General features: G+C 38.0%; 7 protein-coding genes and 1 non-coding gene across 18 annotated transcripts; 4 read left to right on the top strand and 4 right to left on the bottom strand.

The window, feature by feature from the left end:
- The first annotated feature begins 8,933 nt into the window (after positions 1–8,933).
- LOC131313630 (thioredoxin-like fold domain-containing protein MRL7, chloroplastic) lies at positions 8,934–11,792 on the top strand. Of its 5 annotated transcripts, none has more exons than XM_058342043.1 (6): positions 8,936–9,142; positions 9,623–10,531; positions 10,737–10,821; positions 10,982–11,093; positions 11,179–11,294; positions 11,368–11,792. In XM_058342043.1, the coding sequence occupies exons 2-5, from the start codon at positions 9,729–9,731 to the stop codon at positions 11,259–11,261; spliced, it is 1,083 nt and encodes a 360-aa protein (XP_058198026.1). In that variant the 5' UTR covers positions 8,936–9,142; positions 9,623–9,728; the 3' UTR covers positions 11,262–11,294; positions 11,368–11,792. The 5 variants fall into 5 exon arrangements, with proteins under 5 accessions (XP_058198029.1, XP_058198026.1, XP_058198027.1 ...); XM_058342044.1 differs by having other exon boundaries at positions 8,936–9,136; positions 11,383–11,406; XM_058342042.1 differs by having other exon boundaries at positions 11,383–11,406.
- Positions 11,793–13,011: 1,219 nt separating this feature from the next.
- On the top strand, positions 13,012–19,068 carry LOC131313628 (succinate--CoA ligase [ADP-forming] subunit beta, mitochondrial). Its single transcript, XM_058342039.1, has 12 exons — positions 13,012–13,367; positions 13,759–13,869; positions 14,347–14,458; positions 15,312–15,376; positions 16,367–16,444; positions 16,694–16,768; positions 16,883–17,035; positions 17,161–17,295; positions 17,717–17,881; positions 17,993–18,115; positions 18,563–18,634; positions 18,748–19,068. The coding sequence occupies exons 1-12, from the start codon at positions 13,266–13,268 to the stop codon at positions 18,823–18,825; spliced, it is 1,269 nt and encodes a 422-aa protein (XP_058198022.1). The 5' UTR covers positions 13,012–13,265; the 3' UTR covers positions 18,826–19,068.
- On the bottom strand, positions 18,836–23,785 carry LOC131313623 (long-chain-alcohol oxidase FAO2). The gene is made up of 3 exons (XM_058342027.1): positions 23,280–23,785; positions 22,902–23,174; positions 18,836–20,801 (listed from the first exon to the last, which is right to left on the bottom strand). The coding sequence occupies exons 1-3, from the start codon at positions 23,499–23,501 to the stop codon at positions 19,056–19,058; spliced, it is 2,241 nt and encodes a 746-aa protein (XP_058198010.1). The 5' UTR covers positions 23,502–23,785; the 3' UTR covers positions 18,836–19,055.
- A 12,519-nt stretch (positions 23,786–36,304) lies between these two features.
- On the bottom strand, positions 36,305–44,072 carry LOC131313627 (glutathione gamma-glutamylcysteinyltransferase 1-like). Of its 3 annotated transcripts, none has more exons than XM_058342036.1 (9): positions 43,817–44,072; positions 42,814–42,970; positions 41,165–41,403; positions 40,897–41,060; positions 39,904–39,955; positions 38,388–38,618; positions 37,804–38,301; positions 37,034–37,087; positions 36,305–36,579 (listed from the first exon to the last, which is right to left on the bottom strand). In XM_058342036.1, exons 1-9 carry the CDS (start codon positions 43,889–43,891, stop codon positions 36,487–36,489), a joined length of 1,563 nt encoding a protein of 520 aa, XP_058198019.1. In that variant the 5' UTR covers positions 43,892–44,072; the 3' UTR covers positions 36,305–36,486. The 3 variants fall into 3 exon arrangements, with proteins under 3 accessions (XP_058198019.1, XP_058198021.1, XP_058198020.1); XM_058342038.1 differs by lacking the exon at positions 43,817–44,072 and adding an exon at positions 41,988–42,128 and having other exon boundaries at positions 42,814–42,933; XM_058342037.1 differs by lacking the exon at positions 36,305–36,579 and adding an exon at positions 36,665–36,885 and having other exon boundaries at positions 43,817–44,071.
- Positions 40,505–40,612, bottom strand: LOC131315448 (small nucleolar RNA snoR100). The gene has a single exon (XR_009196775.1). It is a non-coding gene; the product is annotated as a small nucleolar RNA snoR100 (small nucleolar RNA).
- A 2,259-nt stretch (positions 44,073–46,331) lies between the features above and the next one.
- On the top strand, positions 46,332–48,492 carry LOC131313633 (abscisic stress-ripening protein 2-like). Its single transcript, XM_058342049.1, has 2 exons — positions 46,332–46,595; positions 48,015–48,492. Exons 1-2 carry the CDS (start codon positions 46,446–46,448, stop codon positions 48,198–48,200), a joined length of 336 nt encoding a protein of 111 aa, XP_058198032.1. The 5' UTR covers positions 46,332–46,445; the 3' UTR covers positions 48,201–48,492.
- A 1,781-nt stretch (positions 48,493–50,273) lies between these two features.
- Positions 50,274–62,339, bottom strand: LOC131313626 (glutathione gamma-glutamylcysteinyltransferase 1-like). Of its 3 annotated transcripts, none has more exons than XM_058342034.1 (9): positions 62,135–62,338; positions 60,775–60,931; positions 59,629–59,867; positions 59,360–59,523; positions 58,076–58,127; positions 54,865–55,095; positions 54,268–54,777; positions 52,017–52,070; positions 50,274–50,659 (listed from the first exon to the last, which is right to left on the bottom strand). In XM_058342034.1, exons 1-9 carry the CDS (start codon positions 62,207–62,209, stop codon positions 50,633–50,635), a joined length of 1,509 nt encoding a protein of 502 aa, XP_058198017.1. In that variant the 5' UTR covers positions 62,210–62,338; the 3' UTR covers positions 50,274–50,632. The 3 variants fall into 3 exon arrangements, with proteins under 3 accessions (XP_058198017.1, XP_058198016.1, XP_058198015.1); XM_058342033.1 differs by lacking the exon at positions 50,274–50,659 and adding an exon at positions 50,758–51,290 and having other exon boundaries at positions 62,135–62,339; XM_058342032.1 differs by lacking the exon at positions 50,274–50,659 and adding an exon at positions 51,377–51,871.
- Positions 62,340–67,881: 5,542 nt separating this feature from the next.
- On the top strand, positions 67,882–87,649 carry LOC131313624 (protease Do-like 9). 3 transcript variants are annotated; one of them, XM_058342029.1, is made up of 11 exons: positions 68,174–68,301; positions 69,005–69,213; positions 70,535–70,778; positions 72,273–72,472; positions 80,832–80,997; positions 84,240–84,431; positions 84,528–84,760; positions 84,946–85,032; positions 86,761–86,817; positions 86,920–87,027; positions 87,282–87,649. In XM_058342029.1, the coding sequence occupies exons 2-11, from the start codon at positions 69,199–69,201 to the stop codon at positions 87,420–87,422; spliced, it is 1,443 nt and encodes a 480-aa protein (XP_058198012.1). In that variant the 5' UTR covers positions 68,174–68,301; positions 69,005–69,198; the 3' UTR covers positions 87,423–87,649. The 3 variants fall into 3 exon arrangements, with proteins under 3 accessions (XP_058198011.1, XP_058198012.1, XP_058198013.1); XM_058342028.1 differs by lacking the exon at positions 69,005–69,213 and having other exon boundaries at positions 67,882–68,301; XM_058342030.1 differs by lacking the exons at positions 68,174–68,301; positions 69,005–69,213 and adding an exon at positions 69,345–69,695.
- The last annotated feature ends 18,774 nt before the right edge of the window (positions 87,650–106,423 follow it).

The following is a 106,423-nucleotide window of genomic DNA, read 5'->3' as shown; positions in this document are numbered from 1 at the left end:
CTTCGTAAAGGGTTTCGTTTTTTTCTTTTCTTTTCTCATACTCATTCTATTTGTTTATCACACGCACGTCTAGTCACGCGCCTTTACTAGTACTGTTCCTATTATTTAGTGCACTTGTTGAGTAGTATACAGTCGTCGATCTCATCAATCAACGGTCCAGATGAGATCAACGATTCTTGTTTCGTACTACACGTATACTACACTGGGATGCACTACAACATCTCCGGTTCCGAGCAAATCAGTCACATTAGTTATGCAATTCCACGCGCTCTCTCTGTGGATCTATATTTTCAGCTTTTCCGTTGACAAAATGGACAAAACAAATGCACCAGATAGAATGAGAGAGAGAGAGAGAGAGAGAGAGAGAGAGGAGGGGGGACAAAAAAGACGACAAGAAGGTGTGAAGAGAGAGAGAGAGAGTGAGTGAAAGGACAAAAGATTGTGATGCTTCGAGTAGTTTGGGAGTATTATGCTCCCAAGTCTTTTTTTTCTTTATTTTATGGTAAGTGTTGTCAATAACGAGATAAGTGTAGTTAACGAATATAATAAGTGGTTCTTAAGAAAATGTAGCCATGTAACATAGCAAGTATTACCTTAAAGAATGATATATAAAATCTTTTTCTGTGGTAAGTATACTACTGTACATTTTTTTGATCAACATTTTTTAAAACCATCTCATTTTTAGCAAATTCATCCTACTTTTTTGGATGATTTTGATATAAAAGTTGTAATTTACCTACTTTTCAATCTAAGGGTTCAAATTTAATGGGAGTATCAAACTCTCGTATCTTTTGGGAGCATTGTAGAAGTTTTGTTATGGGAGAGAGAGAGAGAGAGAGAGAGAGAGAGAGGGGGGGGGGGGGGGGGGACAAAAGATAAGACGACAAAAATTAGGGCAAATTTCACTGACCTCCCCTGAGGTTTCTGACACGAACAGAAACCTCCCCTGAGGTTTCTGAAATGACACTGCCCTCCCCTCCTTTACCCGACAATATCAAGGGACCCCCTGCCGTTATCTTTCCGTTAGAAAATGGATGGAAAAGGTGATGTTGTACTATATTTTTTACAATACCTATACTACTTTCACCAGACTCTTTACCTCTCTCATTTATAAAATATAAAATACAAACATCTCTACACTTTGTGCTCATTTCACTTTGAGATTTTGTCCTTATTTAAAAGGATTCATATTTGTTAATTTTCTGTCAAACTCTTGTGAATTATTGGTTCGTCTTGATAAGAGGAATTGAAAAAAGTAAAAAATTAAGACTTTTACCAAATATTTTGAGAAATTCAATATTTTGGGTAAAAGTAATAAATTTATACTCTTTTGATTCCTCTCGTTGAGACAAACCAATAATCGACAAAAATTTAACGCAAAACTAGCAAATACGAAAAAAATTCAAATATGAACAAAAATCAAAAAGCCTAAAAATCCCACAAACAAGCCTGCATGAAAAAATTGAATATGAACAAAAACTAAAAAGCTTAAAAATCCTACAAACAAATCCAAAATTTTTTTTTCGTGCGGGCTTGTTTGTGGGGTTTTTTAGGCTTTTTAGTTTTTGTTCAAATTTGAATTTTTTTCGTATTTGCTAGTTTTGCATTAAATTTTTGTCGATTATTGGTTTGTCTCAACGAGAGGAATCAAAAGAGTATAAATTTATTACTTTTACCCAAAATATTGAATTTCTCAAAATATTTGGTAAAAGTCTTAATTTTTTACTTTTTTCAATTCCTCTTATCAAGACGAACCAATAATTCACAAGAGTTTGACAGAAAATTTACAAATATGAATCCTTTTAAATAAGGACAAAATATCAAAGTGAAATGAGCACAAAGTGTAGAGATGTTTATATTTTATATTTTATAAATGATAGGGGTAAAGAGTCTGGTGAGAGTAGTATAGGTATTGTAAAAAATATAGTACAACATCACTTTTTCCATCCATTTTCTAACGGAAAGATAACGGCAGGGGGGTCCCTTGATATTGTCGGGTAAAGGAAGGGAGGGCAGTGTCATTTCAGAAACCTCAGGGGAGGTTTCTGTTCGTGTCAGAAACCTCAGGGGAGGTCAGTGAAATTTGCCCCAAAAATTAAGGTGTGATAGTACTGCTATATATTCTGCTGCTGCTTGTTTTCTTTATCCAGGCAACCAGGAAGAAGGCAAACATCATTTGCGGCGCACAAACAGTCAAACACCACCTTAATTTGGCCAGACAGCCACTGCGGCCATATCCAGCTGTAGCCTCTGGTATGTGAATCCGGGTTTGTGTGCGGTCCACCCATAAAATGAATGTGTGTGCGCACCTGCTTTTAGCCCCAGCATCTCTCCTGCTTTTAGCCCCAGCATCTCTCGTCTACAAACTTCCAAGAAAAATTAAAGCCCTCAAAATTGACTTTTTCAAGAAAATTTGGATATTTTAAAAATTACTAGTGTAAAATTCATAAATTTTTACTTTCTCAATTCCTCTCATTGAGACAAACAATAATACATATAATTTGGCACAAAACTAATAAATAGGTTAGCGAAAACACAATGGAATGGTGATTTACAAGTTAATTGTATATTTGTCAGCACACAAAATGAATATAATTGGTCAAATTGCTCATTGGGCGAGTCTTTTAAATTTAGGGCGAGTTTGGATTAAAAAGTTGAGTGACTTATTTTTTTGTCTTTATTCAAATTTTTTTTGCATTTTTTTGTTTTGCGTCAAACTTTTTTGACATATTGATTCGTCTCAATTAGAGGAATCGGAAAAGTAAACAATTTTGATCGAAACACATAATTTTTTAAATAAAGACAAAAATAAGTCAATAAGACAACTCTTTTTTTTTTTTGTCTTTTTCAAAAAAATTATGAGTTTCGATAAATTTTTTTTACTTTTCTGATTCTTCTCACCGAACCGAATCAATAAGTCACAAAAATTTAATGCAAAACTAACAAATACGATTATTTTTTTTTAAATAAAGACAATAAAATTACTATTCTACTTTTCAATCCAAATCCTAATCATGTCTTTTTCTTCGTCGTTTTTGTATTTTTATATTTGTATTAAACTTTTGAAGGTTAATCTTTGATCTTGATAGGAGAAACTTACAAAAATAAATTCACTAAAAAACTTTCTTTTAACAAAGATAGTTCTTTTATTTTTTCTTGTAATTTCTGATTTTTTTTTCTTTCAGTTTTGGTCCATGTTTTTACTTTTTCATCTAAACATAGCTGAGGAGGAAATGAATTTCTCCTATAAAAAGAAAAAGAAGAGGAAGAAGAAAAGAAGAGTTATGGGCCTGTCAAACGACTCAAAACAAGTTGAAACAAAAAAAAGAAAAGAAAAAAGCATGGACAATTACCAGATAGGGGCGGATCAAAAAAAAAAATTTACCAGATGGGCCTTATATTAAAATGGTTTGTTGTATTCAGGCCCAACAACCCTGCGCGTGATTTTAGTTAAGCAAATACCGATTGAGTCTCAAGTATCTAGAAAAGTGAAAACTACATTGAGAAGGTCAAATACGATTTCATCAGCAAAAATGGATTCTCCATTAGAATGCATTTTGGAAGAACCTGTCGTCTTCGGTTTTATTTCTATCCTTCCGAAGATGGCTCGGTTGTATAATTTGCAAACCTATACTCCATTAGAATGCATTCCGTAAAATCGGAGGAAGTTTGGTTGGCCCGTCAAACGCTGCCACATCCGTCCCACTGTGATCAGTGTTAGCCCCAACATTTGGGTTGTCCTAATCCAACTTTATGTTTTGTTGCCCATTTATTTATCTATCTATTCTAATAAATAAAGGGAGAGCACCCTTCGGTGTCTCCTCCCTTTGTCATGTATTTTCCTTTCCGTAAGTGCCCTTTTAAACACAAATACAAAACAGTAGTAATTGTGAGGATAATGTGGACATTTAAGCAAAAAAAAACCCACCTAAAACAGTTATTACTCCTTCACTTCCTATTTTTTCATTTAGTCTTTCAATTGCTGCTGAAAGTTATTGGGAGAGAAATTGATTTGTAATTCTCCCAAAACAGTACCGTGATGCGTAAGTGTGCCCCTTAAAGTTAATTAGGTAAAATTGACTGCTATGACTGCTTTCCGAATTATCTTTTCCTAATCTGTCTGTAATTTTAACCCATTAAATCTTCCCATTCAGTTAATTTCCGTATTGAAAGAATCAAGAACGGTCTTGATTGCTAATATGTCAATCCAGAAATGATATTAGTTTAAGAAACACCTTAGCGGGAAGCTATTGTGAAGAGTTTGAGTATGAGTTTTGCAGATTTTTTTTGTTCTACTTAGATCTTCAGGATGTTCTTATTTCCTATTCCAGATTCGGTTTCAGTATGGGTTTTGCAGATTTTTTTGTTCTACTTAGACCTTTAGGATGTTCGTATTTCCTATTTCAGATTTGGAAATTCATACCTGCGGTGAAGAGAGTTTTGAAAATTAAGGGTACTCTCTTTTTCTCTCTATTGACTACCAGGTGTTTGTATTAATGTCTTCTTTTGCTTTCACAACAACTTGCAAATTTTGAGTATGAGTTTTTATTGGTCTATTAATGTGCGTACTTGCTAATAACAAATACTAGAGGCTTGGGCACACGCGATACGTGTGCAAGTCGGATTTTCACAACGTTTTTGTAAAAATGTTTCCCATTTATTGTTTGATTAAATTTTCACAAATGTTGTGAAAATCCGACTTGCACACGTATCGCGTGTGTCCAAGCCTCTAGTTTACAATTAAGTCAAACAAAATAAAAAATATACGGTATAAAAGTAAAAAAAAACAAACAAAATTACATTGTTATTTTAGCTCGAATAGCATAAAAAAAAATCAACATCAAAATGTAAACCCCAATTAAAGTGTTTTATGATTAGCATGATCCGATTCAAAGAAAATAAATTCTTCTTACATTTTTTGAAGCAAAGTTTTCAATTGAGCTATCATACTTTACTTATCCAATAACTCGGGACCCGTTTCGCTAACTTTTGATTTTTAGGCTTTTTAGTTGATATATGTGAAGAGAATAACTTGTCTCGAAAAGCATAAGAAGTTAAAAAAGACCCAAATGCCCAAAAATACTTTTAGTGGAACGGCGTCTCATTTCAATTGGGATCATAGCCAATCTCTTTAATATTTCTTGCAAAATGATAGTTCAAAAGTAAAAATAAAAACCGTGTTAGCTTGCTCGATTTGTGACCTTTTTTTAATCAAATGTAAGAACATATCACTTATACATTATTTTTGTGTTTGTTAAATCAGAAATTTCCAATAAAAGTAATTTGATTTTCGCAATATTATGCATTGGGAGGGAAACCGAAAGAGGTAGATCAAAAGTGGGGAAAAAAATTAAGGGGAGCGGAAGGGCCAGGAATCAAAAGTAGAAAAAAATATTTAAGTTGAGCGAAAGGGGGAAGAATCAAACTCAGTTCCCCTGGGATTTCAACGGCATGCGTGACCACTGCACCAAGGCTATCGCCTATGCAAATATGGGAAACTTTTTTAAATATATATGTTACTTAAATTTTTTTTTTGGTTGCCCCAGTCCGGGGGTTGCCCAAGACCGAAGACTTGCGGGGCTTACCCCAGGACCGGCTCTGACTGTGATGCTGCTATATCCAGCAAATGCACCATGAACCTGCCAAGACTGAAACCAAGTTTTGTGCCAACTTATTTGTGACAAATTCACTGAATATCAGTGGATTAATGTGCTGGTGTAATTATGTTTGGCTGAAAATACCAGTATAAAAAATCGAGCAAAATTATGAAATCTTATGTATTTTTTTGTTTTTTATCACTCCATTCATACTGCTAGTATTATTTTAAATTTGTGTATATATTGTTGGCCATTAGTAGTGCGAATAGTAATTTTTGAACATCGGATCCAATTTTTTAGCATGTCGTTTTTGAAAACGAACAAAACAATTACACCTGATCATCTCTTTCTATAAACGGCATGAACGCAGCATATCTCAAAACGACGTGCTTTCCACAGAGAGAGAGGGGGGTGAGTGGGGTGGTGACAAGACGGTGTGATACTGTAGCATTCCTTGTTTTCTTTTTTCCTGCAGGGAATCAGGAGAAGGCAACGTTGACGACGGCGCACAGCCAATTAAACACCACGTTTGGTCATATCCAGCTGTAGCCCTTCATGTACTATCCCTTGTACATACATATATATTCGTATACAGGGCCGGTCCTGAGATTCTTGGGGCCTAAGTCGAACTTGTAAAACAGGGGCCTATTTTTCTTTAAATAAAAAAAAAAAACCTCAAGGAAAACAAAAGAAGGGAAAAAAAGGCTGAGAGTTGCTTGGGCTGAGAATTGAACCTTGATTCTGTTGGATATCAAGACTTAAACTTACCACTTGGCTGGCTATCTCCCCTGGTATCTGGGAGCCACTCATTAAGTCTATATATATATATATATATATTATGTTCATAGGTATAGGGACCCCAATTTTTCGCCAAATTGCCTTACTCGGCTTAGCTCAGAGCCGGCAGTGTTCGTATACACATACAAACATGGATAAGCTAGTGCTTGGTTTCTTCTTTTGCTTTTTCTGATATTGCTTCTCTCTCCTTTTTTTCCAAACCTCTGCCAATCTTCCGGTTTTCAGCATGTTTACTTGTACATCCCTCCCCCTCTCTCTCTCTCTCTCTCTCTCTCTCTATATATATATATATATAGAATCATAGACACACACAGGCCCAGCTTGAGATTTCCGAGATCCTAGGTGGGATTTGAAAATGAAATCTCTCATTTTCTAATATATTTATTAGTTATTCAATGTAGGAAACAAGCTAGCCTTGTGGTTGACTGGTTCAGTGGCAAAGTAGTTATACTGCCTACAAGTCCCTAATTACGTTGTGGGTTCGAGACTCCAAAGCAAAATGGGAAAAATGACAGCTAAGGACGTGTTTTGATAATACCAGCTAAGGACATTTTCAGCATTAACAGATATTCTCAGCATATCATTGGCAGATATTAATTATCAAAACATGTCATGGACCATCATTTTCCCTAAAAAATGAAACTGTCAAGGATCAAACTCATGATCTCATGCACGCGTGTTTTACCACCAAGCTACATTAACCTTCTTGCAAAATTATTCAAACATAATATTTAGTAATATTTTACCATTTTGGGGGCCGTATTATTTGACCCAAAACAGAAGGCCCTAGGCGATCGTCTGATGAGCTTATGCCCAGAGCCGGCCCTGGACACACACACAACTGCGTGTTCACGTTTCATGTCTGGACTCATTGCTATGTCTGTCTAGCTCTTGGTTTTTTGTTTCATAGCCGCAATATTAAATTGCTTACTACATATGGGCACGGCTTCAGGCAAAAATTTTACAAATTTACAGCTTGTTCGAAATATTCTTAAGACAAAGCCTACAATTTGTCATCTTCTCCTTTTCTTTTTCTTTTTTTCCATTCCTTATTTTCTGTCACCTATAATACTATTTCACGAATTAGTGAGGAAAAATACATTTTGTCTCCTGTTTGACGTCTAAAACAAATTATATGCAAGCTTAAATAATTCCCACGCCTTTTGGTGCTGGCTTGAGATTTACCTTAGCACTTGATTGATTAAAAGAGAAAGTTGGAAAAAAAAAAATCATACAAGACAAGGAAAATACTAAAATTCCTCGCCTTCTGTGAATTTTTTCAACTTTGATTAATGGGGCCTTAACTCGAATTTAAAGCTCTTTTATAAGTATATAGCCAAGCTTGAAGTTCAAGCCTTGAACACAACACTACTTGGCCCTGTTATGTGGCTCATTGAACAAATTAACGAAGAATTGTTTAGGTGAACTTTTCATCGAACATTCTATGGATGATTTTACAATGGACTAGTCGAAAAGGAGAGATAAGAAAGGGAAAAAGTCAATCAAAACATCTCTTTTTTATTTCTCACCGAAATGTTCAATCCAAATGAGAGATTTCACAAGAAACCATTAACTCTTTCTTTTCTTTTCTCACGAAACCCCCTCCATCCAAGGGGGTTCTTTGACTCTTCAACGCTGGTTCCAATTTTCTGCTATGTCTAATTTAAAGGGTTGACAAAAGCTACAAGAGGAAATGGAACCATGTCTCAGATCAACTGCTTCAAACATGTGTTCAAGCTCTTCTTGCGCGGTCACCAACTGTATTTCTTGAGAGAAACTTATTTACGGAGGAGTCGTGAATAAGTTTTTCACGGCTCCGCACAATTTCGTCTGTCCATTTGCGCAATTAATGGTTGAGATTGCTTTTCTTTTTGACTGATAAAGGTTTTTATCAATCTTATTTCTGAACGCGCGTGATTGGACCTCCGTTAACTCGATTTACGAAAAGCTCCGTAAAAAAGTTAATCTCATATTTCTCACCTGCATTTAAAGGATCTGCATATGTAGGATGGGTAGCAAAAATAGTAGCTTAGGATCTGCATATTAAACAAAAAATTCCAAAGACGTCCAAAAATCCAAAGATTTTTTTGTTTTACTAAATTCCAACTTAGATTACTACGTATATTTGTCAATCATTTGACCATTTCGGACCTGAAACCTCACCCTTCGAAATCATTCTCACTTCAACAAACTTAATCACATACTTTGCGTGGGTACAGGTGCGTGACTACGAGAGCGAGCGTGAGTGCGGGTGCACAAGAACGAGCGTGAAAATGTTTTGAAAATTTTTATGCATTACTCATTCCGTTCCATTTTAAATGTATTTTAATTTGGCGTAAGAATATATAAAACAAATAATATATTAAAATATATATTTTTTAGATTTAAAAATGCATGAATTCCCGTAAAGAACATTTAAAGTGGAACGAAATGAGTGTTAAAATTCACAAGAGCTTGCAAGGATTGAAAACTCCGGCACAATGCAACAATTAAGATAAGGAATGCATGACATTTTGAAGAATTTTACGATAATTATTAACAAATAATACTCCAGTGAGGGACGCTTTGCACGTCGTCTAATCCAAAAGAAGGTGAAGTAAGGCTCTGTTTGGAGGAAATTTTGGCAAGAAGGAAGAAGAGAACTAGACGCACGAACCAGCCATAGCAGTGTGCGATACAGAACCAGACGCACGAGCCACAGCAAAACGTTACTCGCAGCCTACTGCACACATTCTCTCTCTGTCAGCGTACTTCCACTTCTCTCTCTCTCTCTCTCTCTCTCTCTCTCTCTCTCTCTCTCTCTCTCTCTCAGACTATTACTACATGTAACTAACGGGCTGTGGCTCAGTTGGCTGCCATGAATTTCTCCCCAAGTTGGAGGTCATGGGTTCTATTACGAGTGGAATTTGTGGAATACTAGTCCCCCGTTTATAGTGCCTTGGTGTGGGTTTGTACATGCTGCATTCCACATGTTCGATACTTTGCCAAAGCCAAAACATCTTTTATTTTTATTTTTATGTTTATGTGTATACTGTATCAGTTTTTGGCTCATTGCTCACCATAATTGACATGTTCTTCTACTCGCCAATTTTTTTCCCCTGTTCCCATAAGCCTCAGCAATTAGTGGTTCCTTTTGTTATTGGTGTTTACTTCAATCCATTGCGTCTTTAGTAATCTCGTGCTCCGTTTGGTAGCTTAATTCTCACCATCTGTATCTTGGAATTCAGGATTCTATGTTTGAACTGATTTCTCTGCACCAAGAAGTTTCGGGACTTCCAGCTTCTCCTTCGCTCTGAACTGTAGAAAGATAATGCTATTTTAAGAGTGTGATCAATGGCAAATATCTTGCTTTCTGTTGTAAATCCCAACCTTGATTTTCACCTTTTCTCTCCATTCATTCCCCACAATCGAGCCCTTCACCCTTACCGGAACCATAACCCTTGTTCACGTCTGGAATTTCATTTATCCTCGCATGTGAGCACCAATCACTGTGTAAGACCTCTATCTTGCATTGCCAGTTCAAAGAAATCCGAATCCGAATCTAACTCTGATCCTAGCCCCGACCCTAAATCGCAACGTAAAACAAGAACTCAGCGTCAGAAACCCAAAGTTCCCCAAAAGGATGAAGAAAGAATTTTCCCAACTATGACCCCAAAAAAGTCCCGGCGTGGTCGCAAAAGTGAAGCGGCTGCAGTTGAGGATTTCGTACGCGGTACGCTTGAACGAACATTTGCATCAATCAGGGAGCAGAATCCAGGAGTTTTGGAGAACAAGGAGAATATTTTCAAGGAAAGAGTTGATGCGGTGAATGATTCTGATGGAAGTAGTAGTGACGATGATGATGATGACGGCGATGGTGATGTGGGTGAAAGTGGCAACGGAAGAAAGAAGAAGATGGTGGTTGAGGAGGAGAGTCAGGATTGGCCACTGGATGCTGATGTAGGGTGGGGAATTAGAGCATCAGACTACTTTAAGCAGTACCCAATTGAGAATGTTGTTGGGGAAGATGGTGTTGTGATTGATTGGGAGGGGGAGATGGACGATAATTGGGTGAAGGAGATAAATTGTCTGGAGTGGGAGAGCTTTGCCTTCCACCCAAGCCCATTGATTGTTCTTGTTTTCGAAAGATATAAAAGGTAATTCTGTTGTCAATTAACTTGTTTGTTATGTTTGCTTGAAGATCATACTACCAAGGGAATGTTGTTCGTTTTCTAGTCTGAAAAGTTGTTTGTAACTTTTGACTCATGTTGAAATGCATAAGATGTTTGGAAGGCAGCTACAATAGTGATAATGATGTTATTGTACTTGAACACCATTTGCTGGTCATCATCTTGTCTGTAGGGCAACTGATAATTGGAAGGTTTTGAAGGAGCTCGAGAAAGCAGTCAAGGTTTATTTGGGTGCCAAAGACCGATTGCCTCCTCGGGTACTTTAAATTTCTCGTGTTCTTTCACAAGTGGTTGGAATTCGGTCAGTTTTCTGTATTCCATTGCTTACTACATAGGCATGCTGACCTTGGTTTCCCTCCACTGTGCCTTCCTGTAGTTATTTATTTGCTCTAACTACCTTGTGTCTCCTTAAACTAGACTGTTAAGATAGATATCAACATTGAGAGGGATTTGGCCTATGCACTTAAAGTTAGAGAGTGTCCACAAATTTTGTTTTTGTGGGGCAACAAGATCCTTTACAGGGAAAAAGGTATTCCTGGTTTTCCGCTTTGGAATTTTCTGAACATGGCTTGTTCTTTGGTATTGTTTACTTATTAGAGTGGTCTCATTTGCAGAGATTCGAACAGCAGATGAGTTGGTTCACATGATTGCACATTTTTACTACAAAGCAAAAAAGCCATCATGGATTAGTGGGTGAAGCTTCATCACCACCATAGTTTTTCAAACCTAGGTCTGCCAATTTTTCCCATTTCATCTGTATTTGAGCTATGTTTTTGCTTTTGCTACCCATCCTACATTTGCAGATCCTTTAAATGCAGGTGAGAGGTATAGGTGGTGAACTAGAAGACCTTGAACACATGTTTGAAGCAGTTGATCTGTGACATGGTTACATTTCCCGTTGTCGTTTACGGCAACCCTTTAAATTAGCCATTGCAGAAAATCGGGAACCAGCGTTGAAGAGGTCAGTACCAGTTCTTGCAAGTGATGTTTGCGTGCTGCTTGCGTTTCAGATGACAAGGAAGGTGTCACGAAGGGTATGTCATGGACAATCAAACCAGATTGGGGAAAATAACTCAATAGTTAGTTCCTTCTCTTTTTTGTAGTACTTTATGATCGCATGTATTTAGAGATCTGTATAATTTATCCGATTGTTTTCTATACCCTTCTCGCTCGGATGGTAGCGATTCTGGTTCTGTACCAAGTGGGGATTCAGCTTGCTTTCTTGTTACTAGTTCTGGCATTTCAGCTCTCTTGCTTTGATTCCGTTGGACTTGTGAATTTTGGATCAGCCTTTGAGTCTGGGCCGAACCTCTCAAGTTAGAAGTAGTAGCCCTTCTTGTTTCTTGGATTGGTAATGTGACATAATCATACTTCGGTAAGTCCATTATAAAATCATCCATGGATTGATGTTTGGCGAAAAGTTCCCAAACAATTGCTTGTTTAGTTCATTGAATGAGCCACATAGTCGTACTAAGTGCTTCAAGCTTTGACTTAAAATATAAAGATCTTCCAATTCCAGCCAAATAATGTCATGTTCAACCTTCAATCCAAATATAAAGAGTTTCAACTTGATTCATTACGGAATGAGTTTGAGTCGGGTATATTTTGATACCGTAACAAAATACATTCAAACTTATCATGTTGCTCGATTCACTGAAAATAAACAATCTCTGAAAAGTTTCAGGATTTACTTTTCAAATTATGGCCTGCAAATACGCGTACACTTGCTATTGTTCAGAATTAGATAACGTTTAAACACAATGAGCTAGTTTACAGCTACCATATGTAGCATTTTCCACGGTCTCCTAGAGTTTTTTTTTTTCTTTTTTACAAAAAAAAAAATCTATGTTAAAGGATCGGAGATGGGTTTGCTGAAATTTGAACCTTTTTCGAAATGCAAAGGAGTACAAGGTATCTACCGTTAAAGTTAAAATAAGAAAAACGTACCTACGATTGGACTACCACCTCACTTGCAAAGTTTGCAGTTTTGTTTGATTCTTTTGCACTAAAGACAGGTACACTACCTTTTTACATTACATAGTTACACTATATCTTATGTGGAGCCTATTTCGGGTCTCAGAAAAATCCAAAAAAATACTGATAAATTTTAAAATATTGTTTTATGGGGTCCTGTAAAAAATCAGTTTTAACAGATATCGGTAAGTATCATTTCTACATTTGTAGTGAATAAACTGCGCAGATGAACAATTTCATCCCTACAAATCAGGAAGTAATACTTACCGATATCTATTGGAGCTGATTTTTTACAGGACCCCATAAAACAATATTTTAGAATTTATGGATATTTTTCTGAATTTTTGTAAGACCCAAAATGAACTCCACATAAAATGTAGTGTAACGTGTAGTGTAACTATGTAATGTAAGTAGCATCACTCATTTTTTTGTGCATGATCATAAGAGATAGGACCTTAGAAGTATTTCATAAAATTAAGGTGTGCAATTCCAGAAATAACAAAAGTAAAGGGGATCAAAATAGAAAGAAAAAAAAAGGAGAAAAGAATAAAATAAACCCACGGACTGCGGCTCTGCATATTCTATTTCCGGCGCGGCCTGTCTTTCCCTCCGGCACTCTCCTACGAACAACTAGGGTTCCGACGCTTCCTTCCCTTTTCAGACGTTCCTCGATCCAAAATCTTCTCCGAATACCAAACCTGCGTCATTCATCGAAGGATCTGAAAAAATGGTGAGAGGTTTGCTCAACAAGCTCGTCTCTCGCTCTCTCTCCATCGCCGGAAAATCGCAGCAGCAGCAGCTCCGCCGCCTCAACATCCACGAATATCAGGTCCCACTATCCCCCCCCTTCTTAACCTCGTATTTACATCTCGTACTCTTAGACTTGCCGCAATTTTGATGAACTTGCTCTCAAGTTGGTTTGCCCCCTGTTTGGTTTCCTAGAAAACTAAAGCAAACGAAACGAAAATCGAGTTTTGTTTCTCGCGGTTAACACAGTTCTATTTTGCAGTCCATTTAAGCTTACGCCGACTGGAATTTGATTTAGAGATTGTACTCTGTATACTTTCTTTACTTGGGATCTAAATGTAGCAATAGGTCATGCGATGTGCGATTAGAACATTGCCTCTTTATTGGATATATTTATTTTACGAAACGCAGTGTGGTGAAATGTTGTATTACGCTGTGTTATTTACGTTGTTGGTTTTATGTCATGTGATCAGGGAGCTGAGTTGATGAGCAAGTACGGTGTCAATGTACCAAAAGGTGTTGTTTGTTCCACGCCTGAAGACGTAAAAAAGGCAACCCAGTCCTTATTTGCCAACGAAAGTGAGGTAATAATCCTAAAGAGTTGTTGAACTCAGGGCGACAATCTTCTTCTCTCGGTCTGGATTAGTTTAATTTCTCTCGGGTACTAATTCAGAGCCACGGAAGATATTAGGAAAGTGAAGTTTGTCTCAAAAAAAATTTTTGGGTTAAACATGACGATGAACGACTCATGCGGGCCAAATGCCGTTATTATGCCCAGTTGAGTGCTTATATAACATTGCTTTCAAATTAGTAATAAAGGTTCTGAGATCATGCATCAGACAGAAGAACATCTACAGGATCCACTCCTTATGCGTTTCTTTGTCTAACTCATGTCACCTGAGACACTTATTAGGAATTAATGTTTCTGAAATATCTCACTTAGATCAATGCGAAATGTTTCCCTACAAAGGTTAACTTATGTTATTTTCTTTCCTTTTTGTCTGCTAAACAACCGGGCAAAGAAAGCTATATAACCAGTGTTTACTGTCATTCTTGTGCAGTTGGTCGTTAAAAGTCAGATCCTTGCTGGTGGGCGAGGCTTGGGTACCTTCAAAAGTGGTCTACAGGGTGGTGTCCACATTGTGAAGGCTGATCAGGTTGAAGACATTGCTGGTATGAAAGAATGTCTGTTGTTGTGCCCTTGAATGGTGTATGGATATTTGATTACTTTGTTCGGATTTGTTATAATCGTTACGAATAACTCTATACTAACTTTTGTATGGTCCTGTCTGAGGTCTTTAGACCTTTTCAGGAACACTTAAAACTTCATTAGCTCGTTGTAGCCCTGCCTTGCCATTTATCCACTCTTTCGGAGAAATTGCAAAAAGCTCCAAACTTAGTACGTACTGTATTTAAGTAACCATAAGTGGTTAAGCTTGAAGCCTTGAAGTGATTCACGAGCTTGACTAGCTTCAAATCTTATTAGTTTACTTGAATAACCAGCTTGACTTGCTTTCTCAGCAAAAGGGCCAGTTTATGCGTTACTACCTAGTATTATCGTGGTATTGTTGAATCTCTTGGTGCCTGCTAGTTGACGAAGTTCAAGTTTGCATTCACCTCTCACTCTTGTTGAGAGGTCTATAACATTTGTATTTATGCACGGTGAATGTAAATTTTTGTGGTCCTGTTCTTTATTTGCAGTATCATTCTGTCAGCCGAGTGTCTCTTTTGTAGTTTTAACTGTAGAAACATGCCAGATCTATATCTGTTTACTAAACTTTGATTATAACGAGTTTGACCCTCTATGCAACATAATTTTGCAAAAGCTTTGAGACTAGCATCAGCTTCAGCGTGAAACTCCTAATGTTAAGGCACCTGAGCATTGTCTAATGGATACTGTAAAAGTCGCTTGAGTATTTGGAGGATTTTTGAAAAAGCATTGCTGGAGGTTAATCTTCTGAAAAATTATGCTTCAAACTGTAAGCAGATCTGGTTAGATAAGTTGATGCTTTAACTGTTGTTGCAGGGAAAATGCTTGGACAGATACTTGTTACAAAACAAACTGGGCCTCAGGGCAAAGTTGTCAGCAAGGTTTGTGTTTCTTATGATCATAGCTTATGTTAACTGGTAGACTGAAGGTGTACATATGAATGTTGTTCTTGGGATTCATCCTGATAGTAGAGTGATACTCAGGTCTTTTAGTGGACTACTTGTCCTTCTATTTTCTTGTACCCTTTTTGTTGTCTTCAACAATTAGGCTCCGTTTGTTTGGACGTAAAATGTTTTTGCCGAGAACATTTTACGTAATTTCCGTTGTTTGGTTGTTCAAATGCACGAAAAATAAACTTTTTTGGAAAATATTTTACACCTTTGGCCGTAAAACAATTTACAGCCAAAAAACCGGTAAGTCAATTTCCTACGCTACGCACCCTTTGCACATTTGACCATCACCTCTATTGAACAACTGCTCGACAAAGGGATTCTCGTATTCCCTCATGCCACGTCAATACACATGGAAAAAGGTCCTCTCTCTCTCTCTCTAACTAACTTCAAGATGGGCCCATGGCTTTCATCTCTCTCTTGGACTTCCTCCAAACATCAACTACTTTCACTTTAATACTACTCCATGCAAATTAGATGAGTTATTATTTTGTGTAATAGTAAAATTACAATTCAACTAAACACCCGAAAACAATTGTAAAACTTGTATTTTCCTGTAAAATGTTTTACATGAAAAATATTTTCAGCTGTAAAATATTTTACGTCCAACCAAACGGAGCCTTAAAAAGAGCTGTTTGGCTTGACACATTTGGGATCCATTAGAAACTCCTGGAGTTGGTGGTTAATAACTTATATAGATATAATCGGAAAACTGTTTTTCACCGGATTGATTACCATACTGGTTGTTTATCATGTATTGAGAAGAGCTGCAAGCATCTAACTCATATTCATTAAACTTTGTCTTCTAAGTATTTTTGTTACTCACACTGTTGTATTGCAGATTTAAGGTTGTTATTGTTTGACAGTTAACAAGTTATTTATATTGCATTTGTTTAACAGCCAATAATTTCTCTTCCACAGGTTTACTTGTGTGAGAAAATGTCTCTGGTCAACGAGATGTACTTCGCTATCACTCTTGATCGTAAAACTGCTGGTCCTGTATGTCCCTTAACTGTGTTATGATCAGTTATTTATTTTTAACAGTCAGAAACTGTTCCAGCTACCCTGCCTGGATACTTCATGGATCCTGAATTCTTGTCCATGAAGTTAGACATTTATTTTGATGCATCCTGTATGATTAGTTGCTCTAGGTTTTGATTACCGTCTGTGTTGTATTTTGTCATCCTATTGCCTACCATTGAATGTTCTGAAGTGTTACGGTGCTTTGGGGCATGTTCTATTCTCCAGCTCATAATAGCTTGTCGAAAAGGAGGAACCAGTATCGAGGACCTTGCAGAGAAATTCCCCGACATGATTATAAAGGTTGTTATCTGTGCACTTGATCCATTTTCCCCTGGCATGCTTCCCTTTGCATCAATAACAAATATATTCCTTTGTACTTGCATTGGATGATTGTGGTATTTTTTCCCTACCCAGGTGCCTATTGATGTTTTCAAGGGAATTACGGATGAAGATGCTGCAAAGGTTGTAGATGGATTGGCTCCCAAGGTGGCTGATAGAAATGATTCGATAGAACAAGTGAAGAAGTTATACAAACTTTTCTGTGAATGTGACTGCACCATGTTGGAAGTGAGCATTAGCTAATATTTTCCCCTACTGCTGCTCTAGCATTAGACACTCGATGGGTGTCTTCTGTTTCTTTAGTTCGTATCCTTAATATGTATCTTAGCTTGTACCTTAATACATTTGGACAGATCAATCCCATTGCAGAAACGTCTGATAAACAGTTGGTGGCTGCTGATGCAAAGCTGAATTTCGATGATAATGCTGCTTACCGTCAGAAGGAGATATTTGCTCTTCGTGATCCAACACAGGAGGATCCTCGTGAGGTCTGAGTATGCAATTTTTTCACTTTGGCACATGTGAAAAGTGTGACACTGTCACTTGGTTAAAGGCCAATTTTATTTTGGCCACCGATTTTGACTCATGACTAGTTAGCTTCAATGGTATGTCTTGCCATCCTCAATAGCCTAGGTGCAGGATTCGAGTCAAGGTTTGAATGAGGATATGCTTGTATCTCTGTCTTGTCAAACTCAGATTACTTTTTAAGAGTAAGGCTCAGCTTTTGTGGATAAGATCATGTTGACACATGAGAAAGCACTGCATGAGAAATAATGAAAATAGAAACTGCATGTTGCACCTAAGTAGAACTGGTTGGAACTCTTCAGCTCTACCAAGTTTTTCCGTGTGGAGTGTTTTACTGTTACTATTCATTTGAATCATTTTTGCTGTTTTTGCTAATTCTGACAGGTTGCTGCTGCAAAAGCGGACTTGAATTATATTGGCCTGGATGGAGAAATTGGTTGCATGGTGAATGGTGCTGGATTGGCAATGGCTACAATGGACATAATAAAGTTGAGCGGGGGAACTCCCGCTAATTTTCTCGATGTTGGCGGGAATGCTTCTGAAGGACAGGTAATGCGTTGCTTTTTGGGTCGCTTGCTTTTGTGTGTTCGCGGTTGTCTTTTCATGAAGAGCAGATTTTCTATTTCTGATGAAATTGTAACAAGCGTGCATGTGCTGCAGGTTGTGGAGGCTTTCAAAATTCTGACTTCTGATGATAAGGTGAAAGCAATTCTGGTGAACATATTTGGAGGGATAATGAAGTGTGATGTAATAGCAAGCGGAATTGTTAATGCTGCTAAACATGTAAGTTTTGCATCAGATTGGATTCAAGTCAGTATATCACAATCGCCTTAAACTGCTTCCCCATGTTTCCAGTCAATTTTTGGTTGAAAATCCTTTTTTTTTTTGAACGGCAAAAAAAGTTTATAATTTTTGAACATTGAGCCAGAAAATCCTAGTTTACTTTTCTTGTAAAATTTATACTTACTGTTTTATTCTTATAAGATAAACTTGTGTAAAATTATACTCATGTTCGAGCCCCTTAACTAACGTTCCAAAATCACCTGATTTGATGAAATTTGGTGGTAGGAGAGATCAAAAGGGTTTTACGTTTCAGAAATTCTAGAATTCGGAAAAAGGGAATACCTTGAGTTCAATTGTAGTTTAGTTTGAATCCCTTGGGTTTCTTTTACCTGCCTTTTGGTACGGCAATATATACGTTGCTAACTTTTCTGAGGGCCTTATTTGAAGGTTCAATTAAAAGTACCAGTTATCGTTCGTCTTGAAGGAACCAATGTTGATCAAGGGAAGAGCATTCTGAAGGTAAATCCAAAACTCAAATCTTACAGATAGAAAGGTCTATCTAGCCAAGAGTTATTAGTGTGAGAGATATAAAAAGATAGTAGATGCTGTTTTGACACCAAATCTGGTTGCAGGAAAGTGGTATGGCACTAATTACAGCAGAAGATCTTGATGATGCAGCTCAGAAAGCAGTTAAAGCAGCCTATAGCTAAGGATATCCAGTTGCCTTTGCTCGATTCCTTCATCTCTTTTTTTGAAGTTCCCCACACTATACTGGAGTTATTTTCGGATATACGCAACTGTTATATCAGCTACATTTGAAGAGAGTAGCTATGGAGACTGCTTTGATGTCAAACATGTTTAATAAGTTGAAATTTGTATTATTGGACCAAGAATACATGTTATTGGAGGAAAAAATCTAAACATAGAAGCAAATGATCATTCATTTTGCCAAACTCTTTTGTTTCTTCAGGGATTCTGTTATTCTCTTTGAGATGCAATAAGCAGTGGACTGGATGGTGATCATGGGATTAACCCCAACAGCACTAGGTAAGACACTTGCATCACAAACAAATAACCCTTTAGCTTCCCAACTCTCCCCATTCTCATCAACTGCTCCATCTTCCTCAGTAGCACCCATTCTACAACTACCCATCTGATGAGCAGAGCTATAAAGGGTCCAGTACTCACCCCTCGACTTTGGCCCTCCAACCACGGTCACTCTGTCCAGAAACTCCTCCAAGTCCTCTTTCTCAGTTCCCTCACATTTCATCCTCTGCCCATCACTCCTATGCGTGCCCACTTCGACAGCTCCGGCTGCGATCAAAATCCTCAGCGCCCGTCTCAAACCTGTTTTGAGGTTTTCTTTGTCCACCTCGTGTAACCGGTACTTTATCATTTTCTCTCCCCTCACCTCCCCTGAGCTCTGGTCTCTGGCCAAAGCAAAAAGGTGAGCAGTTCTACTGTACTTCCTCATCCTATCCTTCATGTCAAACCCAGAAACCCAGGGAGTCAACACGCCGAAAGAACCCGGTCCTAATGCAGCGGCTTCTATGATTGCATGGCCTTCAGACTCCTCGGAAGCCACCTTATGGATAGAGGTAATGATTCCTCCCTCGTAACATTTCCCTTTGATATCGGATACGGATTCTGGAAAGTATCCCCATGCCATTAGAACAGGGTGGAGATGGAGGTTTTTCCCAATATGTGAATTCTCCAAACCACTGGAAACCATAAGAGGGGGCGTCATGAGAGACCCACAAGCTGAAACTGTCACTCTTGACTCTATATAGAGCTTCTTGGTTATATTCTTGCTCATAGTCACAGCAGTGACACCCAAGCATCTCTTCTTTCTACAACCATTTTGGTCGTCTTCTAATATGAATCTCTCTGCTTTACATCCTGTTAAGATCACAGCACCATCACCAACAGCATCAACTAGCCAAGTAGAATCAGTCCCTTTCTTATCCCCTGTTTGGCAACCATAAGCACAAGAACCACAGTAATGACTCTCGGCCGAGTTCCGTGGAACCGACTCAACCTCCAAACCTAGATTTTCACATCCTCTTCTTAGAACTTGATTCTGAAACCCTTCCTCCGCACAACTTTCAGTGACCCCAATCCTCTTGCACACGACATCCATGGCCGATACATAATCCGAGCTCCCAAACAGTGGGATTGCTCGATCCACGGCCCACTCCTTTATAACAGAGTTTGGAGTTTTTATAGAAGCAGACCAGTTTACAGCAGACCCTCCCCCCACCGCTGACCCCGCCAAGATTATGAGTTTCCCGTCGAGAGTCGATATAAGCCCACCCGATTCGTAGAGTTCATTCATGGAGGGACCCTCCAAACCTGAATAATCTTCTGGAGCGAAATAATTCCCTTTTTCGACGATTAGGACTTTGTGGCCAGATCTTGCCAGAACTGCAGCTGCAACCCCTCCACCACAACCAGAACCCACTATTACAACGTCGCATTTGATCTTGAGAATTTTTTCATGTGGGTCTTCTGTGACTTCTAGGCCTTTCTGGGTGAGAGATTGGACTATAGTTGAGTCATTTTCAAGCATAGTTTCTATAATGCCCTTTTCAAGAGGTCTCTCCTTTCGGCGTTTGGTTTTGTTTTCTTGGGTGCGTACCTGGTATCCAATGGCTTCCCATGCTGGGTTTCTGGAATTTTCATCAGCCTACAGAAAGAGGAGCATAAACTCAATCCAAGATCAAAGTCTTCATGTGTTCAATATATCCTAGTGGAATCTGGGTTTTGTGAAGAATCATATCGTAACAAATGAGAACAGGTCAAATTTTATGTGCAAGGATGCATGGTTCTCTGCACAGTTCTCAATTCACTTTATTTGGCTGAGAATTTTTTTTGATGTAATAAGTGGTAATGAGTGGAAAGAGATAGAAAAATTTATTAAGAACAAAGTAATTTTTTAAAAGAACAAAATGCTCCTTTTAGTGACGAGGAATCCCTCTCGGGCAAGGCACTTTCACCTAGCCTATAGAGGCTAAAACCCCGAAATTTGAAACAGCCCACTACAGTAAGTCAATAACTCTCCGATAAAATTCCAAGGAGTTCACCTAGTGGTTAAAACATGAGATTTAGGTGATTTGCTCCCTCTTAAATTTTAGGTTCGAAAATTCGTAGGTCCATATAGAACTTTTACTCGTTTTTAACGGGCCCCAACTAATAGATGACGGGATTGATTTTGCACAGAATAATTAAGATATGCATAAGATAGCCCTAACACCAAGTTATAAAAGGGAAAAAAAATTGACATACACATCCCTTTCAATGAATGCCGTTACTGATGAAATACTACTGGAATTTTTAATCTACAATGAAATACTTAAAGCAAAGGAAAGGAAGGTCTTTTTCAGGGTTAAGTATTAGAGATTGCGTTCACTACAGTAATCTGAACCGTTGATTTTGTGGGGCCCACAAAATAACATATCAACGCAAAAAATCAGCTTAATTAGACATCAATAACTATATTAAAAATTGGATTTTGGTTTATAAAATGGATGGCCTAATTCTGTCACTAGTATTTTCAAGTTAAACTGTCCATGACCGTCTATTTTGTAAATATAGCTATTGATGTCCGATCAAATTGGTTTTTAATGTGAACATTTGTTCATCTTTGCGGGCCCTACAAGATAAATGGTTCAAGTGAATTTTTTTCTTTTGGTTGTAATTTTAAATATTTTAGACTATTCTCGTCAAGGTAAATAAGTAATTAGTCCAAAAAAATTATGGACATCATAGAAATATTAGCTGTTACTTGAACCTTAATAATATAGAAGTTCATTTTATTTATAAAAAAAAATAATAATAACATCCCCGGCCCGTTTTTGGGTGGTGTTGGCGTCCAATAAAAGAATTTTTCAAAAAATTCCTCCTAGATTTCTTCTATTTTCAACATTTCTCTCTATCTCTCTCCACTTATTACTCCTACTATTTTTCGAAAAAAAATTCAAATTCCAATCCAAACAGAACATAAACGACTCTCAACAACGAATATCTGAACTCTTGCATCGATGACGAACGTGTGAACGCTCGGTAAGGCTTGCAATGACTGGCGGAAAACCAGGAGGTCTCCACCCAATCCGGCAAGAATTTAATATCTAAGTATTACTATTAGTACAACTTTGATTGCAATGGCTGAATAATAGTATAATTAACCAATCAGAAAGAGAGGTTCTTCCTCCCTCGTCAAGTTGTGGGTTAGGTTGCCGTTTTCAAAGGTGGATGGAGCAAAAAGCCGCCATTGTAATAAAGGACTTTATAAGCTCTGTTTGGAATCCATTGGAATCCATGGAAAAGAAAGGAAAATTAAAAAACTTTCTTGATTGGAAGAGAAAGAGTGAATAAAATAAGAATTTTAAGCGTAGCAAATAGTAAATTTTCCCTTCCATTTCGTCTCATTTTCCTTCTCTTTCCTTTCCTTTCTATGAATTCCAAACAGAGCCTAAATTATTCATGAAATTTTCTTAACCATGAAATGATACTAGTAATTTTGTATTCTTTGCGGACGTCTCCTGCATATTATGTTCTACATTATAGTATTAGATTATATGTGTCATCATGTCAGTGTCGTGTTACTCGTGTATTTGTCTGTACATGTCCATGGTTACAACAAAATTACATACCAAAAGCATGAATCAGTCTATGAGCCAAGAGGCCCAAGACTAGGAAATTTCGTACAGTAACTTCTCTAGATAATTAAACCATATCAATATAATTAAACCATATAATTGATATTCCAGAGAGAGAGAGAGAGTACCAGGGAAAAGAAGGTGTAGATGCATAAGATTTTCATCAGGAAGAATGCTACTCTCAATATGGGAAAGTAACTCTGCCTTGACCATTTCTGGAGAACAATTTCCCTCTTCCCTAAAGAAAGTTGAGAGAAATTGTGAAGGAATGGCCATCTCCAATCAAGGCAAATAAATCCACAAAGCAACAATGTCCCCAATCTGGTTGAAAGAATCTTCAAAACTAGACTCCCTAACATCGTAGGTTCTGGCAAACACCTCTTCACCATTAGCTCTGCAACCTGTACATACATACATATTAGATCCATCAGTCCATATATTGCTATCGGAGGATGATTATAATTGAAAACCCAGAAAAGATTTGGAGTTAGAGAGAGAAAATCTACCTCATCTGGGATTGGGGGATGAGACCCAGAGATTTGGTAGAAGGAATGAAGGGCTTGATCATCAGGTGGGTTTTCATTAGGGAGTGGAAGGGGAGGAATGAGAGCTTCACAAATGGCAGAGAGTGATTGGATCTGAGATGAAGAGAAGCCATGGCTATAGCTGCCACAGCTCTCTCTCTTTCTCCCTCTCAATAGTGGATGGTTCCCTCTCCTTTCCTCCATTCTCTCTCCCTCTCTCTCTCTCTCTCTCTAAGTAGAGAAAAGTTTGTGTTGAAAGCTGCACATTTCCTCACGGCAGCTCAAAACGTGATAAGAGTCATACATACATAGGCTGTCCATATTTAACTACTGACAAATACTACTACTTTCTTATCAACCAAGTAAATTAATGGTACTTCATAATATAAAATTTATTTATTCTATTTATCTTATAAAACACAAGTAGGAGTATAAATTGCTGTGGTTCCTGTCACTGTTATATTTTCTTCCTAGAGGTATAGGAATTTGGTATGTTAATGGAGAGTCAGAAGTACTATTTAATAAGGTAGACAAAGTTGGAGGTACCACCCACGTTGTTATGTCATAGGATTCTAAGGATAGGAATCAGGCCAGAGTATCACTCTCCCAATAGGAAGCTACACGCCAGTTGTGGTTAGCAAATCTCTTTGCGCGCCCCCCTGACACCGCCCCCCCTACACCACCCCGGCCGACCCCGCCCCCGGACCAAAATGCCCCCGGCAATAATTCAACCACTCAACCCACGGCATTTTCTTTTTTTTTTTATTTACTTAATAACTTTTATATCTTTTTTCCTTTTTATTTATTTAATATTATTTAAGTATTCCAATTTTCAATCCGGTTGAATTGATGCAAAGATCTTGTTTTTTTTATTATTTTGTCTTCAATGATCATAATGAAATTTTGGCTCGAAGGCCTTTCAACAAGTACCCTAAGACTTATTATTTAGTTTCAAGTCTCTCTTAGGGTGCTCATTGAAATGCCTTAGAGCCAAAAATTAATTACGACCATTTAGGATAAAATGATAAGAAAAATAAGATCTTCGCACCGGTTCAAATGAATTAAAAATCGGAACACTTATTTTTTTTACTCTTTATATGTATTTTTAAATTATTTAATATTATACCCTAGCAATAATAACTTTTATATCTTTTTTTATTTTTATTTATTTAATATTATTTAAGTGTTCCAATTTTCAATCCGGTTGAATCAATGCAAAGATCTTGTTTTTTTTTAGCATTTTGTCTTCAATGATCATAATGAAATTTTGGCTCGAAAGCCTTTCAACAAGTATCCTAAGACTTATTATTTAGTTTCAGGTCTCTCTTAGGGTGCTCATTGAAAGGCCTTATAGTCAAAAATTAATTACGACCATTTAGGATGAAATGATAAGAAAAATAAGATCTTTGCATTGATTCAACCGGATTGAAAATTAGAACACTTATTTTTTTACTCTTTATATGTATTTTTAAATTATTTAATATTATATACGTGAGTAAATTTCTTTATGTTATTGAAATTTTACTCTTATTTTTTTACCTTATTAAAATTTTATAATTCCTTTATGTTATTGAATTTATTAATTTTGTATTTATTTATATCTTTTATCTAATTTATTTCTAATCACTTATTCAGATTTCCTTTTATCTTTTTATCTTCAACTATAACCACTCATTTAGATTTTCTTTTTATCTTCAATTATAACCACACATTCAGATTTTTTTGTTATCTTCTTATTTTTAACTATAACCATTCATCCATCACCTCTTATTCTTATATATCCAGCATTATCCTTCCAAAATCACCATCTTCTTCCCATCACCTCTATCTCCCTGCTTATCCCTCCAATATCACCATCTTTCCATCATTTATCTCTCTCTCCCTTCCGCTGTCACGGTTCCTCCCTCCTTTTCCACACCGTTCGTAAAACATAGAAGAATATTATGGATAACTATAACTTGTCATTTTCAGATAGTTTGTCCGTTGAGAATGATGTTCTTAGTGGGGAGGGCGTCTCCCATAATTTTCGTGACTATACACCCGAATTCACCACTCACCAGGTTAGTTATTACTGTTGTTCTTATGCATATTAGTTATTTAATTTAAAAGTACAGAAATTATGCATATTAGATTGGATCATGTTGCTCTTATACATATTCTTTTTTTCTTGCTTATAGATTTTTCAAAGTAGAGACGACATGGTAGCTTGGGTGCGAAGAGTCGGTAAAGACAATGGTATTGTTATTGTTATTAAGAAATCTGCTAGTTTAATTGGTGGCAAGCTGCCAAAGTGCATTCTTAGTTGTGAAAGAAGTGGAAAGTATAGATCGGCACGGAATGTAGTTGAAGGGCAATCCTCGCAAAAGAATACTGGGACAAAAAAATGCGAGTGCCCATTTGAGCTGCGAGGTATACCAATACCTCCAGCGAGCGCATTGAAATAGCTATTGCCCGTGTTGGAAACAATCACTTTGTACAACTTTTCTTGCAGCCTCATTACCCTGTACCACCCTATCCAATATGGTGGTGGGACAATTCATCAGACGAAGCTAAAAGATGGGCTGCTCGTTATGCAACACGAATTAGTTTGTGGGAAGAAATAATGGAGACAAAACCAAGAGGGACAGGAGCAGAATTTGGTGGAAACATTGATTAGAAATTGAATTTTCATGTATTTTCACTCTTCAATGAAATTAGTACAAGTTATGTATGGTTTGATTAATTAACATTAGTACAAGTTATGTTAGTATAAGTTATATTTTAATTATTCATTTATTAATTAAAATTATAGTAAGAAGTCTTTTAAAAGTAAAATAAAAAACTACTAAAAGTAAAACAAAAAAAAGCTAGTAAAAGTTTTAAAAAAAACAGTAATTAAAGTTTTTTATAAGTAAACAAAAAAATTAGGAAAATTAAAAAAAATTAATTGTATAAAAAAATTAGTAAAAGTAAAAAAAAATAAAACAATAATTATTTACTTTTAAAAGTAAAACAAAAAAAAACTAGTTAAAGTGAAAAAGAAAAAAAAAACAGAAAAAGAAGGGGCAAGTGTGGAAAGGGAGTGGGGCCGGGGGGAGGGGGGGTGTCAGGGGCGGCGCGAGAAGAGGCTCTCTTGTGGTTAGCCCATTTGTCATTATCTAATCAAGTTCATTATCCAATCAAGGTAGGAGATTTGTATCGTTGGATTGCTCTGAATGGACGGCTCGAAAAGTGCACAGCACAGTGCTGTGCCCCACCCATACAGCACCATCACCCGGTTTAGATATTTTAGGTAGATATTGCATGTGTTATGTTATTGTTAGATTGCTTTTGAGATAATATCAAGAACCGGAATTAGGGGTATGTTACTATTAGATTGCTTTTGAGATAATATCAAGAACCTGAATTAGGGGTTCGCTTTCTTCTAAGAACATGTTCGTTCGAAGTCTCTCAGGTGCTATCAATTATTTTTTGGAGTCAACCCATACAGAGCTTTGTTTTGGTTTTAATTGGGTTTTCTGCAAGTGGGATTGGATCACATGATTAGTTGAGGTATGCGTAAACTGCCCGAACACCTGAGTTATAAAAAACAAATGTTTATAATTCGTGGCGTAGAGAGTTGTTTGAAGTTTTAAGAGCATTAATCCATTTTCCTAGAGGTGGCAAACGGGCAGGTCTGAACGGGTTAAAACGGGTCAAATATGAGCGGGTCAAATATAGGTCAAAAAGTAAACGAGTTGAAACGGATCGGGTCGAATATAGGTCAAGTCAATCCAAACCCGCTGACCCGACCCATTTTCTTTCTTTCTTTTTTTTTGTTTTTGTTTTCGTTCTTTTTTAAAAACTAATTCCCCTATATCGAAAGTCAAACTTGCTAAACAAAAATACCACATCTATGAACTTTTCAGAATCAATAAGAAAAAAAAAACCCTAAGTCATGCCATAAAAAAAAATCCTAAGAGATATCTACAATCAATTCCGAATCTTCTGCATCATAATCTACTTCCGAAAGTATGAATCCACTTCCGAGTTCAAGAAGAACAGTTCCTTGAGCAAATCTTCTTGCTGATGTTATTACTGATTCTTGCTCTGAGGAATGAAGTTCTACCTCTTGGTCGAAGGAATGGCAGATTGAAGACTTCTCATCGCCTAGTTACAGGAAGACTACGGCTTGATCCCATTATATCCAGCTAGCTCTTTGCCTGTAGCTCTGGAGCACAAAATCGTCTCTGGTTTTACTATTAAAATCAATGATGCTTGTACAAGAATATGGTTAATTTATGTATACAGATAGAGAGACTTACGAAGAGCCGAAGCCATCGTTTAGGTTTGGATTAAAAAGTCAAGTGACTATTTTTTTTTTTTTGTCTTTACTCAATTTTTTTTTTTGTATTTGCTTGTTTTGCGACAAACTTTTTACGCCTATTAGTTCGTCTCAACGAGAGAATCAAAAAAGTAATTTTTTTTTTACCTTTACCCTAATATTTTTTTACTGAACATGCCTAGTTTGGGGTTTTCAAATTTGAACGCAATTCAATTCGTTTATTTACGATATGTGTCGTATCATATTCATGTTCGTGTTCGGTTTATTTAGAAACTGAGCTTAAGATAATTGTAGCTTGGCTAGCTTGATCGCGTAGATAAGCCCGTAATCTTATGTATGAGTTTACATAAGTCAATTGGGGGAAATTTCAGACTCAATTGTGTGGATACCTTCTTTCTTGGGTTTTGGAGAGAGAGAGAGAGAGAGAGAGAGAGAGAGTCTCAATTTGGCACTCAACAGCCATGAGTCATTCCAGAAAACGGCAGTAATTGGGAGAAGCTGAGAAACTGTGGTTTGGTAATTGGAGTACACGTGAAGCACTTGGGTTGGGTCTTTTAACTCCAATCCATATTGAACCCATTTTTAACCCACTTAAACCCATGTAAATATGGATTGATATGGATTCAATCCATATTAACCCATTATACAATATGGATGGATTGAATTAAGTTAAAAGTGGACGGACAGGTTAAAAAATATGGGTTCCCTCAATACTTTTCCTCCAATTCTCTAAATTTCAAGTTTACCTGAAAATATATCAAAAAAGTGCAAAAGATATGATTCGTATGAAAAGTTGAAGTCAAAAGGCAAAAGAAAAGCGAAGTAAAAAACATTTACTAGTAAAAATTTTGTTTTGAATATTCAAAAGTCCCATGAGTTTTAACCTGTCCATATCCGTTCACTTTGGAGGCTGAAATCCAAATCTTTTAGAATGAATGGAGCATGGTTGGAGTACATGCATTTTTCATTTTTTGAAAAATCATTCTCCATTTTAGGGATGTGAAAATGGTTTAGCGAGAGGAACTGCACCGTAGAGGTTTCTCTTATTTGAGAATTTTTTTCCCCAAATTTAACATAAGTGAAATTAGAAGAAAAATTTCGCCAAACGTTTGACGCTCCTCCACAAACTCCAACTGAAAATCTATTGCAAACAATTGTTACAAGGATTTTGTTAATGTGTGCCCCCAAGGCAAATGATAAGGCACTTGTTAATGTTCATTAAATGAGATCAATTAAACCCCACTATTGTAGGGACCTGGAGACCCTGCGGGTTTTGTTAATGTGTGCTCCTAAGGCACATGATAAGGTATTTGTTAATGTTCATTAAATGAGATTAATTAAACCCCACTATTATAGAAAATAGTGAAAATGATTGGAATATTGAATGAAGACTAAAATTCGTTTTGGAGACCAAAATACCCCTTAATTTTTTCCTCCACTCCATTTAATGTGTTCCCTCCTTTTTTTTTATTTTGTCCTTTCACCTTCTTATCTTTTGATATATTCACGTAGTAACATTGAAAGTTTTCCTCCCTCCAACCCTCTAGTACAGCTTTACGAAGCCGAGGATTATTCCATAAAATCCCAATATAAGGGGTCCAGACAAGTGGCAAATGATGCACACATACAGTTGTCCATACCATATGAGAAGTCATTTTACGAAAGACTTCTTCGATGTGTTCTTAGCTAATTCTGAGGCCTTACCCTGTCATTTGATTTGGTATTGTTTCCAATTGCTATAACTCCGATAATCTTTGTCATTTCGGATTACTCCAGTTGTTATGTAGCAAAGGCAGTGACCAGCATAGTTAGGGTGTGTTTCACTAAACTTTCTTAAAAAATAAATATACTCATTTGTAATTTTCAAGCTTAAAAATAATAGAATTACTGAATAAGTATACGTGGATGCCAAAAAACAAGAAGGTGAAAGGGCAAAATTAAAAAAAAAAAAGGAGGGAACACATTAAATAGAGTGGAGGAAAAAATTAAGGGGTATTTTGGTCTCCAAAACAAATTTTAGTCTTCATTCAATATTCCAATTACTTTCACTATTTTCTATAATAGTGGAATTTAATTGATCTCATTTAATGAATATTAACAAATACCTTATCATGTGCCTTAGGAGCACACATTAACAAAACCCTTGTTACAAACCACTTGATGAGTCAAGCTGAAGGGTGTGGTCTTGTTTGAGACAACCAACTCTGTTTTGACTCTTATGATATAGGTGGGTGGATTCGTGTTTAATAACAAATGCAGCTCTCTCTCTCTCTCTCTCTCTCTCTCTCTCTCTCATATCTCTCTGTTGTCTGAGAGAGTTTTAATGAGTTGCATAAATGGCAACCTAACCTAGGCCACTTCTCACCTAACCATATAATGGTAAAACTTTACACACATTTAAACAAACATTCACATAGACTATTACACACTGCACGATGACACAAAAAACTCACAGACATGGAGGTTACTAAGGGCCTTACACGTAGCGTGTATGGAACCCTTAGCCTACACACACTCACAAAGACTAAGCGTGCTAGACCCACACATACACTTAATTACAGTCTTCGAAAGTGTATGTGGATTTGTGTGTTGTTTAAGCTCTCTTTTTTTCTAACGTAATTTTGGTCATGTACAATTTCGTGACGTGGCGGAGGAAAATACCCTAGAATTAAGAAGCACTGAATGAATCTAGTTAGTAGTTACTATGAGATATAAAAAAAACTTTGTGACATTCTCACTCTCTCAAAAGCTCTCACTAAAGTTTCCCCCATCACCAAACTATGTACACAAAACCAACCCTCGAATTGCCCAGATATAAGATGTGACTCTTAGCCTACTTAGTTGTACCACTAGACTTCCAAAGGAGGAGATTTAGGGTTCGAGTCTCTGTATATGGAGAGACGTAGATAGTTTTTCATCGCTTATACTATCTTTTAATTTATAATGTTTTTCATGAGTTCGAAAATTTTGTATAATAGAACTAATTGAGAATAGATTCATATTGAATATTTTTTTAGATCCACATTGAAAGATATAATGAATATATTGAAATTGACACGAATATCAAAAATTGACAACCAATTTGGGACGAAGGGAGTAGTCCATTTCAGGCAACTTGACATAAATATGCGTGAGATGTTTTATAGGTAACTCGGACTCCTGATTTACTTCAGATGGAGAGATTGACGCTCGGTTAAATAACCTAAATAGGTAACTCGGACTCCTGATTTACTTCAGATGGTGGGATTGACCCTCGGTTAAATAACCTAAACCCATAAACCCTCATCAATATGAGAATCCTAATTCAACTCAGACTCCAATTTCCCTTTAAATCAGTTCCGCAGAAGCCCATAAACCCTATTCGCAAATTCCAAGTTCGGTAAATTGTTTGCTGGTGAGTTCTTCTTGTCTTTCTTTTTCGGTTTAATTTTAATTTTATTATCCATTGCTGTTTAATTGTTTTGTGATGATCATCCATGCCTCTCTTCATGCTTTAGTTTTGATTGCTTTTCAAGCTTTGGCTGAAGTCTCTTAATTCTTTTGACACTCCAAAATGTATCCTAGAGAATGCAAGATCAGATTTCCTGTTATTTGGATCTTGTAACCAAAGGCAATTTCCCAGGGGCGAGGGGCCAATAAATGAAAAGTTAAAAGTTCAAGGGCCCCATTAAAATTTAGATTAACATTTATGGGCAAATAAGTTAATTAAACAGAATCAGAAAAGTCGATCATTTAGGTAAATTTGCATAAATATGCCCGAGATTTTTTATTGGTTCAACTCGGACTCCAGATTCACACTTCAAACGGAGGACCGATGCTTGGTTAAAGCGCCTAAACCCCAATACATACGAGTATTATTCAACTCGAACTCCAAATTCCCTCTTAAATTAAATTCCACAAAAGCCCACAAATCTAATTGCGACTTTTCGGTTAGGCAAATTGTTTTCTGGTGAGTTCTTCGTCTCTTCCCTTTAAACCTAAGTCTCTTAATTCTTGCAAAAACCCAGTATGTATCCTTGCGAATACAAGATTCCAAATAAACCAAATTTCCTTTTATTTAGATTTTCTGACCAAAGGCAATTTCCTAGTGAGGAGGCCAATAAATGAAATGTTAAAGTTCAAGGGCCCCATTAAAATCTAGCGTAAAATTTATGGATAATAAGTAAAACAAACTCAAAAAAAAAAAAAGTCCTCTAGGTAAATTGGCATAAATATGTGCGAGATTTTTTATAGGTTAAACTCGGATTCCTAACTCACTTCAGAGTTCAGAAAGAGTCGGCCGCTCGATTAAAGCACCTAAACCCTAATGCATGAGAATTCTAATTCAACTCAGAGTACTCCACATTATGTTTAAATAAGTTCCCCAGAAACCCTAATCGCAAATTCCAGGTTTGGCAAGTTGTATTCTAGTGAGGAGTTCTTCTGTTCCTTTTTCCATTAATTTTATTGCCCATTGTTGTTTTAATTGTACAATGTTAATCATCCATTCCTCTCCTCATTGTTTGGTTATATCGAACTTTTTTCACTTTGACTTCATGTTTTGTAGAGCGAATCTTTAAAAAAAAAAAAAAAATCATGATCGGACTTTTCTCGAAAAAGAAGTCAGAAAACTCGGACTCCTGATTCACTTTTATGGCAAATAAGTTAAACAAACTAAGAAAAAAAGTCCTTTAGGTAAATTGGCATAAATATGCACGAAATTTTTTATAGGTTAAACTCAGACTCCTTATTCACTTCAGAGAGAGTCGGCCGCTCGATTAAAGCACCGATACCCTAATGCATGAGAATTCTAGTTCAACTTGGACTCCACATTATGTTTAAATCAAGTTTCACATAAGCCCAGAAACCCTAATCGCAAAATTCTAGGTTTGGCAAATTGTATTCCTGTGAGGAGTTCTTCTGTTCCTTTCTCCATTAATTTTATGGTCCATTGCTGTTTTAATTGTATTCTGCTGTTCATCCATTCCTCTCATTATTTTGGTTAGATTGAACTTTTCACTTTGACTTCATGTTTTGTAGAGTGATTCTTAAAATAAAATTAAAAAAAATCATGACCTAACTTTTATCGAAAAAGATGTCAGAAAACTAAGAAATATGATCCAATTTAAAAAATCGAGATAAAACAAAAACAAGAATTTCTACTTTATTTTCGTGATTCTTGAGCAATTCTACGTACACAGATTTAACCGTCACGGCGTCACCCGACCCCTAATGAGTACCCACATGCATCAAATTGTTTTGAATGCATTACGCATATAAGTTCGTGCACACAGACCGTCCCTATTTTCCTCATCAACCAAATTTTGTTTCAAAATGTTCAAAAAAGATGGAAACAAGAAGAAAAAAATAAGAAGCAAAAACCCCAATGCTGGGCCAGATGAAGTTTATTTGTTTCCTGATCATCATATCTTTTTTTTCAGGTATGAAAGTTAACATTGGCCTTCTACCTCCTCCACGCGACATTGCTCCGTCAGGCTTTCGCCAACCCATGGATGATCATAAAGATATCTCTGGAATAAACCGCAAAGAGAAGGGAATCAGTAGAAGCACATCAATGGATTCTTCATCTTCATCTTCTTCCACATTGACTTTGAGAATCAAGATACCATGTCAGAACAAGACCCTAGTTATTCTAAAAGAGAGATCTGATTCCATTTCGGACGTCAAGACCGCGATCACATTTCACGTACGCAAAACAGGAAAGGCGCTACTTCTCATCTACGACGGCCAGCCACTCGCCGATGAGGACAAGCAACTAGCCGACTACAATGTCGAGGATTGCTCCACCATTTACTCGCTGGTTAACCCGTTTGAGTCTGGTTATTCTTCAGCCGGTCATTGTCCTCGCCTGATGATTGCTTTGAGGATCAGGAGGCCCAACTGGAAGGCGGGTGTGATTGATTTCGTGGAACCTTGGTTCACGGTGAGGGACGTCAAGACGGTGATTGAGAGCTCGAGTGGCTTGCCACTGGAAAGAATCGCCCTGAGTCACTGTGGAAAGATTCTTGATGATGCTGCTAGTCCTTGGACCTTGAGGAACGGTCGTTTCGACGTGGAGTCTCCTTTTTGCGTGCTGATGGAAGAGCGCGAGCCTTCTGATGGTTACGTGCTGATGGAAGAGCGCAAGCCTTCTGATGGCGTCAAAGACGAGTTCCAGATAGTTTTACGCGATTGTGACCGGGTACTGTGTGAAGAATCTCTCTCCGTGTCTGCCCTGGAGATGGTGCTCGATGTCAAGAACAAGATTGGGAAAGCCTTGGGGATACACCCGGCTCGACAGTTTCTTTTTCACGGTAAGAACATGCCTCAGCTTGATGACGAGAAAACTCTGGGATCTTACGGGCTGAAAGACAAGTCAGTAGTATGGCTGTTGGGGTCCTTTTTGAAGCTGTACATTAAGGTACCGCAGGCGAGCAGAATGCTTGAGCTCAAAGTGTACGGCGACTATATCATCGACGATGTCAAGCGTATGATATTTGAGAAGACGGGAATCCCGGTTTCTTCGCAATCACTGGTTTACGGAACAAGGCCTCTGGACAATCTCAAAACCTTGGAAAGCTACAACATCGTGAGGAATTCGATAATCTATGCCATCGTTGGAGCCGATGAAGACAGGAGAAGGAACTCGAGAATAGATGCTCACGTTGGAGCCGATTGCGAAGGCCAAATGCATTTCAAGCAAGTCTTGCTCGTATCATTTGAGCTCGGTCCAAGACCTATCCCGATCTTCGTGAAGCCATGGTACACGATATTCGATGTCAAGGCTCTGATTGAGAGCGCAAGTGGAATCCTAATTCGCCATCAAAATCTCATGTACCGCGATGAAATGTTGGAGGACGATTGGAAGACAGTAGAGCAATGTGGAATCCTCTCGGGACATCCTTTGTTAATGAAAATACGACGCGTGACTTCGCAAATATACCTAAATTTCTGCAACAAGAAGGCAGAGAAGGAGGAGGAGGAGGAGGAAAATAAGACCATAGGCATTGAAGCTAAGAGCTTTGAAAATGTTGATGATATTATGAGTTGTATACCAATAGAGCAGATTGAGAAGCTAAGCGGGCAACCATGTCTCTTCTTTGATGAAGCGAGTCAAAGTGGCAACAAACTTCTTGCTCAATACGAGATGGAATCAGGGCTGATTCTCAGCTTGGATCGTTTGATTCAGATCAACGTGAGGGACGTGGACGGGGACTTGACCGAGGTGGGTTTGAAACCTTGGTACAGCATCGACAAGGCGAAGATAAAAGTCGAAGAAAGGTGTGGAATTCCTCGCGAGTTGCAGATGCTTACTTACAAGGAAGAGGAACTCGACGATACAATGACTTTGGGAGATTGCGAGGAACTCTTCGGCAGCTTATGGAATCTAAGGTGGAACTGCGGTGGTGGTGTCTGGTCCTTCTTTTGGCCATCTTACGACGGTAGCGGCTGTCCCGAAAACACTGGTGACAAGAAATGGCCGAGGGAAATCAAGGACTTCCATGGATATCTCTAGGGTAGCTTCTGATTTTGTTCCCCGTTTTCATTCTGTTGAGACTGTTTTCGTCGTTCTTGCAGTTTTTTTGTACTCGGTGGTTCTCTTCGGGGTTTTTTTTGGCTGGTAGAAACCTTTCTCATGTGTTATTTGAAAATCTTGAAAGAGCATATGCTATGGACAACCTATAACGTAGAACTCATCAAGTACATTGTGTGTGATGGTCTGATGGAGATGAAGTCTTGAAAATAGACTACAACCATTGATAGACCTAATGGCTTTTGGTAACATGGCCTTCTTTTGTGTTGTAGACAATGGCGGAGCTAACTTTACCCATGAGATTATCTTTACCGAAAAGTGTATGTACCTCTGTTTCCGTACATTTTCAGCTGCAAGATTGCATAAAAGTATATTCATGCGATTCTACGGCTGAAAATACACAGAAACTGTATCTCTATTCCCGTGCATTTTCAGCTGCAAGATTGCATAAAAGTATCTTTGTGCAATTTTGTGGCTGAAAATACACGAAAATTGATGTCCAAAGAGCTTTTCGGTGCAGAATAGTTGAGTTCTCAGTTGAAGCCACTAAGCTATGGAAAACTTTTATTCTTTTAGATCCGAAATTATACGTAGACAGATTTTTGTAGATTGGGACACCTAAAATTGTCAGCACAAAATGTAATGGGTAAATCTTGAAAAAGAAAGAGGCAAATTTACTTGATTTTTTGTTCAAACAGTCGTACTTACATTTATCACTTGAGATTTGGAGTTATATAAGTCATGAAACCGAATTGCTTATATTATGAGGGACCCCATTAAACAGGTCAGAAAAATACTGATCCATTAATTGAGTAAATCTCAAGTTCAACCAGTTTTTTTAACGAGCTGAGATTTTTCTTTTTTCCTTGAGAACTGGATGTTCGGACCAACTTACGCGTTTGGATGGACATGCATGATTGTTATGCATAACCATAGGCATGTCTGGTTAGTTTCAGAATAAGTTTCCATGTGTGTTTTTTACCAGCAGAATCTATTTTCAGGAAAAAAGAAAGATGTTTTACAATTCTCGAAAACCATTTCCGCTCGAAACGTGATTTCTCTATCTTTTTCATTCAAGAGTAAAGGAGAATGGAAGCTCAAATCCAATCCAGCCCCTGCACCCTACCCACATCACTAGATGTTAACAAGCTACGAAATGCACATGCGATGCAACAAAATTCTCCAGGAACGAAAGCGAGAAAAAGAGGGAAAACATTGCCGAAAACTTAACCACGTGATCATTTGACAAAACCACAAAAGCAAAAGATCATTTGCATCCATTTGTATTCTTCAAGCAATACTTCTCCCATTTTTTCCTAGATCAAACCAATGAATTAGAAGAATATGAAGGTATACCGTGCGTGAAGAAAACTTCACCATATATTAGCCACATAGGAGCTGTAGAAAATGGACAGCAGGGCTTGACAACGCACCTCTATCAGCCTTGTCTCTCCCAGTGAGGCAGCCTAAAAAATGAGGTATTGAAGTAGGGTTTCCAAACATATGAAAAAGGAGCAATGCAGACGACCGGGTTTAGGACATTTTGCAGTAAGTCGAACCCTATCAGAAAAAAACATCTCATTCCCTGATTCAAACCATCGCGACATAGGGTAGCACTCCATTGTCATCAATCCTAATGACGTGGTTCCTCTTTAAACAGCTTAGAACGGCAAAAAAATAAACAGCTCTTGGTTCTTCGATATAACCTTTCAATATCTGGGAGACACCCTTTGCTTCTTGGTGTTTTACCTTAATGGCAATGAACGTCCTGTCTGCAGTGTGCATAATATTTGGGATTTGAATAGTTTACAAACATCATGGTAATAAAGTGCTTTTCGCTCACAAGAAGTATATATGTATATGACAACATGAGACAACAAAAGAATGCTAAAACAGAGGTGCACCGAGATCTTCTTCTACCTTATTCTCTACGCATCTCTTGAGAAGCTGGAGTTGACCTCGCAAGTGCAATACCTGCCATATCCATTCTCATGAGAAATATACCTCTTCAATGCCACGAGTAAATACCACAACCATACATATCAGTTATTATCAATATAGCATACGCATGACAATGAGAAATCTACTACATCGTGGTTCGAAATAAGTAGCGAGAGTTGTGTATCTTTCCCTTTTGTTTTGCTACGCCAGTCAATTAAGTGAACACACCAGAGACAATTACGTATCGACTGTATCGGATTAACCCGAGACAAGGCACTCCCTCAAAGACAGCTAAGCTTTGGGAACAGTTTTTGTCAGACGGTATACAGAATGCCACTAGGAATAACTTAGCTGAAAATTGTTTCCCCAGAAAAATCTGAAAATAGCTTCAAGAAATTAACCTATTTTTCCCTTTAGACAAGTAATCTCCACTCCAAGGAGCACCAAACCTAAATTCGACAACCTTAGATAAAGCTTTTATTCTTTTGAGATAAGAGAACAATAAGAAAATAGTTTGGAATAAGTGTCATAAAAAAAAGAAGTTAAGAAACAGTAAGTTAATCAAAACTGTACATTGTGATCTAGTTCCAGATTAGGAATATTAGTTTGACAATAACTGCAAAAACATCTACTTAAGAAACTTTTTACCCTAAACTCCTTGAAAAAAAAAATTAAAAAATGATTTTAAAATAAAACAGTTAAGAAGCATCCATAAGATACCATTTGGAACAATTTTTCTTTAAGCATACCTCCTCTTGAAGCAGCGTAGGAAGATTTTCAGTTGAGACAAGACTACGTACTTCCTGCAAAAGCTTCTCCTCTTTGATACCAGACCATGTTTCTGGAGGCAACGCCAATAAAAGAGCAGTCAAAAGACTGTACACCCCAACATCACAAGTTGGGCCACTACCACAGCAACTCAGCTCTGATTGAGAAGAAGGAACAAACACATCGACCCCTTGCTGGCCACTACCATTCACCACTGTCCCCGACACCATTGTAACAGGTTTGACACCATTGACATTAAAGTATTTGACATTTGTTTCCTGGCAACAGGAAAACTGTGATGAGCCTGAAATCCCAGACAAGAGCCCTGCTCCCTGGCAGACATCAGCTGCAATTTCGGGCAAATAATCTTCATTTTCTGTCCTCGTAAAAATGGTTTTGAGACATGATTTCTCAGAAGATAAAAAATCTTGCACGTGCTTATGAAGGCTAATCTCCTGCATTTGTTTCAACTCCTCTTCCTGCAAAGGAGAGATAACTGTGGAATGACATTAAATGTACAAATAACATTTAATCTCCTGAACGGATGTTTAATAAGTTATAAAACCTTGATGGCAAGTCTTCCTTTCTCTTCTTGGCTAAGATTTTGATCGTCATCCTCCTCTCGTCTCCACACTTCTACAACCCAATTGATGAACTCCCTAAAATGTGTGGGGAGAGATGACAAAATAACAGAGAGTACATTCTTAATATCTTTCACATCCTCTGATTTCAATAAGCAAGGGACATCAGCCACAAAGTACTTTGCAATGCTCATCCAACTCTCATGTTTACAGCTCTGCCAAAAAAAGAATCCGGTCAATAAAAATGCTGCGTAAGTATGAGATTTAGCTGGCTGAGGATGAGAGAGCTCAAAACTCCCACACTACACAGAAAAGATAATATATGCCACCTATACGTGTGCATAATCAACAACCTAGATAAGATAGTTTCAGGAGAGGTCATAAAAGTCACAATAGTGCACAGCAAACAAATTCAGTAATTTCAGTTGACATCATCATGACTTCCTGCACAAAATTTCAAATTCCACTTTCCTTTCAATTCCTACATATAAGCTAACTAAAGGAAGAACAGATGTAATTTCAATGGCTGCATGTTAATCCCATTTTGAAATACATGAAAGGTTGAAATTAGATCAAAATTTGACATAAATATCATCATCTGGAACTGTTTGAACCATAATCTGCACTTATATTGGCAGGTGTTCCGCACTCATTTCCGTGTGCTGAAATAAATATCAATGCAACAGAATTTCTGTTGCACACTTAAACATATTTGTATGCTATGTATGTGTGTGTGTGTGAGAGAGAGAGAGAGACCAATGACACCATTTTATGTTATGTTAGGATTCAGGGAATAGGGCAAAATCCATTATACCTTCATGCGTTTGGCTCTTGTGCACATCACCTACCTTAGCAAAACAAATGTACAGTTTCTCTCTCTCTCTCTCTCTCTCTCTCTCTCTCTCTCTCTCTCTCTCTCTCTCTCTCTCTCTCTCTCTCTCAAAATTTCCCCATTTTTTAGATGTAATTGTAGCTTTTAAACGAAAATAAAAACTGTTCATGTATTAGCTTATATAAAGTACCCTGGCACATGTACAATACGTACAATTTGTGCCAGTCAAAACTCACCACCATTGGATTCTTTGCAAATGCCAAACAAGTTATACCACAGGACACTGTGTACTGTACACAAATGGTTAGGATTTCAAATGTGGAAAATGAAGAAGAATTTTTGCCCTATTGCAGTAATGAGAGGGTTTTGAATTGACATGTTTTCCATGCCAAGTGCCCACTCTCAAATTAGGTATGTCTTCCAATTTCCTCAATTCCGATGAAAAATATAACAATAGCACTTTAGTCCAAACACACGAGGGGCACCGTTATATTTTGGAAGGTTAAGGACGTGAAGTACACATGGGGCAAAGTGGATCTTGCAGAAAGAAATGAACATGTATACAGGATAAATAAAAAGACATCAATGAATCCCAGTTAAAGAATGTCTGCGTGTCCACATTAGTAGGTACACACGTTTCATTGCCACACCACCAAATTGAATCATACCAGGGTAAAGAGCAGTGCCGGGGCCCTATCAAGCCTAGAGATTAGCATGAACCTAGAAAAAAACATCAAACTTCAAAACGTTAAAAGGTACCATGTCTCACAGCAGTAAGCAATACTCAACAAGAAGAAGCAACAACAAAACAAAACAAAACAAAAAAAAGAAAAGAAAAGAAAATGGAATTGTCAAATTGACAGAAGTTGCAAACTAGAATATATGCACAGTGAACATAGATGGCATCAACAAAGGACTCAAAAACACACTTCCCCCACGGGCCCCTCTATTTTGCTGTTTTCTATAGCAAAAAAGGTGAAGATGCTCATACATGGTAGACAATGGTTACTGATTAGAAATGGAGCTAGAAAGCACTCTCAACTCTGCCATGTGTTATGTATGAATATATGACATGTCTGCGAACTGAAACGCAATTACAACAACAACAACATAACATAACCCATCTAATCCCCAATCATTGGGGGTATGGGCGGGAGATGATTGGAGACAGACCTAACCTTTGGCAATATATGCACAAAGTGGCTGCTCTCAGAATACCACTAAAACAGTGGCCCCCCTAAATCTCCAATAATTGAGGAGCTACAAGGACATTTTGTTGTAAAACCATGCCCCCAAATCAAAGCCAAATGGCATCAGAGAGGGCAGGCCTAGAGACCAAAATCAATTTTTGTGCACATTACCATGCTTCCTTCATTGATAGTCCAGAGCATCGGTATGCACATTAAAATATCTCTGAAACGCAATTGTTGCTGTAAAATATGTCTGGGATATAACATAATTCCTTCTTCTTTATCAGAGTTTGGTCAAGTCAGACATATCTCACTTTACGATATACATCAAACACAATGTCAACAGTTGCATACTTGTCAAAAAAAATGTCAACAGTTACATAGAAACATGTCAGATCAAAAAACGGCTTCCATAAAATAAAGACAGCCACTGCTTGAGATAAGGTGAATCATATGTTTTGCAGAACATACCCCCTAGGTAGGCCACTATCTCCATCAATAGTATTCATGGCTTCCCAAAGGAGTGTGAGTGGAACCCAATGAGGAGGATACTTAAATCGTGCAACATCCAAAATCAATGCCATGTCCTTTCCAGCATGGTAACCACCAATAGGTGAAAAGTGACCCGCTCCTGTCTGCAATATAGAATCTAAAGAGTTCAATCAACTTTTAACCACCATGGAATGAACAGACGGAAAATAATAACCAAACAAACAAATACATCAAGCTTAATTCATACCTGCTTAAAAGTCCCTCTATGATACGAGGAAATCACATGACAACCATCCAAAGTGGAACAAGAGATGACATACTTACGAAAATCATCAACAGTGCTTTGACTTGCGCGGAAAGCTTCAACTTTTGCTCCAGAACAGTGAGCCAAGCATACAAGCTTTCCAAATGAGATGCCTGTAGCTTTAACCTTTTCCAAAGGCTCACAACAATCCAACATAGATTCATCAAACCATCTCCAGGGCCCTAAACGAGAAGTGACAACCGCAAGACACATGAATTCAGAGAAGTTGTGGGAGTAAGGAAGCTATACATGCAAGGGGGGAAATGTGGGAGATAAAAATTTAAAAGTTCAGAATTTTGCTATCGCACTCAATGAAGACAATGGATTCATGCAGCCAACCCCAGCTGATTGGGACTTACGGCCCGGTTTGGTTAGAATTTGGTTGTAGCATGGAAAGTGAACAGGCCTCTTTCCATGCATGATAGGACTTTTGTATACCACTTGAAGCCAAACACAACTATAACTCGTGTAAATAAGCTTCAATGTTGCAGTAAATATTAAGCCTGGTAAGATGGGTTCAACTGCATTACACTAGTCTAATAGTCTTTTTACTTTAAGTTGTCTTTAACCATTGACTTGCAAGAGCCTAAAATGAAATCCAGCACTTGACCATTAAACTGGATATATGAAAATTGAAAAGTAACACCCTATCCAGGGGCGAAGCCAAGATTTCTCACTTGTGGGGTCAAAAATAAGAACTATGAGCGATTCACTTTTTTTTTATATTATTTTTATATCTTAGGCGTCCATGATAGCTTACGCGCACCTCGACTAATATTGGGGGACCAATCACACCGTCTGCTAGCGGGGACATTCACTATTCATATTTGGAGATCAAAACCCTGCATGAAAACCTTTGGTATAAAACATAAAACATATGGTGATTCTCCATGGCAATTCCTCGTTCCTGCAGAGAAGAAGATTCGGTGTGTGAAAGCCATGTACAAGGTTTGGGGATCTCTCTTTGTGGGAGAAGAGGAGATTCTATTTTCCCCACTTGGTTTCCTAACTACAAAACTTTTAAAATGGGTTGGGTCAAATTTGAAAGTTAAAGCGGATCAAATAAGCCCATGTTGGGTGTAAACTATAACCATCACTCATGAAAATTGGAAGCCAGTAGGGTCACTCCTTTGGGAAAGAAACATACACTAGGGTTTCTTCAAAGGTTTCCATGGTTATTGCCATGAACCCCAGGAAAAAGAAAGAAAGAGAGAGAGTCCCAAAAACAACGAAACATGTAAATTTGAAAGGTCATTCACCGCAACAAGAAACATTATCCCACGTTGACCTACAACCAAGGCAACTCCTTCATGGGTCGCTCAAAATGCAAACCATAATCAATAAACCTGACCAACAAAGATCAGTCCACCTATATTTAGCCTCGAAATGAGGCCTTCAAATTTGCCAATAAAGAATGATAAGATCATGGAGCTCTGAAAACGGCACTGAGATATAAAAACAGTGTTCCCAAGGAAAAGAAATACCAGAGAGATGTTTGCAAGGCCTCTATGCAATAATAGAACCATCAAGGGATTTTCTCCTTAACAGCAATTCAAATCACACATCTGCCTTACTAAAATATCAATAACTACCTTTCCATTTTCTTCCCGGGTCAATAGCAAGGGCATTCAGTACCATGGCAAGGCTGGCTAGCCCACAGTAAGCAGGCTCTGATTGTGTCTGAAAGTAAGAGATCAGCTTGAAAAAGCCTTCCATAGTACCACTTTGAACGGCTTCTAAAAAGAGTTGCTGCAGTTTGAAAATACCTGATTAGCCACTATAGAAATAGAACAAATAGGGGGCACCAAAATTTTATGACAGGCAGCAGTTCATGAGAAGGCACCATTAAAAAGAGTAAATAAGAACACAGCAATATAAGAATATAACAAAGAAGAATAGAAACAAAAAACCCTGCACCTGGGAATAATGACACAAAGTTGTCAAGGCTTCAAATAGGTAACATCATGGCTTACCTCCTGTAACACAGTATCCCGCGCCACCCATGCGCATAATTACTTAGTTGTGAGTAATAACCCCAACAAATACTCACTATCCATAGCCAATGAATAAATTGTCTGTTGAAACCAAATACGGTGATAAACGAGTGCCCTATTCGACTAGAATGTACTGGGAGAATTCATACAATCATTTGAATGTTCAAAATTCACCATTCCATGAGAGTGCTGTAATTATCCCCCCTTAAACACCACTAGAAGTTGTGCCCGTGAGTAGGAGTAGGTGAACGTGTGCGGGTGGGTAATTGCACTTGAGCGGTTTTACTACTTTGCCGTACCAGTTATTAATGCAATAACAAAAGTTTATGTTTTTCATTAGGACAATCTTGGAAATCACTTTTGTGACACAACATCAAAAGTTTGTTCGCACCAATGTTCTCCGTTTCTATATTAGAACGGACTGATCACCGCACTAAAATCCAAACTCAACACAGCGAAACGATCACAGGCAAAAACATAACGGCGCTCTTCACAGGACTGTACAGAACTAATGTAGAATCGTCTAAAACCCTAAGTAGAAACAATCAGAGTGAGTGATCTGAATGGAAAGTGAAATATATACTACTCTGAGTACACCGACCTTTCCTTCAGAAGAAGCGAAATCAATGGCGGGAGGGGACGGTAGCGTCCGGCGGTACAAGCTTGCCGTGGCCATTTGTCCGTCGATTTCGATTCTTCGGCGGCTCCGATTTGCCGTTCTAGGGTTTCGTATGGAACTTATAGTGGAATGCGTGGGGACGACGGTTACGAACCCCGCGTAATAAATCCACCGCCTGTTTCGAAATTGGGCGTTAGAAGCGGTTACAGAATCCGGTTACCTATTTGATGCAGCCTTGAGCCTTGTAGCCTCGCAATAATGAAACACAACGACGTCGTGTCTAGCGCTTTTTCCCTTCAGAGTTTTACGATAGCAGGAAAGAGAAACTTATTTACGTAGATTAAATTTTACGGCGCCTAATCTCGCGTGTCCAAAAGTGTTTTTGACAATTCGGATATTTCCAAAAGTATTTTTGACAATTCGGATATTAAAAGAAGAGGAAAGGGTTTAGAATTCTTTTAAAATCTGGACCATTAATTGTCGAGACGAACGGGACAACGTCATCCTATTTCACCTAGAAGTGTGTTTGTCCATTTTATGTCTTTTGCCAATATCTTTCGGTGTGGATCTTGAAAAATATGCAATATGAATTTTATTTGATAAATCTCGATTAGTTCTATAATACAAAGTTTTAAAATTATGAAAAACATTATAAATTGAAATATATAAACAATTCAAAAATGGACAATGAAAATAGGACGGAGAGAGAGTATATAAGTCAATGAAAATCTCGTTGGCCAAAGAATTAAAGAAGATTATGTTTGGTTTAGGTTGCGACTGAGATTTTTTTGAGATAATGAGTGTAGAGATATAAATAGAGAAAAAGAAAAACTAATCTAAGAGAAAATTTATGAGGACCGTGCGTAAAGGCAGGGATTTGTTCTGAAAACACAAAACACTGTCGTGTGTAATGTGTCTTCAAAATGCAATGCCATGAATTTTTTTTTTTAAAAAAATAACACGCGAGGTTAACCTTTGTCCACTAATAACAGGATTTGAGGGCGTTTTGAGGGAGGTTTTATTTTTATTTTTTGCATTTGTGTGTGCAAGTGTGAACCAAATATTGCAAAGGCAATGCTGCGGTCGCAATGTGTTGACAGTGGGCACAATGGTCCATTGAGATCGAAGTGGATATGTATGTCTGTCCACACATGCATTAAATTAATCAATGGTTTGCCCGAGCTTTGGATTGCGCAGTCGAGTTCAATAGTGACTCGGCTACAGGATTGTTCCTCGATATATATATATATATATATATATATATATATATATATATATATATGGAGCGGTTCCGGGGACACTTAAAAAAATTCCCCCAAGTTCTCGATCGAATTTTGATGATCCGGGCCATTTAATGTAATCAGAACGTGATTTTAAGAGTGCCCGCGAGAAATCAGCAAAAAAAAAGACCGGGAAGGGCTTCATCCGAAAGTTTTTTTATTGAACTTTATTGAACGGTCCAATAAAAAACTGTTCAAATCAAGCTCTTTCCGGTTAGTTTTTTTGCCAGTTTCTCGCGGACACCCTTAAAATCACGTTCTGAACACATTGAGCGGCTCGGATCATCAAAATTTGATCGGGAACTATGAGATTAAGATTTGGAGGATTTTTTTAAGTGTCCCCGGAACCGTCCCAATATATATATATATATATATATATATATATATACAGTCTCAAATGAGAGAGTCCTTATTTTAGTTAAAATGCGGACCTCCTCGTTTCTCCCATTTTCCGATCGAATTTCGATGATCCGAGCCGCTCAATGTGTTCAGAACGTGATTTTAAGAGTACCCGCGAGAAATCGGCAAAAAAAATGACTGGAAAGGGCTTCATCCGAACAGTTTTTGTTTGAACCGTTAGATAAAAACAAACAAAAACTGCTCGGATGAAGCCCTTTCCGGTCATTTTTTTTGCTGATTTCTCGCGGGTACCCTTGAAATCACGTTCTGAACACATTGAGCGGCTCAGATCATCGAAATTCAATCAGGAAAGGGAGATCCGCATTTTATTAAAATGAGGTGGTTCTTACAGGAGACGAACTATATATATATATGTATAGTATAACGTTGAATTGCAGATGATCGAGGGAAAGTTAGGTGAATCCCAAGATTGCAACCTTTTTTCTCCCAATTAAGTTGTGAATGGGATGGTGTCCTTGTAAAGCAAAGATCCAATTGTCCAATTGCATCCCAAGTCTCCCTAACCATATAACCTACTAATTTGTTCAAAAAAACTCCAAGGGTCCGTTCTCTCCTAAGATTTCAGATTTGAAATCTTACAGGTGCTATCAACTCCCTCGGGTCAGTCCATGCACAACATTTGCTCTATCTTATCTTCAAGTGACGGCCCCACTTGTGGACAATGAGTTTATAGTTCCTGGAATTAGTGGAAATGAGCGTATGCTGACCCTAAAGCCTATTATAATTAAAAAAAATTATTTGAAAAAAAATAAAACAAGAAAGCATATACCTAAGGTATCAAAATAATTGCGCACAGAACACCGGGCCCTAAGACTTACCACTCAGTTATAAATAACACCCTTCATTAGGCTTCCAGTACCTATCATTATAATCCCATACACCCCCACTTTTTTGTTTACCACACCACTAAAATGGCTGAAGAGAAGCACCACCAGGGCCTCTTCCACCACCACAAGGAGGTGGATGGCAGCCCTCCTGATTATAAGAAGGAAGAGAAGGAGCACAAGCACCGTGAGCACCTTGGTGAGCTTGAAGCCGCTGCAGCTGGGGCGTTTGCCTTGGTACGTAATTAATTAGTGTTCTGTCATGAGTACTTGTATATCCTATATGCGTGCACACAAATGGAGGCTAAACTGGGGCACACCTCTCGCTTTAGCTCGGGACCGACGCTGCATATTGACCATCAAATTACGCGATTCCACCAATTTAACCATAGTTTATGCAACTTTTTATGGATTTTCATGTTTGTGAAAATGCTAGTCTTTTCGAAAATTTTATAGCACAAACCTGAACTTTAGAATGATGTGAGCTAGCGGTGTAACCCAGCTTGTAATTAAAAGGTATCTTGATGGTTTCTTTGTTTTCAGAAAATACTAGATATAGGCCAGAAAACTCACCAAAAATTTACCAAGTATGATGTAGACGTATATGTTCCTGGCTAAGTTTATGAGCCACATCACTGTCTATATATTTGCTCTCTTCTTTTTTTTCTTTTCTTTTTTGGCGGGGTAACGCACGGTGTTTCGAGCCAACTTGTGCGCACCTTTTGGACTAATCCCTACAGCCCTTCTCGCCGTTTCACACGCTTACGTGTGAGGATGAGGTGGCCCTAACAGTTGTTGCCAAAGATAATTGAATCTGAAACTTTACAATGGAGCAAACACCTAGCTAAGTTCCAACAACCTCCTTGGCAAGGATGGAACCAGATCGAGGGGGTCTAATGGCAGCGACCGCCACAACAAGAATTTTATAAAATACAATTATTATATGTAAAAAAAAAATTATCCCCAACTTATAGTCTCTCCACCACTAGATTTTTTTTTCTTATTTTTTGTCATATACTAGTCCTAAATCTTCTTTTTCTTTTTTTCCAATAAATGAGACCCAAAAATGAAATAATATAAAGGATGAGGTGTAATTAAAGGGGAAAAAAAAAGGGTACACACTTTAATTGTAAAACAACCTAACCTAAAAAATTGAAGTTAGTCTATTTCAGTATTTCATGTGCAAATAACAAACATCATTTACTATAATTTTTGTTATGTTATTTTAATTTTTTTTAGAACAGATGACTATTAATATTATAATGCATCTTTTTATTTTTTTAGTATACATTTCGCCACTGCTACAGGAAACTCCTCGTTCCGTCCCTACTCCTTGGGGTTGCTATTTTTTTTCCTTTTGCTATACATATACCGATATACGTAATTAAGTCCTTCCTTTTAGTCTTTTAGTGGAAATAGCTCGCAAAAATTGTCAACGTTTTTCTTCTTGAGAAATGTTAAGTACAAAGAAAATGGGTAAAGAATTGACCCTTAAAGTGTACATGAACGGTTCAGAGATACACTGCATACTGAATCTGAGCCGTTCATGTACACTTTAAGGGTCAATTCTTTGTCTATTTTCTTTATCCCTAGCACTCCTCTTTTTTCTTACTATTTGGGTTGATACTAGCCTCACGGGGTGGGAAAATCATGCAGCATGAGAAGCACAAGGAAAAGAAAGACCCGGAGCATGCTCACAAGCACAAGCTAGAGGAAGAAATCGCAACCGCAGCCGCAGTCGCAGCGGGCGGCTATGTCTTCCATGAGCACCATGAGAAGAAAGAGGCCAAGAAAGAAGAGGAAGAGTCCCATGGAAAGAAGCACCACCACGGCCTCTTTTAATATATATTTTAATTGATTTAGCTATGTCTGTGTTTATGTTAATTTACTTGTGGCTTGGGATTTCTAAATGCTGTTAAATGGGTGTGGTGATATATATATGTATATATGTATGTATGTATGTATGTATGTTTACTACCCTGCATAATGATTTGTGTGTGAGGTTTTTTGTTTGTAAATTCATTACTGGGTCTCTATGTATGTCATTAAAAGCTAGTGTGTACAAGAGAGATTAAATGGGTCTCTTGCCAACTAACGTTGTTAATAATTAATATTGTTGAATATTTTCAAGGTATGTCAAATGTTCTTGTGGACAATATTATATTTTCAAGAGTATTTGAATCCTTCACCACGATGGACGAGTTGTATTTTTCTAGGTAATGAAAAGACATCTTCGTTGTTCGGAAAAAAGAAAGAAAGAAAGAAAAGGCATCGATCTCCGATTGTGTAGACTAAAGCTTGCATGTACAACGCCGTGATTTCGTTCTGTATGATTTTTCGCAAATTTGGTGTTCGTAGACCATTGAGCGGACACAACTGTTTATTTATGTTTATTTAAAGCTTCTCCAATATTCGCGCATAGGAGGTGGTTGTTGATTAAAATAAATAAATAAATACCCCGATCTTTTTCTTTGTTTCTTTAATTTATATGTGCATGTCTTCATTATCTCACTGAAGAATGTTAGCCTACACAATCAAAAGATCTCACTTCTCGTAGAATAAATGAAATAACAAAAAATCTATAAGAATGAGGGACAGATTTAGAAATTCTCTCTAGTGGGGGTACCAATATCTACTGACCATAAACAAAAAATGATAATCAAGCACAATAATATAAAACTAGGCTCATCGTTCTTAATGAGTTTTATAATATGTATGCTTAGGTCCGGTCTTGAGATTTTCAGGGCCCCAGTTGAGATTGTGTTATAGTGATTGACTGCTTCCTCTGCAGTACTAGAGGTCACGAGTTCGAAGGCCATTTTTTGTAAGTTGCACCAGAATAGTCTATTTGTGAAATGCTTAGCATATATAGATAATATCTAATATAGTCTAATGTGCTTTTCCATTTTTGCTGCAGAAAAAGATCCTGAAATTGAGTGGGGATACTAAATCCGTCCCTGATAAGAACAGAGACGTCAATAACATTAAGTTCAATTTTCTCCTATCTCTGGTGGCTAGCCAATTTGGATTGTTTTTCTCCGTCCCAGAAATTTATTTAAGAAAAACAACATTGGCACGTATGGTATAAAAACAGTATGTGCATCAAACCAAATGAATGAAAAGAAAAAAAAAACAGAAGGAAAAGGAGCTAGATTGCTATCACATACATCCTCTCATCTCATCTTTTAAGTACCATCAAGTCAAAAAAAGGCCTGCATTGGATTTGTTTTTTCCTCTTTCCTTTAAGTGTGCAAATGTGAACCCTAGATTGCAGAGGCAATGCTACATACGGTTGCAATGTGCTAATAATGACAGTGAGTGCAATGGCCCATTGAGATTGAAGTGGACATGCATGTGCAGCATGTCTCTCTATAAGATAAGGTTGATGGAAAGTTAGGTGAATCCATTCCCAAGATTGCATTTGCCTTTTTCCTCCCATATTCAATTGTGAATGGGATGATGTCCTTCTCATAAAGCAAAGATCCCAGTCCAATTGCCTCCAAAAGGTGAAGGATCTTGTCCATTTGGTAGGTGTTCTAACTTCTAAGCGCAATTATTTGGATACGATAGGTATATACTTCTTTGTTTTTAGTGTTTGTTAGAGCAATTGGGGAGAGTATATGTATATTGGGTAAGGTGTTTCCAGATAACAATGTGTGACTAGTGAACAAGGTGCTTATTTATTATTCGTTGTCTCATGGTTTTTTTTTTTTTGGTAATGCAAGGTGTTGCGGGTTAGGTGCTATAACGACCACCTACTAACTTTCAGCCTAACCAGATGACTCAAAAGGTTAAACATATATCAAGTTATACAGTAGCTGCTTGGATTCGTTTATATATTACTTTTATTTCCAGGGCCTCATCGTCAGTCACTGATGTGGGACTTTGCCCAAGATGGGCTCTCACAAGCGCGCCTCAGACTAATCCACATTGCTCTTCCCTAGTCGTTCCAATTTCTGTTAGAAATTTGCTCAAGTAAATAGATTAAATAACATAAGAAAATGATTTACATAAATATGAAATTAGAGGAAAACGGAAAATTTGGCATGAGGCACGTTGTCGTGAAGTCATTCTTGCCTCTCCGTGTGAAGATTTTAGCGAACAACAATGACTCCAAGATCCAACCCAATGCTCCAGTGATATGTTCTGGTCCAAAATTTACGCTCTCCCGAAACAACATCGATTTGAGTCACTTAATGCGAGTGTGATCTTAACCGTTGATCACATGCGACGATCTGAATTCACGTCTAGGACACTTCTTCCATTCCTTTTCTTCAGAAAATTCTTCCCGGATCAAAACCCTGTTTGAACACCGTTGTGTAAGTGTAACACACCAAGAGTGTTTAAAAACCAACAAAAAAATAAAAACATCTCCTCTTCTCTCTTTTTCCCCAAAACCAACTAAGAACTATTTATAACAACACAATAAGATGTAAGAGACTCTGAAACGATCAAACACAGAAAACATGAAGTTTCCTTAATTCCAAAAAAATAAAAACTAAAATCCCATAAGGTTAGCCGAAGAAATGAACCTCTTATCCATATGGAGTATGTTTCTGTTTCTTGGGAAAAAAATGGTTTGCCCTTTTCAAGAAATGGTGACTACGACTCAGGTTCGTTTCTTTTTAGATGAAGGTAACTTTAACTTCTTAAAACGATTTGCTCAATAAGCTCTACAAAATATAGGACTCTTATAATCTCTTCCATTAGCGCTTTAATTTTAAGCCAAAAAATTAAAACACTATGTTAGGAAGAAGTTTATTTCAATATTTAAAAAGGGCAATTTTTCATAAAATAAAATTATGAAACGGAAGGAGACTATCTATCGGTGAACTGATATCCGCAAGTTTGCAGCCTTGAGGCGGGCCAGATGAATTTGTCTAATTTGCCCGAGCATTGTACCATGGGACAACTGCTGGTGAGTGGTGAGACCTGCGAGAGGATGGTCGTGAATGCATGCATATTGAGCATACAATATGCCAAAACCTTAATCTCACTCACACACACACACACAAAAAGAGCAAAAGATTATTGCATCAAATTTGAAATTTTCAAGCGCTGCGTCCTATTTATCGATCTTGAACCAATAACTTAGAAAGAATACTTCACGATAGATTAGCCAAATAGGAGCTCTACAAAATGGAAGGTGGGGTCAGCTTGAAAGCGCACCTCTAATCTAACACCCTCATCTTCTCCAAGTGTTGCAGCCTAAGAACGCATATATTGAAGAGAAATACCAAGGATGCAAATAATACAGGAGTCTGAAGGGCAGGTTTTGGACAGGTAGGTTGCCATACGTCAAACCCTATCTGAAAGCATCCCATTCCTTTGTTCTAAAGCACCCAGCCTTGGGTAGGGTAGTAATCCCGGTGTCAATCCTAACGATGTGGCCCCTCTTTGACCAGCTTAGAATGCTGGAAAACAAATCTTGGTTCTTCGATATGACCGTTCAATATCTGGGACAAACCCCTTGCTTCTTGGCGTTTTACCTTAATGGGCAATGAACGTCCTGTCTGCAGTGCGCATAATGTTTGGGATTTGAATAGTAGTTTACACATGTCAAGGTTATAATGTGTTGTTTGCTCACAACACTAAAGCATGACAACATGAGACGACAAAAGAATGCTAAAAGAGAGGTGCACCGAGATCTTCTTCTACCTTATTATCTTGGCATCTCTTGAGAAGCTGGAGTTGACCTCGCAAGTGCAATACCTGCCATATCCATATTCATGAGAAACGTACCTCGTCAAATTTAACTATGAATAAGGTATTATCAGTAACACATGACAACAAGACACCTACTATATCGGGTTCAAAAAAAGAAGTGAGAGACTGAGAGTACACTTTTGTTTTGCTCAGGCAGTCAACTAAATGAACACAACAGAGACAATTACATAGTACATACTGGCTATATCAGATTAACCCAACACGAGGCTCCCCTCACCGACAGCAAAGATATGATTACAGAGTTGGTCAGACAGAAGTACATAAGAAATTGTTACCACTAGGCAAAACTTATGACAGGCAACTGCAAATTTGATGGTGTAGGCTTGTGTTGCTGAACTTGAAAAAGGAAACTTCAATCAGATGACATTGATGCCCTCTATCGGTTATAAACCCACAAAAGCATCAACAATTCCTAATTGGCAATTTGGATTACACTTCCAATGTTGGTGTTCCAAAGTGTGTAGTGTCAACCTCCTTGAACAGGATCTGCAACTGTGACTGTCTTTGATACTAAGTATAATGTGCAGTTGAAATTTTTGTAAATTTTGCCGGTACATTCATGCATGTTACAAAATAGAATAAAAAGATTGACAACTGCTAGCCTAAGGAGTCTGAAAGTTCCTCTATAAAGTTGAATAGAAACAAATAAACACATACTGGATGGTTCACTACGGGGGGTGGGGGTGGGGGTGGGGGTGGGGGGGGGAAGGCAACACACTAGAAATTTCTTAAAACAACCTAAACTAAATTCTTAGAATAGAAAATAAATTCTCCCATGATTCACCATGTATGGATTTAAACAAGAGTATACAAAGCCATAACCACAGAAGCAAGGAAAGACTTCTTCTACTCCTCCGTTGGCACTTACGAGACTCACCAATTATATCCAACAATTAGCTCTGTTAACTAAATGCCAATAGTCCGGCCATACCGAAACAGGTTTCTCCCATAGAAAATCCAAAATTAGCTTCAAGTAGGGCTATTACAAACCCGACCGGACCGAAAAAACCGACCGATCGGTTCGGTCTTCGGTCGGTCCAGGGGCATTTTTTGTCGGTTCGGGGTGGACCGAACCGAACCTAGGTCGGTTCGGTCTTGGTTTTCTGGAAATCTATACGAACCGAACCGACCAAATCATATATTTATATAAATCGCTTTAATCTTCTGGCTCTTACCGTTTTGAATTATTAATTTCAAACAAAATTTTGAATTACGCCAGCAATAATTATAGAATCAAACAAAAATTTGAATTGTTAACTCAGAGCTCTAACTGTTTTTTTTTTCTTTTTGGAATTTCACTGCTTCATTTATTTACGTTTTTGCAAAAAATTTCAATCGATTGCTCTCTCTGTTCCTAAATTACTTTAACTCCTCCAAGTTATATACAGTAGTGTAGAAGATATTTCCAATCGATTGGAAAAAAAAAAAAGGTGGAAGAGTACTTGTAAAAGTAGTAATTGTTTGAGCATGCCTATTGTATGTTATTTTCTTTTCAATTGGTGTTTGAAAGAAAAAAAAAACAAGTGGCCCAAATATGGGTGAGAAACATAAAAAAATAGCCCAAATATGAGTGAAAAAATGGCCCAAATGGCCCAACTAAGAACCATTTCGGGCGGACCGAACTCCTCGAAATCCCCGACTGAACCGAACTCACCCCAAACCGAACCAAACCGAAATTAATACCGGTCGGGATCGGTCCCCGAATTGTATACCCCGAACCCGGTCGGGGTGCGGCAAATCCACCCCGAACCGAACCAAACCGAACCGAACCGACCGAATAACACCCCTAGCTTCAAGAGCCTAACCTATTTTTCCATTTCGACAAGTAATCTCAACTTCAATTGTCAAACCCTAGATAAAGCTTTTATTCCCTCGAGATAAGATTAACTACAAGAAAACAGTTTTGGAAATGCATAATGAAAAAGAAGTTAAGAAACAGTATGTGAACCAGAAACAAATCAAAACTGTGAGATGTGAGATTCCACGTTCCTTTCATTTTCTTCTTAATAGTTTTTTGTGATAAATGAAGCATATTTTCAAGTCAAACATGAAGCTACAAGTTTGACTTCAACTACAAACTTGAGCAATTTTTTCCCCAAGTTACAAAATATTTTTATGTTAAACTAGAAGACAGGTGAGAAGCATCCATACGAAATCATTAGAAAACAGTGTTCTAACATACCTCCTCTTGAAGCAGTGTAGGAAGGTTTTCAGTTGACACAAGACCATGTACTTCCTGCAAAAGCTTCTCTTCTTTGATACCAGACCATGTTTCTGGAGGCAACGCCAATAAAAGAGCAGTCAGAACGTCATTGCTCGCTGGGTACATGCCCACATAATTACTTGGGCCACAACCACAGCAACTCAGCTCCAATTGAGAAGAAGGGACCAGCACATCGACCCCTTGCTGACCACTACCATTCACCACCGTCCCAGACACCACTGTAACAGGTTTGTCACCATTTACTTTAAAGCATTTGACACATGTTGCCTGACAACAGAACTGCTGTGATGAGCCTGACATCCCAGACAAAAGCCCTGCCCCCTGGCAACATACGTGAGCTGCAAATTCAGGAAAATTCTCTTCGTTTTCTGTCCCAAGTATGGTTTTGCAACATGATTTCTCAGAAGATAAAAATTCTGTCACGTGTTTATAAAGGCTAATCTCCTGCACTTGTTTCAACACCTCTTCCTGCAAACAAGAGAAAAGGATACTGAACTATAAAATAGGATTACAATTACAAATTAAAGGAATGAACAATCTATACGTTACAGAAACCTTGATGGCAAGTCTTTCTTTCTCTTCTTGGCTCAGACTTTGACTGCCATCCTCCTCTCGTGTCCGAACTTCTGCAACCCACTTGATGAACTCCCTAAAATGTGTGGGGAGAGATGACAAAATAACAGAGAGTACATTCCTAATATCTTTCACATCCTCTGATTTTAATAAGCGAGGGACATCATCCACTAAGAACTTCGCAATGCCGACCCAACTCTCATGTTTACAGCTCTGCCAAAAAAAACCACTCAGGCCAATGAATAGGCTCACAAGTATAAGATTTAGCTGGCTGAGGATGAAGAGAACTCAAAACTCCCATATTATAAAGAGAGGACACTATGTGACACAGAGCTGTGTGCATGAATCAACAACCTAAATTAGATAGTTTCAAGAGAGGTCATCAATGTCACAATTGCTAAGAGAAAACAAATTCAGTACTTTCAGTTGACGTCATCATGATTCCATGTGCAAAATTTCAAATTCCACTTTCCTTTTCAACTCCTACACATCTGCTAACCAAAGGAAAGAACAGGTGTAATTTCAATGGCTGCACGTTAATCCCATTTTGAAATACATGAAAGTTGAAATTATATCAAAATCCTGTGCATAGGTTGGTGATAAAAGGGACCATGACTTAGTCTTGCATATCATCTTGGCTATAAATGTCATCTTCAGATAGCTAGAAATTCGGATTAAAAGGAACAGTTGCACTTACATGGCAGGTGTTCCGCACTTAAATTTCTGTGTTCTTAAAACCATAGTTACTGCAACGGAATTACTTCCACATATGCGTATATATGCATTAACGTACATATACGCACACATTTGGAGAGAGAGAGATCAGTGACCATTTTATGATATCTTAGGAAAAGGGCAAAAGCCACTATCCCTTTATGCAGCTTGGCCCTTGTGCACATCACCTACTGTGGGTATACGATATATCTCGCAACCGGATGCACCTTCTTCAAGAACTCCGCCGATGACCATCTCCTGGAGGAGCATCCCTCCTTCACAAGGTTCATCTCCAGGAGGAGCATGCCTCCTCCACAAAGTCCATCTCCTAGAGGAGCATGCCTCCTCCACTAAGTTCACCTCCAGGAGGAGCACGCCTCCTCCACAAAGTTTATCCCCCAGGAGGAGCATGCCTCCTCCACAAGATTCACCTCTAGGAAGAGCATCCCTTCTCCACAAAGTTCACCTCCGGGAGGAGCATGCCTCCTCCACGAGATTCGCCTCCAGGAGGAGCATACCTCCTCCACGAGGTTCGCTTCCAGGAGGAGCGTGCCTCCTCCACAAAGATCACCTCCGGGAGAAGCATGCCTCCTCCACAAAGATCACCTCCGGGAGAAGCATGCCTCCTCCACAAAGTTCATTCTCCAGGAAGGGCATGCCTCATCCACAAGATTCGCTTCCAGGAGGAGCGTGCCTCCTCCACAAAGTTCATCTCCAGGAGAGGCATGCCTCCTCCACAAAGATCACCTCCGGGAGAAGCATGCCTCCTCCACAAAGTTCATTCTCCAAGAGGGGCATGCCTCATCCACAAGATTCACCTCCATGAAGAGCATGCCTCCTCCATAAAGACCACCTCCAGGAGGAGCATGCCTCCTCCACAAAGTTCATTCTCCAGGAGGGGCATGCCTCCTCCACAATACTCACCTCTAGGAGGGGCATGCCTCCTCCACAATGTTCACCCCCAGGAGGAGGCTTCCTCCACAGACTGTCTCCGAAGAAGGAATACTTCCTCCACGAACCTTGTCTCCACCAAAGTGAAGCTTCCTCCACAAGTTATGCGTTCCACTCAGGAGGAGACCTCCTCCACGGACCTTGCCTCCGCCGAAGCAAGCTTCCTCCACAATCTCGACCTCCAGAGGAGCAAGGCCTCTTCCAAGAACTCTCCACCCATGGAGGAGTGAGGTCACCTCCGGACACCTCACCTCCTCCGCAACACTTCGAAGAGTCCAAATACTTAAAGGCGACTCTATACACCATCCTAGGCCGGGAGCAGGGCCTAAGTACCTCGCTCGGGACCCAAGGAGGAATGTGGCTTGGAGGCTAGAGCAAGAGGTTTGTCAAGGAGGACGAGCTTGCCTCCGGCGAGCTCTAACTTGACCGGTCCTAGAGAGAGAGGGGGCATCGACCACCATCTGACATCTCGGAAGAAGTATCATACCTACCGCCTGGCACCTCGGAGCCCGTATCATGCCTACCACCTGACTTGGCAGATGATGCGTGTCTCCATGTATCACCGAAATAGCCTTTGTTGGTTCCTCGGTTACGGGCTCCGATGCCTGACTTGGGACTAAAAGAGGAAGGAGGTCAACCTCCACTCTGTCCACCAATGGGGAGGAGCCTTACACCTGGCTCTCCCCCATCTCCAAGGCTCATATAAAAGACAAGCATTCAACAAGCATTCAAGACACAACAACTAACACACACCTACTCTCCACTGCCATCCCTCTCTCTCTCTAAGTCTGCCCCGAGCTCTCTCCTCCTCCACCTCCGGTGGTTCCCAAGAACCATCGTAGCAACCGCCATATGCCCGGAGAGCAACCTCAGGTACTCTTCCCGCTCCTACCTCCCACACCTACCTTGCAAAACATGCAAATCACCCTCAAATAGTTTTGGAATAAAGTGCAAAAATAAGTTTATTTTCAAATTTCAATTGATGCTTTTATATAATACCTCTATCACATGCATTTACAATACATATGACGTATTCCAGTTAAAACTCACCACCATCATCGGATTCTTTGCAAATACGAAACTAGTAATACGACAACATACCAAGTACATTGTATACAGATGATTAGGGATATAAATGTGGAAGATGATAAAGCATTTTGGCATTTTGGCATGTTGCAGTAATAAGATGATTTTGAATGCAATATATTCCATGCCCACAGCCCATTCCCAAATTAGGTGTGGCTCCCAATTTCCTAAATTCAGATGAAAAATGTAAGCGTAACACTTTAGTCCAATCCACATGAGGGGCATGGCATATTTTGGAAAATTAACGAGGTAATTTTTTTTTTTCTTTTTTTGAACTGATTAATGAGGTAAAGTACCCAAGGGGCAACATGATCTTAGGGAAATATATATGAGCATAGACAGGATAAATAAAAAGACATCAATGAATCCTTGGTAAAAAATGTGTGTGCTTGCACGTTACCAATTAAAAATATTTCATTGAAACCACCGATTTGAATCATACCAGGGTGTAGAGCAGTGCCGGGGCCCTATGAAGCCTAGAGATTAGCATGAACCTGGAAAACCATCAAACTTCAAAATGGTAAAATGAACCATTTCTTAAAAAAATTGCAGTCAATTTTGCAAGTCATGGTGGTACCAATGCAATACTCAACAGGAAGAAACATTAAACACAGAAAAGGAATCAACAAATAGACAGAGCTAGCAAAATAGCATATATCCTCAGAGAACATAAATGACAACAAAGAACTCAGATAACCACACTTCTCCACGGCCAATGGGCAGTGGCGGATCTAGGAATTTAGTACTGGTAACTTTTTTTAAAAAAAAATCAACAATGAAACTCAATAAATTGTATAAACTCAAATATTCATCATATTAAACAACAATTAACACAAGCTTAAAAGATATTTTTGAAAAGAAGCCAAAATATTAGATAAATCCCTTAAGTTTTTCATGTATACTTTTATAGTAGGCCTATCATGTTCTCGTCCATTAAATATTAGTAAGATTTTTTTTCCCCAAATTATTAGGTGGGGAAATTAAAAGCATATAATCAAGAGTCCTGACCCAAAAAAACTCCTAATTGTAGCATGGATTGTTCGTTGGTTGTGTCATCTTTTTTTCAAATTTATAAAAGGGTTAGTTTAGATTATTAAAGGGCACTATTTTATGTTGAAGAAGTCAAATGAAAGTTATACTAATGTTTGGCCGGGTTATATAGTATTAACCAAAAGTCCAGGGGGTCAAGTGCCCACCCTGGACCCTTCTTAAATCCGCTATTGCCCATGGGCACTCCTATTTTGATGATTTGTAGAACAAAAGTGTGAAGATGCTCATTGTTGGTAGACAATGATTAGAAGTTGAGCCACAAAGCAATCTCAACTCTGCATTTCTATATCCACAAATTAACGAATGAACTCTGACGAGGGAAAGAACCTATGTTATAAATCAAAAGTCAGCAATGATTTGTGTCATTACATGACAAATGTCTGTGAACTGTAACTGAATTGTTGCTGTCAGACATCAAAGGACATAAGATAATTCCTACTTCTTTACAGATGTTTGGTCAAGTCATGACAGTTTCAACAACAACCAGCATTTTGTACCGACAATATCGGAATCATATGTCTTGAGCAACTCTGCTATTAACGCCCACATAATAACTGTCAACAGTTGCATAGTATATCAGATTGAACAACTGCTTCCATGAAGAAGAAAAAAAAGACCAAATGGCTGAGATAAGGTGATCGAGGTTTCGCTAGCTGAAGTGTGCACGAATACATACCCCCTAGGTCGGCCACTAGCTCCATCAACAGTATTCATGGCTTCCCAAAGGAGTTTGAGTGGAACCCAATGAGGAGGATACTTAAACCGCGCAACATCCAAAATCAGTGCCATGTCCTTTCCAGCATGGTAACCACCAATAGGTGAAAAGTGACCCGTTCCTGTCTGCAATATAGAATCTACATAGTTCAATCAACTTTTAACCACCATGGAATGAACGGAGGAAAAAATAATAACCACAGAAACAGATAGTTCAAGCTTAATTAATACCTGCTTAAAAGTCCCTCTGTGATATGATGAGATCACATGACAATTATCTGAAGTGGAACAAGCCATGATATACTTGCGAAAATCGTTAATGGTGCTTTGATTCGTGCGAAAAGCTTCAACTTTTGCTCCAGCACAGTGAGCCAAGCATACAAGCTTTCCAAATGAGATGCCTGTAGCTTTAACCTTTTCCAAAGGCTCACAACAATCCAACATAGATTCATCAAACCATCTCCAGGGCCCTACAAGAGAGTGACCACCACATGAAACATTAATTCAGAAATGCTGTGGTACTTAGGAAGATATACATGCAGAAAAAAAGAGAGAAAATTCGAAGATCAGAATTTCGCTGTAACACAGAAAGTGAAACAGGCCTCCTTCCATGCACAGTAGGACTTTTGTATTCCACTTGAACTAAACAACCATCACTGGTGTAAAATAAGCTTCAATATTGCAGTAAATTTTAAAGCCTGGTAACGTGGGGTTCAGCTGCATTATACTTGTATTAATACATAAAACATCCACTTACAAGAGCCTAAAATGAATCCTCTACTGATAAATGAAAAGCTACAATCTACATCAAAAGATATTAGTATAGACAATGGTATAAACAAAAATAAAACTCACACACAGTCAGCTTACAAAACTTTGCATGCAGACATAATTAAGAAAAAGCCAACGAACATACTTTTTTGTTCCATCAGCAAAACTAGAAGTGTTAAGAATAAATGCTCTCTCCCAGGAAAAAAATAGAGTTCCCAGAAAATAACACAAAAGCAGAACATATACCTCGCCCCTGGCATGAAAACAAATACAACTCTATATGCACGACCTACAGCCAAGGTCACTCCTTCATGGGTCACTGAAAATTCAAACCAAAATTGACAAAACTTGACCAACAAAGAACAGTCCACCTAGATTTAGCCAAGACATGGATCCTCCAAATTTGCCAATAAATAATGATAAAACCATGGGGACTGTGAAACGGCACTGCGATATACGAATAGTGTCCTAAAGGAAAAGAAGAACGATAGAGAGGTTTCCAAGGCCTCCGTGCAACAATTGAAACATCCGTATTTTCCTCTTGATAGTTTCAAGTTTTCAACAATTCAAAGCACACATCTACTTTACTAGAATATCAAAAATTACCTTTCCATTTTCTTCCTGGATCGATAGAAAGGGCATTCAGGACCATGGCAAGGCTGGCTAGCCCACAGTAAGCAGGCTCTGATTGTGTCTGGAAGTAAGAGATCAGCTTGAAAAAGCCTTCCATTGTACCACTTTGGATGGATTCTAAAAAGAGTTGCTGCAGTTCGAAAATATTGAAGTTGATTGGCACTATCGAATAGAACAAATAGGAGCACCATCTTTTATCATAGGCAGCAGTTCATGAAAAGGCACCATTAAAGGAGTGACCTTAATTATTATAACAAAAAATGTAAAAGGTGGACTTTATCAGGATTAATTAAAATTGGATGAATTTGAGGCACTCCCAAGTTCAACCAACGCTAAAGAATTTCGATTAGTATTCACACGGAGACACTGTGCGGAGAAGTAGATACTAAAATCCAACAATGGAAGTTCTAAGGGGGAGATCAGACATGGATTCTGGGTATCAGAGGTTCGAGGATGTGAAGCATATATAGAATGCGTTCAATGTTATTTTGTGAAAGAATAAGGAATCCATATATAGTTCCTAAGGTAAACAAAAAGAGAGCATTTAGGATTTCATCATAAAGTATCATCACTGTAGCCTTGCAGGTCATGCCAAGGTAAAAAAAAACAAGGTAAGTAACTGTTTCTTTGTTTTTCCCCCATAACATTTTCTGTGTGGATTTAACTTTTCACTTCTATCAGAAGCATTGCATAGCAGGCCGAATCAAAAGTAGAGTCAGAAATCAACGACTAGAGCAATCAACTCGCTCGTCATGCATCGCGACAGGGAATTAACAAGAACAAAGAAAGATAAGAACATCATGAAGAAGAATATAGAACAAAAACCCCGCACATTCGAATTTCGAAGAATGACACAAGATGTCAAACCATCTTTTCAATCAAGAATTCAAATAGGAGCAATTAAAACTTCCCTCCTGTAACACTGTCTCCCCCACCACACCATGCAGGCAGAATTTCTCATAATAACTACCATGAATACTCCTATATATTTGCCGTGGTGATAACCGACAGACTATCCAGAGCTAGCCAATAGATTTAGTGTCGAAACCAAACACGGTGGAGCATATGACAGCGTCAATTAACGATCGTCCTATTCTACTAGAATGTACTTGCGGAATCCGATCGATCATTTGATCTTCAAAATTCACCATCAACGAGAATGCCTTACTATTGTGAATTATACCAACCTTAAACACCGCACTAAGATGCAGAGAAACCATCAGACAAAAACGTAACTGCGTTCTCCACCACATTACTGTACATTCATCTAAAACCCTAGCCACAGAGAATCACAGCGACTGATCCGAACGAAAAGTGAAACAACACTACCGACCTTTCCTTCGGAAGAAGCGAAATCGATGGCGGGAGGGGACGGAAGGATCCGCCTGTACAAGCCTGCCATCGCCATCTTTTTCCCTCGATCGATTCTTTAGGGTTTCGTCGCCGCGATGAATTTTACTCCACCAGACGACGCGTGAAGACGACGTTAAGGACCCCGCGTAAATTCGCCGCTTTTTGAAAAATTGAACGCTGTACCGTTACGATGTGATTTTGGGTTTTATAGAGGGGCACCTGGCTAATTTTGATTGGGCGGTTCTCGTGACGAGACGTCTTGACTTGTTCTCTTCGCGGGTCGGCAATGGGCCAATTGGAAGATTATCGTGCAATATTTTATTTTTATTTTTTTTATCCGCATCGTGCAATACTCTCTCACATTCATTTCACGTGCGGGAGAAATTTTTCATTGTCGAGCTGGTATAATTCACGTGATGCTCGTTTGGTGCTTTCGAGCCATCCGATGTATTTTTTGACGGTTCAAATTAAAATCTTTTCTCACTCCTCTTTTTTCTCTTTTCAAATTTGAGCCGTCCAAAATCACATCAGACAGCTCGAATGTGCCGAACGGGAACCACATGGTACGCACTCAGCACTGAAAAATTCCTCCTCATGCGGGCTTCCTTTGTTATTAACATATGAAAGACAAGGGATACTGTAGGACGAACGATCCAACTGTCTATTTTAACAATAGACAGTACAGATTTTAATTCAAACAATAAACGGTTTGAATCAATAAGAGCTAATCAATAGGATACTAATCCGAACGAAAAGTGAAATAACGCTACCGACCTTTCCTTCGGAAGAAGCGAAATCGATGGCGGGAGGGGACGGAAGGATCCGCCTGTACAAGCCTACCATCGCCAATTTTTTTTTCCCTTGATCGATTCTTTGCCAGACAACGCATGAAGACGACGTTACGAACCCCGCGTAAATTCACCGCTTTTCAAAACATTGAATGCTCGTACATAAGTGTGTAAACGAGTCGAATCGAATATTGGCATGTTCGAGCTTCTACCCTATCAGAATTCGACTGGCTCGAGTTTGAATCTAGCCGGAAAAGCTCGGCTCGACAAGCATGTACAAAACTCGAGCTCGGCTCGTTAGTATTCGGTTTGAAATAAACGAGCCGGCTCGGCTTGAATTCGTCAACTTTTCAGCCTTAACATTGAAAAATTGGCTAAACGAGCCGAGTCGAATTGAACATTGGCATGTTCGAGCCGAGCTGAGCTGAACCTATATATTTCGAGCCAAAACGAACCTGTTCGTGAACTTATATATTAGCATGTTATAGTCGAGCCGAGCCGAGCCTGTATATTTTGAGCCGAGACGAACCAGTTCGCAAACCTGTTCGAGCCGAGTCCTGCTAGGTTCGAGCTCAGCTCGTTTATCAAACAAGTCGCAAAATCAAGCTCGAGCTCACACATTTATCCTTCGAACCGAGCCGAACTCGCGAGCTGCTCAATTCATTTACAGTCTTGAGTTATGGAATCCGGCCACCTTACTTACAGGGCCTTTGGATGGAGTGATTTCGAGAAAAAAGAAAAGAAAAGGTTTTGGTTTTTAACCAGTCACTTGCTTGGATTGATTATTTTGGTAAAAAATAGAGAGAAAAGCACAAAAATAAAATGTTTTGACCGACTTCTCATTTTTCTTATCTCACTCTTTCTCACCATCCAAATGAATCCGTACCGGTATATTTAAATTTTGGACCAAATTAGAGAGCAAAAAGCCATTTTATTACTTCATAGCTATTCATTTTTAAAATGTTCACTATATCAGGCTCTTTACTCATACTCTCTTTTTGATTAAATAATCGTATTTAGGATAAAATGATTATAAAATAAAATAAAATTTTCACACCGATTCAGACGAATTGAAATTTTGAGAACTTAATTTTTTGCATTGTTTATATATTAAAAAATATGGTTAAAAAATTAAATATTTCAAATTTTAATCTATTTGAACGGATGCATAGATCTTATTTTTCTGATCCTTTTATCCTTAATAGTCATAAAGAATTTTTTGTTCTAAGACTTTCAACGAGCTTCCTAATAGAGCCTTAGAACCAAATATGAAAAGTTTGAAAAAAGTTATGTCATTATTATGGTGTCCTTTCAAAATAGCGTAACATAACCGCTGAAAAGCATAATCATTAAACCATTCGGAGGCTCATGGGAACACCGTAATGACTATATTTCGTAACGAGTATTTTGGTGTTTGGGCGTTAATTTATTTTTTTATTTTTTTGCGAAATAAAAGAAACTCATCCCGGAACTTGATTCATTTAAAAAGGAGAACTTTAAAAGATTAATTAAAGTGAAGATGGCTTGTTTCGTATAAACTAATTAAAAAATCAGTAGCGTGTGAATAGTACCTCGTGGGAAATCACGAGGCACTGTTGCAATGGCAATTTAAATCCAAGCAGAGGTGAGACTGATGAAAGGAACCGTTCTATCCACGCAGATTACTTTTACACATACATTGCACAATTTTTTGTGGGGTCTATTATGGGGTCTCACAAAATGATCCGAATCGTTCATTAATTTTAAAATATTTATTTAAGGAATCTCATAAAAAATCAACTCAATCGGATACATTCAAGTGCTTGAACCAATCTACAACTTTTCATTCTCGAGAATTCTGAATGAAAAGTTGTCAAATTGGTTCAAGCACTTATATGTATCCAATTGAGCTAATTTTTTATAAGATCTTTTAAATAAATATTTTAAAATTAATGAACGGTTCGGACCAATTTGTGGGACCCCATAGTGGGCCCACAAAAAAACTGTGTAATGTATGTATAAAAATAGTCTATGTCAAAAGTGTTTTCGCTGATGAAAGCCTATAAATGAATCAGTAAAGCTACAGATACAACGGATGTTGTATAGCAGTCGCGCACAAATCATTTTTGTGCCCATCTCGGATCTTGCAAAGATGATCGAAACTGCTCATTTTGTTCAAAATACTTCGTTTATGATCCTTGTAAAAAATCACCTCAATCCGATATGTAGCAGCATTTTGAATGAAGTTTTCCTCTTTTGTTTAACTAAATGGGGCACGTAGAGATCCTAACGTATATGCTCTAACTTTTTTCGATTTTGCTATTGTCAATCCAATGGGCTGACAATAAACACACTAAAAGATAAGAAAAACACATATTTTCTGTGTACTTTATACATCATTTCATACACATTTACACACTCACTATTGTTAGTCTATTAAGTTGATTTTAGAATTTTCCTACATTTTTTAGTTCTGATTTTGGGTTTTATAGAGGGGCACCTGGGTAATTTTGATTGGGCGACGAGACTCGGCAATGGGCCAATTGGAAGATTATCGTGCCATCTTTGTATTCTCTCATCCATTTCACGTGCGGGCTTTCTTTCGTTGTCACTTGTCGACACATTATGAAAGCGCTTTGGCTAAGATTTTTGGAATCGTTATTTTTTTAGTATTCAAATTTTTTCGTGTTGCCTAATTTTTGTGAATTTTGATTCATCTGGTCAAGATGCACCGAAAAAGAATTTTTTGGGCTTTATCTTATATATTTTCAAAAAAAAAAAAATTCAAAAAAGTTAAAAAGTCATAATTTTTTGTCTTTCTAATGCGTCTTGACGAAACAAATCAATAATCCACAAAAGTTATGCGTAAAACTAGAAATGCAAAAAAAAAAAATTGAAGGAAGACAAAATAAGAAAAAACTCAAAATTTTCAAAAAGCCCTTAGCGGAACTTAATCTTACACAAATTTGTAGTAATATTTTCCCAACAGCCCAAGGCCCAATAAAATGTTTGTCATTCATTAAATTGTTAAATTGCATGTTCCTCTGACGACCCTAGCCTTTTTGGAATAAAATAAACTCTTAATCGATGGATTATCTTATGGTTAGGATATAATTATCACATAACATAATGTGCTAATGTAGTTAGATTAATTGTTTAATTAATTACTAGAATGATTCTAAATAGAATCAAGTATGACTAACACCATTTCTAACATGTTCCAAAAAAAGTATGACCAACACCAACTATCCTAGGACGTTTGCATTTTTTTGTTTTTGCTTTTTATCAATAATGTTACATATATAGCAATTTAAATACAACATATCTATTATCTCTATCGTAAAACAGAATGGTATGAGGACAAGTTGTTGGAACGAAGATTCATTTGATTCAAATGCTGTAGTGCATCTTTTCACTTCCCGGTTAAGTACCCATGGTTTTCACCTAAATCACACAACTGCCACCCCCTTTCAACCGGGATGTGTAGTGCCGTAGGAACGGACTAATACTAGTCATCAATAATCTCTCACATACATTTGAAACCCATAAAACACTAATGTGTGTGGGCCCCACATTTACGTGCAAAACACGTAAAATCATGCTGTCACTAGTTGCTTTAAAGAAAGCCTCAACTCATCGAGCTTTCTTCCTCTTCCTATTCTGTTTTGATTGCGACATCAATACAGAGTGCACCGAATATAATTAAACAGTTGCTATAGGAAAAAATAATTGATTAAAACTACTTTTTTGTAGTAAACTACAGTAATAACTATGAATGGTGCATTATAAAATTTTCATATTTAACAAAAGGGAATAAAAATTTGCACATAAAATCACCACCAAGTACCAGCATAGGGATAGTGTAATCTGCTTTACACTTTGAATATCTATCTATCTATCAATATCCGATGCAAATGTGTATGTGCCTCCCTATAATAGAGAGTGATTTTGGCACTCTATATTTAACAATTAGCACTTCACTTTTTTAACTTCGGTTTTGTTAATATGCACATAATTTCAAACAAGTTCGGATATCAATCCATATTTCACGGATATTAATACATTTTCATAAACTGTCAATATATTTTTCTCAGATATCAATGCATCTTTTATCCTACACTTTTGAACGGATGTTAGAATAATCCTTTTGTCTTTATTCTATGTGAAATTACCAAATTATCATTTATTTTGCTAGTGTTTATCCACTCGGGTAATTTGATTATTTCAAATAGGATAAAGACAGAAAATTAAGTGCAAATAATTAAAAGTGGAATGCAAAAATTAATTTCCTACATTAATTTATGGACCATGTGCATATATTACTGATGATGGACTTTAATCAGGCTTCCACGGTCAAAAAATTTCGAACTTAAGACCGGGCGAGTTCATAGCCCAACGGGACGGGTTTCGAATAGATCCGGCTCTAACCCAAGCCCTACCCATAGGGATCGGGGTGGGCTAAATTTTAACATGCTCCAGGCCTCTAAGCCTAAATAAACTAGTAGTCCTCCAACCGAGAAATTTTTGTTTGCAAGTCGGGTACCGCGTGGTATTTGTGCAACACATTCGAGCTGTTCAAACAGAGTAATCGACAGTCCGAATTGAAACAGTCTTTTCATTTTCTTTTTCCTTTTTTTAAAAATTCATTCGGGCCGTTGGTTGTATTTTTGAATGTCTCATATGCGTTACACGAGTCCTCCACTTGAAACACCCTATTTGCACCAAAAAAATTTCTCCAAACAAACAACGGCCCCGTTGGTTTTGAGATTTTGGATTTGGATTCGTTTTGAAATTATAGGTTATAAGTGTACATAGAAATAGAATAATAATTAAAAATGAAAATTAGTTTTGCCAGCCATTTTCTCTCACATAACAAATCATTTAGTAAATACACAAAGGGCCGTGATATTAAAAAAAGAAAAGAAAAGTGACAAACTCTCACTCACCTTGAAAATAAATTACTAGGGCTACTGGGCTAGCCGTACCGTCGTCTCTTTCATTCCAAGCCAAGATGTTGGCTGCTACGTCTTCTTCTCCGATCGCTATTCCTCCCTTTTTTAATAAGCTTAACAAGGCAATCCACATAGATTCCAAGAAATCCGTACGGTTGCCGTCCCTGGTTTCTTCTTCTTCTTCTTCCAAATTACTCCACACGAGTTTTCAATCGTTCCTCTCAATTCCATCATCGCATGATGATCGGGTCGACCATTGTGCTCGACTACGTAAATGTAATAGCACTACCGTTATTAGGTCTTTCTACTCTCGCGCCTCTGTCAGGGACGAGGAGGTCTCTTCGCTTGGGAAGAAATTGTTAGATAAAGACTATGATGAAGAAGATGATGGTGGTGATTTGGAAGAATACGGCCGGATCGAGGATATGGTAAGTTTGATTAATAATTAACTATCCGCTCTCTAATGGTGAAAAAAAGAGAAGAATGGAGATGAAATAAAAGATGAATCTTTATTGGTCTATTTCGTTTCTTAGACTCCGTTTGTTTCAGGGTAAAATATTACTTTTACAATGTAGAATGTTTTTGCAAGAATCAAACTTCAAACTTTTATTTATCGGTGATGGTTGGAACACGGAAAATATTTTTAACAACAATGACAGATTAATGGTTCAGAAATATTTTAATCGAGTCAACTCTCTTCTTCCTCCTTCTCTCTCGTTTTTTGGATTTAATATGAATTGGGAAAAGAAGAGAATTGATTACTTGATTTTGGGAAATGTCAGACCATGCGGGGATGAAAAATGACTTAATTGAAGACAACAATTTCATTCCGAAAATATTTTACTTTCAAACAAATGGAGCCTATCTTTATCACCTTACCTGACCCTTTCCTTTCTCTTACAGTCTTAAGTCTTATCTTATCTTATTATTTACTAAAGAGTCAAAGGCGTGTGCGTCCATCATTTTAATCAGATAGACAGGCCTGTTTGGATTCTCTTGAAAGTCAAATTCCTTGTCGTCTGCCACTTTCTGTTAAATCTGGGCAACAAATTTTACACGAGGGAGAGATTGTAATACTATAAAAAGTAGCATGGGTTGGTTAAGGATTCAACAGATTCACTCGAGGATCAGGTTTGTCTCACGTTCATAGTGAGCAGTCCAGTTGCTAGGATGCAGACGGCTCGCCAGTGGCGGAAATTTTGACAACACTGCTTGACGCTCATTCTTGCAGACAGACAGCTTGCCTATGGCGGAAATTTTGACGACACTGCTTGGCACTCACTCTTGCAACCAGTACGACATCCTTTACAGGAAAGAAATAAGGGATGCAAAAATTTGAGGTCGTATTCTCTCCTGTCCCTTTCCTGTTGGGCTATTTTGCGGGCTCGATTTGATGATTGGAATGGTTCCATTTTTTCGTTTCTCGATGAAGTCGGTAATATGGAAAATCTTATTGATTTTGAAACACACCAAGAGTTAAAACAGAGCGGCACACTGGAATCGAAACTCATTTTGTTTATGTGTTGCGATCACGTGCTATTGTTATCACATCAACGTGACTTTTTGGCCCGCTTTTGTCTTAAGTTTTGCGATTTGTGTTTCTGCATCTAGCTGATTGCTGGCTGGGTTCATGCTCTCGCCGAGACTTAAAAAAGTTTTGATCATCAGAGTGGGTCCAAAAAGTTTCCCAAATAGGACCATGCAATCTCTCGACAATCTGCTCTGCAAAGGATTATAGATCCCTCTCATCTTTCAAAAATTGAAGTCTTCTTTCCCAAGTTGTAATTCGAAATCCATCTTCTATTCCTGGTGAATCACAGAGGTATTCAGTAGGAATTCTCTCTCTCTCTCTCCCACACCCACCCACCCACCCACACCAACCCCTCCCTTTTATTTGGTTGAGATCAGACTATACGTGAATGACCCAGCTCGCTAATTGTGCGTGTTTCTGTTGTTTGTTTGTCCTATTGGGTTAGGGCAGCGCCAGCCCCTGTTGGTCCCCCGCTAACTTTGTCCGTGGTCGTGATCTCAACCACCAAATCAAAGAGGAATAATTAAAAAGAGAATCATTTATGAAAGATGATAGAGAGTTACATTTCTTTGCGTTAGATTGAAAATTTGCAGGTATAGTCAATTTGGATTTTATGATAATCCTGCAAAAAGTACAAAAATACGAAAAAAGCTGGTTTTATAGACATTCCAAACGGGTGATGATGACGATTTGACATTGGGTTTGACAGTGAAACCATGTTTACCAAGTGTCCGTTGCCAATAAAAAAATCACAAATACAGTGTGGTACACTCTCTACGATGATGTTTAGATTTCCTATTGAATGGTGATATGCCCATGTAGTATTACTATATTTGCGATAATTACTCGTATTTCAGCTATGAAAAAAGAATTTACTTGCGGCCATGCCAGATTAAGGTTGGCTTTGCAAAATGAAAAGCAAAAGCAAAAAACATAAACGGATAATTCTTTTTTCTTGGACTGAAGTTTTAAAAGGATAATGCATTATCTAAGATTTCTATCTCATTCTTCTTAGATCCTCGTTAGATAAGATAGCGGTTTCATTGGAAGTTATATTATTTACCCATTTCGGTGATCATGCGGAACACCACAAAAGTAAGGGTATGCTAATTATTGGATTCTTTTTCCAGCCACAATTACATGCAGTTGTCATGGTAATTTGTACTACTGCAGAACCGGATGTATCATCACCGTGGAGAAAGGAACAAAACGACTCTTATGGTAGGGGGTTAATCTTGAGTGGGAGAAGAGTGTTAACTACTGCTCATTCAGTGGATCACCACACTCAATTGAAAGTTGTGAAATATGACTTTGGTACAGAGTATACAGAGTATACAGCTACAATGCTTGCTATAGCACCTGAGTGTGATCTTGGTATGATTTACATTCCTTTCTCTGTGCATCATTTTGATGCACTACTTTTTGTATTGCTAAATCTGGCAAAAAATATGAGATTTAGGCGAACATTACTTCCTTTTTTACATAAAAGTGTTCAAGAAAACCAATTTGACTTTTCTAGCCCTTGATCAGATGCTCCTTAGTTGCATGAAGCGGGGGAGCGGGGAAATATAGAAGCTCTCAAGGTTGGGAGCGTGTACTTATATTATGAAAATAATGTAACATAGACTATTCACTTCAAAATGTACAATAATTTAGGTAGTAAAAATATGGTCCAAGTCCTCCATAAATGTAAGAAATGGGCTAGTGGTACAATATATAATTTTCTTTTCAAAATATCATGTCTTAGGCTAGATATATAAATTCATCAAAGACCAATTAATAAGGCCAAAGTGATAGATCCTTGGTTTTTCTACACAAATATCATATAAAAGCTCCCATCTTCGTAAGGATCGAGCTCCCATCTCAATGGGAGCGGGCTCCCATCAAGCTCCTTAGTTGGGAGCGCAAAAACGGGCTCCCAAGGTGGGAGTGTCACCACTTTAGGAGCTCCCTGCAACTAAGAGATGCTCTGCTTTTACTATAACGATCTGCTTTGCACTTTTATATGCCACTGTGTTTTAAATATCCCCATTTGAAAGGTAATATTATCAACTGGGTTATGTTGCTTTGTGTAGTTAGAGGGTGAAATTTTCGTAACGTACAGATTTGATTATGTATCTCCAGCTAAGGGCTTTTTTGAGTAGTTTGTTCTTATTTGTATTTGATTTGTGGTCATATGTTGGGCTTTTTTAGTTCTTACATGTTTGGTTCTCGAGTTTAAATAATTATTCTTGTGATTCTTGTATATATTCTCTACCTAAATGAAAAAATGATATATATATATATATATATATATATATATATATATATATATATTTTTTTTTTTTTTTTTTTTTTTGTAGAATTTAGTCGTGCAGAAAAAGTGAATGGTCAAATAATCTATTTGGCAGTGTTTGACGTTTTTGTTTGGATTGCCAGAGATCTTGCTCAATTATATCTCAATGTCTGCATGCATAGTTGTTAAAAACTTACCATACAAGATATTTATAATACGATTCGTATAGTCTCCTTCGAAAAATGATACGTTTTCCACTCCATATCCTTTTTGTATCGAAATCATAAAATATATATGCGTATCCCGATTTGGTACGTATTCTATGATTACTTATTTGAAAAAAGTCGGACCTTATTTGTAGAGCAGAACCCCAAAAGCATTATTGTACAATATGCGTTACATATCCCAATGGAAATTATAAAATGATTTTTTTTTTGATACACATATGTATCGCTGTAACATATCCTGATTTGGAAACACAAAATTGCAGCAAATAAGGGTTGGTTCGTCAAAAAAGAGAAGCAACATGGACTTTTGACCAATTTTTCGATAAAAACAATTGGATGATATTATATGTGGTGATTTGAATGCAGCAATTCTAACAGTCAATGATGATGAATTCTGGAATGGAGTTAAGCCAGTGGAGTTCGGGGATATGCCATCACCTGGGGATAAAGTGATCATTACTCGCCTTCGAGAAGATAGAGATTATTTGCCTTTGGTTACTACTTGTGTATTGAGCTCGGGCATGACACGCTATTCGTTTTGGGGCACCGAACTTCTGGCTTTTCAGGTACGTTGAAGGGAAAATTTCGCATGTTCTTAGTACTACAAATCATATGGTTGAGTCCCTCTTCTTTCTTAGGAGTTTAATTTTAGAAATCTCCATATTACACAAGAAAACCTCCAATGGTTTTTATTATTATTATAATCGTTCGCAGATAGATTGTGTCGTCTTTTTTGTAAATTTTTGTAATAGCGTCATGGTGTAGAGTAGTTACTTTTAATGTCTCAAATACTTTTCTTAACCCTATTTTCTCATAACTATCAAATTGCAAAATGTGGTACATCATCAAAGATGCAGAAACAGTGGAGTTATTGAAATTTTAGTTAATAGTTAAACTGGTTCCAAAATGACAGCGAAGGTATGCCAGACTTACCAGTTGTTTAGCCTTACCTCTTAAAGTAGGAAATAAAACTTCATGCTAAAATATGGGTATATAACAATAAGCAATCCATACAGCAAACTATTGGAAAACTCTAATGTAGAACTATCATTATGCATATTTTGCAGAGAAGATATTGCACATTATTAAGTTGGTTTAGGTTGGACACAGAGGAAACTACAATTAGACAAATGGATTGTGTTCCTATCACATCCAACTGTTTATTGATCCCTAAACACTCCTCGTACACTTTTGGACACACGTGTCCAATACGTTTTTTTTTTCTCGTGTCCACAATTATGGAATAAGAATCTTAATTCAAACACATTCGACACTATTTCTACAATGTGTCCTGCAAGCTGTCCTGCAAGGTGTCTGACACTTCTCTGTTGTGAATGATTAAGAAATAAGTGAGACCAGCACTTCTGTTTTGAATCCACCACCACTTCATACACACATTAGGTATAAACCTAGTTTACTATTCAAATCAATTAAGATTCTGCTAGGGCTTGCAATCCCCATCAATAATCACCAAGGGGATTATTGGGACTCACGTATTTGCATAGACTATCTTAGGCTTGGCAAGAATCGTCTCGTTGGCATGACTGATCTCTCCTAGCATATTATATCTCAATCACCTGAATCGCAATCTAAGAAAACCATTGCATGAGTATACTTAATACGAATATAATACAAAGATAGGTAGGAAATATTCAAACCACTTCATATAATGAAAGAGTCCTTGTCATGCAATCGAATTTGAATAGTAAACTTAGAATCAATTCAAGAACATAGTTACTTGAATGGTGGCTTCATCTACATCCAAGAGATTGGTTTAGCCACTCATGATGAGATGAGTCTTTGAAACTTCTCTCCCTCTTTTCCTTACCCCAAATAATGTATGTGGTTATGTATTTATAGGAATAGGAGACTTCTTTCCAAAGATGCTAGGGTTCCAAGATATAACAGAGAAATTCGTGTAGAATTCTTTCCAGCTCTTTAGGGTCATCTTGTGAGCCTGTTTTGACCTGGCAAAAATTGGGAAATTAGTCAAATTACTATTTCATGCAAAGTTGTAGCTCTTTAAAATTTAAATTAGCTTTCCAACCCAATTTGAATTGCCTCAAACGAATAAACCAACGGAAATTTAGGGTCAAAATACCAGAAGTTGTCCTGATTCCACTTCCAACTTGGGATTCAATCAAACTCTTGCTTTTTCTTTCCAAATTAGATTGGTGCATATTTTGTTGATGGTTTTCTGAATATCCATGACTCCTAAACCTTCTAGGATTGTATTTTTTCTTTATTCTTCACTTGGACTTACCAATTCAACGGCTCCCCGGTGACTTATAATAACAAAATAGCCCAAAGTAATTCAAGTAACATGTATTAAGAACTTAAAAGTATAAACACTTGTCCAATACATTTTTTTTGTGTCCGCAATTAGGAAATAAAAATGTTAAATCAAACACATGCGTGACACTCTTTCTGCAACCCGTCCTGCAACTTGTACAAAACTTCTTTGATGTGAATGACTAAGAAATAAGTGTGATTGGCACTTCTGAGTCCATGCTTCTTAGCACATAAGCATTGTTTGCTGTAGTGTCAGTGTTGCAGCTTATGAGTTTCCCATATCATAAGTTTTGTGCTACACTGCAATGTCTTTAGATCTAAATTGTTAAGTTATAAAACCGGAGAAGAAAATGCCGGTTGACATAGCAAACCTATAAAACTGGTCGTGGGTCAAAAAAATTGGCCCTTTTTTTTTTTTGCAGTATATATAACTCTTCACCGCCGCTTGAAGTATTACAAACTAGAGTAGACGGTGAAGTTTTTAACTTCTCTAGCATATGTGGGATTGTAAGAGTTTTGGGGAGTGCTTTTATAGAACAAAAAAGCCTCACTTGTTTGGTGCTTATTGATGTGGGATTTTGGTGCAGTAAATTTAGAGCATGTTTTTTGTCCTTGTAGTGTCCTCTAGTTTTAGTAGGGTCCTAGAGTCTATGAATTGGTGTTTAGAGTCCTCGTTAGGTAGTTTTTTTTTTTATCAATTTGAGAAAGATATTCGAGAGGTTCCCTAATTGTAATCAAATCACAGATCCTCCAAACGGTTGTCATCCCCAACCCACAAAAAACTTGGGATTGGGAACTGAAAAACTGCATGTAAAGAACGTTTTCAATCACATATTATGGACAACAAACAAGACAAGTTATTTGTACAAGTGCATCTAATATTTGTAGTATTTGTTAATTGTCATCTTTAACAGGTTTGTGACATAATTATGATGTCATTTTTAAATTCTTGTTGAATTGTCCGGTTTCCAAATTTTGGCTATTCTTTTTGCACAGTTTCTTTATGCTTTCGTGCCAAAAACAACTTTTGAAAATGATGAAGAGGCTAATTTTTGTGTATGCTTTTTGAATTTTCTTTCTTGATGTTGAAAAGAAAATTCTGCTTTTTATTAAGCGACTTTGCCATAAGTGCAGCTACAACAAACACCTGCATACTTATACATAAACCAAACCGAACCAAACCGATCCTTATGTCTCAATCACTTGGGATCGGTTATTCATGTCGTGAAGATTTGACAGGCTTTTTACGTGTTGGCTGTCAGCTATCTAATGCACAACCTTCCTCCGTTATCCGGGCTTGGGACCGGCTGGGAAAGAAAGTTAAGGCTCTAAGCACAAACCAGGCGGAGTTGCATACTTATGCATATGCAGTGTTTTAAATGGCGAAAGGCGCACCAGTCCCTTGGGGCTTTAGCGCAAGGCATGGCGTGTGCTTTATTGACGCGAAGCGCAAAAAAAAAAAAAATTTCCTTCGCAACGAGGCAAATTTTATTAGAACAAGTTTTCAACACAAACAAACACTCGTGAAACTTTCAAATGTCATAAAACATAACATGTCAATGGTTAAACGAAAGTACCAAACACGAAACATAACATATCATCCGTGAAAAGCTAACATAATAATGTTTAGCCTTAGAGACATAACAAAAGGATTAAAGGCAATAAAATCTAGAGTCATGCATAGACATTAATCATCATTCTCAAAACCAAGAACTTCATCTTCAATTTCATCATCATCATCTGATGATTCTGATTTATATCCTTCCGCATCTTCCTCCTCCTCATCATCCGTCTCCCATTCTCCCTCTTCAATCACCTCATCTATAAGAGATGTCTTTCCTTTTGAAGCCTTAGCCTTTGGAGTTGGTTTTGTCATTTTCGCGATAGGTGTTGAGTCTATTGACTTTGAACTTTGATGCTCTAGTTGTTTTCCTTGGTTCTTCGGCTCCAGAAGCTAAAGCAACATCATCCCAATTCAAATCATCACCCTCAAACACAGCTTCTTCCTCCATCTTCCCAACCAACCATTCATTGCTCTCATCAATATCTTTCAAGGATATAGGATCAATGCGATCACGTTTGAGGTATCGGCGTCTCAATGCTCTATTGTACTTAACAAATACCAAATCATTGAGACGCTTTGGAGCTAGTCTATTCCTTTTTTTTGTGTGAATCTGCATTAACAATTAATTATACAAGGGACTTAAATTCATGATCATACATAACTAAAGGAAGTCAATGAATGAACTTGATTATCATATACTCACATGCTCAAAGACACTCCAATTACGCTTGCATCCCGAGGAACTACAAGTAAGGCTAAGAACTTTGACGGCAAATTTTTGCAAGTCGGGAGTGTCTTGACCAAATGAGGCCCGCCAGTCAGCTACACACCATAGCATATTGATATTGGAAAACATTCTTAAAGTGCAACTCTTAGGACTTAAATTAGTTACTAGATTAAGGTTAGCATGGTGATACCTGGTGCCCTTGTATTTCTTTGCCTTATTGCCACTGGGTTACCGAAGAGTCCTTCAACTCTCTCATACTTCATCAAGTCGGCATAAATAAGGTCTTGTGTATCATTATTGGGAATCAACATTGTGATACGTTTGTATAGGCCTCCAATGACTTCTGGAACTTTGCAAGCCTCTGGATCTTTGTTAAAAAATTCAGGATTTAAGTAAAAACCAGCTGCATGCAAAGGCCGATGCAATTGGGATTCCCACCTCTTGTCGATTATCTTAAAGACTTCATCATACATCTCCTTATTTTGATTGAAGGAATGTGCAATAGTTTCTTTAGTCCGATCCATAGCCTCAAAAATGTATTCCATTGGAGGCTTGACTTCTCCATCAACCAATCTAAGTACCTTAACAAGTGGGGATGCAAACTTGAGGGCAATGAGCACATTCCTCCAAAATGAGGCCATCAACACAATTTTTTCTACATGTTTTCCTCCTTGCTCTCTGCCCATTTGCTATTGGTCCACTTCTCTGAAGTAAACATCTTCCTTAAGTTTCCCTTTTGTTCATAAACCCTTTGCAAAGTCAAAAAAGCGGTTGCAAATCGAGTTTTTGCCGGCTTAACGAGCTCTTTCCTCTGGGTAAATTGCCTCATCATATTCAACAAAAAGGGTCGATTATAAATATAACCATGAATCATTATTGCCCTTTCCCAAGTTGTCTTCAAATTTGGTAACTTAAAAATGTCTTCTAACATCAAATCCAAGCAATGGGCAGCACACGCAAACCAAAACAAGTGAGGTCGTTTTGCCTCTAACAACCTCCCTGGTAATTGTTATAAATAAGTGGTGTTAGAAGTTAGAACTAGAAGTCTAGAATAATAAGTGATTTTTAATTGTTCATAACTTCAAGTAAGTAATACAACCAAATAGCAAATTAAAATTCTCACCTGCCGCCACATTTGCCGCGGCACTATCCGTAACAACTTGAACTATGTTTGCTTCTCCAATATGCTCCACCCACCCATCAAGCAATTCATATATCATTTCTGCATCCTTTACAATTCCAGACGCATCCATAGATTTAAGTAACATGGTCCCTCTCGGAGAATTCACCAAAAGATTCATCAATGTTCTATTTTTCCTATCAGTCCACCCATCGCTCATTAGCGTACACCCATATTGTTCCTGGTCTTTTTTGTGCTCCTCCATCAACTTGTTAACATGTTTTACCTCTTTTTTTAGAAGAGGAACTCGCACTTGATGATAAGTTGGTGGGGGCAAACCCGGACTGTATTGCCCAATAGCCTCTATCATTGGTGCTAAACTATCATTGTTCACAACATTTAGAGGTATCCCACAATCATATATCCACCTTGCAATAGCCTGATGAGCCCGGTTTTTCAATATTTTCTTATATGGTTCATTCTCATCAATTTTTGGCTGTTTGCCCTTGGCTTTTCTATTTTCTACCACCACCTCTGGTTCAGGAGTGTAGTAAGTGTCGAGAGGCCCTATGGTTCTTGGTTTTTTAGGCTTAGAATGAATAGATGCGGAGGTTGTGCTTCCGTGAGTAGATGATTTCTCAGAACGAGGATTGGATTCAATAATATCATCGTCCAGTTCCAGTCATAATCATCATCATTCATTGCATCATCAAAATCTGGTATAGACTTAATTTGACTCTTTGCTTCATCCCTTTTACGTATAAACTCCCTCATCTCCTCTCTAACCTTAGGTGGGCATCGGCGACATGCCGCCGTATTCCTTTTAGCTCCTCCTGCAAGGTGTTGCTCGATTCTTGACACACCCCCATTTTTCACTTCGTTACAAAAAATACATTTCAACTTGGTATTATTGTGTGGATCAACCTTTTCGCAATACTTCCAACCAGGGTCCTTTTTACTAGAATTTTCAGATGTCATCTACAATTAACAAGTACAAATAAATTCAACAAAGTGAACAAACTGAACAAAGATGCCAAAAATATCTATTTCCACTTCAATCTCTTCCTTGATGAGTATGAGTAAATGGGTAATTAATTACTTTTATCCTCCTAGCCTCGGCAGCAAAACCCAAGGCAGCAGATAGAAGCCCTAGAAACCCCACTACTGAGCAAATAATCACTTTTGCCTTCCTTTCCGTGACGTCCGTCGGTGGTGGTCGGTGGTGGAAGAAGAATCAGTGACTGGGAAATAAAAAAAGGTGGGTGGGTCGGTCTGTGACTGGAAAAAAAAAACAGGTGGGTCGTCGGTCCGTCGGTGGTGGAAGAAGAAGAAAAAGAAGAGAGACGGTAGAAGAAGAAGAAAGGAGGAAGAAGAAGAGATGGTGAGAGGAGGAGGACTGGAGGAGGAGGAGGACTGAGAAGAAGAAGAAGTTACCTGTAGTCTGGACAGAGTCAATTGACGACGATCAGAGGGAGAAGAAGAACTGAAGAAGCGTCCTGGTCTCAATCGGCTGAAGAAGAGGCTGCTCAATGGCCTTGATCTGAAGAATAGGGTTGAGAACGACTTTAAAGGTAGAAATTATTTAGTGCATCGCATCCTCCTGTAAGCTGTGAGATCGTTTTTTACTTCAAAACAAAAAGCGCGCGCTTCAGCGCCTTTCGTGCGCCTTTGAGTCCTGCGCTATAGCCCACATTCTCGAAGCGTGCTCCTTGCGCTGCGCTGCACTTCGCACGCACACTTTTTAAATCACTGTACATATGTATATCATCTTTGATTTTCAATACATCGATGGGTTATCAATTTAAGTATATATAGTTGGCAGCACGTTTGATTGATAATCATATATCTTCTTGTATTAGCTAGGACTTGTATCAAATGTCAAACCGAATCTGCCAATTCTATAGGGATGACCCTAAACTTTTTGGGCTACGCAACGAAATTTAAATGATAAAACTTGAGAAAAATGATCATTTTTTGGATGACCTATGATTTGATCAATTCCAACTTTGGGAAGTTATGCTAAGGAGGGAATTATAATTACTACACTTTGTTTTTCAAGTAATGCTTGCATTTGGCGAACAATCATCCATTGATGATCCTTCTAATTAATTGAGCACTTGTATTGGTTATTTATTCCTTTTGTAAAACTTATGTCCATTAGCTTTTAGTATGTTCTTATTGGTACATTGGAGGGTATGGGAAACAAACTCTTGACCTCTAAGTGGGGAATGAAATTCTAGCCATTGGGCTCAAGGTTGCTAATCTCGTACTGTACCGGCCAGTACGGACTGGATTTCTGTGAAATCAGTACTTTTCGTCTCTAATACCGTCTCAGCTCTAATACCGATCTTTACCGGCGAGTACTGGAAAATCTGGCCAATACCGGGCAAGATGGAGGTACCGGCGATTTCGTCTGGTACCATTTTGCACTACTGACTGGGCCTTACAAACCCCTCGGTCCCATCTCATTCAGATCACCAATAGAGAGAGAAGGAACCTGTGCATGCGAGATTGGGGGGGTTGGGGGGTTCAGTCGTAACAGCAAAGCAAGGGGAAGCGGCTGCTGGTGCCGGTAGAAAAATTTATGAAGTGTTGGAACTCTAAAAAAGGACCAAATGAGCCTTTTACACGTGGAGTACTTTGTTCAAAAAAGGAAGTGGGGAGATGACCGGATGAGTCCACTAAAAGAAGGGTTTTGTTTCCGTTTATTTTTCTGAGCTTAAATTTTTTTTTTCTTTTCTTTTAAATAAAGTTTGAACTCTCAAGATTTGATACTTATGGGAGCTTATATAATGAGAGTGTAATTTGTGTTGTCCAATGAAAGTTTATGTTATAATAAATTGGACGACATGGGAAAAATAATAAATTTATAACTATATAAGGGTAATAGCACTATATCAGAAACAGTATCTGATCGGTACCGGTACATATCGTACCAATAGAAAAACCAATACCCTAACTGGTACGGTATGCAGAACCTTGATTGGGCTAGCCCTGATGGTTAATAGATTCTGATTATCAACTATAAACATTAAGTGACATCAATTGCAGCCCAAGAGAAATGATATGTTTTCTGTTTTGGCTAGGATTAGGGTTTTGCCTATGTGGGGCTTCCATTTTTTGGTCAAAATTTGGGAGCCCAAAGCGACCGCACGGATCTTTGCAACTGTATCGGTCTATTTTTGGTTCACCAAATCAAAATACTTTGCTTGTATTTAACAGATCAATGTAGGCTTGTCAGGAGCGACTTGCAGTGGACCTGCTTTTGATGAAAGATGCAAATGTGTAGGATTGAAGCTTCAGTCCGAAAACTACAAAAGTGATTTTATACCTGCGGAAGTTATTAAGCACTTCATTCAAGACTATGACAAGCATGGAGCATATACTGGTATGCTTAGATTTTGCAACTTCTTGTAATGGGTAACCCTAATGTATATTCTATCTTCTTTGTCGTAGTCAATAAATTGCAGTGACTACCACATCGCCAACCATGTAACTCATGTATTCTTGCATACGTGTTTGGGCACTGTCTCGTAGACTGGCTTGGTGAAATAGATTTCTGTGAAGATGTGGACTATCAACACCTAGACAAAGAAAGGCCCATTGTTCGAGTCCACATAGACGCGATAAGTAGAAATTAAATTCAAAATAGCCCTATAATTTAAAGAACTCTTCAATGTAAACATAAAAGCTCTTAAAAATCTATACGGTTGAATAAAGTTTTGATTGAATAAAATGGAGGAACCTCTTATGTGGTTAAGTAACAAATGTGGGAAAAGCCTGTCTTTTCCTTGCTTGCTCTCATAGAGGTTGCGATACTCTAAGAGAGTGTGGAATACTCTCTTTCTTGGTTTTTATCAGAAGTCTTTTGGTGTTGGTACGTGAAATGAAACGTCCCTAGAGTAAACAAATGTAACTAGCTGGTTCAATCAAAATGGATTCTTGGTAACATGGGGGCTAAAGAAAGAAAGAAATGCATGAATTCGTATTAGATTAGGTGCGTAATAATATTTTTAAAATCTTAAATTAAATAAGTGAAATAGAAAAACCTTTTATCTGTTCGCTTATTCCACTGGATCTTACGAAGGCTCCTCATGTATGACATGATTTGGATATAAGCACAGAAAAGATTCTCTTTATTTGAACTGGTCTATCCTTTATACGGTTTTTGCATGGACGGTAGTTGGAATTAGTGGCTCTCCTAGGTTCTATCATCTGGGATCCCTAAGGAGGACGATCAAGTTTGTCCTTGCTTTTTGAGAAGCCATTTTTATATAATTTAGGCAAAAGGAAAATTCATGGACCAACACCATCTAAAAGCCGATTTACTCGCCTTTCAAGATAAAATCCTATTCTATTCTATCTCCCTTTCTGCTCTTCTCGCCTTCACAAGCTTCTTCTCTCCTTGCCTTATTTTAAAAAAAAAGTCGGGCCACACCGCCCCTGTAATTAACATTGACTCAACGCAGCTTCCCCCATGTTTTTTAGATATTCTATTGTGAATTATATGATGAGTATGAATTATGCGTTTTACTTTGATGTGGAAACGTAACAGTGGTTATATTGTCTTTTTAAAGTTGGCCCTTACAATTCATAATCAATCATACATAAGTTTACAAGATTTATCTGGAGTAATAAGAATTCCATTTGGGCTCACCCTAGGCACCTCATCAGTTAGAATTGTGAAAGAATTATGCATTGTGATCTCATCGTGTCTTGTTTTTTAGGCATAAAATCGTATCGTGATAATATTGTAATCATATCTCTTTGTAATCTTCTATTTTAGGTATAGATTTCTAGGGATTTCTAGGCTTTTCTCTATTTAAGCTTGTGTTAGCATTGTAACCATATGCTGTCATTATTCAGTAATACGGATTAGTTCTCTCACCCATATGTTATGTCACATGGTTGCCTCGCCGCGGGGGCACTTATCTGTTTTGTCACCATCCTTTGCATCAGTCTTTGTTTGCCTTCTTCTACAACTGGTGGCAGCATTTCAGTCTCTGCATCAATCTGTTTTGCCTCTGTTTCTGATGTTGCCCGCCACCAATCGCTCTGTTTCCAACGTCGTTGGATGGTAGCACCTTCGGCGACCGCTGTAGAACTTCTGGCGAGTCCTCCCGACCTCCGATGCACCTCCGCCAGCCCTCAACAGACCTTTGACGACCTTTAATTCTGCTCCGACAGCTTTCCAACCTCTGTATCTGCTCCGGCAACCCTCGCCGGAGCTTCCTTTGTCTCCGGCGACCCTCGCCAGAGCTCCATTTGCCTTCGGCGACCCTCATTGGAGCTTGAAATCCTCAAATCTGCTGCGTAGGTGCTCGAAACCTCTAAAAAACAGCTTTCTCTGACCTCCATCAGCACTTGCCAAGCTCTTTCAGCCTCCGCGCGACCCTCGCCGGAGCTCTGTCAGCAATGTCAGCCTCCTGTGCTATGTTTCTTTGCTCTTTTTGGCCATCAGTGAACCATGGGGGTGTTCGTAACTCAATTTGGTTGCATCTATGTTGCCGTTTCTCTGACTTTTACTTTGTTTCTCTACCTCTGATTTTCTGGCTTTGTTATGGCTCTCTCCTCTATTCTGGTTTATTTGGTTACCTTTTGGTATCTGTTCTAGCTCTCTCCTCTGTATCTGGCTCTTCTGTGTGTCTACATCTGTTCTTCTGTCTGCTATCCTAATCTTTTATGTTTGTCCGACGACCTATATTTTTGCTTTTTGTCTGAGGACCTGTATCCTGTCTGTCTTCTGCATGCGCCTCCGGGGCTCCTTGCTCAATCAAGGTTGAGCATCTGGCTTGATGTGTGTCAAGCGTCTGACTCTGACTCTGAATCTGTTGTCGGGACCTCTGAGTTGTAGCGACCTATCTGAATTTGGTATTGAAATTTGCTCGTGACTTCAGAAATCTGGATTTCTTCGTGCTGTTCTGTCTGCCTCCTTTGAAGTTGTACAATCTCAGTTTTGCAGGTTTTGGCACTCGGTTTTGGACCTCTACAGCACCATTTTAGCAATGTTTCAGCCCCTATTGCACCAAGATGCACACCACTGCTCGGTTTTGTTACTTCTTTGGCAAACTCACCTTGCTCTCTGGGCTCGCATCATGAGTTTGAGGGAGGGTGCGAAAGTATTATGCATCGTGATCTCGTCGTATCTTGTATTTTAGGCATAAAATCGTATCGTGATAATATCATAATCATATCTCTTTGTAATCTTCTATTTTAGGTATAGATTTCTAGGGATTTATAGGCTTTTCTCTATTTAAGCTTGTGTTAGCATTGTAACCATATACTGTCATTATTCAGTAATACGAATTAGTTCTCTCTCTCATATGTTATGTCACAAGAATGGGATGGATTTGCTTTGTCTAAACCTTACTAGGAGGATGGTGTCAAAATCGCTCCCATGACTCTATGAATAAGCGGCTTTAGGGCCGATCAAATAGCTTCTGGTCCTTTGGCCTCTATATGAAGGTCCACCTTTTACTAATACTAAGGATTTAGTGATGCCATCTATCTATTTGTAACTAATGCCAGCGCTGCTACACCTTATTTCTTTGTTCCTTCCCTTAAATCATGTGGTTGGTTCTTCAGATTCTTAACAATCTAAGCATCCCCATTCATATCTTCAAACGACAGGACTCCCACTACTTGGCATCAAGTGGCAAGAGATGGAAAATCTTTATCTGCGCATGTTAATGAATATGGAACATGATGAACAAGGCGTCCTTATTACGGAAGTCAAGCCTAACTATCCAGAATCTGCGATTCTAAAACCAAACGATGTTATTCTCAGCATTGATGGGATTAACATTAATAATGATGGAACAGGTAAATCTTTTGTCCTGTTTTCCCTTTTGTTTTATGCAAGATTTGATCCTTAGACAACATCTCTATATTTATGCTCTACTTGCAATCAATTTTCAGTTCCATTTTTAAGAGGACGGAGGATAGAATTCAGTTATCTTATTGGCAAGAAATATGTTGGCGATAAGATTGTTATTAAAGTGCGCCGAGGTTTCGAGATATGTGAATTCATTACAGAACTCGCAACACACATTCAATTCGTCCCGGCCAACATAATTGGGAGGCCTCTTCGGTATTACATTATTGGAGGATTTGTTTTCACAACTCTTTCTTTTCCGTACATGCAAGTTATGGTGAGTAGGTTTTTTTTTTTTTGATCCGAGTTATGGTGAGTAGTTCACTTAGATATCTTGTGGTGGCTCTTTTGATAAAACGTAGAATATTATTTCATTAATCAGTTTTGCTTTATAATTGGTATGGAATGTTCCTAACCGTTGTGCTTTCTTTTCTTGTATTTATTAAAAACTTTGTACCCTAGGATGATAGGTACAATGATGATGAGAGGCCAGACGAAGACGAGCTTTTATTCCAGGCTTTATACGAAGAGCGTGTTGTGCTTCTTGAGGTCTCCTCCTGTTCATTTTTTATTATTATTCTCACGTGTTAGTGAAAATTTATTGTATTCACAAATTGAATTGGAATTCATTTAGGCGAGAGAGAGGCTGAACCCACAAGGACTTCTGCTTTGTAGCAAAATGACGTTACTTTAAATCCATTAGACACTAACCGGCGTGTCCCCATGTTGATATGGGGAGAAGGGGACACTCCATTCTCATGTCTTGTTTATGTATATTAATAAAATGCTTCTATCGATAACTATGTTTCCACTGGTTTTAAAAAAAAATTATTTATTTATTGTTGTCGTGTTCCCTGCCATGTCCATGTCTCAGTGTTCGTATCCGTATCCGTGCTTCATATCATGTGATGATGAAAGATATCAAAATTTGACATATTATGATGTACAAAGTTGGAAAAAAGTAGTTCTTACAATTCTTCATGTTAAATTCAATTAGAATTCATTAAGGATTTCTTAAGGATTCCGAGCCGTGTCCATGTCTTGTTTTTGAAGGATTTCTCAAGTCCCATGACTGCTATATTCTTCATAACTTATCGTATCTTATCTATTATATAAGTTGGGACGTATACAATGATATATATACATGGCAATATAGTTATATATATATGTGATTGAACCTATCCTCAACGTGTCGGTGTCCTACTTTTTGGATAAATAACAGATCCGTGTGTCCATGTCGTATTCGTGCTTCTTAGCCTCTAGCCATGAGATTGTAGTCTAGTCCAAAGTTTTGTAGCTACCAATTACTTAATAACCCATCTAGGCTAGCCAACATGTGGGTCATGCAAACCATATGGGTTGACAACTTTGCTGATAGTTTGACGATATATTTGCAATTATCATCTTTTCCTTCATAATCAACAATTGTGTGTGGATGTCAAAAAGATAATTATATTAACATATCAAGCACTACTTAAGAACCTAGAAATATGATATTTGGGACACAATTATCAATTTTGACGATATATTTGCAATTATCATCTTTTCCTTCATAATCAACAATTGTGTGTGGATTTCAAAAAGATAATTATATTAACGTATCAAGCACTACTTAGAGCATCCACATTGTAATAAGAAAATTGGTATGGATAAGCAAACTTAACAACAATGCTAAAAAAACACCTCACATTGTAATAAGCAAAGTTACAAGTCTTTTAGCAAATAACCAAATTCCACCCATTCCATAACCAAACTTAATAACTTTTACCAATAACCAAAACTCAATAACCAAACCCAATAACCAAATTCAAAACTAAAAAATTAAAAAACACCTCACATTAGAATCGTCTCATCGAGACGAATAATTTGGTGTGGTCGGGTGCGTGATTGGAACTCGTTTGCAATTGGACATAGGTGCATTGCGTATTGTGGGGTTTTTTTTTATAGGGATACAAAAATAACCAATGTGGAGGTCAAGTTTGTTAAGTTTGATTATGAACTAAATGGATAATCAAATGCTGACGTGGCACATTTTGATTATCGATTTTGATTATTCCCATTGCGGATGCTCTTAAGAACCTAGAAATATAATGTTTGGGACACAATTATCAATTATTATGCTTATTAGGTAGCCTTTGTGGCACAGTGGTGCTAAGGCATACATTTGCTCATCCTTAATTGTTTTCAAGGTTTTTGCGCGAATATATATCTTTAGGTTAAGCTAGCATGAATATGTTTGTATGGTGTACTTATTTTTGGAGTGAATGTGTTTGTTAGGTGCTTAAAGCTGACATCAATGCTGGGTATGAGACGGAGTTTACACTGCAGAATCAGGTTTGGAAATTTGTGTCGCTTTCAGTGTTGTCAAATTATGAATGAACAAACCCATTGATGCTAATTTGCTTATAAATGCCTCTTTTGTTTATTTCAATGTAGGTTCTCGTCACTTTCAATTATAAGCCTGTTGAGGGACTAAATAGCTTGGTCAGTATGGTAGAGACTTGTAATGAGGATTTCATGAAGTTCACATTTGGAAACAAGAAGGTGGACCCCTTTCCATTTTTATTCTTAGTTTTCAGCAAAGGCCTCCTAATTTTATCATCAATTTTTCATCTTCTAGATTTTTTTCCCTCTTTCAGTGGGATCAAGAAACCCAAGTGATTGTTTTGTCTGCGTTATTCTTCTTGCCATTTTTGTGTTATGGCAACCCTATAATTACCATATCATTGACTAATTGTTGATCTTGATCTAACCATCCTATTAACATTGGCAAGTTTGTTTTGGTCATTTTTGTGTAGACTTTGGTATTGCCGACAAACATTGCCAGATCAAGAACTCCGGATATCCTTAAAGCACACTCTGTAAGTTGTGATATGTCTGATGATCTGAAGAAATTAGTGAAGTTGACTCGAGGCGAAGAAAGTCAAGTATGTATATGAAATTTGAACAGTTTCGGGGGAGCCAGAATTTCTGTCAAACATTTGTCATTCTTTTTCCCTTTTTAAGTTGTTGAGTAGGAAGGAAATGTTTTCGGTACCAACTGCTGTACTGCTTAATGTGGTTTGTGTTGATGCTTTGCTTGAGTTAGATCCTTGGATTTATTTATTTTGTTGTGAAACCTTGGAATTTTTCGAGAGAGGAGACATTAGAAAACTCAATTTGTTAACTTCCATTGCATTTTTTTCATCACTGTTTTCCAGTTCCATTCCTGTAGGATTTTTAGGGGGTGTTCCAACTTTCAAAAAAGAAGGTTTTGGAAAAAAGAACGTAATTTCAAGTTCAAAAATCATATGTTTACGCAAATAATTTTTCTACCAATATGGATCTTGTTTGATAGATTTCATTGAGATCTTTTATACGGTGCAAAAAAAAATCAAAAAATTATTTTTCATTTTCATTATATTTAAATTTAAAAATTGAAGAAAAAATACTTTTTAAAAATAAAGGTCGATTGGAACACCACCTTAACTAGTTGGGTCAACTTGTGGTGGTAATTCCATTGACCAAACACAATTTCAAGTTTAGTTTATTTTATTTTGGACAGGAATAATTCTCAAACGTGAATTGAGTATTTGAGTGCGGTGGTATAATACCATCATTTACCATGGCAATCAGTAGTACTCCTACCAAGCAAAGTTGATCGTGAGGGCGATCAGGCAAAGTTAATCGTGAGGGTAGAACAATCACCCTTGCAATGTCCTCTATATTGTTATCATAGCTTTTTGGTTGTTTTTTTTTTATTTGAGCAGTCAAGCAATTCATTTCACAATACCCGAAGGTAAGAAGTTCAAAGGTTATAAAAATTCACCACAAAATACAGGAAATAACCAAAACTATCAAACCTAGACATCGGAACACATCTACTAGAAGGTTCCAAGCACATGCTGCGAAAGCAGAGCATACATAAATGCAGGGCATAGAGCTCGCCTCCGATTTGGTAGTAGAGCTCGAAGGGACACCCAATTCAAGCCAAAGCCAAGAGCACAGGTGAAATCATCCACAAACCAGAACCAAAAAACGAAAACAGAAAACGAACAAGACCTAGACTACGGCGGGACCGCCGGGACGTGCTCAAGTTGGTGCAACGGGTCATCTCGAGAGTTGCTCTTCCTATACCTGGCCCCTCCGCTTGCCACTCCACCCACCCTCACGAGTGTGATCGATGGATCTGACTCCGGCGTTTTGATTCCTTGCGGGTTTTTTTTTGTGTGTGTTTTGTTTGTTGTTTTGTATTTTGGACCGGCAGTATCCCCTCTTTGTATTGTTTTTCTTCTATATATGATATATTTGTGTTCTTGATCAAAAAAAAAAAAAAACCTAGATTAATTTGCCCACCAACCACACTTACCGGATCTGAGAAAACCAAACCAGGACCCGGATTGGGAAAATCAACCGGTAGAGCCTTCGGTCAAATAGCCGAAAGGAAAAACAACAAAAAAAACCCCTAACATTGAGGTCATTTAAGTAGGGTTGGAAAGTAAATTCAAAGTGCTACAACTTTGTCGATATAGAAATTTTTTATTTGGACGTCGGCTAGGTCGAAACAGTTATCGTCGGTTTCGCAGTTTTGCTCTATGGTAGCCGGGCTCGGAGAAGTGACCCAGGAGAGCTGCATCACTTGAACATTTGAACCCAAGGACCCAAAGGGCTGTTTGGCGACGCACGGTTTGCACACTTCCTCCGCTAGTTTGGATTACCTCGGCGGTGAGCTTGGACCGTCCGGCGGAGGCAAGACCAGCATCCATACTGATGGCCCGTTTTCCGAGCCAAGAGGCAACCTGTGGTCCGGCGTGGCTTTGCCGGACCAAAGTTACCAGTTGGGACACCTACAATGGACACAGCCGGGTGTCTCTAACCGGCGCCGCCGAGCCTCCTCTGCCTCCTGACTTTGAGAGAAAAGTCAGGTAGAGTAGGGTATGGGGCAGGTGGCATGACACCGAAAGTTCAACAGGTGGAAAGGTGGTGGCAGGATACCACCCCACCTGGCGAACGGACCGAAGACATGGCTCATGATAAGCTTCTTGATAAGAACGAGTGGAACGACCCGCTCCATCTTTGTACAATATTATCCGCTTTGGACGCCCTAAGCTCATAGACTTCCCAGTAGGTCATCTATCCCTGGATTACCTCAGGACACGTTTAATTGTGAAGTTTTTATGTGTTTTGGCCCGCCCTCATGGCTTTAAAAGGGCTTGTATAAGTAAGAGGGATCTTTTCTTATAAATCATGACTTGCCCTCTTATGTCCGGATGGAGCCTGCCATCCTGCAGTACCGCTGGCCACCAGAAAGTGGGATGTCACAATCTACCCTCCTTAGGGATGCAACGTCTTCGTTGCACAGGCCTAGCAACCTTCCCCTGGTGGCCATGGTGTGGCACTTAGTTTTGTACAGCACAATCAGTATGCTAGTACCAGATTCTAGAGGTGGCCTCCACTATGTAGACCAAAGTTGTGCTCAGATACCATTTGTAACAACCCGCTCCATCTTTGTATAATATTGTCCACTTTGGATTCTCAAAGTCCATAGACTTCCCAGTAGGTCACCCATCCTTGAATTACCCTAGGATGAGCACACTTAACTGTGAAGTTCTTATGCGCTTTGGTCATCCCTCACGTTTTTAAAAGGCTTTGTACAAGTAGGAGGGATCTTTTCTTATAAACCATGACTTGCCCCCTCATGTTTGGATGGAGCCTGCCATACTGCAGTACCACTGGCCACCAGAAAGCGGGGTGTCACAACGAGCCTGTCCGAGTCTATCACCATGGGTCCAATCACCGAGTGGAATTGGGCTCCAGGTTGCTTTTGCCTATGAAAGGCATGTTTCACCTTCAGAATAAGGTAATGCTCTCCTCCCTTCAGAACCCTACGCGTACATTAAAAGCTTGTCCTTTCTTTTTCTAACTTGACCGTCGTAGTGCCCGCCCTAGACTCCCAACTATCCGGGTTTGGCACTAACGCGGGTGTTTGAGTGTGCAAGTTTTGTCCATGTGCTCAAGGGCTCCACCAACCTAGCCTTACAACAAGAGGGTTCAACTAGGGAGATTCATCACCCACATGCTCCTATGAATTCAAAAAATATACCCACTGATATCCGTTAGAGTTGATTTTTTACGAGGCCTCATAAATAAATATTTTTAAAATCTCTGAGTATTATGCGGTGGGCATAGCATGTTTGATTACCTTTCGGATGTCCAATTCTTTAGATCCAAGCCCAAAAAGTGATGTGGGGCCCACCTAAAATCTATCCTATTAGTCGGGTTTTTTTTTCCTTTTCCACCCTGTTTCGGCCCGATACTGGACCTGAGCAACATTGTTCATTTTTTAAGGGAAAATGATGGCCAATGACGTGTTTTGATAATTTATACCCGTCAAAGACATTTTTTACATTAACAAATATTTTCAACATGTTGTTGGCGGATATTAATTATCAAAACACGTCATGAGCCGTCATTTTTCCATTTTTTTTAATTCAGCAGGTCATGTAAATCAAGTTGGGCTGGTAGGTCCTTAGATTTAGGGAAAATAACGGCTCAGGACTTGTTTTGATAATTAATACCATCTAAGGACATGCAAAGAACAATTGTTAATGCTGAAAATGTCCTTGACGGGTATTAATTATCAAAACATGTCATTGGCCGTCATTTTTCCGATTTAAAATTGGGTCCTTTAGGTTTTAATTAAATATGGCCCTTAATGTTACACAAATTTCCTTTTGAGCTTATATGCTGGGTACATAAAATAGTTGGAGCCCTTTTTCTTTTTTTTTTTCTTTTTTTTTTCCATTTCTTGGTGGGTTTTGAAGACGGCCGTCTCCTCCTGGTTCTACGCTCAGGGCTGGCCTTGACTTCCACTGTACGTCACTCTACACTCCTAAGAATATTTGTCTCTTTGGAAGGGTAGGATTGCATTCCTCAACGCCTCACAATGCACATTAGAAAGTAGTAAAAGACTAGTATTAAACAAGGCAACTGATAATGCAAAACCAAAGCTGCCAAAATTCACCCATGCGAATTGAGTTCTTTGCCCTCCTACCATTTCACCCTACTTTACTCTCTCTTTCTCTCTTCTAAACAAATCCAGTCGAACAAACCCCTCAACCACCCCTTCTACCACCGCCACCTCAAGAAAAAACTCACATAATAGTAAACTCAAGAAAATGGGGGTTGATCCTCTAACACACAAACCACTCCCAACTGATCAACTACCCAAAGAAAAACAAGAAGATCAACGAGAGGGCCCAGGCCCAAGCAATAAAACAAAGTCATCATCAATTGAATCATCGATTTTGGAGGAATTAAACCCAAGTGAAAATTCATTAATAATGGAAGTGATCAATGATGTGTTTTGCACAGATGAAGTCCCATTGATTGAACCGGAAGTCGAAAGCTCGTTGCCGCTGCCGCTCCCTAGTCCTATCGACTCCTCGCCACCCTCACCTTTCGAAACCTTGCCGGACGACATCGAGCGGTTGCACAACCGGATCTCGAAGCTCGACGTGGTGGGGGAGCTGGAGTTGAATTTAGAAATGCGACCACGGTGGCCGACAGGAGCGTGAAGTCGCACAAGATGTTGCTGGTGTTCAACCGAGAGGGCTTGAGCAAGTTGATGCCCCCAATTGTGCTGCAAGAATTCGTCAACCACGGCGGCGTGATATTAAAGGTGTACGTCGTCGGGGACTACGTAAAGTGCGTGACGAGGAATTCCCTGCTGAGGGAGCGGCGGTGGCGAGGTTTCGGAAGCTGAGGGAGGCGAGGACGGGGCCGAACATCAGGTGGAGGGAGGGGTTTGGTCGACTTGGTATAATGGTGATGGTGGTGAAGGGAGGTGTTAAGGCGGTGGTGGAAGCGGGGTTTGAGCGACTGGGTTTGTTCAAGAGAGAGTAAAGTAGGTTGAAATGGTAGGAGGGCAAATAAGTCAATTCAGGTGGATGAGTTTTGGCAGCAATAATTTTGGTTTTGGCATTATCAGCTGTCCTAAACAAACATAAATATATATAGGTTTGTCCACTCCATCAAAGTATCTCGTACATTATGTTCTCTTCAAATAAGCCACATCAAGCAAAACGATATTACTGTAATATTGTATGCCTCCATTTCGAAGTGCTTTGATTTGTTGTCTAATTCTTTGTGGTAATATATCGATATCGTTGGGTGTGTATATATGTACAGAAAGAGAGCTATGGGATTTAGCTTGGGGTTTGTTTTCGTTGTGTTTGTAATATCTATAGGTAGAGAAAATGAGTGCGTAACAAAGAAGGGAAGGGAAGGGAAGGGGGTGGGGGGAGTGGTGTTTGTTGGGGATGAGGGAAAAGTTGGTCTTTTGAAAACTGCATCGTTGGAAATGTGGGTCCAAGTGCTGCGCAATTTCACAAAATTAAGGAGGTCTGATGTGATTTTGGAGAAGAGGGACTGAGAGGCATACAATATGAATGGAGTGTCCCAACAGCAACATCTATGCATTTTGGGATCCATTCTTCCATCCCACTGAAAGGGCAAATCTGATCATTGTCGAGCTGACAATGACTAGGTCTAACGAGTATATGCATCCCATGTACCTCAACAACATCGATCATGGCCATGAAATCTAGAAACTGAAGCGGATCGAATTAACTTTACGGATAAAGAGTTTTAAGAAGTACTACTATTTGTTTATTCGATCGAGTAATCATTTTAACTTGCTTATGTGCTGCTGTGTTTGAACCCGGTATTGGGTAAAATATATGCACCATTGTTGGTCCCCGGTTGAAATGTGAAGCGACTAGAAATGTGCTGAACAGCTTGATTTGATCGAGATATTAGAGAGATGTATGGAAATGCCATTCTATTTACCTCTACCAAACTAAACGTTAAAGTCTAAACCCGGGTTGCACTTGCATCCCCCTATCATAAAATAGTACTAATAATTATTGTTGATATTGCAATTTGCAAGTGGTCCCCAATTAAACCCATATGCCTCCCAAATTGAAATAAAATAACACCCATCTAATAGGAGTACATCACAGGGTCCTAAATCTCATGCAGTAGTAAAAACCAAAAGTCATCCAAGAACAATTACACCCTCAACATCTCACAACTTGACTGACTCCTATAGAAGGAGTAACGATAATTAGGAGTTGAATTAAGCTAAAGAACTCATAGAGTTGCCCAAACATACATGACTGGTCCAGAACTCCAGATCATCTCCCTCGTGAGAAGCTAATTTTCTCCATTGCTTTCCCGCTAATGGTTTTTGTCCTTTTCCTTAATGTAATTTGTTGTTCGTATCTGTCTCCTTTTGAGGTGATCCAGGAATCTTCAACAGTGTTCTTGGTCTTTCAAAAGGATGAATGGGTGCTTCAAGTTTTGGCAAGGATTCTGAACTGAGAAGCTTAGAAGTTGGACTAGCTTGTGCAGCCTCTAACATAGACAGCAATGCTATAGCTATACTGGTGGAAGCACTACTTTCTCTATCTTCTTCACACGCACTATGTCTGTCAGATGGCCCAGCTATTTTTATGTGACGCTCAAAACCCTTAAGCTTGTGAAAGGGGGTTAAAATTCCTTTCCTCTCTTAACTCGTCCCTTTCCCGACGATCACATTTCATCATCATAGCTCCAACATCATTCCTATGCTCTTAAGCAACTTTAAACATCCAATTACAATTGTCAATTGCAATAGACTTTAACTTTTGTCGAAGGATAAGAACATACAATCAGCCACTTAAATCCCTTCTACCAACTACACTTAAATCCCTTCTACCAACTACATTTCCTATCCAACTTAGTATGGTAGGCCAAAAAACCATGTTTAACTCACTGTTCAAAAAAAAACCCAGCAGATGCTGAATTTATAACACTGCATCAAAATCTCCATCTTCATCAAAAGAAACTATTTTCTGACGCTTCTTAGGATTCTTGCTTGGCTTCTGAACTTGTTTCAACCGTGATTTAAGCCTTGGTTCTCCTTTAACAAGATCCTGTATCACTCTATCGTGTTTATTGAGCTTGGAAGGGCCATTCTTGGATAAGTTTGAGATTTCCTTCTCAAGCTGACCCTTAGTTTTATTCAGGCTTCTCAAGCCTCTCAGTCGCCAACACCTGTTCTAGGGTTAAATTATTACACGAAACCTGGATAGCACTATCATCCTCCTCACCTTCTTTTCCCCTGCCATCAGAGACGTGATTTTCAATACTTGTAAAGTTCTTGACCTGTTCAACACTAGATGCAACAGCTTCTATTTCTATTTTAACGGCCCTTAATTTGATATATAGTTCTGCATGGCTGTTGAATGGCAATTCATTGTTTGCTGAACTGCAAAGAAGTTCCTCCTCCCTGCTTCCTCCAGGTACGCTGCTGCCTCCAGTGTTATTTCTTGCCTGCCATCGGATAACAGCTACCATCAGATTTGATTCAAAAAATTAGAGAATGCTGACAACAAATTTGCAGTAGAGCACAACCATGGTCTCCTTGGTCACCATGAGATTTATATATTTCATCAAATAAGCTAACAGTTCATCAGTCTCCAGATGTCAAGTATTCAGGTGTATCTCCTTAGTCCAACCTATCCTAGAGGAAAGGTGCAAGGTCCAACGTAAAATGCCATGACAAGATACACAATCAGTAATAGTGTGCAAGTGCGATAGTTTAAACAATTTCAGCAGGTTCTACACGGATATGATGCCACTTCATTCTTTTGAGTACATACACGACTATCAAAACTCGAGAAAAATCATTTCTACAATTATTACCATCCTACTAGTGATACGCATTTCTGACAGTGCTTCTTAGAAAACCACAATGTTAGGAGGCCAATAACATGTAACGTCAAAATCCATCAACAAAAAAAGGATCAAGGACCTCTAGACGCATTGCCGACATAGCCAGAAACATATGGCAGATCACTTCATTTGTGGCTAGAATACTGATATGATATCCTGAAAGAATCAATTCATGACTTCTAGAAACAGCTAAGCTTTCTAGTTCATCCAGACTTTGTGTGAGCAAAGTTAAGTATAACCATCTTCCGTTACCTACTAAAATAAACGTATCCCGGTATTGCCTTGAACACAAACTAGAGGCTATGTAATCCTACTGAACAAGAAATTAGGCTACTGTCAATATCTATCTTTCAGCAGAAAATGCAATCAAGACCTTACCCAATGAAAAGGCGAAAAGAGATAAGAAGGAAATTAACAAATGAGTATGGTATACACTATACTGTAGCAACCTATGCTAACATACCGCGTACTCTTCCGGGTTTGCAGATGCGACACCCAAACTGCTTAGCGGAACTCTATCCTCCTCTTCTTCTTCAATTTATTGTCACTTCCTTAGCCAAGAGATCACCTGGTACAATAACTTACCAATAAAAACTTTTTTACCCACATAAAGACCTAACCGAATTTTTAGCAGCTCAACATATATGCTTGTGTTGTTCCACTTAAACCAGTCAACTGTCCTAATGTAAGCACTAGCTACCACTGAAAAGCCACACAAGCAACAAGCAAAATGCAGTTTAATCCAAATAATCCTAATTAGTTGTGACAAACAGAGAGTCAGATTTGAGCCATTAAACTGAGCTACTATTTCCGCTACATTACTTATTAAATGAGATCATAAAACTAACATTTGCGATAAATAAACTAAATTCTACAGTAGTCGTATATCACTTCAAATAAAATACTCCTAGGTAATGACTAGTACAAGAATTACCTACAACTATATATATATTAAAATGCGGGACTCTTCTTCCCGACTGAATTTCGATGATCCGAGCCGCTCAAAGTGATCAGAACGTGATTTTAAGGGTCCCCGTGAGAAATCAGCAAAAAAAATGACCGGGAAGGACTTCATCCGAGCAGTTTTCATTGAACGGTTCAAAAAAAACTGCTCGGATGACGCCCTTCCCGGTCATTTTTTTTGCTGATTTTTCGCCCTTAAAATTACGTTCTGCACACATTGAACGGTTCGGATTTTCAAAATTTGATCGGGAAATGAAAGTCCCTCATTTTAATAAAATGAGGGATCCCTCACTTGAAAATTCCTATATATATATATTACTTATCAAAAAAAATATATATATATAATTTTCTGAACAGTTCAAAGCCCTAATTTATTTGAGAGAGTGAGAGAGAGAGAGACCTTAGAAACACGAATTTCGTATGATTTCCTGATAATGTGCGGTTTTTGGTGTTGGTGGATGATTGTCTGGGGTGAATGATGGTCGTTGTCGGCTCACAGGTTGGGGGATCATATATCTTTACATATATGTCGAGATCGAGAGAGAGAGAGAGAGAGCTGGTGTGAGGTAGCAATGAGATTGATGTAGTGGTGAGAGTTGTTCGATGGTGGCAGACCGGTGGTGATGAAGATAGAGGCGGTAGGGAGCGGAAGAGAGGAGATGGGAAGGAAGGAAAAAAAAAAAAAGGACCAAAACTGGAAAAAAAAAATCAGAAAGGACAAGAAAAATAAATAAATAAATAACTATATTTGTTGAAAGAAAGCATTTTCTGTGAACTTATTTATTTTAATTTTGTAAGTTTCTCCCATCAAGATCAAAGATTAACCTTAAAAAAAAATCTGGTACAGATATAAAAATCCAAAAACGACAAAGAAAAAGAGATGATTAAAATTAATTTATGGGACTCGTCCTAAATGAGAAATTGCATTTCATTTCATTTCACGTGGGTGAGATGAGAAATTGCATGCGGCTTGCCGCGTTTCCTAGGGCCGGGCTTTCTTTTGTTATCAACAGAGACAGAATGAAAGCGCTTTCACACACATCCCTTGTTTTTTCCAACAGGCCGAGGCCCAATAACGTGAGAACAAAATCTGGAAATTCTTGCATGCCTTACAGTTTCATGAAACTTATGAATGTTGGATTTATTTCTCCCAATTCAACAGTTCTGTGAATGTTCCCTAAATTTGTCGAATATATGGACTAACATCATGTACTATCAATGGTAGGGGACTTAAAATATTTTACCTATTTTTTGGTGTTTGGTTGTGTAAAAAATAAGAAAACATTTTACATATAAAATATTTTCCATCAATTAGATGAAAATGACTTATCCTTAAATCTTTCGTAAGTTATTTTCTGAAATAAACCTGCTTCCTTCTACTACAATTCTCACTACTTAGTTTCCTCGATCATCAATCTTGACTCGCGTTCAATTCCAATAATCTCATATCTCTCCATCATTTAAGTCCCCCCTCTCTCTTTATACTATTTTGTTGATTTTTGAAAATATTTTCAAGTGTCAACCAAACACCCAAAAATAAAAAGTTTGAAGTTTGTTTTTTGAAAAAACATTTTACATTATAAAATATTTTACACCGAAACAAACAGAGCCTTAATGTTTTTTTACAAATAAAAAATTCGTGACGAGGGGATGTAATATGAGAGCCAAAAGTTAAAATTTGAATCATGCTGAAGCTTTTCTCGAAATTAATCAAAGCTTTTGAAATAAAGTAGGATTTAGACCTTTGGACAAACTCTTTACGGTCATTGTCCTTATTTTGCATAGAGCTAGAACAAGTTGTTTATACTAACTTAATTGTCTTTATGTTTAGCTTGTTCAAAACTTATCTTTCTTTGCTTGTATACAAAAAAAAAACTCTTTGCATCTACCCAGACACTTCTTTTTTCTTGTTCAAAAATCCCAAAAGGACCCTAAATAAATTTCCCCTGCCTAAATTCATGTTACAAAGCGTGTGTAAATTGTGTTAGACAAAATTAAAAGTGAAACCTCTAGACCTTAGACACGTGCATTATCAAACAGAAAAGAGGAAAAATGAACTTGGGCAAGTGTTGAATATTCAACTATACTTCTTCTTCTTCTAGTTTTGGTTTACGAAAATTTACAATACACACCCCTAAAATTGTGTACCATATGCACATATTTTATGGTTTATTTATAACATTTTAGAATGTTTTGTAACTTTTGTTCTAGAATTCATAACTTTTTAGCAGTACGATTCGTAATATTTTCATTATGATTCATAACATTTTGGTGTATCTCGTAACCTTTATACGATTCGTAACATTTTAGCAATACGATTCGTAACATTTTCTGAATAATTCATAACACCCTCAAATAAGGGATGTGTATTGTAGTCTTTCCCTTTACTTTATAAGGAACATTCAGACAGACTTCAAATGATTCATTTAGGGGAAAGCATGACACTTGAGGGTTTGCTCCCTTCTAATGTCTTAGATTCGATTCTCATTGTTAGCAATTTTCGAGGCCATCTGACCTCACGTACAAAGATTTATTCGAGGTCCTAGGCGCGGAAAAAAGACTATGTAAAGAGCTGCATAGATTAGTCTGAGATGGCGCAAACTAGTCCAGAACACCATGCATTCCGGAAAACAATGAACTTAATTAGGCATATGTTGAATATTCAACCAGATTTCAAATAGTTCATTTAGATGGAACAAACTAAAACATAAATGGAAATGCTAAAATAGCCAACTGTGCTATTGTTAAAGTTGAACAGTGTATGTAAAAAATATATTAGAAGTACGAAAGTGTAGTGAATATAGACACGCCTTAAGGCCCCCTAAAAAACGTAACATAGAGAGGCTCCAACATGGGAGTATAGTTTAGAAAGCTTTTTTAGTACCAATCTTATTTGCCTAAAATGAAAAATTAGGGCCCCTCGAAATTCTCCTTAAACCACGAACTTAACTATTGAAACCAATTATTTTAGAGAGAAAAAATTCTTTCCACCATGCATTGCGGGTCCCGTCGTGTATTTTTTCCAGTAATATGAACCATTCATCATACGGGCCGTAAGAAGGCAACGAAATCTCGAGTTCATCTGGGTCAAGAGATCGGCTAACAAAGTCGCGCATCAGGTGGCCACTCTAGCAGCAAAGGGGAAGCTTTTGCTAGATTGGGTAGCAAATTCCCCAGCTTCTTTAATTAGTTTGTTACTTCTTGATGTAATTCTTGTTCCTTTGTAAGCCTTCGGGCGTTTTTTCCCAGTCAAACAAAAAAAGAAAAAAAGAAGAAGAAACATTCATCTTGTAGGATCCACATAATAGTACATTCACACACAAAATTATATTTATCGGATATTGATAGGTATATTAAAATTTAAATCTAATTTTGTAAAATAAACGTTATGGATAGTTTAACTTTAAATTTATCTAACGTCATTTTTTTAAAACCAAACTTCAATTTTTTTTATACCTATCCATGTCCGATAAAGCTGATTTTTTGTGAAGATGTACCATTTTGCGAGTCTTACAAGATGAACGGTTCAGATTACTATAATATATGCATGGTGGGGCTCACAATTGATGGTGGTGAAAAACCTAAGTCTTCCACCTAAGGTGGATGAAATTTACACTCTATTTTAGAACTACAAACATAGACATAAACACTTTACACATACGTTTACGTCTTTTGATGGGTCCCAAACACAGTAAAAATATAGTGTGTATGAAATTCAATATGAATATGAGTGCGTTTGTGGTAGTAAAATAATTGGTATTGAAAAAACGTAAAAGTGTGATGAGAGAAGGGACCCAAACAAAAATTATCGAGACATGCCAACTTGGCAAAGGACAAAATGAGGGGAAAGGGTAAAACAGTGGTGTAAAAGCCAATTTATTTCGCATTCCAGTACATTACAAGCAGCAGCTGTCTGTCAAGAACGTACGCCAAGTAATAAAGTCAAAAACTTTTTCAAACCGGAAAACAATTTGTTTGCATATGTGCAGAAAGTGTAAAACTATCATCCGGTCGGATGGTTCATTGTAAGAAATTCAATGACAGTTTTGTAGTACTCCCTCCGTCTTTTTTTAAGTGCCCTGCTTCGTAATTTCAACTTATTAAAAAGACATCATCATTATACCTTTTACATTAACTTTTTCCTCCACTTTTCCTACTTACCCATCATCATTACACTTTTACTCATTTACTTTTTAAAATAAAATCTACTTTTAGGGACAAAATAGATAATTCACCCATTTTTACCCACTAACTTTACAAAATGGACACTTATTAAGGGACAGCCCAAAATAAAATACCGGACTATAAATAAGGGACAGAGGGAGTACTATCTATTTGGGGTGTAACGGGTGTTGTTAATGTTAAAACTATTTTTGTTTGTGTTGAAATTCTAGTGCGTAAAAACTTTGTAATTTGAATGTGGTACAATGTTTTTTTATGCACTACAAATTAATTACCTTGCACGTGGTCCAATTTATTTGGAATAATGAGTGATTATCTATCTAAACCCCCAAAAGATTTGGTCAAGTGAAAAAGTAAATTAATTAATAAGAGTTTGTCCATCGTGAATACACATATTTGAATTCCAAAGAGTCAAAACATTCAAATCCTTGGTTGAGGGTTTTTCGAATCGTTAACTTCAGAGATCCAAAATTAATTAGTTGAAGTATGCACAAACAGGTCCGAACATTCGATCATGAAAGTAAATAAATTAATGTATCTGTTGATCTTTTTGGGTACATGATTATCTACTGAATTTTGGTTAAAATGATAGACGATTTATTAACAGCACTACAATCATACCCAAACATATACACATACTCACTAACTCATAATAGGGGGTGGGTCACACACTGGACACCACACAAACACACAAATACTTGCACATACTCTTACACAATAGGGGTGAGTCCCATTTCCAGTTTATGTGGGACCCACGCCTATTGTGAGTGGGTGTCTGTAAGTATTTGTATATGATTGTATATACTTAATTGGAAATTTATTTGGCTTAGGTGGACCGATCAAACACAAGAGGCTCATCCAGTCTAGAAATAAACTAGCTTACCCACATAATAACGGATTCGAATCCTCTATGAAGATATTCTTTGTGAGGATAGTGTGAGGGTTTGTATCCAGACCGTTCATCTCGATAATTAATGGTTTAGATTGAAAATAAATTTTTCTTCACAAACTCTTCTCCGAGAAAATTTTATTTTTAATCCGGATCATTAATTATCGAAATGAGCGATCCTCATCCCATGAGAATTCTCACACGATCTTCACAGGGAGGAATCTTTCCCGGAGGATCTCGATCCCATAATAACATTCCTCCCCCCCCACACACACAAACGACAATAACGGGTCCCACCAAGTAAGAGTGGAGAGGGGGGGATGGGAATGAAGCCGCCTGCCGGCAAACGGAATTCGCATGCCGCTGTCAAGCTTGGCGAAACGGATCTCGCACTACGTGTCCTTGCTGGGTCCATTTAGTACAAATATAGACACAAACACTTTACACATACGTTTACGTCTTTTGATGGGTTCCAAACACAGTGAAAATATAATGTGTGTGAAATTCAATTTGAATACGAGTGCTTTTGTGGTAGTAGAATATTGGTATTGAAAAAACATAAAAGTGTGATGGGGAGAAGGGACCCAAACGAAAAATATGGAGCCATGCCAACTTGGCAAAGGACAAAATGAGGGGAAAGCGTAAAACAGTGGTGTAACCAATTACTACAAGCAGCAGCTGTCTGTCAAGAACGAATAATAGTAATAAAGTCAAAAAAACTTTTTCAAACCGGAAAATAATTTGTTCGCATATGTGCAGAAAGTGTGTGTAAAATTACCATGCATAGTTATGGATACCGTTCCGTACCGGCCGGTACGAACCGTTTTGACGAAAAACCGGTACCCTAACTTCCCAATTTCGTTCCGGTCTCAATACTGGCCGGTACCGGACTTTTCGGGAAATACCGGCCGGTATCGGGATACCGGCCTTTCCGGCTGAAATTTTGCAGAGTTTTTTTTTTTTTACTTTTTCTGGTCCCAAAAAAACCAAAAAAAAAAAAACGTTTCAGGCCCAAAAAAATAAAGAAACATTTTTAAAAATTTTAGCAAAACACGGGCTTAACCATAGTACGTGCGCGAGGCTTAGATCCCGGATTTGCACCCCCCCTGCGCACGAATAACCCGTGACGCGCACCCGGTTAATTGGTTTCCGAATCAGTTTTTTCAAATTGCCTTCGGCCACAACACATTTTTCCGAGCGCCGAGACCTCTTATTGGGTTCTCATTCACAAATTCACTAGTGTGCAAAGTCATTTAAAGTGGAAAAGAGTTTTGTAACTAAACAATGTGGGACTAGAGAATCTCTAGTAGAGATATTTCATAATGAATTGTATGATATGGGGGATTTTTTTGAATTATAATTACATATAATTATTATATATATTGTAGTTGCGGTAAATCCGAAACGGTACCCGGTACCTGACCGGTACCGGTACGTACCGTACCAGTAGGAAAACCGGTACCCTGTCCGAAATGGTATTCAGAACTATGCTACCATGCGGTCGGATGGTTCATATATTGTAAGAAATTCAATGACAGTTTTGTAGTACTATGTATTTGGGGTGTAACTGGTGTTGTTAATACTAAAACTATTTTAATTTGTTTGTGTCGAAATTTTAATGGGTAAAAATTTTGTAACTTGCATGTGGTACAATGTTTTTTTATGCACTACAAATTACCCTGCATGGGGTCTAATTTATTTGGAATAAAGAATGATTATCTATCTAAATCCCAAAAAAGTTTGGCCAAGTGAAAAAATAAATTAATTAATAAGAGTTTGTCAACCGTGAATACACATATTTGAATTTCAAGGAGCCAAAACATTCAAAATCTTGGTTGAGGATTTTTCGAATCGTTAACTTCAAAGATCCGAAATTAATTAGTTAAGATATGCGTAAGCAGATCTGAATACTCGTTCATGAAAATAAATAAATAAAAAAATCAATCTATTGATCTTTTTGGGTATATGATTATTTACTGAATTTTGGTTAAAATGAAGGGTGATTTATCAATAGTGCTACAACTATGCACAAACATTTACACATACTTACTCATGATAAGGGGTGGCACACTGGACACCACACAAATACTTGCACATGCTCTTACACAATAGTTATAGGTCCTATTTTTAGTTTGTGTGAGACCCATACCTATTGTGGGTGGAGTATGTGTACGATAATATACTTATTGGAGATTTATTTGGCTTAGCTGGACCAATAAAATAGGAGGCTCATCTGGTCTAGAAATAAACGAGCTCTCGCCCACATAACATTCCTCCCACACAAAAAACAAAACTAACGGGTCCCACAAAGTGAGAGCGGAGAGGAGGAAATTTTTCTGTGCTGGGTGGATATCACATGATGCCGTTCAGTGCATCCGAGCTGTTCATTGTATTTTTTGATGGCTCAAAGTTGAAGAAAAAAAATAAGAAAAAAAGTGTTGAAATGAGAGAAGAAAATATTTCAATCTAAATCGTCCAAAAACATATTAAACTGTTCAAATGTGACGAACGGATATGGCGTGAGATATACGCACCAAAAAAATTCTCGTGGAGAGAAGGATGGGAATGAAGCCGCCTGCAAACGGAATTCGCATGCCCTGTCAAATTCGGGTAAACGGATATCCCACTAACGTGTCCTTGCCGGGCCCACTTAGTACTCGACACGTGGCAGGTAGATTCTTTAAGGTCTGATGATCGGTTGGACGTCGCTTTCGACAAGGACACTTTGAGAGACAACTCGGCGGCTGCGCAGCTGCCTGCAGGCGGGTCGTTGTCGGCTCCGCAGCTGTTTCGTTTGTCCCCAGGCAGGTTCTCAGTTCTCACACACAGTCTCTCTCTCTCTCTCTGCCTTTATTCGGCGCCATTTACTAACGTGGGCTGTGTGTCTCACAATAATCAGAGGCCTGTTATTTAGAGTCCAGTATTTTATTTTTGATTGTCTCTTAAAAAGTACAGTATTCATTTTGTAAAGTTAGTAGGTAAAAATTGATGCATTGTCTATTTTGTCCTTAAAAGTAAATTTCATTTTGAAAAGTTAGTGAGTAAAAATGTAATGATGATGGGTAAATAAGAAAAGTTGAGGAAAAAATTGATGTGAAAGATATAATGATGATGTCTTTTTAATAAATTGGAGTTATGAAACAGGACACTTAAAAAGGGACGGAGGGAGTATTCAAATAAAATTTCTCAGATTTTTGTGGGACCCAAAATGAGCCCAAACGCATTTTTTCTTGCATGGTTCCCTGTAAATCTTCCTTGCGATTAGAATTTCCAACCCTGAAAAAGAAACAGTGTCCCAATCATCGACTCCCTATTGATCTTGCCACTAGTTCTACAAGTTTTTTTTACGGAAAAAAAAAACCCTAATGAGCAGTCATTAAGACCGTGTTCGTTTTGGATTTTAGATTCTAATCATTATTCTATTTCTCTATAATCATTACTATCATTTTTCTCTTTATCTCTCTACAATCATTACACATATTTTCAATTATTACTCTATTATTTTCTACACTAATTACCTACAAATCCAAATCTAAAATTCCAAAATGAACGGGGTCTAACGTTTACAAAGTATATGAACATATATGAAAATTCTATAAAAATGTGCAAAAGTATATTGAAAAGTGAGTGAAAGATGCATTAGAGTTTATGTTTTTTCAGTTTTTCCTTAGCTTATTGGGCTGTCAATAGAAGGGTCGATTCATAAATATCCTTTGTCTCTAAGAAATTAGACAAACGATATTTATGAATTTATATGATACCGAAATAAAATAGTTTGAATAGTTCAAAATTTTATAATGTCAAAATCATTACACTTTCCTCATATATACTCAACGATTTGGATTGGCGGTTTCTATTTGCAACCCATAATTTATTACATACAACCATTTGCTAAATAAAACCCACATCCTATTTTATAGTCATAACAATTTTCTTCAAAAAAACCCTTGTAATCAATTTTTTGGGAGGTCAGTTCATATAGAGCTTACTTTGGCCTTAATTAAGACTCTTACAAGTTGACGGTGAAATCTCCCAGAATGAGTTTAGTGGTGTGTAAACTGAGACATGGACACCCGGGTTACCAAAAAAAATTGTTGGATTAAATTAATATTCTTTTTCATGATATTGTCAAATTGGGTTTGAAAATAAACGTAGGACTCATATAATGGAGGGAAACTCATGATGGACCCACGTAACAAAACGAGCTGGTCCTTCGTAGGAGTAGTGTTTCGGAATGCTTCATTATGCTGGTGCCTTTGTTGTCAACTTGATTCCTGGCCGTTGGATGGCTATTTTGGATGTGTTCGGGGTATTACTGGTCAAAAATAAAAACACATCCGAATTATTGATTGTTAAAATGAATGGTTTGGATGAAAACTCTTCCACTATCCTTGTGGAGGATCGGGATCCGGTCGTTGGGTAACTCTGGTGGGCGGGCTGATCATATGCATTGGCCCCCACATTACGGTTGTACAGTACTTCATACAAAACGAGCAACTGTACGTTTGCAAGAACTAAAGTCCTTTTTGCCCTGCTTGGTTGTTGGGGTTTGTGTTTCTATCTAAACTCCTCATCTAGTTAGGAGGAGGCCCAAAATGGTGGAGTAACATGAATTAGGCATTTTTCCTTGGTTAAAAGGAACTTGCATTAAAAGAAATTGAAATACTACGTTCCGCGGGCGTTGTTTCCCAATAGAGACCGCGAAAAGCAAATTAACAATACGTAAAGGAATAGAAATAATAGATGTGCATCTCTTCCACTGAAATTGGAGCATCATTGGCAAGTGCAACGACGCCTTTGTTGGTTTCATGTTAGATATGTTTAAAACATGTTTTAACTTTTAAAATCTCATTATAGCCAACTCAAAATGGAAGGGATATTACATGATGCTAAAATTCTGATTGTTGTTTCCATACATGGCCAAGCCCTGAGCTAAGGTGAACGAGTCAAAATCTCTAAATTTTGATTCAAAATTAGGGGCTCCGGATAAATATAGTCTAATATGTAAGTACTATATATATCTAGCTCTTTTATACAATATAAATAAGCTAGCTAGCATTTTCCTCTCTCAAAGTCACAGTTTCAAAGGGATTTTTTTATTGGTGCCAAAAATAATACGAGCAAAAGCTATTTTTAATCAAGACAAAG

Source organism: Rhododendron vialii, chromosome 13a, assembly GCF_030253575.1.
Source record: "Rhododendron vialii isolate Sample 1 chromosome 13a, ASM3025357v1".
In the NCBI taxonomy this organism is placed as follows: Eukaryota; Viridiplantae; Streptophyta; class Magnoliopsida; order Ericales; family Ericaceae; genus Rhododendron; species Rhododendron vialii.
This window is presented reverse-complemented; position numbering and strand designations above follow the sequence as displayed.

Excerpts from the sequence above, each read along its gene's own strand:
- LOC131313630 (XM_058342043.1), top strand. The coding sequence starts at position 9,729 with ATGGCAAATATCTTGCTTTCTGTTGTAAATCCCAACCTTGATTTTCAC. Across the intron at positions 10,822-10,981 it reads AAGACCGATTGCCTCCTCGG|ACTGTTAAGATAGATATCAA; the intron begins GTACTTTAAATT and ends TCCTTAAACTAG. Across the intron at positions 11,094-11,178 it reads GATCCTTTACAGGGAAAAAG|AGATTCGAACAGCAGATGAG; the intron begins GTATTCCTGGTT and ends TCTCATTTGCAG.
- LOC131313628 (XM_058342039.1), top strand. The coding sequence starts at position 13,266 with ATGGTGAGAGGTTTGCTCAACAAGCTCGTCTCTCGCTCTCTCTCCATC. Across the intron at positions 16,769-16,882 it reads TCCCCGACATGATTATAAAG|GTGCCTATTGATGTTTTCAA; the intron begins GTTGTTATCTGT and ends TTCCCTACCCAG. Across the intron at positions 18,635-18,747 it reads AAGGGAAGAGCATTCTGAAG|GAAAGTGGTATGGCACTAAT; the intron begins GTAAATCCAAAA and ends ATCTGGTTGCAG.
- LOC131313623 (XM_058342027.1), bottom strand. The coding sequence starts at position 23,501 with ATGGAGGAAAGGAGAGGGAACCATCCACTATTGAGAGGGAGAAAGAGA. Across the intron at positions 23,175-23,279 it reads ATCCCCCAATCCCAGATGAG|GTTGCAGAGCTAATGGTGAA; the intron begins GTAGATTTTCTC and ends ATGTATGTACAG. Across the intron at positions 20,802-22,901 it reads TCTACACCTTCTTTTCCCTG|GCTGATGAAAATTCCAGAAA; the intron begins GTACTCTCTCTC and ends CTCTTTCTGTAG.
- LOC131313627 (XM_058342036.1), bottom strand. The coding sequence starts at position 43,891 with ATGGCCACGGCAAGCTTGTACCGCCGGACGCTACCGTCCCCTCCCGCC. Across the intron at positions 39,956-40,896 it reads GATAGTGGCCTACCTAGGGG|GTTCATGCTAATCTCTAGGC; the intron begins GTATGTTCTGCA and ends GTTTTTTTCTAG. Across the intron at positions 38,619-39,903 it reads CGGCACTGCTCTTTACCCTG|AGCTGTAAACATGAGAGTTG; the intron begins GTATGATTCAAT and ends TTTTTTTGGCAG.
- LOC131313633 (XM_058342049.1), top strand. The coding sequence starts at position 46,446 with ATGGCTGAAGAGAAGCACCACCAGGGCCTCTTCCACCACCACAAGGAG. Across the intron at positions 46,596-48,014 it reads CAGCTGGGGCGTTTGCCTTG|CATGAGAAGCACAAGGAAAA; the intron begins GTACGTAATTAA and ends AAAATCATGCAG.
- LOC131313626 (XM_058342032.1), bottom strand. The coding sequence starts at position 62,209 with ATGGCGATGGCAGGCTTGTACAGGCGGATCCTTCCGTCCCCTCCCGCC. Across the intron at positions 59,868-60,774 it reads TCCAGGAAGAAAATGGAAAG|GGCCCTGGAGATGGTTTGAT; the intron begins GTAATTTTTGAT and ends ACTCTCTTGTAG. Across the intron at positions 54,778-54,864 it reads AAGAAAGACTTGCCATCAAG|GAAGAGGTGTTGAAACAAGT; the intron begins GTTTCTGTAACG and ends TCTTGTTTGCAG.
- LOC131313624 (XM_058342028.1), top strand. The coding sequence starts at position 67,933 with ATGTTGGCTGCTACGTCTTCTTCTCCGATCGCTATTCCTCCCTTTTTT. Across the intron at positions 72,473-80,831 it reads CCGAACTTCTGGCTTTTCAG|ATCAATGTAGGCTTGTCAGG; the intron begins GTACGTTGAAGG and ends TGTATTTAACAG. Across the intron at positions 84,761-84,945 it reads TTCCGTACATGCAAGTTATG|GATGATAGGTACAATGATGA; the intron begins GTGAGTAGGTTT and ends TTTGTACCCTAG.